Here is a 125,247-nt window from a genome sequence, read left to right as displayed (position 1 = left end):
AAATATAAATAGAAATCCTGAAATATCTCAAAGTTGGAAAGGACTCAGAAGTCAATGAGCCAACTCATACCTGTATGGGAATCTCCTTAACAATGCGCATGACAAGTAATTCCTTCCGTCTTTTTGCCTGAAGACTTCCAATAATGAGAAACCTCCTGAGGCAGGCAGCGTATATCACCTTTGGACAGCTCTCATTGTTAGAAAGATTTTCTATGAGAAATTGCCTGCTTTGCGACTTCCACCTGCTACTCCTTCATAGGTTCTGCCATCTAAGGCCAAGTAGAACAAATCTATTCTCTTTTTCACAGCCTTTAAAATATTTGAGGACAACTATCATGGCTCCCTTAAGTATTCCCCTTCAATTCTTTGGTCCCAAGACATGGATGCTAGCCCCTCTTGTTATCCTAACTGCCCTCCTTTATAATTTTTCAGTGCTCCTCCTAAAATGCAATGCCCAGAACTTGAAATCCAGATGCAGTCTCACTAAGGGAAGAGGCAATGTGTACCTTGTTCTGGGTACTTTCCCCTTATTTAATAAAGCCTAAGATTTGGTTAGCTTTTTTTTTTTTTTTTTTTTTTTTGCAGTTGTCATATCATAATGTTGACTCTTATGGCTCATAAAATGCCCAGTCAGATCCTTTAAATAGGAACTGTTGTCTATCCATGCTTCCTTATCCTGTAAATGTATAATTGACTTTTTAAAAACCAAACTCTAGGAGGTAGCTAGGTGGCTAAGTGGATTGAGAGCCAGGTCTGGAGACAGGAAGTCTTGGGTTCAAATCTGATCTCAAGGCACTCAAGACCTTGGACAAATCATTTAATCTCCATTTTTCTGCCTTGGAACCAACACATAGTATTGATTCTAAGATGGAAGGTAAGAATTGAAAAAAAAAAAAGACTATAGGCCATTACTTTTTTCCTCTATTACATTTCACCTGATTAGATTCAGGAACATTTTACTTCTGTCATACATGTCATCTCCCTGGACACTAACCCTCCTAACTTTGCATTACCCCAACCAGTACTTTGCTAGTTAGGAAAGGACATAAGATAACAACAGACTAGAGCCAAGATAAACAAAAAAAAAAAATCCCAATTGGTAATACTTTGCTCATGGCCTTTTAGGATATTCATAGGACATTCTGTATTTTATGATTTATATTTCCTTTGGCAAAAAAAAAAAGTCTAAAATTTAAAATATCCTGCTTTAAAACTAACACAGAACAAGGCTGTTTTTACATGCTTACTATGTAAAAGCACACATAAAAGGTTAGAATGGAAGCTGTTATTCTCTACAATGACATAAACATAACTGAGAACAACCATTTAAAGGAACACAAATAATCTCTAGCCACGTCCAGTTTAGACTCGGCAATACACTTTCTACAGTTCAGTTAAGAGACATTAAGTGCCCACTTCACAATTCTTTAAGCATTATTTTCCTCTCTCAAACTTCACATTTTTAGTCTTACGCAGTCAGTACCATTCCTATATTAGCCAATTCTTATTTCAAATACATTACCTAATTTATTTACCCTTCTCTTCTCCGCAGATCCAGCAGGGAATCTCCTTTTCAGTAAGTCTTCCTTTTTAAATTCAATTATCAGGACTTTTTGAAGCCAATTTTATACTTCAGTGAGTTATCTTTAAAAGCTATTTCCTATGTACCACATGGTACTTCCTCATCTCAACCTTGTGTCTGTGGCCTTCAACTATATTTAAACCAATGAGACCAAGTAGGGTTTTCTCCCTCACATTCAGAGATATCATGTGACATGGTGTATTGCACGATAACTCTACAGTTTTGAAGGAACATGACAACACCCAAAATGTTGTCATAACTCATATCCTGTTGTGCTATTACCAGAGTTCTATTAACGAGGGAAGAAATCTAGCCACAAATTAATCAATTATGAACTGGCACATGCATATTTCATAAATGAGTGGTAACTGGTTAGAATCCACAAAGGTAAGCATCTTCTCCTTCCTTCAAAAAGGCCGTATTACTTTACAGAGCCAAACAAAAATAAATTCATTTGGAGGAAGAAAAAAAATCTAGAATGTCACAAGGTATAGAAGAAGAAAAAAGTAATAATGGAGAGCATAGCACTTCTAAAACTCAAGTTATAAAGCTATAATCATCAAAAACTATTTAGTACTAGTTAAAAAAAATAGAAAAAAAGATAAGTTTTCAAAAAAGGCTAGATGAGAAAATGGGCCAGACACAACAGAACTCAATCCATTGTTTGATACATAAGAAAATATAAACTATCTGTCAGCCAATAAACATTTGTCAAGCACCTACTTCTGGGAAGAATTCTTTATTTTAGAAGAACTGCTGTGAAAATTGGAAAGCAATCTGAGAAAAAATAGGTTTAGATCAAAATCTTACACCACAAACCACAATAAATTCTAAATGGATACTCATATCATCAAAAAGTCACATGCAGTTTGAAATATTCCATTTTCACTTTATTTCTTCCATGAATTTTTTTCTAGTGTAAGCTACATGTCTTGTTTCACAACACTACAAACAGGGAAATATGTATCTTTCAAGAATAGTCAAAACTATTACACTTAATCTTAGTGTGAATTAGATAAGAAACTACTGATTGGCACAATTCATTAGTTCTATGACTAGTGTATCAGTGTGCCTTCTCACAACGCTATAATTTTTCATCATCCTTACCAATATTCTGTCTTAGGTAGAACCTCATAAATGTATTAATTTTTATTTCTTTCATTAATGAAGAACCATCTTTAATATAGTTAATAATTTGAAATTCTTTAGAGAACTATTCATTTGTCATTTGCCATTTATCCACTGGGGAATGATTCTTGGCGTAAACATTTATGTTCATTCTTTTTCTTTTTTTCTTTTTTCCTATTTTTAAACTCTTACCTTCAGTCTTAGTATGGATATGCAAATAGGGTTAAGTGACTTGCCAAGGATCACATAGCTAGGAGATGTCTGAAGTCACATTTGAACACAGGTCCTCCCAACTCTAGGTCTGGCACTCTATCCCTTGTACTACCTGCTCTTCTCTTCCCCACATTCTGCTTAGCTTAACTTTTATTACAAGGGAGTACCCCCTGAAGAAAGGAAAAGATTATATTCAAAGAGGCTTGATATATTAAAAAAAAAAGGCATCGATAAAACTTGAAGGCTTCAGAGAACATACTTGTTAAGTGTCTCATAAGTCTCATGAATAAATCATTGATAAAGCATTCTTTATCAAGTACTTTCTATATGCCAGGTACAGGGCAAAAACACTGCGAAACAAATATAAGAAATCATGGCAGCAACTAGAGGAAGATAACTCACAGCAGAACTAGAAGAGGGATTTCTTGTGGCATCATCGTCTGGAAATGGCTTAAAAAGGCCATGGAGTCCTCATGCCAGGCAAGTTAAGGCAAGAACTTCCCTATGAGAGATCTTGCTCTATGGGCTAGTCTTTAACATTTGTATGATAAATGTCTTGTCAATCACATTCAAACATGTCAATGTAATGCTGTCCAGCTAAGTTATAACAGTCCAGATTCAGCTAAGAGACTAGTCTGCCTCACTTAGCAGTGGGAACTTAATGTTCCAGATCTTTCCATCCCCCCACTTAAGTATATTTGACAGATACCATGAAAGAGAAAAATGAAGCCAATTCTTCCAGAGACCCTTGCACAAGAATGGATTTAGTCATGCCTGAATGGGAAGTCCTCTTGGGACTCTTCGATGCCAAATTTCCATGGAAGAATCAAGGATTTCTTGCTTAGGACCACAGAAAACCTCATGAGTAATTAATCCAGCATTCCCTATAAATGCAATCTGCCTTGCTCTATTTCACTTTGAATATAACAGGAAAATTCTGTTGTGATATTTCTTGATCTTGTGGTAATATTTCTTTTGATTCAATTTTATTTTAGTTTTAGGTTTGTATTCTCTCCCTCTCAAGTCTTCTTCCCCCATATCCTCCACTGAAAAAGCAAGAGAAACAAAGCAGTTACGAACATGCATAGTCAAGCAAAAGAAATACCCAGCACTGGGAAATTATGGTTGGTCATCATATTGGTCACTGTTCCTAAGTATTTCAAAGTTGTTCTTAGAGTAGTATTTTTAAGACTAACTAGTGTATTACTTAAAGATCAAAGCATGTTTTTTTTTTAATTTTTATTTTTAGAAAATTTTTCCATGGTTACATAATTTATGTTCTTACTCCCCCCTCCTCCTTAATCACTCCCACCCCCCCCCATAGCCAACACACATATCCACTGTTTTTTACATGTGTCATCAAAGACCGAAGCATGTTATAACTAGCATGATCATTTAGTTCAACCTATTTTGTTTCACAAATTGGGAAGTCCAGGAAAAAAAAATGGATAGTTCAATGCCATATAAGTTTTTGTTATTGAGTTGGTTTCTTGTGTCCAACTTTGTGACCCCCATTTGAAGTTTTCTTGGCCAATATCCTGGAATGGTTTGCCATTTCCTTCTCCAGCTCATTTAACAGATGAGGAAACCGAGGCCAACAGGGTTACATGACTTGCCCAGGGTCTCATAGATTAGTAAGTGTCTGAGACTGGATTTGAACTCTGATCTTCCTGACTCCGGGCCAAGTGCTCTATCCACTGCTCCATTTAGTAGGTAATGAAAAAAAGAGCAATTAGAATCTACTCTTCTATACTTCCCATAGAGTATTACTTGCAGTGAATAATGCCAACATCTAAAAAATTAGAGTTACAGCTAGAGATTTGTTTTTTCCGCCAGGCTCAGTTTTACCTTCCTTTTTCCAGAGAGCTATACAATCTCTCACTGATGTACATGGGGGAAATGATTCCACTTTCCACTGAAAGGAAATGGGCATATGTTTGGTTTTTATATTATTTCAGTCATTTCTGCAGCTTGGCAACTTTATTCTGGAATTTCACAATTTTGAACATTCTGAGATGAAGATGAAATTAGTGCTAAGAGGAATAGGATTACAGAAAAGGCATGTGATTTTATTATAGGAAAACCTCTCTATGAATGCAAGTCATCACCTTCTCTACAAATTACTCTCTTAAAGAGTCTCCTAAAGCAGAGAGGATTTAAATAAGAAAATGGACCATCACCCCTGCCTCCTCCAAAATCCCAAGTGTTTTAGAAAGTGACTGTGGGAACCAAAAAGCTACACCAGAATCCTACAACTCTGGAAATGAACAAGATTTTGGAGACAATCTAGATCAGTGATGGGCAAACTTTTTAAAGAGGGGCCAAAGGAAAGGAAATACTCATCTATCCGTCTGTTTCTAAGGCAACTCTTTCGAAGTTTCACTGTATTGTATCCTACTCATATTCGTCAGATTAGGAATAATGTCACGCAGTAGGATAGAACATTTCAGGGGGCCACATCTGGCTCGTGGGTATAGTTTGCCCATCACTGATCTAGATGAATATAATTTGGACATTTAAAATCTGTATGTTAAATGTCTTGTTGGGTAAGTCATTTAACTTTCATGGGAAGAACCCCACATTTCTCATTTATCAGATAAGGGAGTTAGACAAATAGTTTCTGTCTTTACCAGCTCAAAATCTATTATCTTATAATCTTATCACAAGATCTTTATTCTGTTTGTTGTTGATCAATTATGTCTGACTCTTTCTGACCCCATTTGGGGTTTTCTTGGCAAAGATCCTGGAATGATTTGCCATTTCCTTCTCCAGCTCCTTTTATAGAAGAGGAACTGAGGCAAACAGGGTTAAGGGAATTACTCAGAGTCACACAACTTGCAAGAGTCTAAGGCAGAATTTTAACTTGAGTCCCTGAGACTCAGCCCATTTTATTCTATAAACAAAGAAATTAATCTCAAAGAAGAAAAATGGCAGCATTAAATGTAGCAGAGCCAGGGTCAGAACTTGAGTCCTCTAGATTTTTTCTACAGCACCCAGCCAAATCATTTAACCCTGCTTGCCTCACTTCCTCATCTGTAAAATGAGCTGTAGAAGGAAATGGTAAGCCACTCCAGCATCTCTGCCAAAAAAACCTTAAATGGGTCCATTAAGAGTTGGACATAACTGAAATGAGGGAATAACAACAGTGTGACAGAATACTAAAACTGGGAGTAAGGAGACTTGAATTCTAGCTGTGCTCATCACTAGTTGTACCACTTGGATAAGTCTCTTTTACCCATTAGGGAATGGGGGGCAGATGATGACATAATTTGGGGGACTCATTCCAGCTCTAACATTCAGTGAGAATGATGACTAGACTAGAACATCGTTATCATCTGCAGAAAGCAGACCACACATGTTTCTCTTTCATTTTTTTCTAAAGTTGAGTCCCAAGGGGATGGTATAGGTTTCCCAGATAATATTCAAACTAGTTAAAGAAGAACTGAAGTGTGTGTGTGTGTGTGTGTGTGTGTGTGTGTGTGTGTGTGTGTGTGTGTGTTGCATTTTCTCTATCTTTTGGAAAGAGGATATGGAGTGACGGGGAGGGGGGTGCAGAAGAGGAGGTAAGGACTTATAGTAGGAAGTTGGAGATAAAAAAGCTAAGTGTGGGAGAGCTGCAGGCTCTCTTGGGGGACAACCCAAGGCTCCATAGCCATTCATAAGTTCTTGGCAGGCAGTCATTCTCTCTCCCTCGAGGGAGAAACAAAGCAGGGCTGAAACATTCCAAGTGGTAGCCTCCAGGATATGGAATTCTCTCTCGAGGAAAGTTACTGAATTTGCTCCTTCAAATAAAATTTCAATAAGTGGACAGGCCACTTAAAAGGAAAATCTAGAGTGCAAAAAAGTATGGTTCTCTTTGAAAAACCTACTGCTAAGTGACATAGTGGATAGTGTGGTGGGTCTTAAGCCAGAAAATCCTGAGTTCAAATTCGACCCTGGACCCTTTCTTAGATGGGTAACCCTGGGTAAATCCCTTATCCCTGTTTGCTTTAGTTTCCTCATCTGTTAAATGAGCTGGAGAAGGAAATGGCAAACCACTCTAGTATCTTTGCCAAGAAAACCCCAAATGGTTTTGGTTTTATATGAGCATTCTCTTAAAACAATGATCAATTTAGAACAAATGGCATACCATTGCTGGGGGGGGGGTAGGAGGTGGTTTAGATCTTATAATTTTGAAAAATGTATGTTGAAAATTATTATTACATGTAACTAGGAAAATAAAATATCTTTGAATTAAAAAAAGAAAAGAAAACCCCAAATGGGATCACAAAGAATAAGACACAACTGAAATGACTGAAGAACAACATGCAAAGATTTCTATCAACTGATGCATAGCAAAAGAAGCAGAGCCAGGAAAATAATACATACCCTGACTACACAAAAGTCAATAGGAAGAATGACCATAAAAACAAACAGGAAACTGAGTCCTGTGTAACTAATGACTGAGCTTGAGCTTGGTCAAAAGTGATGAGAAAACGTTCTCTGTCTCTCTTCCTTCCCCTACTGAGGGGGGTGGGAGGAAATTCTGGGTGTAAAATAATGTATAAATGCTGTCAGAATTGGGTGATGTATTAATTAATTTTGCTAAACTGCTTTATCTCCCTCTTTCTCTTTTATTTATTTATTTGTTTGTTTTTGTTACAAGGGAAGGCTTTCTTGGTAGGGGTATATGTGTAAAAAGGAAGGGGGATAAAATTGGAAATGAAGGTAATATAAAAACAAAAGATATGAATTTTTTTTTAAAGTTTTATTCTCCAAAACAAAAAAACTCTTCGTAGTTCTTTTCTTAAGAAGGAATGAGTGTCTTCTTGCTTCATTCCAGCAGATGGAACCAGAGATCTGTTAAGCTCTTTCTACTGCTAAGTACACACATTTTCAAGATAGCTTTTCAAGGCCTGGGAAAGAAGTCAACAAATTATCCACAAATTTCGGTGCCATTTGTTTTTCCTTTACAAGAAAATAAGCCCCACAAATACAAAGAAATCAGATTAAATATTCTTCATACATTGATATATAAACAGATATATAGCCATTATTTCTAAGATGTCTGATCTTCTTTTACACTTGGGCATCTCTCCCTCTTACCTCCTTTTAAAATCTTCTTTACTCCTTAAAATTGTTTCCCAAAACCAGTCACAATCATTCAGTTTCTCCATCCTCAATTTGTAAATCATCTTACTGCTGTGGTACACAATCTCAAACAATAAGTGTATATTGTATAGGCATCTAAATTGATGCATTGGATAGAGAGATGAGTTCAGAGTCAAGATTTGATTTCACTTGCTTTGTGACCCTGGGCAAGTTCACTTAACCTGTTTCCTTCAGTTACTACAACTATAAAATAAGGATAACAACAGCATCTGTCTCTAAGGTTTTTGTGAGGACCCAAATGGGATAATAATTGTAAAGAGCTTAGTATAATGTCTGGCATATAGTAAGTACTATATAAATATTAGCTATTTTACTACTACTACTACTACTACTACTACTACTACTACTACTACTACTACTACTACTACTACTACTACTACTGTTGTTGTTGTTGTTGTTGATCAACTGTGTCTGGCTCTTTGGGATTCCAACATTCCAAGTTTTCTTGGCAAAGATACTGGAATGGCTTGCCACTTCCTTCTCCAGGTCATTTTACAGATGAGGAAACTGAGGCAAACAGGGTAAAGTGACTTGCCCAGGGTCATACAGCTAGTTAAGTGTCTAAGGCCAGATTTGAGCTCAGGAAGATGAGTCTCCCTGACTCCAGGCTTGGCTCTCCATCCATTGCAACAGGTAGCTGCCCCGTTACTACTACTATCTACCTATCTAAATTTGTTTCCTCACTCTGCTAAATCATCTACCCCCTTCTTTCTCTTTTTCAATAGTACTTAGAGGCCAATACTTTTAAAAATGTCACTCTCCAACCTTCAAATAATTCAATGTCAATTCTTACTTGCCCCATGTCTAAAACAGATGCTTTCACATTCTTTCCATATAGCGATCATATCTGAAATGCTGAGATTCAGATCCTTTGATTACTACTACTTTTGCATATACTCTATTTCCTTTAGTAAATTAAAAATAGTGCCAAACAGAACAATTAAGGGAGAAAAAAAATAAACAGCCCACAGGGGAGTAGGGGTTGGAATTAAGAGATATTTGAGGTGAATTAATTACTACTGTTGGGCACTAAATTTGGCTCCGAGTTTCTTGGCTGCTAAAGTAAAAGGGAAATGAATTGCTTACATAGAATTCATTGTCTTGACAGAGAGTGTCCACATTCATAAGCACAAATTTTTTTCCTGGAAATGAAACACAGCGGGGATTTATCTCATGGGTCCTTGCATAAAATACTCTGGGTAATGCAGCTGATAACATCTCCAACTATGGCTTTTTAAAGGCACAGAAATATTACTCAAATGGACAATTCTTGTTATTGATTCTCTATAAATGCCAAGGGCAACGCATTACACATAAGTCAGTGAAGGCATTTCCGGGAGAGAGGTGGGAATAGAGTGAGGATGGAGTGGTCTGCCAGGCATCCTTTGTACCAGCTAGCACACAGACAAGCCCGCTGATCTTCAATGGCAACAAAGTCTCCCACTTGAAATCTAAAATGCCTGTTTTTTTTTTTTTAGCATCTCTTCTGAATTTCTTTATTACTGTTCAAGTTATCTCTCCTCCCAGCTACCCAGGCACCCAAATGAGGTGTTATCCTTGATGATTCCCTCCTCTCTCACTTCTCTATATCTAATCCAGTGCCAAATCTTGTCATTTCTACTTTTGCAGCATTTCTTGTGTGTGCATTCTTCTCTCTTCTGACACAGGCACCACCCTAATGCAGGCTCTTTTCACCTCATTTCTGGGACTACTCCACTAAATGTTGGTTGTGTTCACTGCCTCAAGCCTCTCCCCACTCCAATCAGCTGCCAAAATGATCTTAAAGCCCAGGTTTGACCAGGTCAACTTCCCCTACTCAGTAAACTCCAATTGCTCCTTTTACCTCTAGGATCAAATAAAAATTCGGTTTGGTTTTTAAAGACTAACCTCTTCCTAATCTGTCCCAGCTTTTTCTATTTATTCCCCTCTGGTTTTTTTTTTTTTTTTTTAACATCCAGCAATGAACTTGCTATTCCTCACATAAAATACTCCAGCTTCCAACTCTGTGCCTCTGGCTGTCTCCCATGCTCTTCTTCCCTTTCTTCAAAACTGCTTAAATCCCACTTTCTGTAAGAAACTTTTCCCCTGGGGCAGCTGTGTGGCTTAGTGGATTGAAAGCCAGGCCTAGAGATAGGAGGTCCTAGGTTCAAATCTGACCTCAGACACTTCCCAGCTGTGTGACCTTGGGCAAGTCACTTGACACCCATTGCCTACCCTTACCACTCTTCTGCTTTGGAGCCAATACACAGTGTTGACTCTAAGGTGGAAGAGAAGAGTTAAAAAAAAAAAAAAGAAACTTTTTCTGGTGCCTTCCCTTCCCTCCAATCCCAGACAAATACTTCCAATTTACATTGATTTAGCTGGTTCTTCCATAGCTGTTTGCAAGCTGTCTCCTACATTAGACAGTGATATTCTTGAGGTCAGGAACCATCTTTAACTTTTTTTGGTTCCTTCAGGGCTCAACACTGCCTGGCACACAGCAAGGGCCTGAAAAATGCCTGTTGACTTACTGTTGACCTCTGTGGTAGTTTCTCTAAATAAAATACCTTCCGAAACATAAAATTTTCTTTTATGACTGGATAAAAAGTCTCTTATTTCCTGAGCACCATACTCACCATCTCCTCTTGTCTTGGCTTTGGTTTCCAGTATCAGACTACATTTTTCACAGGTGTCAACATCTTTACATTCCTTTCTGCCACATCCAATAACCAAAACAACTCTCCTTCTCCATGCTTGCCAAGTCATCACCTCTGAAAGCTACCTAAAATTTCATGGGCTAAAAGAAACTGAAATCAAAACAACCACTTACTATAGCTACCAACATGTCTTGTCTTGTGTGCCCTTTCTATGCCTTTCTCAGACTAAGTAAACTCCATAGGGCTTTGTTTTGTTTTGTTTTTTTCTTTTTGGCAGCTCATAATCTAAAGAAGCTGCAAATTCATAAATCCTAAAGACAGAAAGGGAAGAAAGCCTTTTCTTAAGTTAATATTCTTGACCATCATCATCTTTATATAGAGGGATTAAAAAATAAAATAACACTATGTTTGTACTGAATTCTGTCAGTCACAACAATCCTATTGCTTAAATGCCTCTATTCAACTTGTAGCCAACTTCGGAGCATTCACATTAATCATACAATTGAACAACAGCAAAAAAAAAATATGAAAAAGTAAAAAATTATTTGTTATTGAAATGCTGTTCTATTTCTGTTTTTAAAAAATTTATGATGAAAACCAAACACCAAGTGGTTAAATAAAATTTTTTTAATTAAAGAAACCATTTATATTTGGTTGTCATATTTTCTTAAAAAAAAAAAAAAACGATCACCTCTTTTCTTCTGTCTTAGAATTGATACCAAGTGTCATTTCCAAGGCAGAAAAGAGGTGACCACCAGACAACTGGGGTTAAGTGATTTGCCCAGGGTTACACAGTTAGAAAGTATCTGAATCCACATTTGAACCCAGGACCTCCTGTGTCCAGGCCTAACTATCCACTGTGTCACCTAGCTTCCCCTGAGCTATATATTTTTTTTAAACTCTTACCTTACATCTTAGAATCATTGATTCTAAGGCAGAAGAATGGTAAGGGCTAGGCAATGGGGGTTAAGTGACTTGTCCAGGGTCACATAGCTGGGAAGTGTCTGAGGTCAAATTTGAACCCAGGACCTCCCGTCTCTAGGTCTGGCTCTCAATCCACTAAGCCACTCAGCTGCCCCTCCTGAGTTATTTTCTTAAGATTCATACCCACATTCAAGTAGCTCTAATACTCTGGAACTTCACACTTCTTTGAACTAGTGGCTAAGCTTAAATCCTGAGATCACAAAGCAAAAATGTCATAAGGGCCCTTTTATCACTTATCTGCATAATAATCAGATTTCTGGTCTCTCCACTCCATGGTGCTTATGCTCTTACTGAAAGAATCTCAGTTAACAAGAGGCTGCCTCTCCATCCTATGAATGGAGTTTCTTTGCTCTCCACTGCCTTTTACATCTGGTTCTTCTCCCAGAACAGAAACATATTCTAACACTCAAGAAGGAAAATAACTGATCTTCAAGTAATTGGGTGATTCCTACCAATCAGGGAAGGGAAGGATATTAAAGTGGTAAGAATATCTTGTTTTCTCTCTTTCCTCCCTGTACTGAACACTGCTCTCTGGGGTTTCCTGCCCTGAGATTTAATCTAGTTGGGACCAGAGAAGAAGCTTTTTGGATCGAATATCCTTGGCTGTATGACTCTTTGTTCTGGAAGCCCTGGTAGTTACCATGAATCATATTTCTCCTCATCTTTTTGCTGGAGCTTTCCGTTAATTTTGTACAGATTACTGTAATTCCCAAAGCAACAGAAATCATCCCCTGCCTGAGTTGTTCTGTAATGAATCAGCACAGAGAAAACCATATAAAATAAAATGAAAAAATTTTATCAAGTATTTACTGAGTGCTAAGCACCGTGCTAGCATTGGCAATATCGAAACAAGCAAGATGACATTCCTTCAAGGTGTTGGCTTTCTAATCAAGAAAACATACATCAAAGGCAGTAATGGCCAGGGAAGAGTCAAAGGGATTGTCAAGAGTGATTGAAATCATTGAGCAAATAACTGATAGGTGCTTTCCAGGAACTTTCCTGTTGATGAGATAATTATTCACAGAGCTAGACAGGATGGCTAGGATGATACTGAGGGGAAAGAAAGGGGGCATTATGGATAATCTTAACCTTCAAGGGGTTGAACATCCTCAGCCCTCCTTAGGCAATAAGGCATTCCAAAATTTCCTAGGATCACAGATTTGAGAGCTAGCACGGACACTGGAGGTCATCTTACCCAACTCTTTCCTTCTACAGATGGAGACGTTAAGGAATTTGTCCAAGGTCACACAAGTGGAAAATAAGAGAGCTAGTGGTAGTCAGAATCCAGGACATCTGTGCCCCAAATCAATTATGATTTTCATTTAATAAAAGTAAATGCTTATTTTGCAACTTTCTCCTCTTTTTTTGCCCCATTCAAAAGGTACTTGACTAGTCAGGTAGAAACCTGTTTATGCCACAGTCTGTGTGACTCTGTTTACTTTCTTTCTGAGAATTTGACTAGATAGTCTCAAAGGTTGCTCCCAGCTTCAAAGCACTATGATTCTAATTTTTGTTGTTGTTCATTTGTTTAGTCATGTCCAACTCTTTGTGACCCCATGGACCATAATAATTCCTGGGATTTTCTTGGCAAGGATACTGGAGTGGTTTGCCATTTCCTTTTTCAGTGGATCCTTTTTTGGGGCAATCAGAAGTTAAGTGACTTGGTCACATTAGAAGGAAGTATCAGAGACCAGATATGAACTCAGGTCTTCCTGACTCTAGACCCAGTGCTCTAACTATTGAGCCACTTATCTGCTTCTATAATTCTAATAGATTATTAATAAAATACTGACATAAGACATAGGACTATTTGCATGAGTTTAACTTTTATTTCTTTGGTAGAGACATAATTTCATCAGTGGTGGTGATTTCTTCCATTTATGGCAAATTGTAACTCCACTTAAGTCCTGTCCAATATATTAAATACTGAAAAGGAATTAGAGCATTATCTAAAATCTCTGTAGTAAGCAGGCAATGATTCTGTGTGTACAGAACCTGCAGTATCACTGGAATAAGCCTCTGAAACAGAGGCTTGGACCAGATGGTCTCTGAAGTTGCTTCTACGAATGGTAAGATTGATTGTGCAAAAACACATACAGCATGAAATTGTTCATAATTCAACAACTATTAAGCACCCACTATGGGCAAGGCACAGATGCTATGTACTTAAGAAATGATGACCAAAATAAAATTGTGCCTGCCCTCAACGAGCTTACATTCTATTGGAAGGATATAGCACATATACAATTAAGTATACACAAGGCAATTTGATCAGGACAATTGCATTTACCAAAAGAAATGCATAATATACCTCAATACTCTTGTAGACTACAAATACATAGGTCTGAGCTCCAGTTTAAGACTAAATCTATTCCCGGGAACAAAGGGAAGACTATCTCCAGACATAATTTTGTGGTGGGCCAGAAGTTATTTCCTTAGAAGCAGTTCCCCAGTGCATATATGGGAACTAATCTGAAAAATTGTTTACATTCCTGGAAATCAAATAAACATTGTCAATATTTCCCACAGTTGAAGTGCTTTTAAGAGTTCAGTGAAAACATTAACTCTTATGTTAAATACTCAAAGGACTGGGATATGCCAAATGGTCAAGAATTTACAGAATAACACTGGCTTATTGAAATATTTCAAAATAAATTTTTTACAAAAGGTTATATTTTAAATAGAGTAAAATAAAAAAATACTCAGTTCATGAAATAGTGATAGACAAAACAAGTTGTTACATATCCTTATCCAAAGGCTGAGTTCAGAAAAAAAAATAGCTTAATTTGAAGGGGAAATGTGAATCACATTTTGAAACTGTGTCTAGTTGAAGACCATACCATATAACTGAGAGGACTCAAACTTATATAGTTTTACTATGGCATATAAAAGGCATTTCTGGGAGTGAGATGAGAAGAAAGGGAAAATATGAGGCTTTTAATTCAACCCTGATTCCCCAAACTAGATTCCTTTAATGAACTTGAAGTGCTTTTTGTTTTTAAATGTTTTTTTTTTCAGTTGAGACTCCCAATAAAAGGGTACAAAGAAAAATAGCTTTTCTTTTTAAGAGTATGTATGTATATTGAGAGAAAAAGCCTACATCACCATTCATTTAAGACTGAGGTCAATATTTGACCTTAAAAATTTATGCAAGAGACTAACATTTTATCACTACACACTCTGTCATTAAAATAGATAATATCAGGGATAGCATGTGAATAAAAATGAGAAATCATATGTAGTTTATTCAGAGGGACCATCATACTTGTTTGCAAGGACCATGAAATCAACCTACCCTAGATGTAGATTTGAAAAGGGCCTTGGAGGTCATTTAAACAAATCCCCTCATTTTATGGATGAAGAAACTGGCCCAGAGAGGTTAACTGAATTGCCAAGTCACATTTCATCCTATTAGCTCATTCTACCTTACTGAGATCTTTTTTTGGATTCAGACTATATTATTTAAGGCGTAAGCTATCCCTCCCAACTCCTTGTCTGCAAATTTAATGAGCATGCCATTGACACTTTCTTCTCAGTTGTTGATAGAAACGTTGAATATCAGAGGGCCAGAAACAGATTCCTGAGTCTCTATTAGAGACTCGCCCCAGTTAATAACTATTTTTTGGATCTGATCATTCAAGCAGTCGATGAAAGAAGATGAATGCATTGGAAAGCAAAGGAAAGTTAATCCTCAAGAGAAATATATATGAGAAAAATTAAATGTTATTAGAATTGGGGATAAATCTTAAACACAGAGTTTAACTTTCAAAGTGACTTACTAAAGACATTAAGAGGGGTGGAGATTTCACCAGGTCTGGAATAAACTATCTTCATACCTCCACCAGTTGAAATCTTTTTCAAATGCTTCTTTGTTTTTTATGTCTTCTAATCCCCTATTCCCACACAGCCTCCCTCTTTCAAATCTCTTATCCTTCTGTTTATAGACTTCCTAGCAAACACTGCAGTTTCTATTACAATATTTTGAGTATGTCTTTTCTATCAACAGGACAATCAGACCCTTTGGGTCAGAGACTTCATCATTTTCTCATGTGTATTATTCCTAGCACTTAGTAAAGTACACTAGACATATCTGGTAATTAGTAAAAGTATGTTGTTGTGTTTGAATCCTTTTTTTTTGGAGAGATTGTTTTAATTGTCTCTGCAGTGGTTTGTAATCTTTTTTTCTTTGAAGTAAAGAACAGACATCCTGTTTTACCACCTTTTAAAAGAATTGTCAACAATCTTGTCCTGGGACACATATGGTATGCTTTCTGCCTGGAGGAAAGGGAATGGAGAAGATCTTTCAGACCTCCTTTCAATGACATGACTGTCTATGCAGTGGTTTGTCATCGCTTTCTCTTTGAAGAAAAGAACATAAATTCCATCCTACCACCTTTTACAAGAGTTATCAGCAAACAGCCTGGGACACACAAGATACACTTCTGCCTGGAGGAAAGGGAATGGAGAAGATCTTTCAGATCTCCTTTCAATGATATGAGGCTCTGAAACATTAAAAACAAGAACTATGCTGCTTTGTTTGCCATCTACATATGACATCTACACCTCTCTATACAGAAACACACATACGTATGTCGTGTGTGTATGTGTGTGCACGTGCACATGTATCTCCAGGGAAAACAAGCAGTATTAATGAAGTTTCTCTATCATTTGTGGAAAGACTACTGCTCTCACAAGGATCAGTACTATTTTTTAGTGACTAAAAACAAACAAGTGAAAAACAAAAACATTCCTCATGACTGTCCTATTGCCTAAAGAATTGCCCTGAAGACTACATGTATACCTTGGTCACTCTGTTCCTGATATCATCCTTTCTTCATTGGCATTGGTTAACTAAAAAGTCCCAAGAGCAGGGTCATATATTTCCTAAATGTTAACTAAGTAAAAATTAAAAAATTAAAAAAAAAAAAAGGAAGGATGGACACGAGGCAACATGATATGGTGCAAAACAACAACAACAACAACAACAACAACAACAACAACAACAACACTGATTCTGTAATCAGAGGATGTAGAACATAATTACAACCTTACCACTTACTTTGTGACTCTGGGCAAGTCACTTTACTTCATGGGTTTTAGTTTCTTCATCTTTAAGTAGGGGGACGGACAGAGGGGAGAGAGAAGTTAACTAGTTAACCTAAAAGTTAATGAATGATTCCTAACATCATAAAAAGGTGATCCTATGAGAAAAGATAAAAAAAAAAACAAACAATCCTGAGGAGTCAAGGTTAACTGCTGTACAGCCAAATTCCAATTACTAAGAATGATGAATCTCCCCTAAACTAGTCACAGTATGACTGGAATTCATAGGCAACTGAGCCTCAAGTCTGGAAGATCTGAGTTCAAACGTAGTCCTCAGATACTTATTGGCTGTGTAACCCTGGCCAAATCACTTAACTTCTGATTTGCAGGTTTCCTCAACTGTAAAATGAGGATAATAATACCTATCCCTGAGGATCAAATGAGATAACGTTTATAAGAATGTTTATTAGCACAATGCCTGGCACATAGTAGGTAGTATTTAAATGCTTATTCCATATGCCCAAAGAGCTTTAAAAGAATGCATATCCTCTGATCCAACAATATCACTCCTGGGTTTGTATCCCAAAGAGATTTAAAAAAATTGGAAAGGTTCTGTTTGTACAAAAAAATTCATAGCCTCAATCTTTGAGGTGGCAAAAAATTGGAAAATAAGGGGATGTCCTTGACTGGGGAATGACTGAACAAACTGCAGTATCTGATGGTGATGGAATACTATTGTGCTAAAAGGAACAATGAACTGCTTGATTTCTATAAGAACTACAAAAACCTCCATGAACTGATGTGGAGCAAAATAAACAGAACCATAAGAACATCATACCCAGAAACTGAAACACTATGGGACAATCAAATGTAACTGATTCTGCTACTAGCAGCAATGCCATGATCCAGGACAATTTTGAGGGACTTATGAGAAAGAACGCTACTCACATCAAGAGAAAGAACTGTGGGAGTAGACAAGCAGAAGAAAAACATATGACTTGTTTATATGGTTATATCATTTGGGGTTTTGGTTTTAAAAGATTTCTTTATTACAAAAATGAATGATATGGAAATGGGATTTGAGTAATAATAATAATAATGACAATTATTATTATAATATATATCCCAGTGGAATTGCTTGTCAACTCCAGAAGAGGGGAGGGAGACAACAAAAATCATGTAACCATGGGAAAAAATTAAAAATAAATAAAATAAAGGAAAAAAATAATGCTTATTCTATTCTATTCTCTTCATATAGCATATACCAATATTGGACTGGAACCAATAACTATATTTTAGATAGTTATAATTTTGAATAATAGAAATTTGAATACAAAAGATTCATTATTTGCACTAATCAGGATGATTAATCATAATAAACTACAATTTTAAAATAGATTTTTGTAGACAAAAAGCAATACCAAAAAAAAGGCCTTCAAGGGGCAGCTAGGTGGCTCAGTGGATTGAGAACCAGAGGAAGACCTGGATTCAAATTTGACCTCAGATACTTCCCAGCTGTGTGTCAGGTCAACTTATTTAACCCCCATAGCCTAACCCTTACCACTCTTCTGCCTTGGAATGAATATTTAGTATTGATTCTAAGATGGAAGTTAAATGTTTTTAAAAAAGCGCTAAATGGGCATGGAGGTATGTCTACTTTAAGAAGTAAATTTTAATCTGTGATAAACTGAAACAACGTAAATTTTGCTTAATACTTAAGTAATATGTAAGCCTACTCAAGATTTTATTCAACCAATATCAACCAGAAAAAAAGTTAAAAAGAAAAAAAGAGAAAGAAATGAAAGGTGGGAGATGCTTTTGTGTCCTCAGTCTTTATATTAGAGAGCCATGGCAAAAGGAAATGGGCAAACACCACTGGCTCCAGAATCAGAGAGCTGACTTAAAATCCTGCCTTTGGTATCGACTCCTTGCGGGATCTTGAATAAATCATCTGACTTTCTTTTTGCTTCTATGTCCTGATCTATAAAATGAGATGATTATAGGGCTTATGAGGGCCCTTCCTGCTTCAGAGGAATGATCCTGTGTTTTCTGTAGGTAGTAGAATAATAAACAGGCAAGGCATCTCTTCAGGATAATGGCTCAAAGGTGAGTCCAACTGAGGATTGGCATGCTTTGTGAAAAGGGCATCAAATATAAATATAAATTAAAAAAAAAAGAGGAGGAAGAGGAATAGAAAATGCTGCCAGAGTGGGGAGGCCATGGAACCATTAGAAAGAATATTCCTAATGAAAGACAAAGGAAGGGAAAGTTCAAAACCTCTGGAAAGATAATAAGATCCTGAACAAAAGAGTGATTATTAGCATTGACTCAACCTATGTTTAAGTGCCTTATAAGCCCTGGGGGCAGCAAAACTAAATTTAAGAGGACAGAGGTTTTTAGCACATAATTTACAAAGGCCAAGCTTGCTGACTTCTGTTCTTTGCATACTATTTTGGAGGAAATTATGCTAGACCACATAAACTAGTAATAAAGTACAACAAAAGTAATATTGTAAAAAGTGGCAAAAATTTATCACTCTGTCCTTTTTTAAAATGGCCATTTGCTCCCTTCTTAGGGTTAGCAGATTAATAAAGATAAATTCATTTTTGCTACTTGCCTAACGTGTTGTTACTTACAACATATGTGAAGTGATTGCAATCCAAAGGGTGTTGGGGTATGTTATCATAGGATTGATTGCTTACAGTTTGTGTGTATTCTAGGATGATAGTAGATTTGGCATGAATTAGTCCTTCCCAAGAATCCCAACAAATAAGAGGTAGAGGAAAGATCTCACCCCCTCCCTATAATGCACAATATGAACTAGTCCTTTCCAAGAATCCCAACAAAAAGGAGGATAGAAAAGAAAGCTATCCCCCCCATCCTCATCTCCCTACAATGTCCAATCTGAAGCCTCTCTAAGATCTGGGACAATGAATTTTGATAGTCTCTTAAATCTCACCATCCCCACATTCTCAAAAAAGAACTCATAATTCAAATATGGTTTAAACACTGAGAATTTGTAGCTCAACCAGATGCTAGCCTAGGACCTGAGTTCCTGGTGCCCACTTTTGACACTTACTACCTGTGTAACCTTGAGTAAGTCATTTCACCTCCAGGACCTAGATAACTTCTTAAGATCTTTACTAGTTCTAGGTCTAAGCACCCATTTCTATTATTAATGGCAGGCACTTAAAACCTACCATCTAACCTTTGCTCTAAATTGACTATTTCTTGCCCCTACTTGCCTCCTATTTCCTTGCTTCTACTTGACATGAGTCCCTGCAGGAAAAAAAAAAAGAATTCCAGATTCTATCTATGTCATTTCCATGGTGGATCATTGCCCCAGGCTGGACTATTTCATTGAAAAGCTAATCCCTTAATTGTCAAAGCTCAAAGAAACATAAAGCTTTGCAGGTTGCAAGTCCAATCCATTCATTTTACAGATGAGTAAACTGAGGTTCCCAAAGACAAAATAACTTGCCTAAAATCATGATCCTAGATGGTGGTAGATATACTTAAAAAAAAAAAAATCCCTACTTTCTGTCTCAGTATCAATTCTAAAACAAAAGAGCGACAAGGGCTAGGCACTCAGGATTAAGTGACCTGCCAGCATCAAACAGCTAGGAAAGTTCTGAGGTCAAATTTGAACCCAGGACCTTTCCATTTCAGGCCAGATATTCTAATCACTGTGCTACCTAGGTGCCCCCAGGGGTACTCTTGTCCAGTGCTTTACTAAGGCACTGCTGCCCCAAGAAATTTAACAGCACACAATTCTTTTCACACAGGAAAAGACACCAAATAACCCCCAAATAGTGTTTCCATTTAACTGTTACTTTCTTTAAAGGTGAGAATAAAAAATTACCAAGCTATGTGCATTTGAAGGGAAGTATAAGGGATTAGAGTTTTGAAACAGAGTATGAAATTTATTAAAAAAAAAAAAGCTAAATTAAGTTTGTGGTTAAATTGTATTTATAAAGGGTTAAATTAAAAAGTTTAATGGAACTAAAATTTGGCAAGAATGTGAAAGGCTAAACTTGAAATCCAAAATACCATCCCACAATAGGTATCCCCAAGAATGTAAACAGCTTTAATCATAAATATTGGGAAAATATTCTTTGTTTAAACTGGGTTGACTATAAAAAAAACTTTTAAAAGTCAAGCCAATCTGTCTGAAACATTGTTACTACATGTTTACCGAGAATTTTACATTGCTCTGGGTAAGGACATCAGACATAAAGGTTCTTGGCTGAGATAGAAGCATGCATAAAAAAGGGGGGAAACAAAATATATTCACAGACTGCAGAGACACTGATGAGCAATTAAATGACTGGCAGCTTTTTCCACTGAGCTGTCTCTGAGTCAGAGAGGGGTAGTAAATTAAACTCCACCCTTGTATAAAAAAGCAAAAACCCTAAGCTGAGCTCAGGGCAAGGGCAAGAGCAAGCAACCTGGCTCTACTCCCTCACTAATTTTCCATCTTTCCTTATCTAATGGTCACTTCTCTACTAACAACAAAGACTCATGTCTCCCCCGTCTTCAAAAAACCCCTCTCTTTATTCATCTCTCCCCTTTCTTCCTCTCCTCTGTTTTTCAACTCCTTGTGAATGAAGTCTACTAGGTAACTCTCTTAACTCTGCAGTCTGTCTTCCAACCTCATTATTCAAACGAAAATATTCTTTCCAACTTTATCAGTGATCTCTTAACTGTCATATCTATTGGCCTCTTGACTTCTCTGTAGTCTTTGACAGTGTTGATCACTCTTCCCAGATATTTTCTTCTCTCTAAACTTTCATTACACTGCTCTTGGCTGGTTCTCCTCCTATCTGCCCCACTCTGCCTTCTTTTTTAAACCCTTACCTTTTGTCTCAGAATGGAAAATATGTAATAGTCCCAAAGCAGAAGAGTCTAAGGGCTAAGGTAAAGTTAAGTGCCTTTCCCAGGATCAAACAGCTAGGAAGTATGTGAGGCCGGTTTTGAACCCAGGACTCTAGGCCTGGCTTTCTTTCTATGAGCCACCTAGCTGCCTCTATTACCCATTTTGTTCTCTTTCTCTAGCTCCTTGGCTGCATCTTCATCTGGGTTGTGCCTAACTGTAGGGGTTCTCCAAGTTTCTGTCCTAGACCCTTTTCTCTTCTATTATGCTCTTTCACTTGGTGATCTCATCAGCTCCCCTATTCAATTACCACTTCTAGGTAGATAATTTTCAGATCTATTTGTCCAGTCTTAACCTAGTTCCTGAATTCCAGTCTCGTATCTTTAACTGCCTAATGGATATCCTGAACTGGATGTCTGCATAGGCATCTTAAAATAAGCATATTCAGTGCTTACTTTGGCAGCACATATACTAAAATTGGAACAATACAGAGAAGATTAGCATGGCCCCTGCACAAGGATGACACGCAAATTCGTGAAGCGTTCCATATTTTTAAAATGTTAAGGAAGGTGGCCTAGCAGTACCAGATATTAAACTATGCTATAAAGCAGCAGTCATCAAAACGGTATGGTACTGGCTAAGAGACAGAAGGAAGGATCAGTGGAATAGACTTGGGGTAAGTGATGTCAGCAAGACAGTGTATGATAAACCCAAAGAGCCCAACTTTTGGGACAAAAATCCACTATTTGACAAAAACTGCTGGGAAATTTGGAAAACAATATGGGAGAGATTAGGTTTAGATCAACATCTCACACCCTACACCAAGATAAATTCAGAATGGGTGAATGACTTGAATATAAAGAGGGAAACTATAAATAAGTTTAGTGAACATAGAGTAGTTTACTTGTCAGATCTCTGGGAAAGGAAAGATTTTAAAACCAAGCAAGAATTAGAGAAAATTACAAAATGTAAATTAAATGGTTTTGATTATATAAAACTAAAAAGCTTTTGTACAAACCAAAACAATGTAGCCAAGATCAGAAGGGAAACAACAAATTGGGAAAAAATCTTTATAATGAAAAACTCTGACAGGGGTCTAATTACTCAAATATACAAGGAGTTAAATCAATTGTATGAAAATTCAGGCCATTCCCCAATTGATAAATGGGCAAGAGACATGAATAGGCAATTTTCAGTTAAAGAAATCAAAAGTATCAATAAGCACATGAGAAAGTGTTCTAAATCTCTAATAATTAGAGAAATGCAAATCAAAACAACTCTGAGGTATCACCTCACACCTAGCAGATTGGCTAAAATGATAGAAGGGGAGAATAATGAATATTGGAGGGGATGTGGCCAAATTGGAACATTAATGCATTGCTGGTGGAGTTGTGAACTAATTCAACCATTCTGGATGGCAATTTGGAACTATGCTCAAAGGGCTATAAAAGAATGCCTGCCCTTTGATCCAGCCATACCATTGTTGGGTTTGTACCCCAAAGAGATCATAGCTAAACAGACTTGCACGAAAATATTTATAGCCATGCTTTTTGTGGTGGCAAAAAACTGGAAAATGAGGGTAAGTCCTTCAATTGGGGAATGGCTGAACAAATTGTGGTATATGCTGGTGATGGAATACTATTGAGCTCAAAAGAATAATAAACTAGAGGAATTCCATTGAACTGGAAAGACCTTCAGGAATTGATGCAGAGCAAAAGGAGCAGAGCCAGAAGAACATTGTACACAGAGACTGATACACTGTGGTAAAATAAAATGTAATGGACTTCTGTACTAGCAGCAATGCAATGACACAAGACAGCTCTGAGGGATTTATGGTAAAGAACGCTACCCACATTCAGAGAAAGAATTGCAGGAGAGGAAACACAGAAGAAAAGCAACTGCTTCAACACATGGGTTGATGCAGACATGATTGGGGATGTAGACTCTAAACGACCACACCAATGCAACTATCAACAATTTGGAAATAGGTCTTGATCAATGACACATGTTAAAACCAGTAGAAATGCATATCAGCCATGGCAGGCGGGGGAGGTCGGGGGGTGAAGGGGAAAGTAAGAGCATAAATCATGTAACCATGTTAACTTTTCTAAAAAATAAATATTAATAAATGTTAAAAATAAGCATATTCAAAATTGAACTCATTATCTCTCCCTTCAAACTCTCCCCTCTTCCTAATGACCGTATTACTGTCCAGGGTACCATCTTTCTCCCAGGGCCCCAGGCTCACAAGTGAGATATCCTCCTTGTCTTCTCACTGTCATCTCTCTCTCTCTCTCTCTCCCCCCTCCCATATCAAATTCAGTGCCAAGCCCTGTCATTTCTACCTTTGTATTCAATATCTCTCACATATACCCTCTCTCTCTCTCTGACACAGCCACCCTTAGGGTGCTGGCCCTCATCACCTTACCCCTGGACTACTGCAGTAGAATACTCATTACCCTACTTACCTCAGGTCTCTTCACCCTCCAATCCATCTTCTATTCAATTTTAAAATTAATCTTCCTATGGCACAAGTCTAACCATGCTATATCCCTATTCGGTAAACCACAGTGACTTCCTTTCACCTCTTGGATCTAATAGAAAAGCCTTTCTTTGGCTTTAAAAGCTCATCATAATCTGGTCCTTTCTTACCTTTCCAGTTTTCTTATAGTTTACTACCATTCCTCCTCTCCCAATACATACTCTGCTATTCCAGCAACACTGAACTGCTATCCTCAGCTTTTAACTATGTATATTTTTGCTGGCTGTCCCTGATGCCTAGAAATGTTCCCCTCCTCACCTCTTCAAGTCTCGCCGATGCTTACTTAACATTCTTCATGAAACCTTTCCCAGGCCTCCTTAATTTCAGTGCCTTCCCTCTGAAATTATGTCTGTATCTATTAGACTGTGAACTTCCTAAGAGAAGGAACTGTTTTTTGCCTTTCTTAGAACAAGGTGGGTGCTTAAAAATCCTGTCAATGGAATGGACTTACAAGAACTGATGCAAAGTGAAGTGAGCAGAACCAGGAGAACATTGTACACCATGACAGCAGTGTTGTATGATAGTAATGGTGAATGACTTAGCTCTTCACAGCAACGCAATGATCAGTTCCAAAGGACTCAAAACAAAAAAATGCTATCTACCTCCAGAGAAAGAACTGATGGAGCCTGAATGCAGATAAAAGCATAATTTTGAAAAACTTTATTTTTCTTGTGGGGTTTTTGTCTGTGTTTTCTTTCGCAACACAAATAATATGGAAACGCATTTTGCATGACTGCACATGTATAATCTATATAAAATTGCTTGTCTTCTCAAGCAGAGAGAAAAGGGAGGGAGAGAGAATTTGGAAGTCAAAATTTTAAAAAATGAATGTTAAAAATTATTTTTCATGTAATTTTGAAAAAAATAGAAAACCTTTCACATTAAAAAATGTTTTTTGACTATCTGCCTTTCACTTTTAAACATGGTATAGAAATATCTTATACTTCTTTGTGTTCTAAATGAATCCTGGTACAGCATCTGCAATTGAACAACTTCATAGTAGTTGTCCAATGAGTATTAACCAATTAATGTTTGAAGGATTGATTCCTTATTGTCAGGGAAAGCCTGAGCTAGAATAGCTTAAGTACTTAGTGTGAACACTACACACATACAAAGAGTACATTAACACCCAGAACTCCATCCAGTGTGTTCTAAACACACATAGAAGGAACAAATACCCAGAACTCCATTCAGTGTGTTCTAAAACAAACAAACAAACACACACACACACACACACACACACACACACACACACCATTTGGAGGTCCAGATTTGTGATTTATTGTATGTAGTTTGTGAAAATTCCTTTTGCAAATTATAGTCTCAAAGAGTGTTGCCAGGTAACACTGAGAAATTGTCACTTGTTCAGGGTCACAGTGCTAGTATGGGTCACAGAAGTATTTGAATCCAAGCCTTTGGGTCTCCAAGGCTGGTCCATCCATAAGATGCTGCCTCTAGAGGATCTGTGGATCTGTGCCTTTTCCAAACATCCAACCCCTCCCAAATGCTAAGCTTAAAAATGCTTTTTTTTTTAAACTCTTCTCTTCCACCTTAGAGTCAACACTGTGTATTGGTTCCAAGGCAGAAGAGCAGTAAGGGCTAGGCAATGGGGGTTAAGTGACTTGCCCAGGGTCACACAGCAGGGAAGTGTCTGAGGTCACATTTGAACCCAGGACCTCCCGTCTCTAGGCCTGGCTCTCAATCCACTGAGCTACCCAGCTGTCCCCAAAAATGTTAGCTTTGTGGGATGATACTGCTCTTGGTTACAGAGAACTTGGCTAGTAGGGTGGAGATTTCCCAGCTTGGATGGTACAGTGGAATGGACAATGATGCTTAGATCAGAGGCCCTGATGTTGGGCAAAGTACTGACCTCCCTGAGACTTGGATTTCACATCTGTAAAATGAAGGAGTTGAACTCGGTTTCCTTCCAGATCTGTGCACTTCTGGTATGGATATTTTAACATATATATAAACACACAAACAAAAACCTGCCTACTAAAAACATTTCCCAAGTCACTAAGGTGTGTTACATTGGACATGCTACTGCCTAGGCTTTGTTTTCATTTTCTGTTTATTTTTTCAAAAAAGCATTGAACTAGGTGTATCACCAGCTCTTCACCTAGGATCTGTGAGCTTGTTTTAAAAAAAATCCAAAGCATATCTCATCAAAATTGATTTCCTTTGTAATGTTACATATTTCATTTTATGCATTTAGAAACTTTTTTCTGAGAAAGGGTGCATAGACTTCATCAGACTGTCAAAGGAATCTAACATAAAAATGTTAATAATAACTTTTGAATTGCTTAGTTGTGTTCTTGGGGTTTATTTGGCAAAGATACTGAAATGGTTTGCCATTTCCTTTTCCAGCTCATTAGACAGATGAGGAAATTGAGGCAGAATAAAGTGACATACCCAGGGTCACATAGCTACTAAGTTTCTGAGAGTAGATTTGAACTCAAGAAGATGAACCCTTTTCACTCCAGGTCATATACTCTATGCACTATGGGAGCCCCTTAGGGACCCAATTTCTGGATTAGAGGATCTTTAAGGTCCCTTCCAGATCTAACATTCTAAGAATTTATCATTCCAAGTAGTACCAAACCATCAAATTAAAAAGGAAAAATAAGAAAGATCATAAAAAATATACTCCAACTCAACTATTTTTCCTCAACTAAAATGTTCTGCAGTTACAAAAATGGAAAATTGAATTTCAACTGATTTTGTGAGTTTCAAAGGTTTTTTTCTTCCCCTTTTTAGAACATAATCCAGAGAGTACAGAATTTGCCAATTTACTCATCTCTTAGCTTCTGACTCATTTAAATTATTTTCATCTACCTTCAAAGCAAAAGAGAAAGAAAGCCATCATCAGAGAGAAAGGAAATAGATGAGAGAAGAGATAAAGGAAAACAGCAACCTAAGCTATACTTTAAGGCAATAATTTAGACTAGACGGGCATATTAACTTCTCAAAAAAAAAAACTAGGAAAAGAAATCTTCATATACTTTGTAAATAAAATTTTTTAAACCCTTAACTTCTGTGTATTGGCTCCTAGGTGGAAGAGTGGTAAGGGTAGGCAATGGGGGTCAAGTGACTTGCCCAGGGTCACACAACTGGGAAGTGTCTGAGGCCGGATTTGAACCTAGGACCTCCCATCTCTAGGCCTGACTCTCAATCCACTGAGCTACCAGCTGCCCCTTCATACACTTTGGAGAGAGTAAAAGGTAAAAATGAAAGTGACTCTTCACATGACTTTAATTAGGTCAAAGTTTTTCATTTAATATCTGTGATCAATTACATGCTTCACTTGAATTACAATATATTTGAAATTTAAATACAATGGATGAAAGTAATCATACCCGAAGGGCGTTCACACAATAGATGCTAAAGGTTAAGTAAATGCTGGATGTAAAAACCTTAGATTTTAAAAGCTAGAATTCCACACATCCTTCTCAAAGTAGCTTTTTAAGTAATGTGAAATAGGTCAAAACTCAATAATGAAAATTATTTTGAAGTAGAACAGTCCGAGCCTATCACATATCTATTTTTACTAAATTTGGGTAAAAGAAGGAAATTAAAACTTTCCAACTAAATACTTCCCCATTTTTAAAGGTCAATTTCTTTTTTTTGAGGGGACAGGCTCTGAGACAAGTTTGGCAATACTCTCAAACAGCAGCTAAGCCTCTGAATTTATGGAAAATTCTCAGCCACACAGAAACATGCCTAAGGATATCATTATTGCCCAATGTGTTTCTAACAGCTTTTCCCCATTTTTTTATTGGTTTGAAGGAAGCACTAAAATTTCTTGCAATATCTTTGAGGCTAAGCAACCCTGAATCTTTAGGGAAAAGAATGAGCACATATGTTTGTGAAAGAATCAGTGCTGAAAGTGTTGATTATTATGCCCTCTCCTCTGATTACTGCTAGTCATGTAAATCCTAGAATTTTTTAATAAGTTTAGATACTGTCCCATGGTTAACAATTACAATCTTCCCACACATAAATATGTGTGTGTGTGTGTGTGTGTGTGTGTGTGTGTGTGTGTGTGTAGCTATATAGCTTGAAACCTACATTGTAATGCCTATCCACGCCAGACCCTTTTAAAGAGAAATTGTAAGCAATGTGTGGATATATAAAGAGAGGTCTACAGAATGCCAAAACCATTAGTTGATCTAGTTCAAAGAAACAGAATCAGTCACGAGGCATGAGGCATTGTGTACCGTAGCCAATATCAAATCACACAAAGACATATAAACTTCTTCCAAACAGGTAGGAATCTGTCCTCTTTTTTTTTTATGTATTCTATTGAAAAGCATTTAAAGATTTCATATGTCCCTCTATAAGTCTTCTGATATTCAATTAGCATGTCAGAACAAGGTTGTTTTTCTTTGGTGCAAACTTGAATCTTCCACGTTGAAGTTTAATCCATTTTTTTCTTGTTATTTTCATAATAGAAAAGGAAATTGGCTCAACATACTTGACGCCCATCATTTTTAAGGCTATTACTAAATCATGCCTCAGTTGCATTTCATATGACACTTTTGTTCTAGTTGGATCCATGCTAAGATGCTTGCTGCTTTGGTGGTCTGCCCAGTCATTACTTCACCCTGAGCAGAATGAAGAAAGGAGCAGCCCAAAGTGAAAAGTAACAATTCACAATCATGGTGACCTGTATTTGGGCTGGAAATGCCTATTTACTTGCAAGTACAATTATCCCTTCTACATTTCAGGGTTAGAGGTGCAGCATCCCCTGCATTGGAAAATCCATATAAAATGTTTTGGCTCTCCTTTCGTACCAAAGAAGCCTCGATTTTTTTTCTTTTTCTATTTTATGGGGTGTTTCCAGTATTTTGCTGTATTTATTTATTGTATTTATTTATGGGGTATTTCCAGTATTTTGCTGTAATTTTGGGGTTAAGTATGCATTTATGGGTTTCTAAACTTTTTCTATGTTGTCTGCTAGTCTTTGCATGTCATCTGTGGCTTCTGCAAAACTCCTCCAAAATTCCCATTTATTTTCTTAAGTCATTCTACGATGGGGAAAGTTAGAGGTAGAAGGGATAACTATTTTACTCTCTACCTCAGCTATAGGGTAGACTTGGATGCAGACAGAGATAAGCCTTGAGGATGTGTAATCTGAGTAACCCTAGAAACCTAAGCTAGAGAACCATTCCTAAAAACTACTCAATGATGCTGGCTTTCCCAAATAGGCATTCAATACCTGTTTGGGAAAGTCAATATCAATCTTGAAACCAGGGACCTGATTTAACAGCTAGTCAGAAATGAAATGGGCTGCCTCAATGTATGACTAATAATAATTACAACTAGCATTCATATAACACTTTAAAGTTCACAAAGTAGTTTACCTAATCATCAGTGAGCAACCAGACTGAAAAACAAAAAAAAAAAACTTTCCCTCAAAATTTGGGTGGGAGGAAAATGAATCAATCAACAAGTAGGTATTAAGTACCTACTACATAAAAAGGGCTGCACTAGGTGCTGGGCTACGGAAACAAACATTCTCTTTAATTTCTTGTCTTTTCTTCCATTTCGGTCAGACAATCTAACAAATGAACTATTAAAATGTGTCAATTATTTTCCCCAAATTCCCAAGAGACTTCATTGATAATATATAGTTAATAACCTCGACATTTCAATGCAACATTTACTGGCCACCAATTCCAACTGTTATTTATAAATCATCAAAATACAATGTAGCCTTCAGCTATCAGATTTATAATATGGAGACTTCCCCCAAGTGCCTAAGAAAAGGAAATATTCTAAGTAAATGGTTTATAGGTTTTGGGAATGCCTGAGGTTATTAAATCAGACACAGTGCTAGACATTTAACCAAATGTTACTTTGAACATTCACTTAAATACCACAGAATATATACCAAACTCTTTTTTTATTTTAATTTTTAAACGTTTATTAATATTCATTTTTAACATGGTTACATGATTCATGCTCCTACTTTCCCCTTCACCCAACCTCCCCCCACCCATGGCCGATGCACATTTCCACTGGTTTTAACATGTGTCCTTGATCAAGACCTATTTCCAAATTGTTGATAGTTGCATTGGTGTGGTAGTTTCGAGTCTACATCCCCAATCATGTCCTCCTCAGCCCATGTGTTAAAGCAGTTGTTTTTCTTAATATGTTTCCTCTCCTGCAGTCCTTCCTCTGAATGTGGGTAGCGTCTTTACCATAAATCCCTCAGAGCTGTCTTGTGTCATTGCATTGCTGCTGGTACAGAAGTCCATTACATTCGATTTTACCATAGTATATCAGTCTCTGTGTACAATGTTCTTCTGGCTCTGCTCCTTTCACTCTGCATCAATTCCTGGAGGTCTTTCCAGTTCGCCTGGAACTTCTCCAGTTTATTATTCCTTTGAGCACAATAGTATTCCATCACCAGCATATACCACAGTTTGTTCAACCATTCCCCAACTGAAGGACATACCCTCATTTTCCAGTTCTTTGCCACTACAAAAAGCGTAGCTATAAATATTTTTGTGCAAGTCTGTTTATCTATGATCTCTTTGGGGTACAACCCCAGCAATGGTATGGCTGGATCAAAGGGCAGGCATTCTTTTATAGCCCTTTGAGCATAGTTCCAAATTGCCATCCAGAATGGTTGGATCAGTTCACAACTCCACCAGCAATGCATTAATGTCCCAATTTTGCCACATCCCCTCCAGCATTCATTACTTTCCCCTGCTATCATTTTAGCCAATCTGCTAGGCATGAGATGGTACCTCAGAGTTGTTTTGATTTGCATTTCTCTAATTATTAGAGATTTAGAAGCTTATTGATACTTTTGATTTCTTTACCTGAAAATTGCCTATTCGTGTCTCTTGCCCATTTATCAATTGGGGAATGGCTTGATATTTTTTACAATTGATTTTAACTCCTTGTATATTTGAGTAATTAGACCCCTGTCAGAGTTTTTTGTTATAACGATTTTTTCCCAATTTGTTGTTTCCCTTCTGATTTTGACGACATTGTTTTTGTCCAAATGCTTTTTAAAAAAAAATCAATATATATTCCCTAATCTTGCAGATTGCAGAAGGGTGATAGGACACCAAATTGACCCTACATGATAGAAAGTAACAAAATCTGCTACTTTGTAAAGCAAGTAACAGTTGTTTGAGAAGTGAAAACTGTCATCAACTGGTCTTTGTGAAATTTGTTCTTGCCTACACAATGCCAAATGCCTAATGACTGATTCTATTCGTTTGAACTAGGTCAACCAATGGTTTTGGCATTCTGTAAACTCTCCCACTCCACCCCCCAACACACACACAAGCCCAAACACTGATTACAATTTTCCTTTAAAAGAGTCTGATGGGCAGGCACCATAATCTAGTTATCAAGCTTTATAGAAAAAAAAATCATGCTATATCTTGTCTGATAAGAGTATGATATGTAACATAGTATTAGCATAGTGTAGTAGCAAACAAATATATAAAATTAAAAGTAAACATTTCCTTCTCTGGACATGAACAATAATATTCTTTAAATAATTGGTCAGTAGCTAAGTGATTCTGTTTCTATGAACTAAGATAGACTTAGTTAGAAGGGACCTTAGAAGTCATTTAATCCAGTCCTTCGTTTTACTTCAATTTAAATATGATTTATCAATGCCATCATACCCCTTCATTTTACCAAGGAGGACAGCCTCAGAGGAATTAAGTGACTTGCCTAAGATAATAAAATTATCCAAGGCACTTGGAAAGGGAGAGAACAAATGAAGAAGGGAAGAATCTCAAAGACTAGTTATCCTGGTTGCTCTGTCGTCTAGACATTCAACACATTTTTATCTTTTAAATTTCAGTCAACAACTTTGGAATGCTGTGAAAGGAGAGACATAGTGAACGACATGGAAGCTGGTAGTTTTTCCACTGGATAAAGCAAAAGACCTACAGATTTTCTAGTATCCACCCCTGTGCCTTTCTGTGAAGACAGCATGGTACAATGGGAAAAAACTCTGAAAATTGTGGTAAATGAATATCTCAGAATTTTACTGTATCTTAATAACCAACAAATGGAAATAACAGAGATAAATTTGGGAAGACTTGTGTGAACTTATGTACAACAAAGTAAGAAAGGAAAATACTAAAAAACATTAGGGTTCCTACATAGTGCCATGAATCTCTGAGGTCTGGACTTGGTTCAAATCTTACCTCAGACATTTAATAACTGTGTGATCCTGAACAAATTACTTCACCTCTATCTGCCTCGTTTCCTCATCTGCAAAAATGGGGAAAAAAACCTTCTAGGATTGTTGTGATAATAAAAATGAGACATTATTTGTAAGGTGTCTGGCAAACTTTAAAGCACCATATAAATATTGTTTTTGTCAACATCATTGCAGTTCACATCGATGCCATGACCAATCTCAAGCCCAGAGCTCTGTTAATAAAACGCAGAGAAGTGGTGAGCTTACAGGAATGAGGAATATGCTGTCAGACTGTTCATTGCATCCATTTGTTTTACTTTATTGTGATTCTTTGTTAAAAGGGTAGGCTCTGTTAGGGGATGTGTGAAATATGATAGTGATATAGGAAAAGAAAAAGAATTTAATACCTACACTCAGGTTCTTTTAACACTAACTTTGAGTGAAGTAAAAGCTTTTTAGTTTCCATCTATAAAACAGACATGATAATGGCCTCCCTCTATCTCATGGAGTTGGGAAGATTTTTGTAAAATTGAAAGGATAATAAAAACATGAGTTGTTATTGAAAGAAAACTATATGAAACTATTCATTCTGAAGCCTAGAGGCCATTAAGGTTTTATGGATGTTCCAGACAAAATTCCTTTAAGTTAGATGTTTTAGAAGTTGTGGTATATGATGATAACGGAATACTTCTGTACTATAAGAAATGATGAGCAAGTTAATTTTTTTAAAACATGGAAAGATCAACATGAAATTGTGAAAAGCAGAAATAAGCAGAATCGAGAGACCATTATACACCCCAACAGAAATATTGTTTGGAGAATGACTTGTGTATGTCCACCTCCAGAAAAAGAACTGATAAACAGAAATAAGCAAGACATAGTTTTATATATACATATATCTTTTTGTCACATGATACCTTGTCTAGTAATGAGAGGGCAGGGGAGAAGGGAGTTACTTGGGAATTTTAATGTAACAAACAAATTAATAAACAAATTAAAAATAAAGATGTGTTGGAAGAATGAGGATATCAAAATGCTAACATTGCCTTTTCACAGATTATAAAGTGGACAATTTTCTTTAAATTTTAAGTATTTTTCCATGGTTACATGCTTCATGTATTTTCTTTCCCCATTTCTAAGCCGAGAAGCAATTCCATTGGGTTATACATGTATTATCATTCAATACCTATTTCCATATTAATAATTTTTGGAATACTCTTTTAAAAACCAAAACCCCACATCCAATACCCATATAAACAAGTGAAAAATCAAATGTTTTCCTTCTGCATTTCTATTCTAAAATGGGCAGTTTTAAAACTCAAATGGGCACAAAACTCACACATGCTGCTCAACACTAGCAATAGAAAGTTAAAGCAATGATGAAATCGCATATAAATGATTAGAAATCAACTTGGATGAAAAAAAATCACCAAGGCCTTTTAGAAACCCCAAAACACATTTCATTTGAATCACTGAAAAGACATTTTAGATGTCATTCCCAAACACCTCAGTATTTCAAGCGGATTCCAAACAATAATCCACACGATATCCATTCTCATGTTCTGTAACTGAGCTCTACATACTATAGGCTGAAAATAACCTCGGAGGGTATTGAGCCACATTATGACTACTTTCATAGTGCTCTAAAAAGGACAAAGCAAATCCTGAACTAAATAAAAAAATAAAAACATGTTTCATGTAGAATAATCTTTTATCCTAGACTAGACATTTTTAATCCAGGGTGCACAAACTTTGGAAAATCAATCTCAATAACTGTATTTCAACATAGCTGGTTTTCTTTGTAATCCTATGTACTTTAATTTATAAATTTAAAAACATTGTTCTGCTAACGGGGCCCAGAGGCTTCACCAGAATGATATTCCAAAAAGGAATATGATACAAAAATGTTAAGAATCTCTAAACCTAGGCACATTTGCTATATCCTCAAAGTAGATATCTAGTGCTTTGAATGGAGGCTAAAAATAAAACAATTCTTTATCCACCTTAGCAGAATAAAAACTATGCAAAAATTTTTAAAATATTTTCAAAAAATAATTTTTAAAAATTTGAGCTACCCTGGAAGAATTAGAGTTAGACTACAGATATTTTCCTTTTTGCAAACTGAATTACAAGAAGTCTTTTCACTTTAGACACAAAAGAAGTTTGCCCTTTCTTCATTCTTTCCAGGACAAGTTAGGAGTTAAAGGTGTTACAGCTGGTGGTGAAATGGATAGAGTACTAGGCTTAGGGACAGGAAGACCTATATTCAAATCCAGTCTTAAATACTTAATAGCTATGTGATTCTGACTAAGTCACTTTAACCCTTTTTGTCTCAGTTTCCTCAAGTGTAAAATAAGATGGAGAAGGAGATGGCAAACCATTCTTTTATTTTTGCCAAGAAAATCCCAAATGGGTCATAAAGAGTTGGACATGACTGAAATGACTGAACAACAGCAAAAGTGCATCTTTTCTAAAGGCATGATTCAAAGGATCCCACTAGTCTTCGGGAAAGAGAACTTCTTAGATCTCTGTCTATTTGATCAATTTCTGAGAAAAGCAAATAAGAATTCCCAGAATGACTGACTGCTTTTCCTTGAGCGGTTTAAAGCCCATATTTTTCATGCAACTAATAAACCAAGGACACTGACAAGTACATCTCTCCCCAAAGTAGGTTCATAAGTGCAATGGAAACATTTTCCTAATAAAACATTTATTAGGCCTTTATTCCTCACAGACAACTTTGCCTCTTCAGATAAGTAACAATTCTTTCGTCATTTTCTTTGATTTTGCCATTTCTATAAGATCAATCAGTAAGCATTTATTAAGCACCTACTACATGGCAGATAAGATGCTCTGTGCTGGAGATACAAAAACAAAAATTAAATAGTCTCTTTCCTCAAGAAGCTTACATTCTAATTGAGGAAATAAGTATATATAAAAATACACTAAAATATAAGAATGGGAGACCAGATCTACGAGCTCTTTGGTATGTGGAACTTCAGATGGGGAAATTCCCCTTTCCAGTACATGATGGAAACTCCTTATAGCCTTAGAGAGCCACCTAGAGAACAGAGAGGTTATGATTTGCTCAGTCACAAAGTCAGTAGATGACATTGGTAGGACTTCAATCTGGGTTTTCCTAGCCCTAAGGGCAGCTTTTCTCTATCCATTGCACCAAGATATTCATGGAAGAATGCAGACAAAATAAATACAAGGTAATTTGGGGCAAAAAAGTACTAACAACTAGGGGTAGAGAAAAGGTATCAGCAAAGACTCTGTGTAGAAGGCAGAGTTTAAGCTGAGCATTGAAGAAAAATAAGCATTTTTGTGAGTTGGGGGTGAAAAGGGAACACATTCCATGTATGGAGCATGAAATATTACCTCATATCTTTCCACTTGTTCAGTCAACTCCTTGCCTCTATTTCACCTCTTACTTACTTTTCAAGTTCCTGTGATATGAATTCTGTAGCTGCCATCTGATGATAATTGCTTCCTCTAATTTTATTGATGGTCTCTTAATTGTGCAATGCAACAACATTTCTCTTCTCTATATCCTTCTCTTGATTTTAGCAGTTTGTTTGGGTTCAAAGATCGTCTCCCTAGATGTCTTCCAAATCTATAGATCTAGTCCTAATTTCCCCCCTAAACTCTATTCTGCAACCACCAAGGGCTTCTTTTATATCTCTCTCTGGATGTCTCTTAAGTATCTGAAACTCAACTATTATCTTCCCTCCCTTCATTCCATCCCCAAATTGCCTCTTCTTTCAAACTTCCTTATTTCTGGTAAGGGATTCGCTATCCTTTGAATTACCCAAGTTTACTACCTTGAGTCAGTTTCGACCCCTGACTTTCCCTTACTGCCCCATGCCCAATCATCTGCCAGTCTTACCCATCTTATCTTCATAACATATTTCATATTTTTCTCCTCTTATGTGTATTTTATTCTAGATGGAGGTCCTTATCACTTCTTACCTGGACTATAACAATAGTCTCCAAATTAATCGCCCTGCTTCCAATCTCTGTCCTCTCTTAAATCATTCTCCATACCAGTGTAAATAATAATCTTGCTGGAGCACAGGATTTGACCACATCATTTCCTTGCTATGGGAACTGAGTGAACCACATCTTGTTGTGACTTCATCTTACGACTCAGTTCTGGATCTAATTCAGTTCCCTTTCTATTCAATTATGAATCTAGTTCAATTTCAATCTTGTGAGAAAACTGTTCAATTATAGGAATTGTGAGAAAACCTCACTGTATTGTTTAAACCTATCCCTGTATGGCTGGGAAGCTGGACCACCTTGACCTGTGCTTAGAGACCTTTAACTAAGACCTAGATTATCTTCTCCAGAAACTCAGTCAGATCCAGAGACTGACTTAAGGAGTTTTCCTCACAGTTACATATCTCAAGTAACCAATGTGTCTTATCTGAAAACTTGCCACACACTTGCTCCTTTGATTGAATACAAACATTTGGGGAGATTGGGACGCCTCTTCTTCTGATTTCTGTTCTCTCTCTCCATCCCAAATCAGAAAGTCTCTAATCTTTCTTCCAATTAGAAATCAGATTACCTAATTGTGTATCCTGGTTCAGTGTTTTCTTTTAATTAATTGGCCTTATTTGATTAATTCTTTTTAATACATAAAAAATGGTTCCACTCTGTATTCAGGGTCTTTGGACTGACTGGGGAATCCATTGACCCATTTATTATGCCTTTTTTGCTAATACATTACATATTATTTCCTCAGGAATTATTGATCATCAACCACACTGTTCAAGAGAATCTCCAGTGACTCTCTACCCTCCCTCTAAAATAAAGTACAAACTATTCCACATCACAAAATTCAAGTCATGTAAAAGGTTCTTTAAAAAAGTCACCACTGGAGATTATTTTGGATGAATGAATTTTCACAAAGTTGGGCAAAGAATGGGAGGGAATTTGGGGTCACTTACTAAAAAGAAAAATAATGTCAGAGATTCAGCACACAATGCCCTATGTATCCATTTCCATCTCTTATATACCCTCACTTAAGACCACAGATCTAGAAATGAACAAAACTTTAGGGGTCAACTATTCTAGCTCTCTCATCTTATACAGAAAGGAAATTATGGCTTAGGGAGACAGCAATTTTTCCCCCCTTGTCACAGAGGTAATAAGTAATGGACTCAGGATTTAAACTTGGGTCCTATGACTACAAGGTCAGTACTCTTTCTACATTTTATTAGATTTGGCAGGCTAGCAGTCTACTAAATGAGTATAGCATAAAGGCTGTTATCCTGTACTGAATACATTAACTGTTTAATGTTTTACTGACCTGGGATAATCAATTAATCAGCATTTATTAAGCACCTACTATATATATATATGCCAGACTGTTTTAAGTGCTAGGGATATAAAATTCAAGAAGCTTATAATCTAATGGAAAGAGACATGCAAACAAATATATACACAGCAAGCTATATGTAGGATGAATAGAAAATAATTAAAAAGGAAGGCACTAAAAATAAGAGGAGTTGGGTAAGACTTCCTATGGAAGGGGGGATTTTAGTTGGGACTTAAAGGAAGTCAGGGAGATCTGTAGTTGGAGTGGAAGAAGGAGAGTGTTCCAAAAAAGGAAAATAACCAGAGAAAATGCCCAGAACCAGGAGATGGAGTATCTTGTTTCGTGAACAGATGGGAGGTCAGTCTCACCGGATCAAAGAATACATGTCAAGGAGTAAGATGGAAGAAAACTGGAAGAGAGAGCTAGGTCATGAAGCTTCAGAGATGGATAGGCTTCCCACCTGTAAAGTCCTCCAGAAACAGAGTTAATATGCTCTCCAGGTGGCCCTTCTTATTTAGAGACAGTGAGAAGCTGAGCTCTATAGACAAAACACTTGGGAGGAATAATCAATGTTGATAAATAACCAATGGACTCCAGTCCTAATGGGAAGCCATTATGTCATGGCACAAAGTCAGCTAGCACTTTATCATCCCTGGCTATAGATAGTATTGGATCATTTCTATCTCTTAAAGACAAAAGAAGACTTTTTTCTTCCAAGAAAGTTTCCTTGGGTATAATAATTAGTCTTTCACATAAGGGTAAACAGAAAGCTGAAAGAAGTGCTGGCAATCTTGCCCAAAGGCCCCAAGTGGAGGCAGAGATATCCAGTAAAGAGGATGTAAAATAACCTTCTTTAAAGATAAAGCAAGTAAAGGATACTCATTCCTTCCAATGCTTCTGTGAGCTGGCAGAAAATCAACTACAATTGGGTGAAGAGGTCTATATTTTCTGCCATATCTAGGACAGTAACATAAAACTCAGTAGTATCTAGCACATAACAGGCACTTAATAAATGTTGATTGATTGATTGATTGATTACAAGGTTCCATCACAGCACCACCTCTATACACAATTCCTTAAAAGTTGGAAGAGTGTAGACTTACAAATAAACCAAAAGCTTCCTTGGTTTCAGAACAAATCAGTCCACTTTGGTGATGCCACTCCAGACCTATCTTTCTCCAGTTCCTCCTTGGCCAAACTGATATTCCAGCAAAGATCTGACCACATCACTCCTCTGGCTCAAGAAAGGTCAACTGCTTCTAGGATAAAATACAAACTTCTTTGGCATTTAAAGCCTTTCACAAACTGGCTCCAACTTCTTTTTCCAAAGTGACTTTAAATTAGTCCCTCATATGTGTCAAGATTAAAATTCTGGAGATTTATCTTAAATTCATAATTACTTATTAAATAAATGAAAAGAGAAGAAGTCAAAGAAAGAAAAGGTGCGAGCCACACTGGTCGGCTGTTTCTCTTCCCAAGTCTCCATACCTAGTCGGTGCCTCCCTGAGCTCGTGTTCCCCTAGCTAGGTCATCTTGCCATCCTTTCCATGCCAAATACAGCTTTCCTTTCCCTAGACCTGAAATTTATAACCTGCATGATACCACTTTTCTGGAATTCTCTGATGGGACGGAATTGATGTCAGTTTGGGTCAGAGGCCAGTCTTCTGGACACCAGGAGACACCTGGGACAAGAGGCAAGTGTTTTCTAGGTGCCAGGGAGCCCATGAGGCTTCTGGCTTCCTCCCAGAGGGCACCAGAGTCCCTCCCATACAGATAAGCCTCAGGCTTTGTTCTTAACGAAATCAGGGGGTGAAGGCTGAACCAAAACCCAATTTACTAGAGAATGGTTTTTCAAATTCAATACGAAACTTTCCTTTAAAAACCCCAAGACTGATCTTAGGGTACCAAGAAAAAAGGGTGAAAATTGGTGTTAAATTCTCACAATGTACTTCATATTCCAGTTCAGTTGGCCTTCTTGCTACTACATGTACAGAAAATTCTATCTCCATCTCCATCCATCTCCATATCTTTGCATAAGCTGTGCTCCATGCTTGAAACTTTTTTCCCTCCTCAAGTTTTCTGCATCCCCAGCTCCTTTCAAGGCTCAGATCATGTATAACCTCCTACACAAAACTTTCTGATCCCCCTTCAGTTGTCAATGATCATTCCTTTTTCCTGAAATTATTTTTTATCTATATTATACAAACTAACTTTTGTATATATTATTTTTTCCTCCAAGTTAAATGTAAGCTCCTTGAAGGCAGGGGCTTTTTTGTTTTTGTTTTTGTATCCCCTCCACCTAGTATAGCATGTGGAATGTGGCTAATGCTTAATAAATGATTATTTAATTGAATTTGACCTTAAGGTACTTGCCTACTTCCCCAGTCTCTTCATCTGTAAATATGTGATAATCTCTGCCTTATAATTAATCTCCTCAGAGTTGTGAAGGTTAAATGACATAATAAATGTTAAAATGCTTTCAACACAAAAATTAGAGGCCCTTTAGCCCCTGAGACAAAAGCCTTTACAGGCATTCCTTCCATATTGGGAGAGTTAGGAGAGTTTTGCCTCCACAATCTGGAAAATCCACATAAAATTTTTTGACTTTTTTCACACCAAATAAGTCTGAATTTTTTCTTTTTCTTTTGTGGAGTGTTTACAGTACCTTATTGTAAAATTTGGGTTAAGTATTTGGTCATAGGCTATATGGTTTCTAAACTTTTTCTGGGTCATCTGCAGCTTCTGCAAAACTTGCAAAAAAGTTCCATTTAATTTTTTATGCTGACCTGTGGATACATCGAAATCATGATGGGGAAAGTTGTGATGTGGAAGGGGTATCTGTATTTTCTTGTTATTCAGTTGGTTCAGACAAGTGTGACCCCACTTAGTGTTTTGGGGGCAAAGATATTGGAATGGTTTGCCATTTCCTTCTTCAGTTCATTTTATTTTTTTAAACTCTTACCTTCCATCTTAGAATGAATACTGTGCAGAAAAGAGGTAAAGGCTAGGCAATGGGGGTTAAATGACTTGCCCAGGGTCAAAGAGCTAGGAAGTATCTGAGGCCATATTTGAACCTAGGACCTCCTATCTCTAGACCTGGCTCTCAATCCACTGAGCCACATCCAGCTTATTTTACAGATGAGGAAACTAAGGTAAACAGGGTTAAATGATTTGCCCAGGGTCACACAACTAGTAAGTATCTGAGGCCAGATTTGAAATCTGGAAGATGAGTTTTGGGTGCTCTATCCACTGTGCCTTTTGGGTGCTAAATGTCTTTAAACTTAAACACAAAAATCACAGCATTAGATATTGCACAGTGGCACTGGATCACTGCCACCAACTCTCTCTTAATAGCCAACCCCCAGTGGCATAGAGCCACAGATTGAATCCTACTCCCAGAGGACCCCAAACTGACTTCAGTCTCTAAGGAGAAGCTAGTCCAGAATTGGTCTCAGAGACAGAGGAAATGCATGTGCCCTCCCTGGTGTAAGCCCTGAGATGGGTTGCGCTAGTTCTAGTTTTGGCCAAAATCTTTTGGGAGAAAAGGGCTTACAGAGTACTGAACGAGCAGAAAGATTATTGTCCTTAATGTGAAAAGTAGTCAGTGCAGAGAAAATCTGGAATTTCCTGGTTCTTGTCAGTTTGTGATAATAAAAGTCTACAAAAGTGAATCTACTTCCTTCTTGGGAACACACAGAAAATTATTTCTAATGAGGGGGATGACCCAATCTCTGTAATCTCTTCTAGGCTTTACAGTTTTACTATTCTGTTAACATCACTGATTTTCTGTGTTTCGTTTAGTCTGGATTTGTAACCCCACAAAACTTCTATGATGTTCATCTTGCCAACTGTAAATGACTCTCTCTCCATTTACAGAAAGGTTAACAATGGTGACTCATTTTGATCAGTAACCATGAAGCAGAAATGGAGATTAAAAACTGAAAGCTGTCTTTAGAAAAACACTGAACTCAAAGCAGAGAGTAAGATAATTCTTCATCCCACAAGCATTTATTTTACGATGAGCAAAGGTCAGGGCTGCGAAACAGAGCAAGACTCAAGCAGACAAGAGAGAGCTATCTATCCCTGGCAAAGCTAGTTGTGTGAGAATTATCTCATACTAATTTTCTCATCTTATTTATCTTTGAAAGTTAATCCCTGCCTCTGGTGATTTTTAGTCGTCTTTCACTGATCCAAAAGGAATCTTCCTAAAAGTACCAGACTGTTTTTTTCCTGTTAGTCAGGGAGGGAATAAAGGTTAGGAATCTTACTTTACCTTTTTCTTATTCTACATGAAATAACCAGGCATTGATTTGTATTTTGGTATAGCCAATAGTTATTACGGGACAGATGAAAATATTTCATGTGTTGAATGATTCACATTAGGTAACTATAAAACTCTGATGCCATGTCAAAGGATCAATAAGGGGTCTAGGACTTGAAAGTACTTTCAGTAAGCAAGATGGTAACTACTAGGGGCAGCTAGGTGGCACTATGGATAGAATTGCAAGCCTGAAGTTGGGAAGACTCATGTTCTTGAACACAGTTTAAAACCCAAGTTTAAATCTTGTCTTATACACTTAACTAGCAGTATGACCCTGGACAAGTCACATAACCCTGCAGAATGAGCTGGAGAAGGAAATGGCAAACTATTCTAGTATCTCTGCCAAGAAAACCTCAAACAGGGTCATGAAGAGTCACTTAATTAACCCTGTTTGCCTCAATTCCTCATCTATTAAATGAGCTGGAGAAGGAAATGGCAAGCCACTCCAAGTATCATGGCCATGAAAACTCCAAATGGGGTCACAAAGAGTTGGGCACAACTGAAATAACTGAACAACATGGTAACTACTAGAAGAAAAGAACTATTCATAGCAGCTCTTTTTATGGTAGCAAAGAATTGAAAACTGAGGGGGTATTCATCAATTGGGGAATGGCTGCACAAGTTATGGCACTGGTTATGAAGATCTGTAAGAGCTGATACAGAGAAAAGAAAGCAAAACCAAAAGATAATTTATATAATGTCAGTATTGAAAAGGCAAAAAACTATCCAAGCTTGAGGAATTCTTATCAATGATATGACTGATGGTGATTTCAGAGGATTCATTCAATTTAATAAACATTTATTAAGCTCCTACTATGTGCTAGGCATTATACTAAATGTTGGGGATGCAACTAAGAAAAAGACCCTCTTTTGCTGACAGGAGCTTTTGACATAATGTAGGGATCTTAATATAGAAAAGAAAGCTGAAAAAGAAGGGTGGGCCACTAGGGGCTAACCAGTGCAGGAAGTGATGGAAAATAGGGAATTACCTGGAAAGTTCTGAGCTCTCTATAACTTTAGCCAATTTAAAATACAATACTTTGTTCAGCAAAGGCACCAAAACACATTAGACTGATTAAAGTTACTGAAACATTGTGAGCAGCATCAAAGGCACCAAAACCATTATGTAAGAACTTAGTCAAGTCCTCACATAACCTAGGCATGAAATCAATGTCTCTGCTTTACCTGAGTCACTGAGGAAATATTAGGGCAGTTAGTCTCTGTCTCTCACACAGTTAGTCTCTGTCTCTCACAGTATTACACATCCTCCTGCAAGGCACACTGTCACACAAAAGTCTGCAAATTCTGACTAAATAAATATATTTGTAAATTCCATTTGGAACTGAAGTCCCTTTCCTGGGTATAGTGCCTATTACAAAGGTTTTTTTTTTCTATTATTTGAACTCTTTTCCTTTTCAGACAAGAACAATAGGCTCCCTTGATTCATTTAAAGTTACCTCCTTTCTCTTCTTGAATACATATATTCCCTCATTAAATCTTTATGACTTTACAGTTTTTGCATTTGGGCATATATGACAAAGTGGCACGATTGGGGAAGTGGGATAGGATAGAGATCATTCTCCTACTCCTGATTCTGTATGTTTAGTTGAAGATCAGCACTGGGCAGAAGGACAACTGACAAAGAAATGCTAACAGTCCTTTCTATAACATGGATCCACTTAAAAACTGTCCTTCCAATTTGTGGCTACAGCCAATAATCTTTCATGCAAATTAGGCAGAAGTCATCTCCTTTGAGTATCAACATACTTGGGAAGCTGGAAAAGAATCCAAGCACTCCTGCTTTACAAAACACAACAAACTGCTTAGCCTAAAAAAAGGAGAGTGAGGGGAGACAATTTTCAAGTAATAACTACAGAATTAAAACTATTCCACACAAATTCAGATTCACTGTACCACACGACACTGAAAATAATCCTTCCTATACTTTCTGGGAATCTGTGTTCTACTATACACCATTCTTTGAGGTAGCCAAAGATAATAAATAACAAGAGTCTGAATTATATATCAAAAATGCATTTATTACTAGTAAACCTCTGCATCTAAACTTCTATATAAAAACTTTAAAAATATTTTATATGTGTAAAATCAACTTTCTAGGTAAATTATAAATTGTCACTGTGTTATTACTGTGGTACACTAAAATCCATATGGAACATTTTAGACAGGTTTTTTTAAGTTTGAATAATTTATTTTACCCCAAATTACACATAAAAACAATTTTAAATCTTTATTTTTTAATTCTGAACCAAATTTCCTATTCCTCTCCCTGAAAGGGCAAGGAACATGACAGATTTTACATGTGCAGTAATGTAGTAAAAAAAAAAAAGAATGAAGTAAAATCTTCTCCATATTTGCATGTCTAAGCTCAATTTTTTCATAGGCAAAATAGAAAAACCCAAACTGAATCCTAGATACCAGTTCAGTCAGCACTGAATTCCATTCAAATCTTTTCCATTAACACCAATGTTCCTGATAAATAGACTACTAGATATTTATGAAGTAACTATCTCAAAGTAATTCAAATTTTGGATTCATACATTAATCCTTACATCCATGATAAAGAATTTTAGCAGCTAGAAAGGAGCAAAATCATACAATCCAACTCTATCATTTTACAGAAGCTTTATAGTAACTTGCTCATGCTCATTGAGCTATGCAGAAGAAGAATGAGAAACCAATTCTTCTAAAACCAATGCTAGGGACAACTGAGAAGGAATTGAGTATATTTGTCATTTCAGAGACAAGGAAACAGACAACAATTTGCCTGTAGAAATCCTGGAAATGAGTAATGATGAAGCAGGGGGGAAATGTGTACTAATCTGTTACTGTAACTACTCACTTTTATATATAGCACCTTAAGGTTTACAAAGCTACTTCCTCAATAACTCTGTAAGGTTGAAACTGTTTACAGATGAGCAAACTTTATAGATTAGTAATGTAGTTAGTTAATGAAAGTTATGTGGAACTTAAACAGACATCTCCTCACTTCATATCTAGGGATCTTTCCAAGAGATGATACAACCTTTCATGTGTTTTATCACTAAATTTCTGTCCTTGGCTTGGTTGGTGTTTCTGTCCCACAGTAACAAGATTGCAAAGTCTATGTTCTAGGACTTTATGTCAACCACCTTTTAAGTCTCTTTTGTCAAGGTGAACAGAGACAACATGTCACCATGAAAGGACAAAATGGATCCATGAGGGGACAAAATGGTGCCATGACCATAAATGACTTCTGCATGAGCATCTAAAGACTTCTACCTTCAATGTTCTGAGTAAGATATTAGAGATGTGTAGGGAAGAAGGGTGGCCATTTGGGAATCAGTGGAAAATACACTGGAATTGTAGCTGAAGGTCCAAGTTTCAAATCCCAACTCTGCTTCTAACCACCTTGTGACTTCAGGCAAATTCATCTTTCTTCTCTGAAACTCAGTTTCCTTATCTTCAAAAGGAGGAGGAAAATAATCTTTAAGTTCCCCTCCAGGTATAATCTCATGTTCAAGAAAATGACACTCTATATAAGGAGAAAAGACAACCTACTAGCCATGTCTAGTGCAGCTGGTGAATTAGTGAGGTTTCCATGCAAAGGACTGTGCCCAACAAGTAGCCTCAAACATTAGTCCTAAAGCAGTCATAATTTGGAAGAGAATAATGCAAATGTCGTTCGTTAATGACCCGTCAATAGGAGAAGGGGACCTGACAACAACAACAAAATACACACAGGCTCTAATAGTTTCCTTTACACACAAACTCTGTAAAATACAGCAGCAAACAAGATTGATTTACAACACAGAAAATATATCATCACCAATTCTTACCTTACATCAGGAATGCCTGGAGTCCAGCCTAGGAGCCCAGTTTGAGTTGGTTCCTCACTCCTTAGTCCCAGGTGCTGTTTACTGCTGCCTCCCTCTGCCACCGGTGAATTTCTGAAAGTTCAAAATCAGAATAAATTAGCTGTTCAATTTTTCCAGTCTGTGAAGCATAGCTTCTGCACCTTAAGGCTCCCATTTTAATTAATCAGTTTTAATCCATTACCCTCCTCTTTCTGTGCTAGGTCTCAGCACTTTCCATTCATCTGTTCCTTTGGTGAGAATAGATCTGAGACTACCTTCCCCCTCAAAATGTTTAGCTCAGTTTGTTTGTTTGTTTTTTAATGGCAACTAGTGGGCAGATGGGTGGTGCAGTGAATAGAGCACCAACCTTAGAGTCAGGAAGACCAAGTTCAAATGTGGCTCAGGCATTTACTAGCTGTATAGGCAAACCACTTATCCCTGTTTGCCTAGTTTCTTCATCAGTAAAATGAACTGGAGAAGGAAATGGCAAACCACTCCAGTATCTCTGCCAAGAAAATCCCAAATGGGGTCATACTGAGTCGGACAGGTCTGAAACCCCTGAACAAAAACAGTATGGACTAGGTGAGACAGGCCTATACTTACTTATGAGGTTAGATTAAATGTCAGGTTGGAATCAATTCAAAGCAGACTTGGTCTGTTTATGCTGAGGAGAAGAAGCACCCAAATCTATTTATTAGCCCTCTGCCAGGACAGACCTAAGGAATGAGTAATTGAGTCAAGAATCAGGAAAACCTATCTAGCAGTAAGAGAGTACTATGAGTATTGAGTTCTTACTTATCCCTCTCAGAAAGAATTCAGTATTCATAGACCTCTATTGTCCAGGTAAGGTTGGCAAGACCAGCCAAGATGGTCAAGAAGTAGGGTCATATACTAGGCTAAAGAAGTCCTGCCTTTCAGCTGGAAGGGAACTAGCCACATTCATATCAGGAACCCAAAAGAACAGGTAATTATCTCTAGCAAGTTGGGGGACAGGGGAAGCCTCATTTCAAAGCAGAGATAAGGCTTTAAAAGTAAATACCCCGGGGCAGCTGGGTAGCTCAGTGGATTGAGAGCCAGGCCTAGAGACAGGAGGTCCTAGGTTCAAATCTGGCCTCAGACACTTCCCAGCTGTGTGACCCTGGGCAAGTCACTTGACCCCCATTGCCTACCCTTACCAATCTTCCACCTATAAGTCAATACACAGAAGTTAAGGGTTTAAAAAAAAAAAGTAAATACCCCCCCCCAAAGATGGAGGGCACAGTGACAAATGCCCACTAGGGGAGGAATCACTAACAAATATCACGTCAAAAAAGAACCACAAGGGTACAATCGAACATAACAGGCTTCTCTACTAGCCGAAATGCAAGGATCCAGAGCAAGGCTGAGGGACTTATGAGAAAGGAAACTAGCCACATTCAGAGGAAGAACTGTAGGAGGAGAAACACAGAAGAAAAACAACTGCTTGAACACATGGGCTTTGGGGGATATTATTGGGGATATAGACACTAAATGATAACTCTAGTCCAACTATCAATAATATGGAATTAGGGCTTAATCAATGATACATGTAAAATCCAGTGGAATTGTGCGTCAGCTTAGGGGTGCTGGGGGGGCTTAGGGGAGAGGGAAAGAACATGAAATATGTAACTATGGGAAAATATTCAAAATAAAAATTTTAAAAATTAAAAATAACCACAAGGTCAAGCCTGAGTAAAGAAAGAAGCTAAGTAAAAAAAATTGGGGAAGTGGGGAAAAAGAGAGACAGGCAGATAAAAGGATTTTGAGAGGGGACAGATATCTAGAAGGGGAGAGACAAGAAGAAAGGATAAAAAGAAGGGGAAGGCCTCCTTTCACTTAATTTTTTTCCGTTGGCCAAACTAGAACACCTGAAATTTAGACCTCTCTTCAATTAATCTACTTTGGCTTTCCCATGCTACAAGTTACCTGGTCTTCATTAAGCACAATGACTTTCACCACAGGGTCATTTTGGATTGCAGCAATAAAGGCTGTTAACACAAAGCAGTCGGGTAGCTAACTAGTCCAGACAATCATATGTGTTTTATTTTTTTGAGGGGGGAAGAAGGTGGGGAATGTTCTTTTATAAAGTGATAGCCCACTGAGACAAATGAGGCTAGGTCTGGTGACACAATCCAGGGTAACAGAGGTAATATTAAACCAAAACACTTGGAGTTAAAGCAACATTCCAATGACTTGCTAATGAGTTTAGTTCTCTTCTGGCTTGAACTGTGAGGAGCTGATTGGCTCTTTTCAGGGTACACAGTTCTCAATTAACCCATCTGTCCTCTCTGAGTCTAAAAGGTAAATTAAATAAATGCCCCAGAATAAAGAGGAGAAAAGAAGAATAATGATTTTTAAGGAGCTGGGGAGGTAAAGTTAAGGTAGTATTCACCTCCAATAAAAATCTAATAACTCTAGAAGTTAAATGGGGTTTCTTGCTTAGAATATATGTAAATTAATTCATTTCAGGATTTTTTCAAATATTCTAGTTTTCTTACAAGGAAGGTGGGATGGATGGGAGGGAAACTATCCTCATGGCATTCCATTTGTTGACATTGCAATACCATAGTCCTCACATCAAGCGCCTGTCCTGGTGAGATGAAATTTTACAAAAATAAATATCTTTATAGCATTTTCTGAATCTCACACATTTAATCTGGTCTTCACAGGAAGTCTGTAAGGTAGGTAAAAGGCACATGGTATAATGTAAAGAATATTATTGGTCTTGGAAACAAATCCTTGGGTTTGAGTCCAGACTCTGAGATTTTAGTTTGTGTGACCATGAGCAACCTCTTTGAGCCCCAGATTCCTGATCTATAAAATGGACACAATGATATTTGAACTCCCTGTCAGGGTTGTTGTGAACCAAGTGGGAATTATTGTTGCTATCCCTACTTAACAGATGGAAATGGTCTATTGTAGGCATGGGGGGGAGACCAGTACAAAGGTAAAGAAATGAGAGATGGAGTGTCATGTGTGAGAAACAGAGAGAAGGAAATAAAGGTTTGTTGCCAGGCCATGAAGAATTTTAAGAGTTAAATTAAAAACTTAATATAGTATCTTAGAGAGAACAAGGGACTCTGCAACTGGGGAGAATCTTGAAGCATGGAAGCCTGTGAAATAATGCATCCAGGTGAGAAGTAATGAGGACTTGAACTAAAGCAATAATTAAAAGAAGGGGTTGGAGGAGAGAGATTTTGTGGAGATGGGAAAAGATTTGACAACTCATTGGATATTTATAGAGTGGAGAAGTGAGGGAGGAATTGAGTATAACACCAAAGTTACGAAATTTGGAGAGCAGAAATAATGGTGGTATCTTTGATATAAATGAGGAATACTGGAAGAGAGGTCAGTTTGGGCTGGGGGGAAGAAGATAAGTTCTGCTTCAGAAATGTTGAATGTGAGATACTGACAAGGCATATATCACAACTGAAATGTCCAGTAGTTAATTAGAAATGCTAGGCTGAAGCTCAGGGAAGAGGCTAAGGATGGATTTGCTAGATCTTAGGGCATCTACCCCAAGGGTATCATTGATAAAAAAAAAAAAAAAGGCCCCATATATCTCAAAATATTTATAGCAGTACTTTTTGTGGTGGCAAAGAACTGGAAATAAAGTAGATGCCTATTGATTGTGGAATGGATGAACAAATTGTGGTATATGAATATAATGGAATATTACTATGTTATAAGAAAAAAGGACAAATATGATAAATACAGAACAATGGGAAAATTACATGTATTCATGAAAAGTAAAGGGAACAGCCAAGAAAATAATATACATGATGACAATAATGTAAAGTGAAAGAACCACAAAATGATGAAAAAAATTCAAGTTTCAAGATTTTTTTAACAATAAGGGTTACAAAGAAGAGCTCTGAAAAGACAGCTCATTCTACCCCTTTGGTGTCATCCATTAAGTGTGGAACATTGTATATATATTGTTAGATTTTTTTCCTCTGTATTATCAGTTTTCCTGATTTAAAAAAAATCTTTTTTAAGTGAGATCACTCTGGGAGGATGGAGAGAGAGTGATAGAGGGCAAATTTAGGTAATGTAAAAACAAAAGATCAATAACCTTTTTTTGGCAAAATAAAAAAAAAACATGTCTTCAAAGTAACACAGCAGCACCCACAACAAGAAACAATGGAGTTCTAGGAGAGAACAAATTAGCCTGAGAAAGAACTGGGGGAGGGCATAACAGAAAAGTGCATTAGGCAAAACTAATGATATAATCAATCAGAAAACTAGATAACATGAAAACTGAAAGGTGTTAACACAGAATTACATAAAGGATCTCTGACTAACAAAATATAACCTCAAAAGGTGGATCCAAGTAGTAGAGTGGAGAACTAATCCCCAAAGCTAGAATCCATATCACTCATCACTTTATTCATTTAATGAGAGATTAATGAGTAGTAAGACACGCAGAAAATAATGAAAACAGTTGCACTTCATTACACATCACTGATGAAATGGGAAGAGTATTGAATCTGAAGTCAGAGAACCTGGGCGTGAATCTTGGACCTGCTGCATATTCCCCCTGTGACATGAGCAAGTTACCCTCTTTGGACCTCATTTTTCTCAGCTGTGAAATAAAAGGGTTGAATTAAATGACGTCTGAGGCTCCTTCTAGCTATAAATCTATAGCCCTCTGATGCTAAAAATATTCTGAATACAGGTAGTATAGAGAAGATTTTCTTCTTACAAAGGTTTGACATAGAACCCATCAGAGACAATTTGGTCTACTCTAGGCAAATAGACCTGGGAGTCAGAAATGGTTGAATTCAAATTTGGCCCTTGGACCCATATTGACCAAGTGACCCTGGGAAGGTCAATTTTCCTCTGGGTGCCCAAGGTACTATCTAAGATTAAATTGCAGATAAGGTGCTAATCTACATAGGCAAAGGAAGTTCTTCTACCAATGAAATCACAGGTCTAATCTAAAATACAATACAATACAATAAAATAATTATAGATATCACTTTCACTTACTCCCTGTGTGACTTTGGGCAAATATCTTAACCTGCATGTGCTTCAGTTTCATATATATATATACACATGTAAGTATGTGTGTGTGTGTATAGTAGAACCTAGTAGAACAAACACTAGGAGATCCTATTTTTTTATTTTTTCAAAGGTAGTCATTTTTGCAGAAAGTCTATAAGAAAAACTCCAAAATTAAACAAGTTTAAAAAATATAGCTAACACACCAAATATACACATGTGTATGTATATCAAATCAGAAATTAAAATGTTTTAGTAGTATTATTATGGAAATCGTTTTGACCTCATGGATCCCCTGAAAGAGTCTTGGGGACCCCAAGTTTTTCTCCTTGGACTGGTTTTCCCCCGCAATTACCACAGTCATTTCTAAGACCCCTTCTTCATGTAGAATCTATGGTTCTATGAAAATGAAAAAAGCTGCCCCACTGAAATAGTAAATGGGAAAAAAATGAAATTTTGTTGAAGATTCTATGTAAATGCTTCTGAAATATGCTATATGAACCTATTATACAATCACAATCTATCTTAGTAAATAATGCTTGCCCTAGAATGAAAATGGCTACTTTATATCTTATATAAAATTAAACATTTGAAAAGATCTTGAAAAGACACACACACTCTGTAGCAACAAAGATATGTTTCTAGGCTATTAGTACAAAATGGACATAATATTTATATCAGCTCCTTCACAATTACATGACTTTCTTTAGAGAAGGGAATTGCTTTCTAATTCTAAAAGTTCTCTCAGTGTGAATTATGATGATCAGTCTCAGGCCTCCATTATTTATGTTGTCATTGTGGAATGTGGGGAATGTTTTACTTCTGTGTATGTTGGATAAACTGGAGATCATCCAGGAATGGGCAATCTGGATCAAAGGACCACAGATTCCAGACTCAGAAAGACCTTACCATGTTCAACACCCTCATGAATACAGATGTAGAATCTGAATCTGAGAGTGATTAAATGACTTGTCTGTTTGAACTCAGATCTTCCTAATTCTGAGCCCAATATTCTCTCCACTGAACCATAACTCCTTAAAGGCAGGGGTTGATTTTGCCCCTTTTTGTATCCCTAGCACCTGGCAAAGTGCCTGGAGCAGAGTAGGTGCTTAATACCCCTCAAATAATCAATATTAATTAATTTATTGATTAAGTTCCTGCTGTATATCAGGCACAGTGCTAGGAACTGAGAATAAAAACTTAAAAGTCAGTCTCTGCCCTAGGAGCTTACAGGCTAATGGGAAAAGACACGGCCCTTTGAGAGTATACACAAAATAAATACAATATAATTATGTGAGAGAAGGTAGCTGTTAGAGGCAGTTGGCTGGTACAGCAGATACAGAGCGGTGGATCTAGAGTTAGACCTGAATTCAAATCTGGCCTCAGACATTTAAACAGCTGACCTTGGGCAAGTCACTAAACCTTTATGGGTCCCAATTTCCTCAATTATAAAATAGGGACATGAACAATCTACCTCCAGAGTTCTTATGAAGATTGAACAAGAAAATATTTATAAAATGCTTTTCACAGTGGCAGGCACATAGTGAATAATTTTTTTAAATTCAGTTTATTTATAGTTTATAGTTTTGTATATTTATAGTTTATTTCTTTTCTTAGTAGTTGTGGGGCTCGTGAAAGCTTTCATTAAAAAAGTGATATTTAAATTCAGTCTTAAAAAAAAAAACCCTAGGAATTCTAAGAAATAAGGAGAGAATTCATTTCAGGCAAAGCCAACAGCCCATGGAAACAAAGGAAGATAGAAAATGGACTGCCATATTTGAGGATTACCAAGCAGGCCAGTTTGGCTAGACTATAGTGTATGGTGAAGGGGGGAAACGGTTAATAAACTTAGAAAGGTAGGTTGGGGCCATGTGATGAAGGGCTTTAAGTGCCAAGCAGAGGAGTTTATAGTTTATCCTTGGAGTTTATTGAGTACTTGGAAAATCATTTTGGCAGCTCTGTGAAGGATGGATTGCAATGGGAGGTTTTTTCTGATTCCCCTGGGTATTATCATTCTCCTTCTTAAAAATAAGATGTATTCAAAATGGAAGAAGAAAAGAAAGAAGGAAAAAGATTTTATTAAATTCTTACTATGTGCCAAGCATTGGACTAAGTGTTGGAAACAGAAATAAAGGAGAAAATTCCTACAGGCAAGAAACTCACTCTAAATGGGGGAGACAACACAGTTTAGTAGCAAAGTGGACACTAACACCCAGGGGTCCTAAAGGTGCATCAGTAGGTCAGCTGACAGGACTAAGGGTCTAGGGAGGATGATGGCAGCGCAAATGGTAAGGCTCATAGGCTCTGGGACATAGTAAGTAGCAAGGCTTTAGTTGGTGACTCCCAACTCATTCCAAGTGGTAAGAAGAGGTCTTCCCTCTTGGCAGCCCTTAATTGGGACCTGAGCAGCTTGGTCAGAGGAGGGATGTGTAATTCACAAAAAAAATTTTTGTGTGTCCATTAAAATAAAAGTATGCTTGGTGTATACAAAGGGGGGAAAAAGTGTGGACCACATTATCAGACTTAAGGCTTCAAAGAAATTAGGAAAAAGAGAAATAGAACTAAAAGGTAATAGACCATAAGAAAATTTAAAATATTTTCTTAAAAAAAACACCTTACTTTCTCTCTTAGCATGTATTTTAAGTATTGGTTCCAAGGCAAAAGAGTAATAACAGCTAGGCAACTCTACTGCCTCTTCTTTACCAAACAAAAAAGAAAAAAAAACAACATTTCAAATGACTTATTCAATTTTAGAGAAACTAAGTAATTTTATAGATGAGAATATTCTATAAATTATTATTACTTTATTTTTATTTTTAATTATTATAATTATGCATAATTATATATATTATATAATATATATTACATATATAAATATAATTATTACAAAAGCCTTTTGTCTTAGAATTCACATTAAGTATCAATTCCAAGGCAAAAAAGCAGTAAGGGCTAGGTAATAGGGGCTAAGTGACTTGCCACTTAGTCACACCAATAGGAAGTATCTCAGGCCACATTTGAACCCAGAACTTCCCATTTCTATGCCTGGCTCTCTATCCACTGCATCACTCCTATCCACTAGCTACTCTTAAAATATTAACATTAAGAAAAATCTTGATTAGGACTGCTGGAAAATCTGATATATGATACAATATTTTAAAATGATTAAAAAATTTTAAACCTACATCAAAATTTATGGAAATCTACCAAAGCAATATTTTGTTTCATAAAAATTTATCTAAATGCCAATAATATTAAGGGAAAAAAGTAACCAAAAAGGCCAAATAGAAAATACATCAGAAATCATTCCTTCATTTTACAGAAGAGAAAACTGAGGGCAAAATTATTTTAATTATTTTTGTTAGTTAATTAAATTAATTAGTATAAAATAGTAAATAGTTGAATTTTAATTAGATATTAAATTTAAAATGATTAAAATTATTTAAAACAAGAGATAAAATGATTTCATTTGAGGCCACAAATTTAGTTAAAGACAGTGTTGGAATTAAGGCCTAAATCTACATGTAGAAGTATGTGGAATTGATGGTAATACATCAAAAGAAAATAGCAAAAGAAGAGTAGAAATAAAGGAAAACTGAATGAACAAAACTGGTAGTTTCTTTGAAAAAAAAAAAAGCTAACAAAATAAGCCAGACAATTAATAGTGGTAATTATAATCTGTGAAGCTGCATGGCATAGAAAGATTTTGGGCATTTCAAACTATTTCTTCTAAATATCTTAAACTTAACATGTCTAAAACTTTATATCTCTGCCCCCCCCCCAACCCTTCCTCCTCCCAAACTTCCCTGTTACTGTCCAAAGCTGGTTCAAGTCTTATTGCTAAAATATATTATTATGATAAAAACCTTTCTAGGACTGTAAGAGAAAGGAACTGTATATTTATATCAGCATTAATGAGTGAAGTTTCCACATTGGGAGACTCCCAAACTGATGAAATCCCAGGTTCAGGCATCATTCTCATTTAATGCCTCCCCCACACACTATTCATCATCCTCATATTCTCAGATTTATTTTATTTTTTAATTATTATTTATATTTATATTTTAATATTATTTATATTTTAATTTATATTATATTTTAATTTACTTATTACCAATTTCACATAATAACAAATTTCCAGATAAATTTTCCGAAGTTACGTGATTCAAATTGTCTCCTTCCTTTCTTCCCTCCCCTCTCCTGGAGCTGGCAAGCAATTCAATCTGGATTATGCATGTCTTATCACACAAGACATTATTTTATTTTATTTTATTTTATTTTTAAAACCCTTACCTTTCATCTCAGAATCAATCCTGTGTACTGGTTCCAAGGCAGAAGGGCAGTAAGGGCTAGGCAACAGAGGTGAACGAGACTTGCCCACAATCACACAGCTAGAAAATAATCTGAGTCCACATTTGAACCAGGACCTCCCATTTCTGGGTCTGGATCTATATCCACTAAACCTTCTAGCTGCAACCCCTGGAATAATTTTAAACCTAAAATTAACTCCCCAAACAGTTATATCCAAAAAAAAATTAGTTTCTCTTCAGCCTTTTTCTTCTTTTTTTCCATAGAATTAGATTTCTATTATATATAATTAGATATATAATCTATAATGGAATAATAAGTAGAAAGTTCTTTTTCTAATACTGCCAGAGGTCAAGATATTTGAATGAGGTCTACCTTTGGGGTAAGGAAAGGCTTCAATAGGAATCTTCAGAAATAGGAGACAGTGGGCAGCATGGTGTAATTAAAAAAAATATAAACCACTTATCAGATTCAGAAGAGCTAATTTTATGTTTCAAAATCACTTTCACAATTTATTAGTTGTGTAACCTCAGGCAACCCATTTAATCTATCTGGGTTTTGGGTTCTTTGAGAGTAAAGAGAAGCTGGGAGTGGGAGGAACAAGATGACCTCACAATCTGCTTCCAGCTCAGAAGGTCTTCCTATGGACAGGAGCTTCCAAGTTCAAGCCAGCAATGAAAATCCAAGAAAATCCAATCACGGACCACATAAAATGCTAAACTATTATATCAGGTAGTCCAATGGCAAGAAGAAAGCCATGCCTTCATTGTTTAGCACTGGTTATTGAATTACACTCTCTGCAAGTCAGAAAAACATGGAAGTTGCCCCTGAAGGAATGCAAGTTAGTGAAAAGTGACAGAAGAAACAGCAAACACATAGGAGACAAAATTGGCTAAAACTAGAACAATCAGGAATTTAGGAGGAATTCAGCAAAAGGGTAGAGAGTAATATAACTCCTGAAGCTCATAAAGGCATGGTTGTATTTATTACAGTCCCATATACCAATTTTCTATCAAATGATGTCTAAATTATAAGAAGAAAAGGTCAATTCTATTTGTTAAGCAGGAAAGTGGGTGATAGTTTTATTTTTTATTGTTTTTATTTTTTTGAAATTATTTTTTAATATTTTCTCCTAGTTACATATTTCATGTTCTTTCCCTCTCCCCCAATCCCACCAACCCCCCTTAGCCGATGCACAATTCCATTGGGTTTTACACATTATCATTGATCAAGACCTAATTCCATATTATTGATAGTTGGATAGAGTTATCATTAATGTCTACATCCTCAATAATATCTCCAACAGCCCATGTGTTCAAGCAGTTTTTTTTTCTTCTGTGTTTCTCCTCCCACAGTTCTTCCTCTGAATGTGACTAGTTTTCTTTCTTAATGATAATTAATAAAGCCTTAGTTTTGTTCTGGATCCTTGCATTGCTGCTAGCATAAAAGTCCGTTATGTTCAATTTTACCACAGTGTATCAGTCTCTGTGTACAAGGATCTCCTGGATCTGCTCCTTTCACTCTACATCAATTCTTGGAGGTCATTCCAGTTCACATGGAATTCCTCCAGTTCTTTATTCCTTTGAGCATAATGGTATTCCGGTGATATAGTTTTAGAAATGTTGCCATGAAAGAAAAATGCTTAAAATCTTTTCAAAGTTTCACTTATCCAAAATATCTTATTTTTCACCCAAAGAGACAGTTTTTTTTTGTTTTTGCTGTGGTAAAATGGAAAAAAAAAACAAAACAAAAATGCTTCTAAGGATTTTACCAACAACACACAAAAGAACCACCATTTCCAGCCTCATCTGTCCAGCTTACTCTACACACATAATGTTTCATGGTGCAAATCACATTGTTAAAGAAACAAGAACAGAACCCCAGAAACTCAATCCTCCATGTGACAAAAGTGGACATATCCCACTAATAGATGTATTCACACATGAACTGCATGTTATACTTTTGCAAAATCAAGGTCAAGAAAGCACTAGCTCCTCAGAAATATTTATACTCTTGTCAAAAGTTATTTGAAAAATTCTACTTCATATTTTAGCTTTCATCTCAGCAATTCACCTTGTCTCCAGCTACAGTTCACTTATCAGCTTCATCAGCTTTCAAGATGCTTCTTTCTCCATGCCTTATCCTCAGGCGTCAGCTGATTAACCCCAATTGTTCATTAGAAAACTATTTTAAAATTAGCTTTCCATTCCTGTTTCTCCCATGATCCCCCTTATGTAGCTCCTCCATTCTTTGACCTATTGCTGCTACAATCATAGGACCTGGCTGGGGGGCAGGGAGGATGTGGGGAGGGGTTTTTCCATAAGAGAAGAGTTTTTGTTTTCTTTTCCAGAAGTAAAAAGGTCACACAATCTTAGAAGAAATTATTTTAGAATCTTTTCTTCTAAGTACTGATCTCAGGATCCCCCCAAAAAACTCTGAAAAGAAATGAGGCTTCTGTGACATAAAGAAGTTACTAAAAGCTTTTCATCTTTTCCTAGACAAAGTATTATTTATTGTCATTAAACTGCAATTTTGCATTTTATATCTTTTGCAATTACATTTCCTCCAAAGGGTACTTTACCCATGTCAAAAAGACCACAGACCTAAGAAAAGTAAGCAAAATCAATTTTCACATATTTTACAACGTACAAAATATTCATTTCAAATATCTCATCTCAAAACTAAGAAACAATTCTCTGAGGCAACAACAAAACAAACAAAACCAAATTTGGTGAAATTATGATACCCAAGTTTGGTCTCCAGGAAGAAATGTGAGAAGACACCTCACCCCACCCCTTTGTAGAAGTGGAGGTCCATGGGTGTGGAACACTGCATATAATGACATCAGACTTTTAAAAAAGTGTTGGCTGATTATAATGCATTTTTTCTTCTTCCTCTTTTTAAAAAATCATTTTTATAAGGAATAATCCTCTGAGAAAAGCTAGGAAGAGACATAAAGGAGGAAATAGAAATGATTTAAAAACAAAACATCAATGCAAATCTATTTTTAAAAAGCTTTAATATTTAATTTTACCCCAATTATATGATGTAAAAACCATTTTTAACATTTATTTTAAAAAACATTTTGAGCCAAATTCTCTTCCCCCCTTCCCAGAGACAACAAGCTATCCTGGTACAGATTTTACATTTGCACTAAAGTAAAATATTCTTCCATATTAGTCATTTTACAAATCTATTTTTTTAATGTACTTAGCACTTTATATCTTCTGTAATTATATACCAAAAGAGTAATTACAGGACCACAGAAGTAGCAAAGAAGTGGAAACTACAGGAAGAACCACTAATTATTACTAAACCAATTATGGTATATGAATGCAATGGAATACTATTAGGTCCTAAGCGAAAATATAAGGAACAATTTCAGAGAAACATGGGAAGACATATGAAGTGATACAGAGTGAAATTAGCAGAAACAAGATAACAGTTCATGGTGTAACATCTTCATTATAAAATCAAACACTGTCAAGACTTAAGAACTCTCAACAGGGGTACAGCTAGGTGGCTTGGTGGATAGAGAAACAGGCTCAGAGATGGGAGGTCCTGGGTTCAGTCTGGTCTCGGACACTTCCTAGCTGTGTGACCCTGACCAAGTCACTTAACTCCCATTGCCTAGCCCAGTGGTTCCCAAACTTTTTTGGCCTACTGCCCCTTTTCCAGAAAAATATTACTTAGCGCCATGGAAATTATTTTTTTTTAATTTTAATAGCAATTAATAGGAAAGATAAATGCACATGTGGCCATCACTGCTTCCTTGGATCACTGCAGCACCCACCAGGGGGCGGTAGCGCCCACTTTGGGACTCACTGGCCTAGCCCATACCACTCTTCTGCCTTAGAACTTAATCAGAGTATTGATTCTAAGATGGAAGATAAGGGTTTTTTAAAAAAAATTCTGAACAATTCAATGACCAACCATAATTCCAGAGGCCAAATAATAAAAATATTAACACACTTTGTGACTAAATTAAGGTTTTGAATGGCACATGGCCAATGAAAAAATTTGTCTTTCTTGACTATGAGTATTTATTTGTTATGGAGGCCCCCCTCCAATAGATGGGTAGACAGTGAGAGGTTGGGGCCGGGAGGGAAATTAAATGATCATTCACTGAAAAAACATGAGTAGATAGACAAAAAGATAGACAACAGATAGATCTAGATAAAGACAGATAGGTAGACAGAAAGAGAGACAGAGATAAATAGACAGACAGACAGATAGACAGACAGAAATAGATTGACAAACAGAAATAGACAGATAGAAAAATACAAGCAAAACTAATGCTCCCATATTTTCCAACATGAATCATTCATTTCAAATATTCTACCTTGAACAGCAGAAGAAATAGAATACTCGAATATTCTACCTTGAAAGTAAGTAAGCATATCACAGAGACAAACACCTCCAGATGTTTAATATTATGCAACGGTCTGGCAAAAGCATGGCTGGCCAAAGGAATGCTTTCATTTCCTGCAGTGGGTTAACAAAAAATATTAGACATGCAAAAACCCCTAAGTACTGTTTGTGACTCCCTTGGAGGCAGGACCTGGCCCTTTAAAAATCTTATATTACCAAATTCATTTTGAAAAAGAAAAACTAGTCTCTGATGACTTTGATCTGTTTTACTACTGCTAGAAAAAAAAAAATACAAACCACCCACACTGGAAAACAAAAGGCTACTCATTTAACAAATGGATTATTGTACTCTACCTCAATTTTCAAAATGAATATTACATACTACATATTCGTTAAAACACACCTCACCATGACAAAGGCCACATTGTATTCTCAAGAAAAAGCTGCTCCAACAGAGAACTCACTAAACCCCAAGAGAACTTGCATCAATAATCTGCAGTGCTGGCAGTGACCTCAGACTGTGTAAGACTCAGGACATCGTTTCCCCAGTACATTCTGAATGAGAAAACTCATGAGCAGTGAATGAGGATCTGTTCCCTACTAACATTTCCTACTTTGCACAATAGACAGAGGCATTCACACCAGCCCTGTGGAACCAAGGTAAACTTTAACCCACATTCACATGCTTGAGTTTCCTAGTGAATTACTTTCTGGGTCATCAGTAGAATAATCAAAAGAGGATAGATTATGATTGAAAATACCAGATGTTCTCTCACCAGGTATTCTTTTATTTTATTTTTAATATTCATTAAAAAAATTTAAGTTAAAAAAAAGAAATTTAAAAAGATGCCCAAAGGGTGTTAAAAGACTGCCTGCCTTTTGATCCAGCCATACCACTGCTGGGTTTATACCCCAAAGAGATAATAAGGAAAAAGACTTGCACAAAAATATTTATAGTCGCTCTCTTTGTGGTGGCAAAAAATTGGAAAGCAAGGGTATGCCCTTCATTGGAGAATGGCTGAACAAATTGTGGTATCTGTTGGTGATGGAATACAATTGTGCTAAGAGGAATAATGAACTGGAGGAATCCCATGTGAGCTGAAATGACCTCCAGGATTTGATGCAGAGTGAAAGGAGCAGAACCAGGAGAACGTTGTATACAGAAATGGATACACACTGGCACAATCGAACATAATGGACTTCTCTACTAGCAGCAATGTAATGATCCAGGACATCTTTGAGGAACTTATGAGAAAGAAAAGTATCCACATTCAGAGAAAGAACTGTGGGAACAGAAACACAGAAGAAAAACAACTGCTTAATCACATGGTTCGATGGGGATATAATTGGGGATGTAGACTCTAAACGATCACACTAGTGCAAATACTAATAATATGGAAATAGGTATTGATCAATGACACATGTAAAATCCAGTGGAATTGCTCATTAGCTATGGGAGTGGGGTGGGAAGAGGGGAAGGAAAGAACATGATTCATGTAACTGTGGAAAAATATTCTAAATTAATTAAATAAACTTTTAAAAATTTCAAGTTCCAAATTCTCTCTCTCCCTTACCCTTTGAGAAGATAAGAAATATGGTATCAAATATAGATGTGAAATTATGCAAAATATTTCCATATTAGCCATGTTGCAAGAAAAAATAAAGGCAAAAATTGTGCTTCAGTCTATATTCAGATTCCAAAAATTCTTTCTATGGAAGTAGAGAGTATTTTTCATTAGAAGTCCTTTGGAACTGTCTTAGACTATTGTGTTGCATAGACTATCTAAGTCATTCATAGTTGATCATCATTACTATATTACTGTTATTGTATACAATGTTCTCCTGTTTTGTTCACTTGCATCAGTTTATGTCTTCCCAGGTTTTTCTAAAACCATCTTGCTTGTCATTTCTTATAGTACAATAGCATTTCATTGCAATAATAAACCACAACTTGTTCAGTTATTCCCCAATTGGAGTTCCCCCTTGATTTCCAGTTTTTGCTATCCCCCAAAAAACTACTGTAAATATTTTTGTGTATGTGGGATCTTTTTTTTTCTCTTTGATCTCTTTCAGATATAGACCTAGTAGTGGTTGGTTGTTGCCGTTTGTACTCAAAAGAAGACTAAACTGATATCACAAATCTTTGGACTCATGTAAAAATTAGATTTAATTGAGGACAAGTTTCACAAAGTCACCAATTTCACTTTCTCTTCCAGGATCATCGAAAACCAGTGGCAAGACAAAAGTCAAGATGACTAGCAATAAGTGAGGATACAGTGACTCATCTCGGCTCCTTTGATATTCTAACCAAGCTCTAAGGGCTCAATAGCACCTGCTTCCACTACCTTCATGGCTGTTGGAACCAACTGTCCTCATCTGCCCATTCTACTGGGGAAAAGTCTTTCCAAGTTTAAGATAGACATACATCCTCTCCCCACAAACTCAGCGATGGGCTTGAAGTCCAAAGGTTACTTTCAACCTGGGTTAGCTCACCTGCCCAGATGGTTTGACCAGATGTGGCCACTGTGCATGCTACAGCCTCTTGGAGCCACACTGGAGGGATGGGTGGCAGGTGGACACCAAAGGAGAATGAGCAGCCCTGAATAACAGAAGTCTGGGGCTTGGTAAGCCCCAGATCAGAGGTACAAGTGGTCCCTGAATACCCCGTACACCCATAGTAGTATTACTGGGTCAAAGGAAACACACAGTTTGATACTTTTTGGGGAATAGTTCCAAATTGATCTCCAGAATGGTTAGATCAGTTCACATCTCTACCAACAGTGAATTAGGGTCCCAATTTTTTTTTCATCCCTTCCAATAGTTATCATTTTCCTTTTCATTCACATTGATCAATCTGATAGGTATGAGTTGGTGCTTCAAGAGATGTTTTAATTTGCATTTCTCTAATTAATAGTGATTTAGAGAATTTTTTCATATGACTATAGATAGCTCTGATTTCTTCTTCTGAAAACTCCTATTTATATCCTTTGACCATTTATAATTGGGGAATGACTCAAGTTCTCATAAATTTGACTCAATTTGAGAAATTGGGCCTTTATCAGCAAAATTTGATGTAAAATTTTTTCCTATTTCCTGCTTTAAAAAAACAACACAAAAAAATCCTTAACTTTCTGTCTTAGAATAGATACTAAATATTGGTTCCAGGGCAGAAGAGAGATAAGGGCTGTGCAGCAGGGGTGGGGGTTAAACTGCCCAGGGTAACACATCTAGGAAATAACAGAAATCAAATTTGAACCCAGGACTTGCTGTGTCCAGGCCTGGGTCTCTATCCACTGAGCCATCCAGCTGTCCCTCCTATTTTCCTTCTAATCTTGACTGCATTGGTTTTCTTTGTGCAAAAACTTTTAAATTTAATGTTACCAAAATTATCCATTTTGCTTCCTAGGATTTTCTTTTTCTCTCTTATTTAGTCATAAATTCTTCCCTTCTCCATAGATGAGACTGGTAAAAATGTCCATGCTCCCCTAATTTGTATATCACCCTTTATGTCTAAATCACATACCGATTTTGACTTTATTTTGGGACGCCATGTGAGATGTTAGTATATACCCTGTGATCTTTTTTACTATACTAAGTGGTTTTGACCAACTTCTTTTTTGCCTGATACTTTATTTATTTATTTGTTGGTTATTCATTCATTCATTCATTCATTTGTTGTTATTTGTTTATTTTTTAGAATATTTTTCCATGGTACATGATTCATGTTCTTTCCCTCCCCTCTCCACCCTCCCAATGTGCAATTCCACTGGGTTTTACACGTATCATTGATCAAGACCTATTTCCATATTATTGATAGCTGCACTGGGATGATCACTTAGAGTCTACATCCCCATTCATATCCCCATCGAACTATGTGATCAAGGAAATATTTTTCTTCTGTGTTTCTACTCTCACAGTTCTTTCTCTGGATGTAGATACCATTCTTTCTCATAAGTCCCTCAGAATTGTTCTGGATCATTGCATTGCTGCTAGCAGAGAAGTCCATTACATTCAATTGTGCCACAGTGTATTCCTCTCTGTGTGCAATGTTCTCCTGGTTCTGTTCCTTTCACTCTGCATCATTCCTGGAGGTCGTTTCAGTTCACATGGAATTCCTCCAGTTCATTATTCCTTTGAGCACAATAGTATTCCATCACCAGCAGATAGCACAATTTGTTTAGCCATTCCCCAATTGAAGGACATTCCCTCATTTTCCAGTTTTTTGCCACCACAAAGAGCACGGCTATAAATATTTTTGTACAAGTATTTTTCCCTATGATCTATTTGGGGATAAACCCAGCAGTTTGCCTGATACTTAAAAAAAAACTTACTTCCTATCTTAGTAACAACTCTAAAACAGAAGGACAAGGGCTAGGCAAATGGGGTTAAGTGACTTGCCCAGAGTAACATAGCTAGAAAATGTCTGAGACCAAATCTGAACCAAGACCTCCTAGCTCCAGGTCTGGCTCTCAATCCATTGAGGTACCTTGTTGCCCCCCAAGCCCCTGCCCCTTTTTCTCTACTTTGAAATGAGACTTTTAAAAAAATCCTTACTTTCTGTCTTAGTAACAACTCTAAGACAGAATGACAAGGGCTAGGCAAACAAGGTTAAGTGACTTCCCACTTGGTTCTACTTACTGTGGTAGGATCTCAGGCAATTAATCAATTGAAAAGCATATATTTAACACCTATTATATGCCAAGCACTGTGTTTAGTTCTGGGTATACAATGACAAAAATGAAATAATCTCTGCACTCAAGGACCATCAACATGTACATGAAATCACATATCTAGAATGTATGCAAAATAAATTCAAGGGTATTTGGAGAGGGAGAACACAAACAGCCAAAGCTTTAAGTAGAATTTGGTGTTTAAATTCTAATCAAGACAGCTACTTGAATTAAAGAAAGCCCTCTGGGGTTCCAAATACCTACTCCAAGAAACCCTGAAGTTCACTCCAGAACAAATGAGTAAGAAGTCCCATGAGAAACTTTACAAACTGATTTCCACACTAGAAATGCACATAAATCCAAAGAAAAGTAGATAGGTAGTTGGAAAGGACTTCCCCAACCCTCACTCCCATGAGCATTTATGTCATGACATCTGGAAGACAGACAAGCAAGATAATTTTGAAAGTAGAATTTATTATATACTTAAAAAAAAGCAAACAGTACAAAATGAAGATTCACAGTTTCCCGTAGAATCTTCTTCTTTTACTCTGTGTGTAAGAAAATGCTTTTTTTAGTGTTAAAGTTCAGAATTAAAAAAATTTTTTACAAGATGAGGCTCAAGTTAGGTGTTGATGGGGATGCTAAGAAGTAGGTAGAGAGGAGGAAGGATTCTAGGTGTAAAGGACAGCCAGTGCAAAGGCACCAACATAGAGGTGGATGTCTTATGAAAAGAAAAGTAAGCAGGCTGGTTTGGCCAGAATGAAGAATGCATGAAGAGGGTACATGTATAATAAGTCTGGAAAGGTAGCTTGGAGCTAAGTTGTGATGGGTTATAAAAGCAGAGAAAGGCGTCTACAATCCTAGAAGCAATAGGGAAACCATCAGAATTTACTGAGTAGAGGAGAGTGATGTGGTTAGACCTGCATTTAAGAAAATAATTTTGGCAGCTGGGTGAAGGATAGATTGGAGGGGAGAAAGAGAGTTGAGACAGGGAGTCCAATTAGGAAGCTACTTCAATAAAAAAAAGGCAAGAGGTATGACAGCTGTAAGTTGAGAGAAAAATATGGATGTGAGAGATATTATGGGGGCACGAGTGACAAAATTTTGTAACTAAATGAACGTACAGAATGAGGGAAGAATGAGAAGTCATTATGCCAAGACTGCAAACTTGGCAAAACAGAAAGATGCTGATACTTTCAAAGCAAGAAAATTCCATAGAGGAGAGTATCTGAGCAAAAAGATAATGAGTTTTGTTTTGGACATGCAGAGTTTAAAATGTCTTTAGTACATCCAGTCTGGAATGTCTCAATGATGTGAGAAAAACTAGAATTAAAGAGAGAGATCTGGGAGTCATCTGCACAGAGATGATCATTAAACCCATGGGAGCTGATGAAGTCAAAGAAAAAGTACAGAGAAAAAAAGACGAGAACCTAAGATACAATCATGGGTAATACCCAAAGTTAGAGGATATGACACAAATAATAAATATGCAAAGGAGACTGAAAGGCCAGAGAGGGAGAAGTGCAGAGAGCAAGTCACTTCTTAGGACCTTATCTGTAAAATGAGAATATTGTCCCTTTCATCTCTAAATATTTGACCTATGAACATATTAACTGAGTAGTCATGGGTAATTCATTCAATGAACTCTAGTAGCTCTCTAAGACCATAAATTCCAGATGAGCCGTCCATCTTGCTTTGGTGGATGGAGTTTCCATGTGAGTATTCTGACCCAATTAAATCAATGGTCCAGACCAAAACAAAAAATTTGCTCTAAGTAGTATGGCTTCATACTTAACTTGGAATCCTACTTAGAAGATTTCTTATCTTATCACAGTGAAAGAATGTTTGTTTAATCATCATTTCACCATCCCCAAGAGAGTACAGAGAAAACCTTCTTCAGCAAAGAGCTAATACTCCACTTGGCTCCAAAAGTGACTTTTGCAAACAAAGTCTATCATCTATTCTTCATGCCTTTAATGAAGTCAGAACTCTAAATCCACCACCCTGTCACTTCGTTGGCCACAGACTGAGGTCATAGAAATAGAATTACATGATGGCAGCTGCTAGAAAGAAGAAAGTTATAATTCAAATGCAAACATCTTCATTTTTTCTCCCCTTCCGTTAAAAAAAAAAATCTAGGCAACATACTACTAACCAAATGATTATTGTGCTATTTTCTTTTTCTTTAAATATGTCCTCAAATTCACTGTTCTGCCCTCCAGAGATTACCTTTCTTTCATATATGTCAATGAATAGTCTTTCAATGAAATTCTGTAGAATCTTAAGTTGAGGACTATTTATAATACTGACTAAAAATAAAAGAATTACTCAAAGTAGACATAGGTTTTATAAGGGGTGTGTGGTCAGGAATTGCTGGCTTAGTTATAAATGACCTGCTATGTTTATGACTATTTTGGATGATGTGGCCATCTGTCATTAAATCTAAGAATCAGAGGAATATGGGAGTAGAGGAAGGAACTCTTAGAGGCCACCAAATCTCTTCCCTCATTTTACATTTCCTCTTGAGAAAATCAAGACTCCAAAAGAAGAAGTGAATTATCTAACATCTCATATGAAATATCTCGTGACAATATTGGGTACCCTCCAAGTCAGCTTTACTAATTTTAAAATCCAAGATGTGTAGGGCATTGTCCTCGGTACTGAAGGGATGACAGGGAATAAGAGTCAGAGTCTACATAAACTCAAGTTCCTTGAAGGTGGGAATTGTTTCCATTTTGGTGTTTTGGGGAACTATCATGGTACCTGAATCACAGCAGCAATGTAACAAATGCTTGGTTGATCATCCTCATCACCAACAAGCATTTATTAAGTGCCCACCATCTGCCATGAGTTATATCAAGCAGTGTCATACAAAGACAAAAATGGGATTGTTCCTGTCCTCAGGAGGTTTATATTCTCCAATTACATGCTTCTTACCACAAGGAACAACTAGCAGGTCAACTTGACTAGAATGGAGAGGATCTAAGAGTAACTAGAGGACAGCTCTCCTAGATCTTCTTTTTACCAAACTAAATACCTCTAATTCCTTCAACTTACAGCGTCCTGCTTAAAACATGGCACTCATTCCGGAAATTAACACTGAAGATGTGGCCTGGCCAAGGCAGAGTACCACGGGACTATCACTCCTGGAAGCTCTGATTCTCTTAAAGAAGTCTAAGATCACATCAGTGTTTCTTTCTTAATTTTAGCATTCATTTTTAGAAAACTTTGAGTCCCAAGTTTTCTCCCTTCACTCCTTTCCTTCTCCTCCCATTGGCTCTATCATGGAGGGGATAGAGATGTGGTGCCCCAAGACCAGGAAAGTCTTTAGAAGTTTTTTGGCCCTCCCTTAATACCAGAGAAATCTGAATATTTTCTTTTTTTTACAGGGCTTTTACAGAAACTTCTTGGAAAATCTGGGTTAAGTATGCATTTCTGTGTTTCTAAAGTTTTTCTATGTCATAGAGTGGCCTTTCATGTGTTGCCTACAGCTTCCACAACCTCCCCACCCCCAAGTTCCCTTTTAATTTCTCATGTGATAGATTAAAATCATGATGGGGGAAGTCGAGATGTGGAAGGAATAATTGTAATATGATATTGTAAGATTAAAAATTAATATCCAATACTCCAAGTATTATATTTTTATAAAGTTTATTAATAATAACTTGAAGCAAAAGGAAATAGCAACCTCAGGAAAGAAAAAGAAACTTCCCAGACCGTGCGCATGGGAGAAGAGAGCAAGGGCAGGCTTTACAGCAAACTTATAAACAACACATGACGAGGCAACATGAACAAAGGGAAAAGGATTCTGGGTAATGTAGGTCAGGGGTACAAAATTTCTAATTACACATTATCAATTATACCTAATATCCGTTTTCTTGGCTGCTGCTACTACTATCACTATCACCACTACTACCACCACTACTACCACCACTATTACTACTACTACTACTACTACCACTACTACCACCACCACTACTACTACTACTACTACTACTACTACTACTACTACTACTACTACTACTACTACTACTACTACTACTACTACTACTACTACTACTACTATATAATCAGCTCTCATCCTTCCCTTCCCCCAATCAACTGGCTATTGTGATAGATTATTGGCCTCATATCCTCAACTTCTTCCCTTCTCTAAGAGATCCTTCACATGGAAGCCAAAATGACTTTTCTAAAGCAAAGGTATGACTACTCAACATAATTCAAGTGGTGATCTAGTGATTTTAGGATTAAATATATTCTCGTCTTGCTTTTATTCCCTTTAATTTCTATTTTTGTGTAAATTTTATAATGCAAATAATTATTAGCGTATAGTAGTACAATTTATAAATAAGCATACTGGGGTGGCTACTCAAAGTTATTGGGTTTTTAAAAAAGGAATAATGTGTAGGATTAAAAGAAAGTTTTGAAATCAATGCTCCAGGTCACTCAAACTTGAAATCTTCATTCATCTTTGGTTTCTGCCTTCCCTCACAACTAATCAATGATCAAATCTGGTTAATTTTATTTTGAATAGTTCTGACTCCTTTCCTAGTTTGTGCTCTTATTCATTTATACCTGGATTATCCATGATGACCTCTTTAAAATTTTTTTAATTTTTATTTATCATGCAAAACACACTTTCATATTGGTCATTGCTGTAAGAGCACATTCATACATAACCAAAACCCCAAAATAAAACCATAAATACACCAATGTGAAAGACAGTATGTTTTAATCTATATCTATCATCTTCTTTCTCTGAAGATGGAGAGCATTCCTTGTCATAAGTCTTTCAGGATTGTCCCAGATCGCTGCATCATTGCATTGCTTGAGAGCAGCCAAGTTTTCAAAGATAATCATCGTACAATATTGCTGTTTCTGTGTACAATATTCTCCTGCTTCTGCTTATTTTGCTCTGCATCACTTCCTGCAGATCTTTCCAACTTTTTCTGAAATCATCTTCTTTATCATTTTTTATAGCACAATAGTATTCTATCACCAACATGTACCACAATTTGTTTAGCCATTCCCCAATTGATGGACATCCCCCCTCAATTTCCAATCCTTTGCCACTTCAAAATCAATATGACCTCTAAATTAAGACTCCTGGCCTCCAGTCTCTCTGTTCCTCTAATCTATCTTGCACACTGTTGCCAGAGTAATTTTTTAAAATATAGCTGAGAACATTAGTCTATTGTTTATACAAATACCAACCCAACCTAGTTTTTCAACTATGTTTGCTCTCTCTCAAATGCTTTTACCAACCAGGACATTTGCCTAACCATCCACATATGTTGGTTCTGCCTAGGCTGAGACATAACAACAGGTTTTCAAGGCAGGGACCTTTATTGTATGGAATTTTCAGTACTCTCTCACGGAAAGGGAACAAGTTACCTTCCAGACATCTCTGACCTACCCAGCTAAAGGCAAATAGAGAACTGCAATACAAGAAAAGCTTTTTTTTTAATTGAAAATTTTTATTTAATTAACTGATTTAGAATATTTTCCCATGGTTATATGATTCATGTTCTTTTCCTCCCCTCCTCCCCATCCTGTAGCCAATGAGTAATTCCACTGGGTTTTACATGTGACATTGATCAATACCTATTTCCATATTATTAATATTTGCATTAGGGTGATCGCTTAGAGTCTACATCTCCAATCATATCCCCATCAACTCATGTGATCAAGAAGTTATTTTTCTTCTGTGTTTCTATTTCCATAGTTCTAAGAAAAGCTTTTTAATAATTAGAGTTAGCCCACAAGATGGAATGGCTTCCATTATTAGGTACTGAACTGCCCATCACCTAGACGTCTCTAAAGTAAGGTTGAATGACTCCTACTAGTCAGAGATGTTGTGGATGGCGATTCTGGCTTACATATGGGTTGGGCAAGATACATCTGAGACTGCTGCCAACTCTTGAGTTTCTATGATCCTGTTACTGCATATAAGTACAATTTGAGATGACCCCATATCTAAATTTTTGAGGTTGGAAAAAGATGCTAAAGAATTTCCAAATATGTAGTCACTGAACAGATTTCATGCCCATAATTTTTGCATTTTGCTTTCCAAAGTTCCATGGCTACAGAGATTAATGGTTCTATATAACCATGGTACAGAATAGACTTCATACAGAGTTCAGCTAAATTAAACCAGATGGCCAAGCTGCTTTCCCTGTATTTACTGATAATTCTCTCTGCATGTTTGTGACTCAAACATCACAGTATTCTCTAAGCAGTGCTGTCACTGGACTTTTCAATCCACAAAGACAGAAATAAAGATCACTCATCACAGCTTCTATTAATGGTCTGGAGTTATCCAAATTGGCTGAGTGACTACAGCCCATAATAGAGGAATTAAAGGGACTCTGGGTGGGCACTACAGAACAGTGGAAAGAGTTTTAGCTCTGGAGTCATAGTCCTAGGCTCGAATTCTGCTTCTGACACTATCTATGTAACCCTGGGGAAGTCACTTAACCTCCATCTGGTCTTAATTTTCTCATATGCAAAAAAATGAAGAATTTGAAAAGATGGCCTCTGAGGTTCCTACCAGCTCAAGATCTAGACTCTATGTCCTATCCTAGGATACTCTTCCCAAATATTAAAATGAGCTTCCCAATTACAAAAGACTGAGCTTTGCCCAGAATCTTTCTTTCCCCCCAAAAAGTGGCAGAGAATGGGAAAGATGTCAATGGGATCTTTCCTCTTGAAAACCATGGTCTTAGCTCTCTTCTTTCAACTTCCCAAATACATTGGCATCATTTTATTTTAAAATGTTAAAGTTCCCCTTTGAGAACTAAGCCCCATCTATTTTGTGCCTGGAGTATTTTGAGCAGTTTGTGTTTCATGCACATTGCTCAGTCCATGAGATGCTCAATGCATTCCAAAAATGCATTAAAAACCAAATAAGATTATTTGCATTATCATGGTTTAGTGAACAGAAGCCTCAAGTTCAAATCCTGCTTCTGCTGCCTATTATCTATGTGATCTTCAGTTTATTTATTTGTAAAATCTGATTAGGGGTTCCTTCTAAATACCTTTCTACCTCTAAATATATTATTGTTGTTGAGTCATTTCAATTGTGTCTGGCTCTTTGTGACCCCACTTGGGATTTTCCTGGCAAAGATCCTGGAGTGGTTTGCCATTTCCTTCTCCAGCTCATTTGACAGATGAGGAAACTGAGGCAAATGAGGTCAAATGATTTGCCTAGTCACACAACTAGCAAGTGTCTGAGGCAAAATTTAAATTCACAAAGTTGAATCTTCCTGATTCTAGGCCAGTACTCTATCCATTGTGCCACCTAGCTGCCTTTTCTAAATCTAAATCAATATTCAATAATCCCTACAACTTTTGTTAAAAAAACTCTACAATATATCCAGGGTGGGCCTCTTTTTGTATTAATTAAGCTTAATATGATGCCCCACAAACCATAAACCCCTGAGGAAGCTAAAGTAAAAGAATCCAACTCACTGGTACATCAGTTCTTTTATTATCCCTCCCCCTCCCTAGCATCTTCAATGAAAGGTAAGAAGGGAATATACTTACTAGTGCTCTGTTCTAATAATGTTACTAAATGTCTACTAAAAATTCTTCAATGGTTCCCAAAGCTAGCTTCATATTGAAGGGCCTTCATAATTTGGTACCAACTAATCCCCAATACTTCTCATTCTATTTTTCAAATATCTTAACTTCTCTCTCTTCTACTTCCAGGTCTTTCCTCATTCTATTCCCATTGCTTAAAAGGGATAACCATTCATCAGATCTCATCTATTCCCATTAAAAGTTTTATCTAAAAAAAAAAAGTTTTATCTCCCTTAAGAATTAGATATCTTCAAAATCCAACTCTAGTGCCTGCCATCTCACCCTTAAAATTTTCCCTGACTCTTACCTGAAAACTCTCCTTAAAATTTTTTTTTGGAATATCATATCATACTTATTTGTATACATGCTTCATCTCCACCCCATCCAACTTTCATTCTCATTGCACTTTGTGAAGGAAGGATCTAAATCTTAGTTTTATCCCATCACCTAGCAAAATGACCAGTGTAAAGAAGGTAGTTAATAAACATACATTAAGTTGAACTGAAATATTGTTTTCTGATATATTTTGCTTCTGAGTGAACACTTATGAGAATTGGCTCATTTTCTGTTGAGTGTAAAAGCCCAGAAATAGCTACAATGCCTCAATTCTTCTGAAAAACACAACACATTCCTAAAGGGAAAGTCAGGTCATAGAAAACAGTCTGACCACTGGAGTGGTTCTGCAACTGTAAATAAACAGGAACTTTTTTAGAAGTTTATTCATTCAAAAGATATGTACTAACACCTACTGTTTTCAAGGCACTGAATGAGATGCTTTGGGGAGATTAAAAAATAAATGACACTCTTAAGGTTCCTTCATGGAGCTTATGAGCTAGTGGCGGGGGAGAAGCCTAAAAAATAAAAAACAAAGGATCAATGTAAAATAAATTATACTATGTATGGGGTAAGGTTTTGAACAAAATGTAATGAGAGAGTCTAATAGGGAAGAGATCATTTATGGCTAGATCAAAGGAAATTTCATGAAAGAGATTGTATTTGAACTGAGTCTTGAGGGATGAATGGGATCTCAACATATGAACCTGAAGAGTAGGCATGAGAAATAGTCAAGGTTAAAGACAATGAGACTAACCTTAGAATGGAGTACTGGACCTGACTCCTAGTTCAGATACAAGCTATGTGACCCTAGACAAATAAATCACTTAACCAGTTTTCCTCAGCATCCCTTTTTTGAAAAATGTAGATAATAATAGCATCTTCCTCCTAGGATTGTTGTAAGAATAAAACAAGATACTTGTAAAATGCTATAGAAATGCCAGTTATTATTATTATTAGCAGGAGAAAGAGGAAGAAATAGAGGAAATGAAGGAGGAGAAGAAGAAGAAATGATTAGGGAATAACAAATGGTTCCATGTGGCTGAAACATAAATGAGAAGGGTGTAACATAAACCTATAAAGGTAGGAAGAACTAGAGACCATGCCATATAAAGACCTGGAGATGTTTAATTTGGAGAAGAAATCTTAGAGAACACATGTTTTTCAGTCAGCAACAATTCATTCTCTCTCCTACTTCTCTAGCTGAAAAAGAAAGACAAACCTTACCTAGTACAAAAATAAACAGTTAAGCAAAATGAATTTATGTACCGTTATTGTTGTTAAGTTGTGTCTCGCTCTTCATGATCCCATTTGGGTTTTTTCCTTTCTTTTTTTTTTTTAATTTTAATTTAAAAATTTTTCCATGGTTACATGATTTGTGTTTTCTCCCTCCCTTCATCCTTCCCCATTCCCAGAGTTGACAAGCAATTCCACTGGGTTATATATACATACATACATACATAATCACTCAAACCTATTTCCATATTATTCATTTTTGTAAAAGAGCAATCCTTTGTAATACTATTGTGCTCAAATGATTAAAGAACTGGAGGAATTCCATGTGAACTGGAAAGACCTCCAGGAATTGATGCAGAGTAAAAAGAACAGAACCAGGAGAACATTGTACACAGAGACAAATACGCTGTGGTACAATTGAATGTACTCCATATTTGCCAACTCTTAACTAACACACACACACACACACACACACACACACACACACACTCTCTCTCTCTCTCTCTCTCTCTCTCTCTCTCTCTCTCTCTCTCTCTCTCTCTCTCTCTCTGTCTCTCTCTCTCTCTGTCTGTCTGTCTGTCTGTCTGTCTCTCTTCTCTCTCTCCCCTCATCTCTCTGTCTCTCATACCCCTCCCTAACCTGGCCTCAGATATTTGCTGGCTATGGGACTTAGGCAAGTCACTTGGCCCCCATTGCCTAGCCATACAGCTGTTCTGCCTTAAAACCAATACTTAATGTTGATTTTAAGATGGAAGGTAAGAGTTTAAAAAAAAAAGTAAATTTCCAGTCTCTAGGCTATTACTTTATTCAATACTTTTCATGCCATATAAAACACAATGATCAGGGTCTATTTTATAGAAAGAGAAAGAAATAGAGAGAGAGAGAGAGAGAGAGAGAGAGAGAGAGAGAGAGAGAGAGAGAGAGATTACTATGATCCATTTTCCCTTGTAAAACAGTAAACCAGATGGTTTCTTGGTTTAAAGAATTTAATTTGTACAAGACATACTGTTTATTTTAAAGAGAGTCAAGGAAGGATTATGATCCTGAGGCTCTAGAAGGGAGCAAGAATTCAAGCACCACACTCATAATTAATATACAAATATATGTATATATAAATAACTATCCTAAGAAGGACAGAAACTATTCCAGATTGAATGTACAGACCTGAATGGATAGAAGCAGCAATGCCAAAGTAGGTGCAGTCTTCTAAGTCTACCATTCAAAATAATACTAAGGCAGCTTGGTAAAGTAGTCCAATAACCAAAGCTAAGGGGTCAAAATACCTTTTAACATTTTAAAAAAATTCAAAATCTCACATAATAGCAGTTGTATTAGTAATCCCAGCTCTGCAAGTCACTTCATCTACTCTATATCTCAGTTTCCAACTCCATGAAAAGAAAAATTTGGACTAGATGACCTTTAAGGTGTCTTTCAAATTCTAGATTAATAGTCTTAGTATGCATTTGAAAAAATAATTTTTAAAAATATTGTAAATCTAGTAAGACTTAAATAAAATTTTACTTTATTTACAACAGTATCTATATACATTTGAAAAATAGTAATTATATATGTGCAAGACAGGTTTTTTTTTAAAGCTAAAAGCTCCATCTACTATATATAGATTAAATGAAGGTCAGCTAGGTGACTCAGTGGATAGACAGCCAGGCCTGGTGATGTGAAGTTCTGGGTTCAAATGTGACCTCATACTCCTCCAACTGTGTGAATGGGCAAATTACTTAAATCCCATTGACTAGCCCTTACTACTCTTTTGCTTTAGGACTAACACACAGTATTGAAGGTAAGGTTTAAAAAAAAAAGTCCTATTATAAACAAATTAGAAGCAAGAATGAAAGTACTCTGTATAGCTATACATGCTAAAATGAATTCATGAATAAACAAAGAAGATATTAACACAAAATGAAGTGGACCATTTTAATTATATGAAATTTAAAAGGTTTTGCATAAACAAATCAAATGTGGACAGATATAGGAGGGAAAACAAGTAGCATTTTTTTTGGTAGCATGTTTGTCTTTCAAGATATATAAGGAGGGGCAGCTGGGTAGCTCAGTGGATTGAGAGCCAGACCTAGAGACGGGACGTCCCAGGTTCAAATCTGGCCTCAGACACTTCCCAGCTGTGTGACCCTGGGCAAGTCACTTGACCCCCACCATTGCCTACCCTTACTGGTCTTCCGCCTTGGAGCCATATTGGCTCCAAGACAGAAGGTAAGGGTTAAAAAAAAAAAAGAAGAAAAAAAAAGAAAGTACTTTACAAACCTTAAAGTGCTATAAGAATGCCAGTTTTCCGTTCCTCTTCTACTTACCAAATTAAAAACACTAAAAAACATCTCAGAAATTCTTAGTCAATCCTTAAAATCAATATTTTAACATTTATAATATTTTCCTTCTCCTTAACAAAGGCTATAACAATGTTCAGAAAATACCTCTCATGGGACAGCACAGGTTTTTTCATCCTCAAGTGACTCATAGACTCATGGAATGTCAGAGTTGGAAAGCACCTTCCTTGGAGCACATTCTGTCCAAATCCCTCATTACCAAAACCAGAAAGGTAAAGTGATTTGCTCTGTTAGCAAGTTGGTAGTAAAACCAGAAATAGATCTCAGATCTCCTGAGTCCAAATGCAGAGTTCTTTTCACTACACTAATTGCCTCACTATATTCATTCATTGAACCAAGAAGACTTGGTCACCAAGTTCTATCAAACACCTAAAAGTTAGTGTACACCAGTGATTCCCAAAGTGAGCGCCACCGCCCCCTGGTGGGTGCTGCAGTGATCCAGGGAAGCGGTGATGGCCACACTTTTTTTGTATTACATTCTATTCTGAGTTAAAGAGTTTCATAATTTCCAGGGGGCCCTAAGTAATATTTTTTCTGGAAAGGGGGAGGTAGGCCAAAAAAGTTTGGGAACCACTGGACTGTACATATATATTGGGTGAAATCTGAATGATCCTATGACCCTTCCCTTTTAAAGTCCCAAGTAATCTACAAGTATTTCAGTATGCCCAATACTGGGGAAAAGCACTGGGCTTGTAGTCAGGAGAGACCTGGGTGTGAATACTGCCTCTGACAATTAATAACTTTGATAATGGGCAAATCTCTTTGGAAGCTCAGTTTCCTCATCTGTAGAAGAATGGGGATATCAATATCTGAAGTGTTATTGCATTAAAGGATTTTTTGATTAGTTCAAATGGGATAAAGCCTTTAAATGAACTGTAACCTTAAAGTGCTAATTATACACATTGGCTATTATGTTGTTATTATTTTTAACCTTTTACCGTTAATTTTTTTTACCTTCCATTTAACTTTTCTGGCCCAAAGTGACTGGACTGGGTCAGTCATCAAATTTCCACAAAACCAGCAAAACTCCTGAACCAGTTTAAAATTTAATTGTGAAATGTTTAATAAATAAATAAAAATTCCACACAATATAGATAATGTTAATTTGTAATATGCTAATTCAATATACACAGAAATCTGTCTCTATTTGAGTTTGACACCACTGGACTAGGTGATCTTTATAGTTCCTTTCAGCTAAATAACAATCTTTTTCCTTCTCTCTCTTCTTTTTCACCTATTACTGCTCTTTTTTTCTTCCTTTCCTTTCTTACCCCCTTATTTCTTCTTCTCTTCTCCCTTCCCCTTCTCTCCTTTCTTGCCTCAGTTTTATTTCTCTTCCTTTTCTTTCTCTCCTCTCCCTTTCCTCCTTTCCTTCTTATCCTCTTCTGCATCATGTAATAGACAGAATACTTAAAATTGTCAAGTATGCAATTCTTTAGTAGAATCCTGAAAATGTTGCTTTGTTTTGAATTAAAGTACAGCTGAACATAATCTAATAGACTGAAGTGGGAGGTGACATTAATTAAATTAAAGCATTGCTATTCAACAGTAGCACTGTGCACACAGTAAAAGCTTCTTAGGCTAAGAACTAAGTGTATGAAGAATGCCTATTGTTCAGGCTATGATATACAGTATATTATAGCACCAAGCTACATCTTGGTCAAACACTGTAGATGAACAGTAAGATGGGTCCAGAAATTAATAGGGGAAAAAGAGGCTGGATTGCATCTGCAGTTGGTGAATTACACAATGTTTTAGTGCCCTCAAGCTTCTCCCTGAAACAAAGGCCCATCTTTTAATACTAATATTCTTCTAGTAATGCTTTCTGATTGTGAGTTGTGTAATACCATAAGTCTCCAAAGAATTAAAGTTGCAGGACACCCAAAAAGTGACATGGAAGGTAAGAGACTGCAACAGATTACTAACAAATAATTAATAACCCAGAAGAAATGTCATATGAGATCACTAGATAGGTTTAACAAAGGATAACCAATAGCCAATTCCTGTGCTCCACAGATATCCAGGGAATGTCAACCAATTTCTAGGAGAACCACCAGAAGGCTGGGCAGACCTCCTGTGGAAGTATCTGGGACACAGTGACAGAGATGGAGTCTTAGACTCAGGAATTCTTAATTTAAATACCACTGCAGACACTTAATGCCTGGTGACCCTGGGCAAGTCATAACTTTTGTTTGCCTTAATTTCCTCATCTGAAAAATTAGGAAAATATCAACTAATCTCTCAAGGTTGTTGTAAGAATGAAATGAGATAAAAGAGCTCTACAAATGCTATAATGTTTTAAATTTTTTTTCTGGGTTATACATATATTACTATGCAAAACATATTACCTTATTTTATTTTTGTAAGTGAATAGTCTTATAAAACCAAAACCCTAAATCATATGTCCAAATAAAAAAGTGATAAATCATATGTTTTCATCTGTAAATGCTATTATTTTAACTTAATTTAATTTAATAGTTGAAGAGTATAGGAAAGTGTGCATGGGTGGCATTCTGCACTGGTGATGGAGGTAGTCACATCAAAGAAATCACAAATCCAAGCAAGGATTCAAGCATGTATCTCTCCTCACAAAGGGCAAAAGACAGTTTTATTTTGCACTTTGTATCTCTAGTAGCTAGCAAATAATAAGCAATAATAAACATTTGTTGGACTAGATAGACCAACAGAATATCAGAACTAGAAGAGATTTTAGGTTCACCTGGTCCAACAATTTCATGTAACAAAAGAGAAAAAAAATTATATAACTTACTCAGTGTTCAATAGGCAACTGCTGCTTAATTTTACACCCCCCCACTATTAATACAACATAGATATTTAAAGAAAAAGTAAAAGTAAAATTGTATTTTAATTTTAAAATGCCCAACAAAATGATACATTATATATCACAGAATGTGAACTCTTTCAGGGCAAGGGCAACTTCTGTCTGTCTTTGTCTTCCTAACATGTAGCACAATGCCTGGCATATAATATGTCTTAAGAAATGATGTTTAACTATTTGCACCCAGAACTGTCACACCCGAAGGGAAAGCATCAGCTACTTCTTAAAACAAATGAACAACTTCCTCAAAAATTAAGCAGGACCTGACATTTATTATAATTAATAATGACTGACATTTCACAAATATGGGGTTAGCACTCCTTTATAGGTCAGAGGTGCAACAGCCCAGCACAGAAGAGGGCAGGAGAACTTTAGTCAGAATCTCATGTAGGCAACTTTGTAAAAATGTTAGAATTCCATTCTGCACAGGGAGCTGCCACTAAAACAATATTTAGGCTGCAAAAGGAACACTGTCACCCAGAGCTCCATCCAATGTGTTCTGAAAGACACACACACAGAGAAGAAAGACACCCAGAGCTCTATCCAGTGTGTTCTAAAACACACACGGAACATTTGAGTCCAGATCTCCATCCAATGTGTTCTAAAACACATGCCTAAGGAAAGTAATTAACATCCAGAGCGCCCGTCAGCGTGTTCTAAAAAAAAACACACAGAGAAGGCACACTAAAACCCAAAGCTCCATACAGTGTGTGCCAAACACACATACACAGAAGAAACAGACAGCCAGAGCTCCATCCATCTAATGTGTTCTAAATACACACACGGAACACTGATAGAGCTCCATCCAGTGTGTTTTAAGCACACACACACACACACACACACACACACACACACACACACACACACACACACACGAGTCGTTGGTCACTGTGCCCTTAATTTGTCTCTCAGATGCCTGGCTCTGGGGAATTGCGACGACAGTACAGGTTTTTCAATTAACTGAGTACTGCTGCACTTCAATCTTTTCTGGTGTTTCCGGGGCCAGTGGCTTTCTTTCCAGGCCCCATCACGCCCTCAACCTCCCTGACCCTCTGGGGTTGGTTTAACCCCCCACTACCCCTTCCCACACCCACTCAGATCCAGCCCGAGGTCAAAGTCCAGATCCTGGGCTGGAGACTATGCAAACGCACAGACTTGACTCAAACCCGACTCAGACATCCGTGGCCAGTCAGCCCACTCCAGGAGGTGGGGGAAGGGAGGAGGGAAAAGGTACCGTAAAAAAGACTTCAAAAACCACCCGACGGCGGCTACTACAGACCGCACAACTGCTGACTCCTTTAACAAAAAAAAAAAAAAAGGCTCTCGACCCGGGGAGGGTCTTCTACTCCAGACCCAGCTTCTTCTCCGGCCCCACTAAACCAAGCTAAATGCCCCCACAGCCCTCGCTTCGAGTAGTGTGGTGGGCAGGCACAAAAGGTCATCGCCCCCCTAAATCAAGATAAATGTCCCCCTGCCTCAGCCTCTAATGGTGCGCTGGGCAGGCACAAAAGGTCATCGCTCCTCGGCCCAAAAGAAGCTGGGCTCCTGAAGCCCGAGCTCTCGCCGTGGAGGTGCGGCAATCGCCCAGCAGCCCCAGTCCGGGGGAGTTGCGCAGCCCTAGCTGCTAACCTGGTCCGCCAGACCAAAGGCTTCCTCTGCAGCCCCCAGCAGCTCTCCAGCTGCTCCGCCCCAGCACCCACCCACGCCGGCCTCCTCCGGCAGGAGCTGCCACCCCCACAGCGCCCCGGCGCCGGAGGAACCAAGAGAAGAAAGAGTGAAGTGCAAGTGTGGAGGAGCCCCAAGTTGTCTAGCTTCGGGAGCAAATCTCCGCACCGTTCTCCGCACCATTCTCCGCCTCCTTTTTCTCCTCCTCCTCTAGTCCAGCTCTTCCTCCTCCGGTAGTTGCCACCGCAGCAGCAGCAAGGGATGAATGGGGGTGGGAGGGCAGGCATGCAAAGGAGGGAGTCATCTTGTTACCTGTTGGTCATTCCCGCCGCTACACCCAACATCTTCTCGGCAGCTCCAGGACGTCCTCTGACACCCCTCCTAAAGCCTCCTCCTTCCCCTCCTCCTGCCCTTTCTCTTTCCGCCGCCGCAGTCACTTGAAGTCGAGATCCCCTAGTACTCGGGCCACTGACGCGTGTCCGCACAGAGCCCCAGGGTGCTAGGGCTCTAGCAGCCTGTGCACGGCTAGAACTGTGGGGGGAGGAGAGAAGGGGGAATCGGGCGGGCAGGGCCAGGCTGGAAGGGGGCTGCTCCCAAAAGCAGGAAGGAGAGGCGGAGAAAGCAGCGGGGGATGGGGCGGGGAGCGTGGAAGAGAGCTCGCCAGGCAGCTAGTCTCCTCCCCGGGACTTCGTAATGGCGCGGCGCTGCAAGCGCTTCCCCAGCCCCAATTCGGCTCTCTTCTCACTCCCGCGCGGCAGCGGTGTCTTTTCGCAGTTGACCGCCAGGGTGGGAGAGTGAGCGTGGCTGCAGCGCCCGGGGATCTGGGGGAGGGGGACCGAAGAAGACAGACCGTAAGGCCCTCCCCACCAAACCGCAGCCCCTGGAAGCCGGGCAAACAGAGCCATTCATTCTTTCTCTGCCCCCAACTTCTCGTACTACTTTTCTAAGGGGTTTAGGGATCTCCCTCAAGTTCGATTCCTAGGCACCCCAAATGCCCCAGATTGCCCAGAGGAGCCTTGGGGCACTCACAGGTTAGAGAGAATGCACTGGCTAGGGTTGGGAGAAACTCAGCACCCACGTGCACCCGGGGCTTGGTCTGGGGAACTATGAGCTGCTCCCCACGAGCTGAGCTGCAGTAATTCTGTGGTCAAGGTGGCGCTTCAGGCCGGTCATGCAGGACTAGAAAGGCTTGATACCTTCTTTTTTTCCGCTCTGTCAGCTCCGGGAGGGTTTGGCAGTACCGATTATTCCTTTAGTTAGGAGATTTCTTGGTGTATTAACAAAGCCGCGTTACTTCCAGCATTATCTCAGGGTCGGTCTGCCGTTTTGTCCCAGGGCCTATTGATGATAAAAGCAAATCAGGTAAAAGAATATGAATGACTCGCCATGACTGAGAATTAGGAGATTTGGGTTATGCTCCTGACCTTGCCACTAACTAGTTTTGCGAACCCAGGCAAATCACTTATTCTCGTTTGGATTGGAAGATTTAGAGTTGGGTAGGGCCTTAAAGATGAAGTAATCCAAGACTCAGTGGATTGAAAACCAAGCCTAGGGACAGGAAGTCTTGGGTTCAAATGTGACTTAAGACACTTCCTAGCTGTATGACCCTGGACCAGTCACTTAAATCCCATTTCCTAGCCCTTACTGCTCTTCTGCCTTACAATTTTTAATTCTAAGATGGATAGCAAAAGTTTAAAAAAATTTTAAAAGATTAAATAACCCACCACCACTCTGACGATTAGGTGAGAAAACCTAGGTGGGAAGAAATTAAGGGTACTGCTCAAGATAACAAGATAATCAGTAGAAGAGTTGCAGTCACTGAATTTGGGAAGTATCTTGTCTCATAAAATGAGAATGATAGCACATAATCTATAATTATTATCAGAACAAAGGAGGATCTTATTCAGGCAAAATCGTGAAATAGAAATTTAGGGAGATCCCAGACTCACTTTTTAACACATATAGCTAACAGGAGAGACCCACAAACATTTCACTGTTTTCTTCCTGGCTCTATAAAAATCTGTTCTCTGGGGGGAAAAAATCTGATGCCAATAACTTACACCGTGTAAATTTCATCTTGGAGGCCATTTGCACCTTTACCTTTCCCTCTATTAGTGAAATGAAAAGTTCTGACTCCTATTAAAGGATTTCCAGGCAAGATTTAGGAAAGGTAACAATCCCTATTAGGGTCAGCTAGGAGAGCTAGCTCTGGAGTCAGGAGGATCTAAGTTCAAATCTGGCTTCAGACACCTGGACAAATCATTTAACCCTGTTTGCCTCAGTATCTTCATGTGTAAAATAAGCTGGGGCCAGAAAAGACAAACTACTCCAGTATCTTTGCCAAGAAAACGCCAAATGGGATCAGGAAGTGTCAAACAAGATTGAATAACAAAAGGGCCCCTACTACTGAAATCCTTTTAAGAGTCAGCTAATATAATCCAGGTAAAACTGCCCCAGAAGATGTCAGTGTCAACAAGCATTTATTAAATTTATATTATGTGCCAGTCACTATGTATTGGTAAGCACTGGAGATCCAAAGAAAATCCAAAAGACGGTCCTTAATTTCAAGGGGCTCACATTTTAAAGGGAGCTGGGAGTGGGGGGAAGAACATGCAAACAATTTTGTATATGTCAGATATATACAGTGTAAATGCAAAGTAGTTCAGAGGGAAGGAACTAGCTGGGGGTGGAACGGTGGGAGACTGGGACCAAGAAGGATGGACTCTTGCAGGTGGAATTTGAATCTTGAAGGAGATGGGGAGAGTAACCATTCCAGGAATGGAAGTCAACTAGTAAGAATTCAGAATCTGAAGACAGGCAAGGTAATGCCAGTGTCCACAGACAGATAGCACTTACTATTTTCTAGATACTGTGGTAAGCTCTGGGGTTACAGAGAAAGACAAAACAATCCCTGACTTCATGAAGCTACATTCTAAAAGGGGAGACCACATGCAAGCAACTATGTACACATAAAATGTACACAGTATAAATGGGAGGCAACACTGAGGGAAGGCACTGGTGGAAGAGAAGGGCAGGTGAACAATAAAGGATTCGTACTGCAGTTAGGATTTGAAATGTCTTGTCCAACAATTCTTAGGGATTTATGGAAAGGAATGCTACCCACATTCAGAGGAAAAACTACAGGAGTGGAAACACAGAAGAAAAACAACTGCTTGAAAACATGGGTTGATGCAGACAAGACTGGGGGGGATGTAGACTCGAAACGACCACACCAATGCAACTATCAATAATATGGAAGTGGGTCTTGATCGATGACACATGTTAAAACCAGTAGAAATGCAAGTCAGCTACAGGGGAGGGGGTTGGGAGGGGTGACAGGAGAGTAAGAACATGAATCATGTAACCATGGAAAATTTTTCTAAAAAATGAAAATTAAAAAATTAATAAATAAAATGAAATGTCTTGTCCAAGAATTGAATTTGAGTTTCTATCAAGTGTCAAAGCACTTTAACACATTATAAACAAGGAATTATGAAAGAGAAGTTGAGTAAAGTATAGTATCAAAGAAACATATGAGCAACAAAGAAGATGGGCTAGTCACATGTTGAGATTGAAGAATGACTTTTGGACAGCCCAAGAACTGCACTAGTATTATTAAATTTCAAGAGAAAGCAAGGAAGGCCCTAATTGCACAGAGGAGCCCATTGTAAATTTATAAGAACACAAAGCCATGAACCAAACAAGATGGGTAGGCATGGGTGTATTTCAATCTGTATCATTGGAAATAAACTCACTCGATTAAATTAACCAATACTTTATTTTATTTGGTTTTTTGCTAGTCTTATTTATTAATAAGTTCAATAGTTCTTTCAATTTTATTAATTTATGGAAATAAACCTACATGAGAGAGACCATAGATTGATTTCAGTATGTAAATACTTGGGAAAGCAGGCACATGGGTTCATAGGTGTTAATGTCATATATTTTTGCCTTCTTTTGAGTGGAAGTACCATTGTGATCTTTTCTGTTCTTTGGAAATCTTATCCTCTTTGATATTTTTTTAAATTTTTTAAAATTTAGAATATTTTTCCATGGTTACGTGATTCTCTTTGATATTTCTTAAGAAATGGTCCCAGGTTGCTTCTGAACTTACATTTTCCCATATATTCCCTTTCTGGCTTCATCTTTTTAGGTACCCTTTTAATCTCTTTCATGCAAGGAAATTTCTCTGAATTCTTCATATTTAACATTTCTTGAGATAAGAAACAATATTCTATTTATTTATGACAGTTCATTTAACCACTGCCCATCCAAGAGGCACTCACTTTCCTCCTTTAATTTTACAAAAACTGTTGTTAAAAGGATTTTTGTAACTTTAGAGGCCTTTCCTTTGACCTTGGACCTCCTTGAATGATATACCTTTCATGCACTCATCTCAAGTCAACCATCATGTTCCCACCTATTTAAAATCAAGGACTACCCGATTTTTATCCCCAAATTACATCCCAGAAAATTTAGCTACGGGTTCTTCCATTTCTCTGTTGTGGCTTCTGAATAAACACAAAAGGCATTCTTTTAAAGAGATTTTGCTGCAAAGTAAAGAAGACAATATACAAATTCCCAAATCTTAATTCACTCTTCTTCACATGTTGCTGCTTTATGAGGCAATACTGACTGTAATCTTCTAAACATCATTATCCACAAAGTTTTACAAGTTATTTTAATATTACAAAACACATTGCCCTGGGCTGCCATGCCTTTCTGCTTGATAAGGAAGTCAAATGTTTGCTGACTAAGATGGGTTTTTTGGCTCTTTTGATTTCCTTGGTTAGTACAATTCATTTTTATTGATTAAATTTCCACATGAAATTATCATTTTTTAATTTTAACATTTTACTTTTCCCAATTATATGTAAAAAACAATTTTTAACCTTTGTTTTTTGAAATTTTAAGTTCCAAATTCTCTGCCATCTTTCCTTTCCTCCCACTGAAGCAGTAAGCAGTTTGATAAAGGTTTTACATGAACAGTCATGTGAAACATATGAAGTTATTATTTATGTCCATATCCTTTCCTTCATCTATTTCTAAATGGGGCTTTTTGAAGCTATTATTTTCTTGGTTTTTCTCATTTCCTTTAGCTTTGTGTTAATGATTTTTGCTAAAGCAAATCAATAAGCTGATTATACACAGGCTTCTGATTCAGGGATCACTCCACCATCTCTAAGGAGTCATTTCCTGTTTGTTAAGATATAATCAATTTAATTTTTCTCTCGACATTGGGAGCTTGCCATACTCAATGTCTTTCAATTATTTTCTTGAAGGAAGTATCTGTGATATATATATGGGAAGGTTTTTTGGCATCTAACTGATCTTTGGCCTCTCTCCTTCCTTACTGTTCAAACATATTTTCTAATATATATTTTGCTAACCTTGCCCTATTTGATTTTGCATTGAGGCCATCGATTATCAAAATATAGTTGTTTAATTCAGAGCTTCTTACTAAATTCTCTGTAAAGTTTTCTTTTATCTTTTCAACCTTTGAAATGGAGGTTGATGAATGAATTGCAAATATTTTCATGATAGTCTTTTTGCAAATACTTATCATTTAGGAAACAAGTATTTATTATATATTTACCATATTCCAGGCACTGTGCCAAGCATTGGAGATACAAAGACAGAAAAAGGAAACAGTCTTTGCCTTCAAAGAGTTTATAATCTATTGAAGAAATAATATGTGTGTATATATATGTGTGTATAATATGTATATGTATGCATACATACATATGTTTATGTACATTTTACTTATATTCATATAAATGTAATGAGGGACTGGCACATGGGCAGAGAATAGTAGTGTGCTTGGTTGATGTACACTTGGAAGAGGCTAGGGAGCCTCCTTCCAGAAGAGGAATGATGTTAAGAAATGGAGAGGCTTGAACATACATAGACATCCTGTGGCTGCTTCAGATTTGCTAACTACATGGTCAGGAGAAATCATTTTCTACTGGCTGTGTAGCCAAAACTGGGCATTGTCAAAAAGACCAGAGTCAGCTTCAGCCTCATCTCTTTAAGTCAATGCTTTCATCTGCTCCGACTGCAAAGACAATATTAGTGAGAGACAATATTGTATGGGGGAAAACCTTGAGGAATTCTCACCACCAAGTTCACGTAGCCTTGAGAAATAGGCATCATTCTTTGGCCTCTATTTTTCTTTTCCATTCAAGTGAAGGGACTAAAGCTTCCAATCTTGAGAGTTTGCAAATGATTATGAGGGCTACAAGAGGGGATGACCAAATTTCTCATGAAATGATGTTTTTTTTTTTTTTGTAATTTTTTTTAAACCCTTGTACTTCGGTGTATTGTCTCATAGGTGGAAGATTGGTAAGGGTGGGCAATGGGGGTCAAGTGACTTGCCCAGGGTCGCACAGCTGGGAAGTGGCTGAGGCCGGGTTTGAACCTAGGACCTCCTGTCTCTAGGCCTGACTCTCACTCCACTGAGCTACCCAGCTGCCCCCGAAATGATGTTTTTTTGTGGAGTTGGGGTACAAAATAAAACCAACTCCCTTATTTGCCTTTCCAAAGACAATGATCTATTCTTTCAACTTCCTTCTGTCTTCTGATTTATTTATGATGGAAAAGTCAATATTGATCAGATTCAGTTCTTTGAGTCATTGAATGAGTTCACATTTGGAATACTGATAGTTAAACTAATATTTATAGATGGCCTAAGAACTATATGATTCATAGTCCCCTTGATACCTAGCTAGGCTGGTCCTTGGAAAGTAGATTGTTTATTGGCAAAACTGAACCCAAAGACTTTTGAGCATGGTAGCACCTTGCCTATGTTTGCATTCCACTGGCTACAGCCTTCAAGAACGCAAGGTCACTTCTATACCACACTGATACATCAGAGCAAACTTTGTGTAGGTCTGCTTTTTCATAGGCTCGAGACTGTGATCAGACCTGTCATTTTTCATTGAATGGAAAATCTCAGGTGAACAAATTCCTTCTAATAATGCACCATTTGTGGTTCTTATAGGGGCCAAGGTGGTATATAAGAGTTGAGATTCTAAAGTCCATTGCCTCTCCTTTTTGCCATGGATTGTATCTGGTGATACTCTGTTCAACAAAATGGTTTGACTAGCCGTGCCTGCTCCACAGCTGGAGGTTTGGAGAGGCCTGAGCCCAACTATTTGGAAAGGACAAATCAACCAAAAGGCCTAGGTAGATTGGATTATTAGAGCACTGTCTTTTGGAAAAGAGGTTAGAATTTAGCCTAGAAGGAAAAAGTTGAAAGTTGCATAAAAGGATACTTGTGGATGGGATTTATTCTGTGGATCAAGAAAAGTAAGCTAAATATATGGAATATTTGTGATTTCAGTTTGTGTACTATCTTTTTTTTGCATATGGAAATGCTCATTTTATTTGGCTTTGTGAAATTTGGAATAATAGTTTTTTAAAAAGAAAATTGTATAAAAGGAGAGAGCATGGTGGCCTAAGACTAAGGGAAAGGCTTCCCAGGATTTTATATACTCAACTCTGCTGCTTGGTGGGCTCTCTGATGGAGGAGGGAAACAGATACAAAGGGACATCTAGGTTATGTAAAAACAAAAAGTGTAATAAAAATCCATTTAAAAAATATTTATATCTTGGAAAAATGCTATAGATGAACAGCAATTTAGAACCCGAATTTAATATTAGGAAGAAATGATGTTCAATTGCCTTTGGTAAATTACAGTGTTTTCAGTGATTCTGAACTCTAGATTGTCACAAATACTCAGCTTTCTGTCACTAATATTTAGGGCATTTAGAGCTAAGGAAACAGGTCCAGAAAAGTGAAATAATTTATTTGCCTAAGATTACACCACTGTGTGAACAGTAGACACCAGTGATGTTAAATAACTATAAGTAATGAAATACCATGATCTTGATCTGAGAAAAAATAAAATACCAAAAGAACAAAAGAGGAAGGCCTCCAGTGTGGGAAGATTCTGTATGGGGAATTTATTTAAAAACATGAGCAAGAATTCCACAGTTTGAGAAGTCATGGAGAGGTTAGGATCTGCACAAGGGGAGGGAGTACTCACATCAATGAAATCATAGATCTACCAAAATACCAAATGTTTCCACTTCCAACCCGTGGAAGTTTTTGAACAGATTGTTTCCAGCCAATTGCATGAATCAAAGTGGTGTGCAGCATTTCAGGAAGGAAGGCAGAAACAATAAAAATGATGAGATTGTTGTTGTTACTACCCAAGGGAGCTGATCCCCTTTAAATCTTTTCCGCTCCCTCTCTGGGAGAAGTTTGACAGCTGAGGGAGGAACAGAACAGATTAAAGAAAGCATATTCTGGATGCAAGGAGACCAATTAGGAGCCTATTGCAGTAGTTTGGAAAAGATAACGAGGCCCTGAATTAGGGTGATTTTGGTGTTAGTTGAAAGAGGTCAAATTCCAGAGAAGTTATGAAGATATAATTGACAAAACTTGGCAACTGATGAATTACATGGGTTGGGGAGGAGGAAGATAGAAAGAAGGATTTAGAATGATTCCTAGTTTTTTAACTAGGGTGACTGGAATTATGGTAGCTACCTCACCAGAAAATGAGCCTTGCTGTAGTCATCTTCCAACCTCCAGTTCACTTCCCTCTTTTTCTTAAGTATGTCAGAATCCAGGTGAAAATATTCCTCTCCCTTCTATTCCTGCCTTCATCTCAACAAATTCCAATATTTGCATTGATATCTCTTTAAAAACACCTTCAAACACTGACCTCCGAGTTCAACAAGTTCAACTCCACTGACCTCCATCTTCTTTCTACCTCAAGTACCCTCAGGGGTGGTCATACCTCATATATTTTTTTAAAAAACATCCTTACTTTCTGTTTTAGTAAGATAGACAAGCAAGGTTTAAGCAAACAAGGTTTCTTGTTTGTGACTTGCCCAAGGTTACACAGGAAGTGTCTGAAGCTATATTTGAACCCAGATCCTCCTGACTCCAGGTCTTGTACTCTATCCAGTATGTCACCTAGCTGCCCCTATACTTCATAGACAAAATTATTTTACTTTCAGTGAAAAAGTATTTATTCTCTCTTCTTCCTATATCCCCCTTGGGGGCAGAGGAAGAATCTTTGTAAAAATATGCATGATCAAGCAAAGCAAATCCCTCATTGACCATGCCTCATTTTGTATCTTGGGTCCCTCAGGTCACATCTCATCGTTAATCATTCTGAACTATACCATCTCCATGATTCTCTGAAATTCATACCTGATCACAATCTATCCTTCTGTCTCTGCCTTTACCTCATTCTTCCAAACCTGTTCTCCATCAATATTTTAACAAGTATTTATTAAGTATCTATTATATGTCAAGTACTGTTTTCACTATGATTTTCAATCCATGTGTCCCTCTTTGTTTTCCATTCCCATTATTACTACTCCAGCTTCACTTTCTTTCCTTAAGGCTTGACTTTTTTGGCTTAAAGGGTTCAACAAGGATCTGTCCTCCTTCCACCCTTGAATCTCTCTCTCCACATCCTTCTGCTACTTCTCAATATTGGACCATCTTCTCTGACTTTTTCTTAAGTACTCTTGGGCTGCTGCATGTTGCTCAATGAAGCCACCAATCATGCCAAATGAGCCCACTAAAAATTCATATTATCTGGTCTTCTCTCTGATTGTGTCCCACTGATCCATTCTTTTCTTTCATTTTTCAGCTTCCCCTTATCTTTTGGCTTTTTTCTCCCTGCCTATAAACACTGTAATAAATGTCTTCCTTAACATTAAAAAAAATCTTCACTTGACCCTGAAGTCTCCATAAGCCAACATGACTCTTCTTTTTTAATGTCAAATTCCTAGAGTCCTCATGTATACCTTTTTTCTCTCACTCTACCCACTTACTCCTCAACCCATTAAAATCTAGTTTGACTCCAAGCTATATTGAAACTGTTCTTTCAAAAGTTATAGTAGTCTCATATCAGATAAATCCAACTGTTACCTCCTCCATGAAGCCTTCCTTGATCTTTCTAGTCCTTAGAATGTTTTCTTTCTTTCAGAGTCCTAAAATACTTTTAGCTAGACATCATCTTGCCAACTAAACTCCATATAATCAAAGCTATGGTTTTTCTCCAGGCAATGTATGGCTAACAGAGTTGGACTGCCAGGAAAGCAGAGCACCCAGAATTGACACTTTCAAATTGTGGTGCTTCAGAAGACTTTTGCTCCTTATTTTGTATTATACTTATATTTGTATATGTTTTTTTCTTATTGAGTAAAAAAAGACTGTTTTGTGTGCACATATGAATTGAATTGAAACTTTTGAAGTACAACCTGTTCAAAATTTGGGGACAGCCTCTATTATAACATAATTATTAAACATGATAAATAACACAAAAATTTCTGCTCTTGACTGCAGATTTTTCTGTCGTACCACTGAAGTCTCTTCACCTTTTATGCTTATTCCACTACTGAATTTTGCATGATCGAAATTCTATCCCCTTTCTCTAACTTGCTGCTTCCTCCCAATTTGTCCAGGTTAGCCATGTCTTCATTTCCTCTCTATGTTCTACTCCTGGGTCTCCAGACATTCTGGACCCCCTACCCCTGTCACATATACTTTTAATTCCCCCCTCCATTTGTTTTTCAACTTCCTTTTATGGTAGAGGGCAAGGACTTCTTTTTGTTTCCATTCATAATCCCAGCACTTAGTACCTTGCCTGGGACATAATAAATGCTTAATAAAGGATTATTGACCTGGATTTAAAACTTACTTGTGGAAAAACTCTCCTAGGTTCAATAAATTCAGCAAAAGTTGCATAAATTCAGATATAGATACAATAGAAAGAGCAAAGTATAATCCTGGCTGTGCTGTGAGACCTTGAGCAGTCACTTAAACTTTGGACCTCAATTTCCACATCTATAAAATGATGACGTTGGACTAGATCATCTCTGAGATTCCTTCCACCTTTTACATTATGTGATTCTGTAAAATTAATACAAATGTCACTTTACTGTGATGTTGGCTCACTGCCAACAAAGATAAAATTATTGATTTTTCAGAACAAAAGGAAGTCTATAGCTATCAAGAGAAAGTCCAAAACCTGATATCAAATAAAGCTGGAAAAGCATTACTTAATGAGTGGAGAAAATATTAAAATTCTAATATTCTTCTCTGCATTTGGCGTAAGGTTATCAACATGTTTTTAAAAAATCAACTATATAGATTCACTTGTTGTAATAAGATGATACTGAATTATAAGCAATCTATGATTAAAAAAAACTGTCATCTCCTAGCTTTTTTTTAGTTTATATGTTAAAAGGATTGTCATCTTTTAAATTCTGCCCATGCGTTCAAGGTGCAGCCCCACCAAGTTATTTATAAGTTACTTATACTGTGGACTTGGAATCTAAATGGAAGAGTATATTTCATTATGACATCATGAAAGAGGCAGGGACTATCTCTTAAGGGACTTTCTCAGTAGGGGGCAGGAGATACCCAGAGGTAGAGAGGAGCTATATGGTAGCTAAGGACCAGATAATAGTAATAATTATTAGACATGATAAATAACACAAAAAGTATGTAAGGGGGAAAGAATGAATTTGGAGCTGAGAGACTTGGATTTGCATCCCAGTTCTGTTTCTTACTCCCTGGGTATATCACTTAACCTCCCAATTTCCTTATCTAAAAAATAAGGGGGTTGGATTAGTTGACCTCTAGGATTTCTCCCAGGAGCTAGAATTTTGGTGGATAGAGCTCTGTTCTTCAATTCATGAAGTCCTGAGTTAAATCTTGTGTCACACATTTATTTGACCCCAGGCAAGTTATATTACTTCTCTGTCTCAGTTTCCTTTTCTGTAGAGTTAGGAAAATAGTAGTACTTATCTTCCAAGGTTGTCATGAGGATAAATTAGACAATATTTGTAAAGTATTTTTCATACTTTAAAGAGTTATATAAATTCCAACTATTGTTAATGTTAGTGTTATTGTTCTTATTATATAATAGAAATTCCAAAGAACAGCAAATAACTCCCAAATCAGGGTAATGAAACAAGGAGATCTAGGAAAGTCTAGGGAAGTGGCATCTGCCAAGGAAATCCTCTACTGCAGGAAAGCAGTAATTAGTGCAGAGAGAGAGAAAATAAGGTCTATGTCAAATATCAGGTCATTAGAGTCTGTAGGAACCTAGATGGGAAAAGTTGCCCAGGATATTAGTGCTGAGAAGTGAAAGGCAAGGAATGTCAAGATCTATAATTCAGTCACAATTGTAAAGCAGGAATGGGGCAGTAGGTCAGATTGCTAAGGCTAGAAGGTCCTATTAGACAGCTTATGTGGACATCACAAAGTTCCAAATGATCTATATGAGACTGTTGGTCCTGCCTCTATGGTTTCTGAAGAGATCTGGCTAGGCAGAATCCCTTGAAGGTTCTGACAACCTAGTTATTCTCCATCCATGCTCTGCTCAGTCATGAAATTTCTACGCCTTCCTTATATAAAAAACAATTCTTTTTGTAAAAAGAGCTAGACTTAAAATTTAAGCAACAAATAATCCTCCTACCTATCCTACATATAAATTCCCCATCTATCTGTTAGAAATATCTTTCTCTCTCATCTCTAAACTTTCCTTTACCAATTTTTACTAACCTTGATCCTAATTATAATATTAACTTTTTTTTTCATCTCACCCAGAAGCTTAGCTTATATAAAAACCTCCTTGATTCTTGGGCTCAGATATTTAAGCCTTCCTTTAGTCAGTGGTGTCAAACACAAATAGAAAGGGGGCCAACTAATCTGTACATAAGGGTCCCTGGGGCACATAATTATTTAATTTTAAAATGTTATGTTATCTGTGTTTTATTGTATTTTGTTAAATATTTCCTAATTATAATTTAATCTGGTTCCAGATATACTAGTCTTTGCTTTTCAACAATAAGTTTTTGGTGAGCACGAAGACCTAGAAAAGTACATCTGGTTGGCTAAGAGACAGAATGGTGGGTCGATGGAATAGACTAGGGGTAAATGACCTCAGCAAGCTAGTATTTGATAAACTCAAAGACCCCAGCCTTTCAGACAAGAACTCACTATTTGACAAAAACTGCTGGGACAATTGGAAAACAGTATGAGAAAAATTGGGTTTAGATCAATATCTTACACCCTATACCAAGATAAATTCAAAATGGGTAAATGACTTAAATCTAAAGAGTAAAATCATTAATAAATTAGTTGAACATAGAATAGTATATCTGTCAGATCTGTGGGAAAGGAAGAAATTTCAAGCAAGAGATAGAGAACATTGTAAAATGTGAAATGAATGACTTTGATTATATAAAATTAAAAAGGTTTTGTACAAACAAAACCAATGCATCCAAAATTAGAAGGAAAGCAAACTGGGAGAATATTTTTATAACAAAACTCTCTGACAAAGGTTTAATTTCCTCAATATATAAGGAACTAAGTAAAACTTGCCAGAAATCAAGCCATTCCCCAATCAACAAATGGTCAAGGGACATGAATAGGCAGTTTTCAAATGATGAAATCAAAACTATCAATAAGCACATGAAAAAGTGTTCTAAATCCTTCCTGATAAGAGAAATGCAAATTAAAACAACTCTGAGATACTACCTTATACCTAGAAGATTGGTCAATATGGCAGCAAAGGTGATAAATGTTGGTGGGGATGTGTGAATGTTGGGACACTAATGCATTGCTTGTGGAGTTGTGAATTGGTCCAACCATTCTGGAGGGCAATTTGGAACTACGTGCAAAGGGCTTTAAAACAATGCCTACCCTTTGACCCAGCCATATCACTACTTGGTTTATACCCCAAAGAGATCATAGACTTGTACAAAAATATTCATAGCTGCACTCTTTGTGGTGGCAAAAAATTGGAAAATGAGGGGGAGTTCATAGATTGGGGAATGGCTGAACAAATTGTGATATATGCTGGTGATGGAATACTATTGCGCTGAAAGGAATAATAAGCTGGAAGAATTCTATATGAACTAGAAAGACCTGGAGGAAGTGACGCAGAGTGAAAGAAACAGAACCAGGAGAACTTTGTACACAGAAACTGATACATGGTGGCACAATCGAATGTTATAGACTTTTCTATTAGCAGTAATACAATGACCCAGCACAATCCAGAGGAATTTATGAGAAAGAATGCTATCCACATCCAGAGAAAGAACTGTGGGAACAGAAATGCAGAAGGAAAACATATGATTAATCACATAGTTCAATATGGTTATGATTAGGGTTTTTATGGTAAAAAGAAATAAAGGTGCTCACAACCACACACACAAAAATTACATCTGGAAGTCAGTATCATAGAGGTGCTATTTGAAGTCATGAGAATGAATGAACTCCCTAAAAGGAAAAATGTAGAGGAAGAAAAGCAGAAAATCTAGAACTGAGCCCTGGAGAATATCCATAGTTATGGAGTGAGAAGAGAGAGGAATTAGCAAAAGAAACAAAGAAAGATCAAAGATCAAAGAAATCAAAAGAGAAGCACAAGAGTTGATATTTTTTGGTTGTTAACTCCCAGTAAAAAGTCTTTTGGTCATTCAAGCAGTACTTATTTTGAATTTTCATTTCTGGGTTTAAAAAAAAAACAACAAATATAGGGGGCAGCTAGGTGACTCAGTGGATTGAGAGCCAGACCTAGAGACGGGAGGTCCTCAGTTCAACTCTGGCCTCAGACACTTCCTAGCTGTGTGACCCTGGGCAAGTCACTTAACCCCCACTGCCAAGCCCTTACCACTCTTCTACCTTGGAGCCAATGCACAGTATTGACTCCAAGACGGAAGGTAACGGTTTTAAAAAATATATGCATATATCTTTAATAATGCATCAAAGTCTTCTGAATAAGCAGTTGATTTTCCCATAAATTATTTTTACTAGTTTATCTTAAGTCATCCATTATAATGGATTCGTCTAAGCCAAAGTTCTTAGAAACTCACTTAGAAACATTTCCTGCATCTATTAATATAATATAACATAATCATATATTCATATGATTTAAAATATGAAATAACAATATGGTTATTGGTTTGGTTATTGATATGGTCAAATTTGCTTAACATTTCCCTAATATTGAAGCAGACCTGCATTCCTGGTATAGATCTTACCTGAACATATTGTATGATCTTTGTAATATGTGGTAATCTCCTTGCTAGTATTTTATTTAAAAATTTTGCATTAATATTCATTAGGAAATTAGCCTATAGTTTTCCTTCTTTGTTTTTGTTCTCTTTAGTTTAAGTATCAAAACTATATTTGTGTCATAGAAGGAATTTGATCTTTTTTTCCAAATAGTTTATACAATATTGGAATTAATTTTTCCTTAAATACTTGGTAAAGTCTGCTTGTAAATCAATCTGTTTCTGGGTAGTTTTTCTTACAGAACTCACTTATGGGTTATTCAATTTATTTTTCTAAGATAATGTTGCTTAAGTATTTTATTATTTCTTATCTTAATCTGGGCAATTTATATATACACATATATGCAAATATTCATCCATTTAATTTAAATTGTTAATTTTAATGACATATAGTTGGACAAAAGAGCTCCTAGTCATTGCTTTGATTCCATCTTCTTTGGTTGTGCATTCACCTTTTTTCAACTTGGTGCTAGAAATTTGTTTTTTTCTTTCTTTCTAAAATCAAAATTAACCAATGTTTTATTTATGTTATCACTTTTTTTTATAAAACTACTCTTACTTTTATTTATTAGTTCAATGGTAATTTTACTTTAAATTTCATTAATCTCTCCTTTGATTTTCAGAATTTCTATTTTGGGATTTAATTAGTTTTTAAGTTGTTCTTTTTCTGTTTTGTTTTTTTTTTTTTAGGTGCATGGCCAATTCATTGATCTACTTTTTCTCTATTGACATAGGCATTTAGAGATGTAAAACTTCCTTTAAATACATTTTTGGCTGTATCTCACAAATTTTGCTATGTTCATTGTTCTCATTATTTCAATTGAAATTATTGTTTATATGATTAGTTTTTTGGCCTATATTCTCTTTCTAGATGCTCTTTCTTCCTGTTTTTTCCCAATAATATATTCTCCCAAAACCATGTACATTTTTTTAAACATTTGCTTTCTTAAATTTTGAGTTCCATATCCTCTCCTCCACTTTTTCTTCCCCCTTGATTCTGAGACAGTAAGCAATTTGATATAGTTTATATTAGTGTGAGCGTGCAAAATGTATGTCCGCATTAGTCACATTGTATGTGGAAGAAGACATGTTAAAAAAAACCCAAAAACCTAAATAAAGTGAAAATAAAGTGAAAAATACTATGCTTTGATCTTCACCAACACTCCATTAGTTCTTTTGCTGGAGGTGGATAGCATTTTTCATCATGGGTCCTTTGGAATTGCCTTGGATCATTGTATTGCCGAGCCTTTCCTTAGAATTACATTATTTTGTTTCCAATTAATTTTTAATCCATACTTCAAAGGCTTTTTATTGAATAAAAATTTTGTACACTATGATTCCAAGATGATGCATTTAATATTTCTGTTATTTTGCATTTGTCTGGGAGATGTTTAGTGTCCTAATACATGGTCAGTTTTTGTGAAGCTACTATATACAACTGAGAAAAAGGCAGAATATTTTCTATTCTCATTTGGTTTTCTTCAGAGGCCTGTCATATCTAACTTCACTAAAATTCTATTAATCTTCTTGGCTTCTTATTAATTTTATGCTTAGATTTATCTAGTTCTGATAGGGAAAAGCTGAGATTATTTCCTAGTATAGTTTTACTATATTTCTTTCTATAATTCACTTAACTTCTTTAAAAATTTGGATTGATTGTTATTGATATTACTAAATTGACTATAGTACCTTTTACCAAAATGTAGTTTTCCTGAGTACTTCTTTTAATTAGGTCTATGTTTTGCTTTTGTTTTGTCTGTGATCATGATTGCTACCTCTGCTGCTTTTTTACTTTAGCTAAAGTATAATAGATTCTCTGCTAGTCCTTTAACTCTCTGTGTATCTTTCCATTTCAAGTATGTTTCTTATAAACAAAATGTTGTTAGATTCTGGTTTCGAATCCATTCTGTTGGTTACTTCCTTTTTATAGAGTTCTTCCCATTCACATTATACTTATTATTGCTAATTATTTTTTCTATGTATTTTTTCTCCATCCTATTCTCTTCTATTTATCCTTCTCTTTTTTTAACCCAGTCACAACTCAAAAAGTCTGTTTTGCTTCTTACCACTTCCTCTCCTTATCTGTTCTCTCTCTGTCTCTGTCTCTGTCTCTCTGTCTCTGTCTCTGTCTCTCTGTCTCTCTCTATCTTTCTCTCTCTCCAAGTCCACTCTTTTTTTAGCCTCTTTCCCTCCTCTTTTCCTGTTGGATAAGATGGATTTCTATAACCAACTGAGTATGTGCATAAATATTCTTCCTTCTGAAACAATTCAGATAAGAATGAGGTTAAAGTGTTGCTCCTCCCTCATTTTTTCCTCCTTCCTCCTCTTCCTTTTGCATCTCTTTTTATGTAAGATAATTTCCCCATTCTCACTCTCTTTTTCTCCTTTTCCTAGTACATCCCTCTTTCTCACTCTTCCATTTTTGGGGAAATCATTTCCATGTAATAGACTCACACCCATGCCCTCTATCTATGTAGATTCCTTCTTACTGCCCCAATAATGATAAAATTATTAAAAATTATATATTTCATCTCCCCATAGAATGCAACCAGATTAAATTTAAGTACCTTTTGATTTCTTTTCATGATTGCCTTTCCATGCTTCTCTTGAGTCTACGTGAATGCCAAATTTTCTATTCAGCTTTTGTCTTTTCATCAGGACTACTTAGAAAGCCTCTTTTTCATTAAATTTCTATTTACAATCCTTTTGGATTGTATTTAGTTTTGTTGGGTAGGTTATTCTTGTTTATAATCCGAGTTCCTTTGCCTTCCAAAACATATTCCAAGTCTGCTCTTTTATTGTGGAAGCCATTAAATATTTTGTGATCCTGACTGGATGGGGCTTCATGGTATTTGAATTGTTTCTTCCTAGTGTTCTGAAGTATTTTCTCTTTGACCTGGGAACTCTAGAATTTGGTTACAATATTCCTGGAAGTTTTAATTTTGAGATCTCTTTCAGGAGGTGATTGGTGAATTCTTTCAATTTCTATTCTGCCCTCTAACAGTAGAGGCCTCTTTATAATTTATTGAAATATAATGTGTGGGATCCTTTTCTCATCATGGCTTTCAGGAAATACAATAATTCTTCAAATTTATTTTAATTTTTTGAATTATTTCAAAGTTAAAATCTGTTCAACATTTCTTACAGCATATCAATATTCTATCATAATCATATACAGTCATTCCTTGCTATATCATGGTTCACTTATTGCGGCTTTTTTTTTTATTTAATTCTGCATCAGAGTTACACTTATTGAGGCATATTATTGGCTGATGGAATGAAAAGTGACCAACCACAGCATGTGTTCTGTATCCTGGGTGCTGATTGGCTCAGTGACTGTAGGTTAATAAGAGTATGGAAAAGATTTATAGGAGAATGGGAAGGGCTTATAAAACCTTAAAATAAATATAAATAATAAAATAAGTATAATGCCACCACTTCCCTGATTTTCACCTATCACAAGGGTCTCTGGAATGTAACTCCCACAATAGGTGAGGGATCACTGTACTACAATTTGTTTAGCCATCCCCAATTGATGGACATTCCCTAGATTTCTAGTTCTTTGACACCACAAAAAGAGTTGTTATAAATATTTTGAAACATATAGGTTCCTTTCCTTTTCCCCCTAATCTCCTTGAAAAATAGCCCCAACTAGGTCTAGGAACATACATGATTTTATAGCTCTCTGGGCATAATTCCAAATCACTTTCCAAAATGGTTGGATCAATGCACGGTTCCACTAAGAATGTGTTACTGTCACCATTTCCACATCTCCTCCCACATTTGTCATTTTAGCAAATCTGATAGATATGAGATGATACCTCAAAATTGTTTTGATTTGTATTATCAGTAGTGATTTAGAGCATTTTTTTCATGTACCTATATGTGGTTTTGATTTATTCATCTGAAAATTATCTGTTTGTATTCTTTTCTCATTTATCAATTGGGGATGGCAGTACAATAATTCTTAATGTATCTCTTCTTGATTCATTTTCCAGGTCAGTTGTTTTTCCTATATCTTGCATTTTCTTCTATTTCCCCCCCCATTTTTGACTTTGTTTTATTATTCCTTGATGTCAACAGAGTAATTAGCTTCCACTTTCTCAATTCTAATTTTTAAGGATTTCCTTCAGTGAGGTTTTGTACTTCTTTTTTCTGGTTGGATATTTCTATTTTTTAAGAAGTTATATATATATTTTTTTAAACCCTTAACTTCGGTGTATTGTCTCATAGGTGGAAGAGTGGTAAGGGTGGGCAATGGGGGTCAAGTGACTTGCCCAGGGTCACACAGCTGGGAAGTGGCTGAGGCTGGGTTTGAACCTAGGACCTCCTGTCTCTAGGCCTGACTCTCACTCCACTGAGCTACCCAGCTGCCCCAGAAGTTATATTCTTTAGCTATTTTTTGGGCTTCTTTTACCAAGTTGTTAATTTTATTTTCAATTTTTCTTGCATTGTTCTCATTTTCTTTCCCAGTTTTTCTTCTTCCACTCTTATTTGATTAAAATTTTTTCTTTTTACTTATACTAGGAATTTTTGTTGACTTATGTACAATCTATATTTTTTCTTTAAGACTTTGCTTATAGAAATTTTCATATTATTGTCTTTTTCTGAGTTTGTGCCTTGATATTCCCTATCACCACCATAGATTTTTATAGTCAGATGTTTTTTTTTTAATTTTTATTTACTCATTTTCCAGCCTTTTTCTTGACTTTGGATTTTATGTTAGAGTTGAGCTTTGATCACCTTCAGTGGAGAGGGAGGGTCCCTGTCCTCAACTTCTGGATTTTTCACCTTTTTTGTTTAACAGCGAGTTCTGGAGGTCTGTAAGCTTTTGGTCCTTCCAAGATGGTGTGATCTGGGGAGAGATAATCTCCTGGTCCATGCACTAGTCCTTTTTTCAAGTAGGGCCTCTGTGATCTCTGGAATGATCCCATACCCAGGAAATGTCCCCAATAACCTTGGGACTGCAAGCACTCATCTCTGTCAACTTGAAACTATGAACCTGAACCAAGTAATGGACAGTGGAGTTGCTAAATGGTGGCTGCTCCTGTCCCTAATGCTAGCATAGGGCTCCCCTGGAATCTTTTTCTTATCAGGTGTTCATTTCCCTTGTTATCTTTGAGTAGTGAGAATCCCTGTTGCCACTGCTGCTATACCTGCTGCTGTCCCTGGCACTATCTCCAAATGTAATAATTAAAAATGGGTTTGGCAAATATAAGGAAAAAAATTGTGGTCACCATTTATAAAATTAACACTTAAGTCATGAGGCTGTTAGCAGCTTTAGTAGCTTTATTACTGCAGGGTAGAGAGAGTAAAGAGGGAAATGTAGGAAGGTGATAGGGAAATTGTTTAGCCTACCACTCCAAGTCTGCTCTGAAGAAATCTAGTTTGCTCCCCAACAAAGTTCCAATCTCCAGCCAGAGGAGCAAGAGAGTCTCAACCTCCAAAGCAGAAGTCCTCCAACGCAGAAATCCTCCAATGCAGAGACACCAATGCAGAAATCCTCCTTCAGCAAGAGCCACCAACACAGCACAAGTAGAAACCTACAGTTGGTGTCATGATCATGTTGCACTCCATGTCTCATCCCAGCCTTTTGTTGGATTTGATTTATTATTTTAAAGTTGTTTAAAGGGGAATATTAGGAGAGTTTCACTAAAATGTTCCCTTTATTTCACCATCTTGGGTGTGGTTTGGGTAGCACTTAGGAATTTTGCCCACCACTGGTAGTCCATGAGTTTGACACCTCTGATCTAGGAAACTTATTGCTTATTTTTGTTTTTCATAAGGTGTATTTTTTTCACAATGGCCCATTTCTAGTATGTTATATTTTGAGTAGTTCTACCTACTCAAGGTTAAGAAATGTTAATAATTTTTAGTCTATTTGTTATTTGAATTTCTTTTTGAATGTTTCATATAATTGTGCCTAATATTCAGTCTAGCTATTTATTCTTTGATCCATCACATTCAAATAATATTATTCTGATCATCATCATATATCAGAACCATCCTAACCTTCTGTCTTGGTTGCTACTTCAATTTAATATGGCTTTACTTCCATAAAATGAAAATTTTCCTAGGTAAAAATAATAACAGTCCCAAATGATATTATAATTCCAGCTCTAACTGTGCCAGTCTATTTCCAGAAAAATAGAACTTGCTGTTAGTAATTCTTAAGAAATAATATTTTAATAATAGGTATTGTGCTTCTGGGAAAGAATATGGAAACACACTTTAATGGAAAGTGTTTTTAAAAGTTATATGAATAATAGAAAAGTTATTGAAGATCATTGCTGTGCTGAAACTTCTTAGCTTTCAGCCAAGGGTGATGTTTCTAAAGTAAATATAGAAGGTAAGTTTGGGAAAGAGACAGTGAAGGAAATTTAGAACAACTTAGAATTTCCCCATTCAAGACCCTCTTTTATTTTATCAAGTTAGTAGAAAAAAGGCAAATTGGTGAAGCATAAAGTCCTGAATTTCAAGTCAGAACAGATAATAGTGGCATTTCTTTCCTTTAGCACCTGTTTCCATTCCATGTGGTAGTTTCCATTCCATACCTACCCTGTCTCAACTCAGCAGGAAGTTCTGATTACAAGAAAAATCAAAGCTAATAATTTTTTAAAAGATATTTTATTTTCCCAATTATGCATAATAACAATTTTCACATATATTTTCTGAAGTTATCTCCTTCCCTTCCTCTTCCCAGAGCTTGTAATCAATTTGATCTGGGTTATATATTTTTATCACACAAAACCTATTTCCAAATTGTTCATTGTTGTAAAAGAATACTTATATAAATTTAAACCCACCCAGTAAAAATCCCATTAATCTAAAGTGAAACATAGTATGCTTTGATCTACATCTCCAACAGCTTTTTCTCTGGAAGTGGATAGCATTCTTTGTCCTAAGTCCCTCAGAACTGTCCTGGATCATTGTATTGCTGTTAAGAGCAAAGACTATCACAGTTGATTATTCTATAGTATTGCTGTTACGGTGTACAATTTTCTCCTGGTTCTGCTGATTTCACTTTGCATCAGTTCACATAGATCTTTTCAGCTCTTTCTAAAATGATCCTGTTTGTCATCCCTTATAGCACAATAGTATTCCATCACCATCATATACCACCGTTTGTTCAGCCATTCCCCATCTGAGGGAAATCCCTTTAATTTCCAATTCTTTGCCACCAGAAAAAGAACAGCTATTAATATTTTTGTACAAACAGATCCTTTCCCTTTTTCTCAAAAAATCTCTTTGGGATACAGACCAACTAGTGGTATTCATGATCAGAGGGTATGCACAGTTTTATAATCCTTTGGGCATAAAAGCTAACAGTTTTCTTAGCAATTTTTGTCAAATAGTAAGTGAACCCTTATCCCAATAGTTAGGATATTTTGGGTTTATAAGAAAAAAAACTAATTTACCATGTTACCTTTTGAATGTTGTGTACATAATGTAATCCACCATTCAACTTCTGCTTTTTTAAACCATTACCGAGTCATATTTTTATGACTATTGTTTTGTAAGATACCTTGGAATCTTTTTTTTCCATTATTGCCCTTAAGATTCTTGACTTTTTGTTTCCTGAGATTTTAAAAAATTAAAAAACTTACCAGTTGTCTTAGAACTGATACTAAGTATCAATTCCAAGACAGAAGAGAGATAAGGGCTAGGCTATTGGGGTTGAATGACTTGCCCAGAGTCACACAGCTAGTGTTTGAGGCCAGATTTGAACCTAGGATGGCTGTCTCTAGGCTTTAGATGATTTGTTTCTCTCTTTTTGGTATGGCACTGAATAATAATTATACTATCATTTTTATTATATTGGTTTACTCCACTATGAATAATTCAGATTTCTCCAATTATTTAGATCCAGTTTTGTTTCCATTGAGAGCGTTTGTAGTTATATTTATATAGTTCCTGTATGTGTCTTAGGAGATTGGTACCCAAATATTTGTACATTCTGTAGTTTTTTAAGTGGAATTTATCTCTTCTTTCTGAGCTTTATTGATAATACACAGAAATGCTAATAATTTATATGAATTTATTTTACATCCTGTAATCTTGCTTAAGTTTTTAATTACTTAACTGAATTTTTAGTTGATTTTTTAGGATTATTTAAGGAAATCATCATACAATCTGTGAAAAGTGATAATATTTTTACTATGTTATCTGATGTAGGGAAGTAGGTAGGCTGAGGGAGAAGGTGATTGGTATAACTCTTCTTTCCCCTGTAAAGATTAAAATTAATATATAATGAATAAGTATTATATTTTATAAAGTTTATTACTAATAACTAAAATAAAAAAAAACACCTAGCTAACCAGGCCAAGATTGCAGGAAAAAAGAGAGAGAGAGGGAGGAGTTATAGACCTATATAAAAAATAATGTAAAGACGCAGGTAAAGGAAAAGGGAAAAGGGATTTTGGGACAAGGAAAGAATTCTGGGAGATGGAGTCCAAGGGTTCAAGGATTTCTAAGTATACACCCTAAAGTCGGCCTTTATGGTAGAATCGTTCCAGAATCTCTACCACTTTGTTTTCCTCCCTGATTTACCTGGGCCCTTGAGAGATCAAGAGAGACAGAGATGATGAAGCAAAACTTCTCTGGGTTGTACTTATATCATTATTATTATTTTCAGTCCTGTATTGTGTTAAAGATATAACGAATGTAAGAGAAGTATATAACTTGAATTTTTACCCCTTAAGAAACTTTACATTAATTGGGGGGACGTAGGAGAGACAGATGAGAAAGGGGAGGCATTTTCTCTAGCACTTTTAGTTAGCTGTCTACTTGTGGAGATTTGTTTGTTGGACAAAATTATTTAGGAATGTCTGCCTTTCCTCTTACGTTTTTATCAAGGACACTCTCCCTGCGTGGAGAGGCTATTCACACAATTTAAAAAATTTTATTTTTATTATCATGCAATACACACTTCTGCATTGGTCATTCTGCATTCTAAGAGCACACTCATGTAGAACCAAAATCCCCAAATAAAACCAGAGATACACTGATGTGAAAGATGACTTCAACCATTCTTTCTCTGGAGCTGGAGAGCATTCCCCCATAAGTCTGGAGTCAAGAGGTTGGAGCAAAAGGAGAATTCAGCCATGGCAGAGAAGGGAGATACTAAGGAGAGTAAAAGGCTCTCAAGCATCTCAGAGAGGAGGATTCAACCTGAGGAAAGTTTCAAGAAAAGGTCAGCATAATTTCTATTCTTTACTTTTCTATCCACTGACACAATAATCTGATATTTTTCTATCCATTGACATAAAAATCACAAATCTGTGATTTTCTCACCCAAATGTAAATTCGATTTTGCCTCAAACACAAAGATAAGCTACATGGTGCAATGAATAGAGACCAAGCCTGGAGTCAGAAAGACCTGAGTTCAAATCCAGATGCAGACACTTACTAGCTGTGTGATCCTGGGCAAGTCACTTCCCTTCTGTTTTCCTCAGTTTCTTCATCTGTAAAACAGGGTTAATGATAATTCCTCCCTCCCAGGGTTGCTTTGAGGATCAACTAAGATAATGGTAAATCATTTAGAACAGTGCCTGGCACATAGTAAGCACTATATACATGTTAGCTAATATTACTTATTAATATTAGAAATCAAGGATTGATAGATAAATATTAAGATAAGATTAGGCAGAGAGCTCATCCTCTTTCTAGGTGTTAGGAATTTTCCTGTTAGAAGCTGAGAGGGATTATATTATGCCTAAATTAGAAACTTTTTCATCTAAAACCAAAGAAGGAATCAAATGGCTTTGGGACAGTCATACTGTTCCTTGGACTTCAAACAAACTAATTATTATAACAGGATATTACATAAACATTGTTGGGAGCTTTACTCTAGGGATGTCACCTATTTATTTTGCATTTGACTTCTTTTGAGTGCAGTCTAGTGAAGGACAGAATGACAGGTGGTGGGCTCTTTTCTTTCTGTCAGTTTCTATGGGGGCTGCTCTGTCCTTTTTGCCACAGCCACCATCATTACCTGGCTTCTTCCCAGATGGATGCCCAGAAAGGGAGCAAATGAGATTTTACAAGGTTGTTCTACAAAGGAAAGAACATAGATTATATGTATATATATAAATATCATAGACACTCTTAATAGAAGGCAATATACTTACTGGCTGAGGCAAAAGGTAGAAGGTCATCCCTCTGGAAAAATCCAGAGTTATCCTTACAATAAGTGGAATTCTACCTCAAGAACCAATTAAATAACATCATGAGCAACAGGAAACAGAAGATAGTAATGTGAACTCTGAAGTAGAGGAAGGGCTTTTACATCATCCCGCCACAGCAGGAATGTTGGAATACAGTTTAATAATTCCCATCATCTTCTCAATCACTTTTTGGTAATGAATACCAGCTGTGATCTTTCCCATTGTTTTGGAATATTCTTCTTAGATATATTAAAAATTGATTGTGACTGCCTTGAAAATTTTGTTAGCTCTGGCACATTTGAAATAAAATTTCTCATATTTAATTGATCCTGGATGGTCAATCTTTGGACTTCATCTTCTTAAGCATCATCTCCATATTCTCATATTGAGAACTATGGTGGTAGGACTACAGTCATTGATGAGAAGAGATTGCTTCAGAAGTGCTGACCAATCCATTTCACACAAAACATTTTTCTTGGATATGTTCAGTGCAGGGATTCATTTTGCTTGACTATAGAGATTTGCTTGTTTGTTCTTTTCCATGTTAGAATCAATACTATGTATTGGTTCCAAGGCAGAAGAATGGTAAGAGCTAGGCAATAGGAATTAAATGACTTGTGCAGGGGCACGCAGCTAGGAAGTGTTTTAGTCCACATTTGAATCAAGGATCTCCCATCTCTGGGCCATGCTCTCAATCCACTGAGCCACCTACCTGTCCTCTGCATATTTGTTTTAAAGGATTATTATTTTTTTTGTTCTTTTTTCCCCCACAATGGAGGAGGAGGTGGAAGAGAAAAAATTGATTTTTGTTAAATTAAAAAGAAAAGAAATTTGAAAAAGAAATGAAGATGATATAAAAAAAGATAGCGATAAAAGGCTTTTTAAAAATCTATTGCCTCCCTTCTTATTTTTACTCTCAGGATGCTCTGGTTTAATTGCAAAGAAGTATTCCTTCCTCTTCTGCTTTTCACTATTTTGTAGGCAATTCTGTTTGCAATCTTCCATCATCATTCTCCATACAGTTTTGTAAATGAGCTTGTATTCTAAGCCAGTGTTGCCCTTGGCTGCCATATCTTTCATTTTGGCAAAGTTTCAAGTTTTTGTTGGCTGAAGTGGTTACTGGGTTCTTTCGGCCCCCTTTTAGTGGTGACAAAAATAATTTATTAATATCTTTTGCTTTTACATCACCTTCATTCTAAACATATTTCTCTTCTGCCCCCTACTGAGGGAGCCATCCCTTTTACAAAGAAAAAAGTGGAGAGAAAGAGAAAAAAAGAAAAGCAGTTTAACAACACTAGCCAACATATCAACCTAGACTGACCAGATATATGTTCTATGTTCCACGAGTGATTACCCGTTTACATAGGTTATATTTCTCTAAGAAATGATGATAAGCAGAGTCAGTCTTTATTTTTAAACATTTCCCATTTTGAAAAGTCAGCTTCTTTGATACTTTGATGGCTCTGTGATTATGTCGATATAGTTACTGTCTGAAATAGACTAGATCAAAATCCATTCAAACCTTCAAGTTCTGTGACTCTTAGCCATGTCCTCCTTAAATCCATTTCTTGGTAAAATATCTCCTCAAGAGTTAACACAAGCTTCCATTTTTCCTCTGGGGCAGGGAGCTATTAGGATCATTAAAAACATTGCATAATTTCTCTAGTGTAGTCTGTTCCATCTGTTTCACCCGTGGGTCCAGCTCCATTTTCAGTGCCTGTCTGTCTGAGATTTAGGGACTGACGGTCAGATTCTATGGGTTGCCCATTTAGCTGCAGATCAGTATGTACGAGGCGCTCTTCGTCCAGCTGATTTTTCCAGTGTGGATAGTTAGAATGAACTCTTTGGAGTCATTCTGGATCTCCTATAAGGAGATTCTAAAGGTTCTGGGCTATGATTCGATCAGCACGATATCTTCTACAAAGGAATAACTTCTAAAGGAGTGTGGGGCAGTGAAAAAACTCTGGTCCTAGAGTCAGAGGGCCTGAGTTCCAATCCCACTTCTGACAGGTATGACTTGTGTGACCTTGAGCAAATCATTTAAGCCTTTCAACTTTGGTTTCCTCACTTGTAAAGTGAAGGGTTTGGGCTTGATGGCCTTCTGAGAGTCTATTCAGATCAAGCTCTATAATCCTGTGAGTTACAGGAATCCTTATTCTATTTGGACCCTGTGTAGGTTATCAGCCATAGTGGGTTTGAACACTGATGGTGAATATAAAGTCTTCTCTTTTATGCCTCACTTCATATTGATGATAAGCTATTATGATATATAAAGTGTTACTAAATGTCAGTTAAAAGTTTTATTTGACACAGTCAGTCTTCATAGTCTTTTCCTTTGTAGCTTGTAAGCTTCTTAAAGATAGATAGACTTTGCTTTTGGATTCATATCCCTAGCATCTAGCCCAGTGCCTTGCATATAATAGATGTTTAATAAATATTCTTTTGAATTGAACTTAAATATCATTTAGCTAGCAATAATTTTTCATCTATCTATCCCTCATTCATTATCTATTTTTCTATTCACTTATTCATTAATGTATCAGTCTACAAATAATCTTTTATCTATTCACTTGTTCATTTATTATCTATCACTTATTCTATTTATCAATTATCTGTTCATCCATCCATTCATCTACCTATTCATCTGCCTATCAATCATCTATCTATCTATCTATCCATCTATCTATCTATCTATCTAAGCTATCAATGATCTATCCCAGCATTGGTGAAGATATGGTACATGTGCAGAGCCAGCACTTGGGGAGTTACTCCCTTCCCCCTCTTCCAAGCACCTGAGGACATTTTTTGCATGCCCCACCCCAACTCTGTCCAGCCACCCAAAGCAAGTACTTCCTCCCTTAACTTTCTGTAGTAATCTGGGGGCTCACAGACAGCTTGGATTTGCCCTTTGGGCACTCGAACTCTGAAAAGATTTGCCAATGAGGACTATCCTCTCTCTCTCTCTCTTTCTCTTTCTTTCTTTCTCTCTCTCTCTCTTTCTCCCCCAATCAATCAATCTATCTATCAATCTATCAATCTATCAATCTATCTATCTATCTATCTATCTATCTATCTATCTATCTATCTATCTATCTATCTATCTATCTATCTATCTCTATCCATCCATCTCTCCCTATCCATTCATCTATCTATTATCTATCCATTTATCCATCTATCTATCCATCCATTCATCTATCTATCTATCTATCTATCTATCTATCTATCTATCTATCTATCTATCTATCTATCTACCTATNTCTATCTATCTATCTATCTATCTATCTATCTATCTATCTATCTATCTGTCCGTCTGTCCGTCTGTCTCATGTATATATGTATATGTTTAGTCCAGATTTGTGGTTTCACTAGTAGAGAGAAACTTCCAGAGAGGAAATCTTCTTTCCCAATGCAGATTAGCAACTATGTGGCATCATCCAGCCTTAGGGAGTTGTCTGGGTCCCTGAGAGTGCATCTTGCCCAGAGTCATAGAATCAGGGGCAAGACTTACTCTAGGTCTTCCTGATTCTGAAATGGGTTCTCTATGAACTATGCCATCTCATATTTCTTTCTTTTTTTTTTTTATAACCCTTATCTTCCGTCTTGGAGTCAAAACTGTGTATTGGCTGCAAGGCAGAAGAGTGGTAAGGGCAGGCAATGGGGGTCAAGTGACTTGCCCAGGGTCACACAGCTGGGAAGTGGCTGAGGCCAGATTTGAACCTAGGACCTCCCATCTCAAGGCCTGGCTCTCCATCCACTGAGCTACCCAGCTGCCCCCATCACCTCATATTTCTAAAGCATTTTATTGCTTATGATTTTTTTTCCTCACAACAAATGTGATGTAGAATACATGAGTTTTGCTATCCTTATTTTATGGCTCAAAACACTTATGGTCACATGATGTTAATTGTTAAAGCTGGGACCCAAGTCATATGATGCTGAGACTACTTTCTATCACTCAGCTACTCCCTGTATTATGGTCTTAGATAGTCTCATCTGGATGCAACTTTAAAAGATGAGAAGAAATATAGCTTAACTTTTTTTTGTCGGTTCTGGTTCTAGATTGTGTCAAGTACCATTTATAAATATCATTAGCTTTCAAAAATATTTTTCCTAATGGAAACTGTTCGTTGCCACTTTATCCTCCTTTTTTGCTTTAGTAATTTCCCCAAGAGTGTGACTGTTCCAGGGAATGCCCTCCTGCCTTGCTAGCAACAGAGTTAAAATTAACTTTAGTGACAAATTTACAAGTTTAGCAAAACCCAGTGACTCCACTGTGCATATTTATATTGCTTGAGATCTATGAAACTTTGAGTTGCTTTGAAGCCTGACCAGGACATCTGTACTTAGAATACACAAGATTCCACACTAATCTGTAATCTGGGAAGTAAATTCACATTATATTCACTTCATGGTGTTCAAAAACTGTATTCTTGTCCTCTCAAAGACTTCCTCTCTGACCTCATAGGGACTTTTGGAGTCTTGCTTCTTGTACAGCCTCCTCCTTTCTTCCCTTTTTCCATTCCATTCTTGCTCCATCCTGTCGGTCTGAAACGTGTCCCTTCCCCATACTCAAGTCCCTTCCTTTTGAAATGTAATTTTTAAATGCCTCTTTTCTTCTCATTGTCTATTTTTATGCATTTTGTTCCATGGTAATAAATAGGGTCTCAGACCAGCTGAATTCTACAATGAAACCGGAATTCAGTCACAGAACATTAAGGTTGAAAGAAGACCTTAAAGGACCTCTTGTTCAACCCCTTCATCAACTTGTAGAAGATTTTGAAGTGGGGAAGTCGGATCATCTGGGCCACCTCCATTATTTTAACTATTATTATCATTCAGGGGGCAGCTGGGTGTCTCAGTGGATTGAGAGCCAGGCCTAGAGATGGGAGGTCCATTGTTCAAATGAGATCTCAGATACAGCCTAGCTGTGTGATCTTGGGCAAGTCACTTAACCCCCATTGCCTAGCCCTTACTACTCTTCTGCCCTGGAACCAATACTTAGTATTGATTTGAAGACAGAAGATAAGGGTTTAGAAAAAATTATCATTCCGTGAGGAAATTAAGGTACAAAGAGCTTAGGTGATTTGCTCCATGTCACACACTGATAAATGGGAAAGACAGGACTCGAACCCAAGTTATCTGACTCCTAGTCCATTGCCCTTTTGCTGTTCATTTTATAGTCATTTCCAACTCTTTGTGATCCCACTTGGGGTTTTCTTGGCAGAGATACTGGAGTGGTTTGTCATTTCTTGCTCCAGCTCATTTGACAGATGAGGAAACTGAGGAAAACAAGGTTAAGTGACTCGCCCAGGGTCACACAGCTAGAAAGTTTCTGAGGCCAAATTTGAACTTGGGGCGATGAGTTTTTTTGACTGCAGACTTGGCACTCTGTCCACTCCATCACCTTGCTGCTCTTCTCCTACTCTAACCACTGCACCACTTAGCTGCTCCCTATTTTGTTCTGGCCACTAAAAGGGAATTATCATCTCTGACTTTTTCTTTGCCTTTTTGCTCTTTTTCCCCCTTATTCCTTGACACAGTTTGATGCACAGTAGACACTTCATAAATATTGATTTTTTTTAAAGCCTTACCTTGTCTTAGAATCAATACTGTGCATTGGTTTTAAGGCAGAAGAAGTGCTAGGCAATGGGGGTTAAGTGACTTGCCCAGGGTGACACAGCTAGGAAATGTCTGAGGTCAGATTTGTAATGCAGGATTTATGCAAGATCTCTTGCATTTGCAAAATTACCCTAGGCAATCTTGTCAGTTAGGAGAATGGAACTCTGGCCTGGCAGGTGCTAGTCCCAAGAGCTGACAGTTTGAGCTGGGACTATAAAACCCCTGCAGAACCAACCTGGGGGTTTTGATTTCCTTGACCTCACCCAGACACCCAACTACCCCTGACTTCCCTTTGGGGACCCCGGGATGGGGAAGGGAGGTTGAGGGAGGTTGAAGGGAGGTTGGGTTGTGGATCGTGGGTAGGATTTAGATTAGGGCAGCCTAGCAACAGGGACACCCCCAAATCAATTCATCAACTAAATCTGTCCAGCTGGTGGACCAAACAACATCAGGGCAGTCTTAAACTATCTCTGGCTGAGGGCTGGTTCCCTCAACCTGGCCTTACCTTCTAGGTCCATAGCCAACACTTGCCAGTTGCCCCTAGTAACAGTCTCTCAAGAGCCCTAAACCTTCTTACCTCAGTTTCCCCTCCGTGTTAAATTAAACCCTTAGCCTGAAACTGTGAACTTCTATAGTTATTATAACATCATCTTGGGATAAGGGGCTGAGGAGAGGGGAGAATAGCAACCCCTTGATTCTAAAGGAAGTACTGGCCAGGCATCCATTTTATTCAGGAAGTGTGTGAGCTTCACTTCCAGTTGAGTTCTGCTTTCACTCCAGCAGGGAGGGGCCCCTCACTCTCCACCTTAAAGGAGCCTATAGGTAGCAGGAAGACGGACTGGGCATCACAGCTCAGGCTACATGTCCCTGACAGTCTCAAATCACCTGTTACTGTAGTTACAGGCTTCCAGGCCCAGGTGACACACTTGTCCCACCAGCTCCCCTGTTATCAGCTACATTATCTACCTATTACAGATTTTAACTCAGGACCTCTCATCCCTAGACCTGACTTTCCATCCACTGAGCCACCCAGCTGCTCCCATAAACATTGACTGTTTAATAATTTTCTGTGAATCAGTCTTTTTTTTTTTTTTTGCTTTTTTTTTTTGTTTTGTTTCTCTGAAGTGAAATAAAGGCTGCTTTGTGTTCAATAAATGTTACTTTGTGTGTTTATAGTGCTATATAGCTGAACCAAATTAAAATGGGAAATGTTTAATAAAATATACAATAAAACAGAAATAACGTTTTAAAGTGATGTCAATATGCATCCCTGAGTTCCTTTTGTAAGATCAGTGGTCTTTTTTTTTCTGAGTTTTATGCCAGAGCTTTAAAGCACAGAGGAATGGTAGAGAAAGTCTAGGGAGTCGGACAGGAGGCTGGGAATGTTATTGTTTAGGCTGGTTTAGACACTTCCCTCAAAATGGAGGTTCTGGAAGGAACCAAGGAAGCAGAGGAAGGGGCTTCTGTGTAGAAGGAGGCTGGGGGCACAGGGAACCTCCAGGAGGAGCAAAAGACTTTGGCATGATGGAGAAAGTCTGGGGAGTCAGAAGTGAGGCCTGAAGAGGAAGGCAACCACGGACCTTTAAGGAGCTCAAAGGAACTTGGGAAGATTTTAGCTCCTGGTGGATTGGTGACAAAACAAAAGATTCTGTTTTGTGGCCAAGTGTCTCCCTTTGACCCTGTGCATCCCCTCATCCAAGTCTTTCCTTTCCTCCAGTGCTCCAAATTCCAATATTCTAGTCTCCTGCTTTCCCTACTTCTTCCTTCCCGTCACTCTCCCTTCTTAATGTTGCTGAATCCCAACGACATGTTAGAAGAAAAGCAATCTTATTATTTTGATTAAAGCAATAAATAGCAGGGTGTGAAGGGCGGGCAGGCTTCCCCTTCTCAGGGCATTCTGCATATGAGCATTAACCCAAATGGAACTGTAGTGGGTAGAGCGTGTGTGTGAGAAACGTTTTTTGTGCCAGAGACAGGGTTTTCTTGCTTCTTGCCTGCTTGCCCCTTCCCTTCCCAGAAGTTCAGGGTAACTGTCCCATGAATTGGTATCACCCATCTAAAAATGTTCCAAAACCCACACTGAGATAACAATCTCTATTTGCCCTACAACATTAGCAGAGTAGCTTTCTAGATTTTTAAAATTTTATTATAAAATATGGAGTTTTAATAATTTTTGTACAAAAAGAAACACACTTTTAGGCATCATCATTTATATTATCCAGTAACATGAAACCTTAATGGTGGTTATATGGATAATCTCAAATGTTCACATGGTACATATAGAAAAGCAATACTAACATATAATCATTACAGGAAGAGCTAGATTTTTTTCTATTTAATAAAATGAATAATTTCCCTTTAAATTATGCTTTCAAGGTGGCAGCTGGGTGGCTCAGTGGATTGAGAGCCAGGCCTAGAGACCTCAAATACTTCCCAAATGTGTGACCCTGGGCAAGTCACTTAACCCCCATTGCTTCGCCTTTACCGAAACTCTTCTGCTTTGGAACCAATGCACAGTAGTGATTCTCAGATGGAAGGTAAGGGTTAAAAAAATAAAATAAAATAAATTATGTTTTCAAGCAACCCTTTTCTGTGATTAGAAGGCTGATTTGGATGAATTTTCCTGTTGCATTAAAGAGGAAGCACCAGCAGTGCTCAGTCGTGTAATTAAGTTATCTGCATATTTTATGGGCCCCGGGAGATAGGCACATGACCAAGGAGGATGATTTCAGCAAGAAAGTCAGGATGAATCAAATGAATGAAACATTAGACGATGTCCAGCCCAGCATCAGCTCATGGGTTCCCATAAGAGGACACGAGTGCAAAACAGGAAACCTTCTGCTTGATCTCTGCCTCGAGGCTCTCCCCCTCCAGCCCAGCCTCCCCTGGTGAGGCCAGATTTATCTTCCTCAGGTGCAGTTCTGACCATATCACCTCCAGGTTCAGTAAACTCCACTGGCTTCCTGTTGCTTCCAATAAAAAAATTAAAAACTGGTGGTGTTCAGAGACTTTCTTTATTTTTTTTTCAAAGACCTTTATCTGACTTCCTCCTACCTTTCTATTTTAAAAAAAATAAAACCCTTACCTTATTCCTTAGTATCAGTTTTAAGAGAGAAGAGCTGCAAGGGTTAAGCATTCAATAAATGCCTATTGTTAATATAATTAAAAAAATTCAAATTAAATAATATATTAAATATGATATATAAATATAAAATAAATAGAATTTAACATTTTTTAAATTTAAAAATAAAAGCAATAAATGACTTACCTAGGATCATGTAGCTAAGTTTGAGGCCATAAACTCATACTTTGTCTTAGAATCAATGCTAAGAATGGGTTCCAAGGCAGAAAGGTGGTAAAAGGCAATGGGAGTCAAGTGACTTGCCCAGGATAGCTAGAAAGTATCTGAAGACAGATTTGAACCCAGGACTGGCTCTCTATCCACTGAGCCCCCTAGTTGCCCCCAACTACTCCCAACCCTTTTCCATGTTTCTTATACCTTATTCCCTTTCACATACTCTGAGATCCAATGACACAGGCCTCCTGGTTCTTCAACTCAATACTTCATCTGACTTGAGGGTTTCCACTGATTTTTCGCCTTGAACCCTCTCCCTCCTCATCTCCACCTGTTGGCTGATGTCTCAGCTAGTCCCATCTTTTACATGAAATCTTTTCTCATGTCCATGAAAGCTTTTGGCTCTTTCCTGTTTCATATCCCTCGATTTATTCTACCAGCATCTTTTTTGTACGTAGTTGTTTGCAGATTGTTCTCCTGGTTAAACTGGAAGCTCCTTGAGGGCAAGGACTATCTTTTGCCTCTTTTGTATCCTCCAGCATTTAGCACAATGCCTGTTTTATTATTAAATCAATAAGAATAAATGACTTTTATCACTCTATTACAAATATGAATGATATGGAAATAGCTTTTGAGCAATAATACATATAAAATGCAGTAGAAGAGCTTGTCAGCTCTGGGAGGGGGAGGAAAATGGGGAGGGAGAGAACATGAATCATGTAAGCATGGAAAAATATTCTAAATCAATTAATCAATCAATTTAATTAAAAATAATATGTGACTTTGGGGATTATACTTACCACAGAATAAGAATTAGGCAGGCTCAGTATTATGTATAATATTGACAAATTGAAAACTATCCAGAGACCAAATTTAGGGGAAAATGTCTTAATTCTTGTGCAACCTTATATCTTATAATTACCTTAAAATGATATATAAAAAGAAACATGTGATAAAGCTCAAGTCTCAAAAGTGCCTCAAATCTCTCCAGTAACTTGGTTGTATAGAGTCTGGACTTGATTTCATTTGTCCAGGGAACTCCCACATGAGGAAATTCCCTCTACTAATTCAGTTCAGCACTTTCTCAGCAATTTGTAGTCTTAGAGAATTGCCTAGACTCTAGAGCATGGAGAAATTAAGCGATCTGCTAGACGTTTACTAGCTGGGTGACCCTGGATAAGTCACTTAACACCATCTAGGTTTCCTCATCTGTAAAATGAGGTGGAGAAGGAAATGGTAAATAAACCCCATCCAGTATCTCTATCAAGAAAATCACAAATCTGGTCACAAAGAGTCAGACATGACCCAAATAACTGAGCAACAGTCACACTTTGCATAATTTACTTTTTCCTACATCTTTGCACATAGAGTATCAACAGTTTTTTGGTTCTTACTGATGTAACAATAATCAGTGAGACAGAACTTCCCAAGTTCTGGTTGAAGTCCAGTCTTGGGAACAGCCTCCCTCTCTGTTGCTCCCAGCTCCCCTTCTTCACATAAAACTACCTCTTTGACTTTTTTACGCCTCTACCTAGAATTTAGGAATATGGCTCATATTTAGGACTCCGTAGATATGGGTAATTGGGGTTCCTTCTAAAACCCTTACAACATTCAATATAACCATGCAGATATGTCAGATAAAGGCCAGCCTTTATTTTGACACTCAGAAAATGCAGAAAACCCATAAAGGATTCACACAGTATTGTATAAACAATCAATATAATCATATCAGCCTCCAGAGACTTGTCCTTGCCACCAGGGTTCTAAAGCTCTCCAGATTTCACACCATGCCATGATTTGGCTTTCATTTTGAAAGGAAATTAACTTAAAGATTTGCCAGAAACTTCCAGCATTCTATGGAGTTCCTATTTACACAAGGATACATAGAATCTCTCTAGTTTATTCAGATACGAAATGAATTTAGGGCTACAATTCAGACAAGATCTAAACATTCCAGGGAGTACATCCACGCTTCCAGCACTACTCTGAGCTGTTGGACTCCCCCGAAGAGAAATAAATATTTGGCATTACATGACAGACAACTCTTCTTTCTTTGGAATCATACCAGTTGAATAACTTGTGTAATCATTGATAGAAAGGATCAGGTCCTTTATTTCTCCCAAAGTCATGGTTTTCATTCCTGGCTATTCCTTTTTACATTTTTGTTTATTTTTTAATATCTTTTTTTGTATATGTATGTATATTTTATTATATTTTTGTTTGTTGATGCTTAACTTAATTATGAAAGTTAAAAAAGAAATATGGGGAATTCTTTGAATTCGTTTCCTTAGCTCATAAATTTTCAGGCCAGAAAGTTTGTTTCTTATTGTTTGTTTTATAAGTATATACAGTATACAAATATTTTGGCTTGTTTTGTAGTACAGCCTACAGAAGCTCAATCTTACTAATCCCTGTGGGGAAAGATCAGCTAAAGGCATTAGCTGAGTGGAATTAAGTTCCGTTTCCTTGGTGTGAATTAAAAATTGATGCTGCAGCTGATTTCAGTTGCTGATTTGTACTGGGAAAGCCTTGGACCAAGATTAGAGCTCTGAATATAATTTAGGAATGCACTGTCATCACAATATTTTCACCCTGCTGAGTTTTCATTCTAAAGAAATGTATTCAGATCCCCAAAGTTGTTTAAACTACATTAAAAAAAAAGGTATTTTCTTTCCAACAAATAGCACATTCTCTTAGGATCTCTTAGTAATAAGACTGTGAGCTTTTTTCTTAAACTCTAATTTCTTTGTTGTTTTTGCTGGCAAGCTCATAATAAAAAAGATGTCATCTTTATTCTAATCCAAATGTCTGAATCCCTAGAAAAATTCAGTTTGAATAATAAAAATAGCCCCCAAACAACACTTTGCCTCCCTCCCTCCCTTGTTTCCTCCTTCCACCTAGGAAAACTAAAAACAAGTTTAGATTAAGGGTGTTTGGGGTTTTTTTTATTTGTTTTGTTTAAAATCCCATACTCAGTGCCTGCAAGACTAAGCAGAAATGTCTAAAATAAAAGCAAGAATTTGGGGCCTCTTTTCTTCTCATGTATAATTCATACGCTTAAAAAAATTAAACAGATTCAAAGAACTCTTCAGCACCCTAGATAGAGGGAAAAGAGGAAAAAAAAGTAAATTGAGTAGCTAGGATTATTGCTAATGCTAGTTAAAAATTTAAATCATTTTTTCTAATGTTAGTTGAGTGGCATGCAAACTTCCACTTAATGTTCTTCTCCAATCCCATTGGAACCTTCTTCTGAACCAGCAGCAAAGAGGACATTTCTTGAAGGTTGGAGAAGAGAGGAAGGGAGGGTTTTTTTTTGTTTTTTGTTTTTTTTTATCTATATATTGAAAGCTTCCCTTCACTTGATCTTTGTCAGCTTGAAGTATATGTTAAAAAGGACCCTTAAAAATAGAAACCCTGGGGGCAGCTGGGTAGCTCAGTGGATTGAGAGCCAGGCCTTCAAATCTGGCCTCAGGCACTTCTCAGCTGTGTGACCCTGGGCAAGTCACTTGACCCCCTTTGCCTACCCTTACTACTCTTCTGCTTTGGAGCCAATACCCAGTATTGACTCCAAGATGGAAGGTAAGGGTTTAAAAAAAACAACAAAAATCGGAAACCCTACACTTATTTCTGATCTTACTCTTGGGAAAATTTTTACAAATCTCATAAATTTTATAATCTTTGAACTTAAAACACTAATCAGTGAATCTTGCATGACTTATTAGTGCATCGTGTTTGAATAAATATTTTCAATTAATATTGGAGATTGCTTTTCCAAACTTCTATGTGCCATCTATTTTGTGGGCTACAGTTGCATAGCTTCCTTAAAACACAAGTGCTGAATGCATCTCTAATTTGTTTCGGCTCCAATGTTTAGACCTGCTTGTTAGATAACTTTAAGCTTTAGGCTTGTTGTCTTCTCATGGTTGGTCTTGGTCAGATGTTCATACACAGAGGGTTGCTTTACTGACAAATGCTTTAATTTCCCAGCCAGCTGTCCTAACTGTAGACATCTTCCTATAGAGTTGAAGGAACTTCGGTGGAATCTTGTTGAAACAGTTGATAACGTGCACTTATCTATCAGAATGTCAAAGTCTCATTTCTAACTTCCAGGAAAGAACCAAGAGGAAGCCTCCAAAATTTTATGGATCAACCCATAACAAACATCAACAGAGAATCACATCTTTCTAGTTAAAACTTGGTATCTTGCACTCCATCCAATACCATAGAATAAGAATATTTGTCTAACAGCTTTTAAAGATCACTAGTATTGTATTGAAAGTGGGTCTTGCCATTTCTTTTAGGTAAAAGATTAATAGTAAGATTGACTGGTTGAAAGTGCAAAGAAAAAACAATTCTAAAAGCATGTGTAAAGATTTTATTTTCACTGTATTCATTAATGAAATCAGCTCGTTAATTTAATTTCTAATGAAGGGGACAGGAAAAACCAAGCCATTTAAGAATAAAGGCACTCTCCATCTAAAACCACATCTCACTGGTAAGTGTATTCTGCTCTCAAAGTTCTAACTATGTTCCACTGAGATGCATTTCACATCCTCACTTGTTGAATTTCTGCTTGTCCCTTAACTTTTCACTTGGTGAAAACTTCTTTCAAAAACTCTTCCCTGATCTCTTCCTTGACAATAGCCTTTTCCCTCCTCAGACTGACATAATACTTTGCCCCTCTTCATGCACTTCTTCTCATGTCATCATGGAGTATTTTAGGTCCCTATGTATGGGTTTTATTCCCATTTGAGACTAGGGACCACATCTTGTTTAAAGTTCCTATCTCTCCCAATATTACATAGGTATCACTTGATATTTACAAAATTAAGTTGAATTTACTCACTCCACCCTAGTTTATTCAAAGGAGCAGAAAGCATTGGCCAGAAAAGTTCATTAAAAAAAAAAAGTTAATATGAAACACATGCAGACAGGATATTCATTTGACCTTGTTAAGTCAAGTCAGAATGTCTGTTTTCTAATTTCTTAGAATGTATCTGTCTTGCACTCTCCCGCTTTCTCAGGAAAGCATCATACGAGTGCAGAGCAAGTCATATATTTTTAAAGGATATGTTGTTCATGTTTATGTTACATTATCTATAAGTGCTTCAGTTGAAATATTAGGATTTACAGTGTTTTACTAAATAATACTTAAATTACTCAGGACTTATGTAGAATTGCATATATATAATGTGATATCTGCTCTGTGGTGTATAAGAAAGAATTGTAAGTAGAAAAAGCACATGTATGTGCAAATTGTATATATTCTCATCCACAGGTTTATATATTATATATATAGACATATTCTTATTGATCAGTCATATCAAATATATGAACACTCATAAAGAATTATTAAGGGGCATCACAAAGGTATTTGCTTCATGCAAAATTGAAATTGAGCTGCTATCAATATTAAATGAAATTATGGAAAAAAAAAAGTTAATGTTTATATAGTACTTCCTGTGTCAGGCTCTCTACTAAGCACTTTTCAGTGATTTCTTTTTTTAAAAAACATTTATTAATATTCATTTTTAACATGGTTACATGATTCATGCTCCTACTTTCCCCTTCACCCCCCGCACTCCCCCCACCCATGGCCGATGCACATTTCCACTGGTTTTGCCATGTGTCCTTGATCAAGACCTATTTCCAAATTGTTGATAGTTTCATTGGTGTGGTGGTTTCGAGTCTACATCCCCAATCATGTCCTCCTCAGCCCATGCATCCATGCATTTGTTTTTCTTATATGTTTCCTTTCCTGCAGTCCTTCCTCTGAATGTGGGTAGCGTCTTTACCATAAATCCCTCAGAGCTGTCTTGTGTCATTGCATTGTTGCTGGTACAGAGGTCCATTACATTCAATTTTACCACAGTGTATCAGTCTCTGTGTACAATGTTCTTCTGGCTCTGCTCCTTTCACTCTGCATCAGTTCCTGGAGGTCATTCCAGTTCGCCTGGAACTCCTCCAGTTTATTATTTCTTTTAGCACAATAGTATTCCATCACCCGCATATACCACAGTTTGTTCAGCCATTCCCCAATTGAAGGACATTCCCTCCTTTTCCAATTTGTTGCCACCACAAAAAGTGCAGCTATGAATATTTTCGTACAAGTCTGTTTATCTATGATCTCTTTAGGGTACAAACCCAACAATGGTATGGCTGGATCAAAGGGCAGGCATTCTTTTATAACCCTTTGAGCATGATTCCAAATTGCCAGCCAGAATGGCTGGATCATTTCACAACTCCACCAGCAATGCATTAATGTCCCAGTTTTGCCACATCCCCTCCAGCATTCATTACTCTCCCCTTCTTTCATTTTAGCCAATCTGCTAGGTGTGAGGTGATACCTCAGAGTTGTTTTGATTTGCATTTCTCTAATTATTAGAGATTTAGAACACTTTCTCATGTGCTTATTGATACTTTTGATTTCTTTACCTGAAAATTACCTATTCATGCCCCTTGCCCATTTATCAATTGGGGAATGGTTTGATTTTTTATACAATTGATTTAACTCCTTGTATATTTGAGTAATTAGACTCCGTCAGAGTTTTTTGTTATATTTTTTCCCAATTTGTTGTTTCCCTTCTGATTTTGACTACATTGTCTTTGTTTGTACAAAAAGCTTTTTAGCTTAATATAATCAAAACCATTTAATTTACATTTTGTAATTTTCTCTAGCTCTTGCTTGTTTTTTTTTTTTTTTAAACCCTTGTACTTCGGTGTATTGTCTCATAGGTGGAAGATTGGTAAGGGTGGGCAATGGGGGTCAAGTGACTTGCCCAGGGTCACACAGCTGGGAAGTGGCTGAGGCCGGGTTTGAACCTAGGACCTCCTGTCTCTAGGCCTGACTCTCACTCCACTAAGCTACCCAGCTGCCCCTCTTGCTTGGTTTTAAAATCTTTCCTTTCCCACAGATCTGACAGGTATACTATTTTGTGTTCACTTAACTTATTTATAGTTTCCCTCTTTATATTCAAGTCATTCACCCATTCTGAATTTATCTTGGTGTAGGGTGTGAGATGTTGATCTAAACCTAATCTCTCCCATATTGTTTTCCAAATTTCCCAGCAGTTTTTGTCAAATAGTGGATTCAAGTCCCAAAAGTTGGGCTCTTTAGGTTTATCATACACTGTCTTGCTGATGTCATTAACCCCAAGTCTATTCTATTGATCCTCCCTTCTATCTCTTAGCCAGTACCATATTGTTTTGATGACTGCTACTTTATAATATAGTTTAATATCTGGTACTGCTAGGCCCCCTTCCTTCACATTTTTTTTCATTATTTCCCTTAATATTCTTGATCTCTTGTTATTCCTAATGAAATTTGTTATAGTTTTTCCTAATTCAGTAAAGAAGTTTTTTGGTAGTTTGATAGGTATGGCGCTAAATAGGCAAATTAATTTGGGTAGAATGGTCATTTTTATTATGTTAGCTCATCCTACCCATGAGCAATCAATGGCTTTCCAATTATTGAGATCCAGTTTTATTTGTTTGGAAAGTGTTTTGTAGTTGTTTTCGTATAATTGCTGTGTTTGTTTAGGTAGATAGATTCCTAAGTATTTTATATTGTCTAGGGTGATTTTAAATGGTGTTTCTCTTTCTACCTCTTGCTGCTCTAATGTGTTGGAAATATATAGAAATGCTGATGATTTATGTGCATTTATTTTGTATCCTGCAACTTTGCTAAAGTTGTTGATTATTCCTACAAGCTTTTTAGTTGATTCTCTAGGATTTTTAAAGTAGACCATCATATCATCTGCAAAGAGTGATAGCTTAGTCTCCTCATTGCCTATTTTGATACCTTCAATTTCTTTTTCTTCTCTAATTGCTATTGCTAGTGTTTCTAGCACAATGTTAAATAATAGAGGTGATAATAGGCATCCTTATTTCACTCCTGATCTTATTGGGAAGGCTTCTAATTTATCCCCATTGCATATAATGCTTATTGATGGTTTTAGGTACATAACTTTATTATTTTTAGGAAAGGTCCTTCTATTCCTATATTTTCCAGTGTTTTCAATAGGAATTGGTGCTGTATTTTGTCAAATGCTTTTTCAGTATCTATTGAGATAATCATGTGATTTTTGTTTGTTAGACTGTTGATATGGTCAATTATGTGGATGGTTTTCCTAATGTTGAACCAACCTTGCATTCCTGGTATAAATCCCACCTGATCATGGTGGATGATCTTCTTAATTACTTGCTGGAGTCTCTTTGCTAGTATTCTATTTAAGATTTTTGCATCTATGTTCATTAGGGAGATTGGTCTGTAGTTTTCTTTCTCTGTTTTTGGTCTCCCTGGCTTTGGAATCAGTACCATATTTGTCATAAAAGGAATTTGGTAGGACTCCTTCTTTGCTTATCATATCAAATAATTTGTATAGTATTGGGATTAGTTGCTCTTTGAATGTCTGATATAATTCACCTGTGAATCCATCAGGTCCTGGTGATTTTTTCTTAGGGAGTTCTTTGATGGCTTGTTCAATTTCTTTTTCTGATATGGGATTATTTAGGTATTCTATTTCTTCTGCTGTTAATCTAGGCAATTTATATTTTTGTAGATATTCATCCATATCTCCTAAATTGTTATATTTATTGCCATATAATTGGGTGAAAGTTTTTAATGATTGCCTTAATTTCCCCTTCATTAGAGGTGAGGTCTCCCTTTTCATCTTTGATACTGTCAATTTGGTTTTCTTCTTTCCATTTTCTTATTAGATTGACCGGTACTTTGTCTATTTTTATCTGTTTTTTCAAAATACCAGCTTCTAGTCTTATTTATTCATTCAATAGTTCTTTTACTTTCATTTTTATTAATTTCTCCTTTGATTTTTAGTATTTCTAAGTTAGTTTTCATCTGGGGATTTTTAATTTGCTCGCTTTCTAATTTTTTGAGTTGCATGCCCAATTCATTAATCTCTGCCCTCCTTAATTTGTTAATATATGCACTCAAGTATATAAATTTCCCCCCCCCCCCGAGTACTGCCCTGGCTGCATCCCACAGAGTTTGGTAGGATGTCTCATCATTGTCATTCTCTTCAATGAAATTGTTGATTGTTTCTATGATTTCTTCTTTGACTAATTGGTTTTGGAGAATCATATTGTTTAATTTCCAAGTGGTTTTTGATTTGCCTGTCCAGGTGCCCTTACTAATTATTATTTTTATTGCATTATGATCTGAGAAGGTTGCATTTATTATTTCTGCTCTTTTGCATTTGTTTGCAATGTTTCTATGCAAATCTTTGTGAATGTACCATGTGCAGCTGAAAAGAAGGTGTATTCCTTTTTGTCCCTATTTATTTTTCTCCACCTATCAATTAAATCTAATTTTTCTAGGACGTCATTCACCTCTCTTACCTCTTTCTTATTTATTTTTTGGTTTGATTTATCTAGATCTGAAAGAGGAAAATTTAGATCTCCCACTATTATGATTTTCCTATCTATTTCCTTCTTGAGCTCTGCCAATTCCTCCTTTATGAATTTGGATGCTATAACACTTGGTGCATATATATTGAGCAATGTTATTTCTTCATTGTTTATACTGCCTTTAATCAGGATGTAATGACTTTCCCTGTCTTTTTTAATCATATCTATTCAGTGATTTCTTTTGATACTCATAACCCTAGGAAGTGGGTACTATTATTGTTCCCGTTGTACAGATGAGGAAACTGAGGCAGAAGTGCTTTGGCGAAAGGCATACAGCTACTAAGTGTCCAAAGTGGAATCTGATCTTGGGTGTTTCCGACCCCAGCTCTAGCACCCTATGCCACCTAGTTGCCAAAAATGAAACAAAATAAAAAGCAAACCATAAGGAAGTCAAATAGTCTTCTGGGACACTATCCTGGGTAGCAATTTGTTAGAAAATAGTAAGTTCCAAACACTGGAATAGATTTTCTGTAATGATGGTCTGAAGGGAAATTCAGATCATGGAACCATGTGCTATTACACAAGACTTATTTAAATCACAAGCTATTTAAGAAATATTTCTATGGAATCCAATCAAAATGTATTAATAGCAAGTTTCTGTGAAACTAAGAGATGCTGGAAACACCTTTAACATCAGAAACTCGCTTTTCGCCCACACACTCCAACAGCCGATCAGTGAGAATATGGACCAGCCTAAGTCGTGGCTTGGGGCAGGGGTGCCAGCACAGGAAGGGGGGCAGGCAGCGAAGCTCCAGGAATGCTGTGAGCTGGTTGCTCCATTTGGTTTCTGAAAGCCGCGGCCTGCTGCTTCCTTTAATTCGCCAATACTCATTTCTTAGCCTAGGATTTCTTTACTGAGAAATGAAGGGCCAGACCACATTTGGGCAAATGAATATGTTTTTCTTCATTATTATACCTCTAGCATCGAGATCCATGTGTTGAAGAGAGAGCATTTAATATTTCTTTCATTAAACTGTTCTATTTGGGGACACCCAAGTTGATATTTATTCTTTCTGCCTTATACTTTATTTCTGAAGTCCTGTTATGTAAAAATTCTTGTAGTCACAGTAGAGTAGAACAATCTTAAAATTTCTCTCATGTCTCTGAAAGAGGCAATATTGTTGAAATTTAAGAAAAAAAACTTTTTTTTACTTGCTAGCAAAAAAGAGAAAAGAGAAGGCAATCTCTCCCGATGCTGACCTATTTTCTTTTTTCCCCCTGCCCACTTTGATCACTTATAGAAAGATACGGGTTATCATGAAATAATAATGGGAAGTCTTTGAACAAATTACAACGCCTCAATTTCCTTCTCTGGAAAGTATGGAGCGCATACTTGTACCAGCTACCACACAATGTTGTTTTGGGGATTAAATAAAATACCCGATGTAATATAATTTGCAAACTATAAACTATAATATA

The 125,247-nt window shown here is 37.0% G+C and overlaps 1 long non-coding RNA gene and 1 other non-coding gene across 2 annotated transcripts; one reads left to right on the top strand and one right to left on the bottom strand.

Moving 5' to 3' along the window:
* Nucleotides 1–7,482: 7,482 nt before the first annotated feature.
* On the bottom strand, nt 7,483–80,670 carry LOC123242600. Its single transcript, XR_006505827.1, has 3 exons — nt 80,524–80,670; nt 45,815–45,925; nt 7,483–7,818 (listed from the first exon to the last, which is right to left on the bottom strand). It is a non-coding gene; the product is annotated as an uncharacterized LOC123242600 (long non-coding RNA).
* Nucleotides 22,058–22,164, top strand: LOC123243308. The gene has a single exon (XR_006505857.1). It is a non-coding gene; the product is annotated as a U6 spliceosomal RNA (small nuclear RNA).
* Nucleotides 80,671–125,247: the final 44,577 nt, after the last annotated feature.

Source organism: Gracilinanus agilis, chromosome 3, assembly GCF_016433145.1.
Source record: "Gracilinanus agilis isolate LMUSP501 chromosome 3, AgileGrace, whole genome shotgun sequence".
Lineage (NCBI taxonomy): Eukaryota > Metazoa > Chordata > Mammalia > Didelphimorphia > Didelphidae > Gracilinanus > Gracilinanus agilis.
This window is presented reverse-complemented; position numbering and strand designations above follow the sequence as displayed.